Source organism: Engystomops pustulosus, chromosome 1 (assembly GCF_040894005.1).
Source record: "Engystomops pustulosus chromosome 1, aEngPut4.maternal, whole genome shotgun sequence".
Taxonomy (NCBI): Eukaryota; Metazoa; Chordata; class Amphibia; order Anura; family Leptodactylidae; genus Engystomops; species Engystomops pustulosus.
In genome coordinates, this window is record NC_092411.1 from 116,835,849 (window position 1) to 116,980,027 (window position 144,179).

The following is a 144,179-nucleotide window of genomic DNA, read 5'->3' on the forward strand; positions in this document are numbered from 1 at the left end:
ATAACTGCAAGTTCACATACAGGAAATTAGTAATTTATCTACACAAACAAGTTGTAAGACATAACATGAATAGCTACAATTTGGGGTGCTAAATTCATGATAGGACCTGACAGTTTTTCAAAGGAAATCTACAACTTTAAAACACCCATTCTAACCCAAACATACTTTTAGACAGGGCATGATAAGCTGATGCAGGCTCAGGGCTTGAATAGGCAAAGAAACTGGCTGTGTCGTGGGAAAATCAATTTGATAATTATGCTAATGACCCTTCAGCGCTCTTTTGTTCCTCCTTCCGCATCCCTTCCCTTTCATGCTCCCAAGAGATGGGGATGTCACCTATCTCTCAGGAGCTGTAGCACATGACGCTAGATGTGGCTATCGTGTAACGTGAGCTCCCGAGAATAGGTTGACGACATCGTCTCTCATTGAAATGGAGGGCCGGCAGTGCTCCTTCGTGCACGCTGTGGGCGTGCATAATTATGCTAATACCGCCAAAGAGACATAAAATCGATTATCTGTGAAACAGCCAGTTTCTTTGCCTATTCAAGGCCTGAACCTGCATCAGCTCATCATGACCTGTCTAATGGTATGTTTGGGTTAAAATGGGTGTTTTAAAGTGGAAGATTTCCTTCAACTGTTCTGTTAGTCACTAATTTATTATCGCTCTGTAGTACTGTTGCTGTTCAAAATACTATTCTTCTGAAAATCCTACTATGTTGGTAAGAAGGCTTGTTTTATCTTTTATAATATATATTATACTTATTATATATTGGTTCCATGTTATAATTCAAAGATATAAAAAAGGGTAAAAAAGTCTACACTAGCCTGATCTCCTAGTTTTAGCCAGTGGCAACTAAGGTTTACAGACCCTGACAGCTGTCATCAACAATGAGGACATACATGTACTGGTAGTTAAAGAGTTCACCGAAAAACGAGTTACACAAATTGCTGTTTATCTTGAAATTCCACATACGGGACATGGAGTCAAAAACACTTTATCTGAAAATAAGATTTAAATGCATTTACAGCAAACTTTGCATAATTTAATATTACATAATAAACTTTGTAATATAGCTTATCATTGAAGAAGCTTTCTCCGCTTTGATTCTATCATGCTCCCCCTCTCTAATGAAGTCCTATGGAAAGGAGGAGAGATGACTCACAGCAGCTCTATCTATACCGGGTAGCTCGTGAACTAACCATCACACACAGAGCCTGCAGTGGTGAAAACTGCAAGAATATGAAGATTAAGGCCCCTTTCACACTTGCGTTTTTCACGCGCGTTTTCTGCGCATGCTTTTGACGTGCAGAACTTGCATTGCACTCTGACCCATTGTAATCAATGGGTCTTTTCAGACTTGCATTTTTTTTCACGCACACACGCGCGTTTTTTTGACGCACGTTTAAATCTCGACATGCTCTACTTTTGCAAGCCACTCGCATGAAAAACGCACCATACAAGTCTATGGAGACCCATCAAAAGCGCATTGCACTCTGAGACACATGCAAGTGCAATGCGTTTTTCACGCATCAATTGCCATAGAAAAGATAGAGGTCAGTCCTGAGTCCATTGAAAACGCATTGAAATTGCATTGCAATTGCATCAAAAACGCGCGTGAAAAACTGAGACACTGAACAAACTCTGACTGAAAACTGATTGCACTCTGATGCAAAATGTGCGTTTTTCACTGACCAAACACTGATCGCACTCTGATCAAACTCTGACGTGATCTGCAACGCAAGAGTGGAAGGGGCCTAAGATTCACATAAAGGTGAGAATCCGTGTAACTTCTTGCTTAAAGCATGAAACAATAATTTAAGTGTGTGTGATTTTAATGATGAAGTTTATTTCTAATTTGTCCTGGGCCCATAGGATAAGTTAAGGAAGCTTAAATTAGTAAGATTCAGTTGTTTTTCCGTAACACTCTTCCCCCTTCTTCCTCATACAACAACACACAGTGCTGAGCATCACTCATATTCCTTATCTCTGATGTGTGAAACAGATATAGCAACTGAAGAAGATGTATTTTTTCAGGATGGAATGTGGAAGGAAAGAAGCAAGGCTAACCTCTATGGCCTCAAATTTAGTTAATAATATATACAGAAGCCTTGTCATCAGGAAGACAGAAAATAACTCTCAGCAGTTTTGAGTAGCATTAAAGATCAATTGTGATTACTAAGTTTAAACTGGCACAAGAAAAGAAGGGAAGATTTAATTGGGAAAAAATGCCAGAATTTTATTGGGATTTTTCATTGGAATTGGTATAGAGAGCCCTTTGCAGGTTTTTAAAAAGTATGTTGGCACAGGGCAGGAGCCTCCCATGCCGGAAACTGGCAGAAACTGGCATAGAAGCACTGTTAAATTCCCCGCTAAGTGTTTAGAAGGAAGCCTTTTCCCCTGTAATATGCATTGTTAGACAACCACTCCTGTCACTTGTATGGGAGTGATGAAGACCACCATCCTAGAACAACTCCATTTACATTGGGCCTCTCAGGGAACCTTATTTTTGTGCTTGTATTACTGACATGCACTCTATGGAATACCTCTCTGCTACCCTACATAACCAATTAGACTTATTCATTGCAGTCTGAGCCCCTAGGATTTACTGAAAAGTAGACCTCTGTGACCTTCCTTGTCGCATATGAATGGACCCTAAATCCATGGGCCTTCCACAGGCCCAGCACCAGCACCCTGCCAACCCGGGCAAGTGCCGGGGCCCCGGGGTACTGGAGGGGCCCACTCGGGCCCCTGGATCAATTGTACCAGTGTCGCTATAAGACACTGGTACAATTGATCAGCATCCGGATCGATCACTTTTCTGCCTCTATGCTGAGCTGGTCGGGAGCGCAGCATAGAGGCAGAATCTAAAGCTCACCTGTCCCAGTTCCCACGATGCGGCGCTCCGCAGGGTATGCGACGGCTCTGAAGCCGGCGCACATGATGACGTCATCGGATCACATGTGCAGGCTTCAGAGCCGGTGCGTACGGGAGGCCCAGGCCGAAGACAGCTGCAGGCGCTGATGCGGGGGAACCAGGAAAGGTAAATTATTTTTTCTTTTTTCTTTCCCGGAGGGTGGGGGGGTTCAGCGTGTCTGCAGGGAGACGGGGGAGGGAGGGGGTCAGTGTGTCATCAGGGAGAGGGGGAGGGAGGTGGTCAGTGTGTCATGAGGGAGAGGGGGAGGGAGGGGGTCAGTGTGTCATCAGGGAGGTCATTGTGTCCGCAGGGGGGATTTCAGTGTGTCCGGAGGGGGCTTCAGTGTGTCCGGAGGGGGGGGGGGTTCAGTGTGTCCGCAGGGGGAGGGGGAGGTTCAGTGTGTCCGTAGGGGGAGTGGGGGTTCAGTGTATCCGCAGGGGGAGGGGGGGTTCAGTGTGTCCGCAGGGGGAGAGGGGGTTCAGTGTGTCCGTAGGGGAAGAGGGGGTTCAGTGTGTCCGCAGGGGGGTGAGGGGGTCAGTGTATCCGCAGGGGAGGGGGGGCAGTGTGGCCACTTTAGGGGGCGGCCCACGGAGGGGCCCACTAAGGCTCTGTCGCCCAGGGGCCCACTAAAACCTGGAGCCTGCCCTGGCCTTCCGCCATATTTATACATCTATGTTCCCAGGTTTGTTCAGGAAATTGTTTATGCTTCACTCTGTAGTGTGATACAAGGTGATATAGTTGGCCCAGAACTCAGAACTATGCCCTCCAGTGGAATTACAAAAGACTATCGCTTCTCTAAGATGCTATTATATCTTGATTACATATCACCAATTTGTCATACTTAGCGGCTAGTCCTTTTCTTCGTTTTTATTTCTCAACTTTTTCCAAATACATTTTTATTAATAACATGTTTTTTCTTTACAGAAACCTCATTTCCCTTAAATTTAACATTTTTGGAAGAGAAATGTGTGAAAAAGACCAGGAAAATGCAAAAGAAAAACCTGCGGCAGCAGCACCCCTAATAAAGATTTTTTTTTGGAAAACTGCACGCTAGGAATATTTCAAAAGAAAAATTGAAAAGCAAACAATCCAGGAAATGTTTGAACTGAAATTTTTGTCTTCTGTATGTTCAGCATATTCTAAAGATTCTGCAATATTACAATCGAATTATACACACAATCAGACAAATAATGATTATTTTTTACTTATAACGCAACATTAGTTCCTTGGTGCTGTACATTCATAGACTAACTTAAAGGGATGTTTCTATTTGTGACACTTATAGCATATATAGAACCTAAATATGCCATAAATAGATTATATCTGGTATGTGATTGTAGGTGAAGAATGAGGGCATCTTGTACTACTGCTGCAGTGAGTATAGAGGAGGCCACATACCTGTAGCTCTCTCCATCCAGTGCTATGGGAACTTGTGAAAATAGCAAAGCCTCCATGCTAGGTTATTCTCTGACCTTCCGCAAAGGTGAGTCGATGGAGTTGCACAAAGCCACCTCCGTGAGACAGAGGCCAGAGGACCCATTATGTTTTTTGCAGTTACCAGATGGGATTACCCCTATGAATTAAACTTTTGCAGTCACAATATAGAGGAGAAGGAGAGACCCATCTTATTTATGTTGGATTAACTCTTTGTGTTAACGTTGCCCAGAGTAAAGTTTATAAATAATTTGGTTTGTGTGTTCCTAGTAACTGCCCTCAATCATCAGTAGTCCCATATTTGTCATGCAGGATTGATTTGATTAGCTGGTACTTAAAGGGGTTGGTCACGTATACCAAACTTTAACAAGGTAAGTATAAGACCCTAATAGGATCACCAACATTATACCTACACAGTTAAAATTTAGTACAAACTATATAATAATAATAATAATAATATTCTTAACAAAATAGTGTCTATTTGTTAACAAATACAACAATCCATATAGAAAACCATGCAGTTGATGTCATTTTAGGTTTCCTACACATCGGTAAACTATACAGATGGCCATTGGAAGAGGCCTGCAGTATATCATGCCTCGCTGTAGTACAGACTGTCCTGAAGATAACAGCGAACTATAGGGACCCTGAATTTTCTGTCATACCTGCTGGTTATTGTCAGGTTTCTCCTTCAGTCAATGGTAGAAGTTGTGGTAAATGGAATTGATTTGGGAATACCGTATTATTTTTTGATTTTAAAACCACTCTGCAGAAAATGGTAATAACATTCTAGAATAAAATAACAAGAGTGGTTGTGCTATTAATATAAGGATAACATCTACAAGGGTTACATCACCATCTAGTGGCAGCCTTTGGGACGCTTACGATTTACAAGTGGAGAACGTGGAATACTGAGAAGCGCCATTGTGTGTAATGTCTTGCAACATAGTAAAACAGATGTTTCTGCGAATTCACATACAATGTATGTGAATTGGGTACAAGACAGGAATAAAAATAAGTATGTGTGTTTCACCACAAGTGTCTTCATATGGCAATAAACTCTTGCCAGTGGTATTTCCTAATTCTGTGGGATTAATTACAACTATAACACAATCTATTGTCTCGTAATTTTTTTTTTTGTTTCTGTGTTCTATTTAGTTTTATAAAATGTTTTATTCTTTTATATTTCATTGATGTGTTTCTAACATGTTTTCCATCCCTGATGCCATCACCTTTTTCCCATGTACATGAAGGAAATATAGTAGGTAAGACATTTATACCCCTGACCTTCAGACATCATCCTTATGATTAGATTTCTCTACCTCTGTGAATTGCTATCAATCCTAGAAAGATCTCTCATGTACCACCAGCTAGACACAGCAAAACACAGGCACAATTGATGCGTGAAAAACGCATTGTACTTGCATTGCACTTGCATGTGTCTCAGAGTGCAATGCGTTTTTGATGCATCTCCATAGACTTGTATGGTGCGTTTTTCACACTTGTGACTTGCAAAAGTAGAGCATGTCTAGATTTAAACGCGCGTTAAAAAAAACGTGCGTGAAAAACGCAAGTGTCAAAGGGGCCTAACATGTGTTAGTTTATTAGTATGTACACGGTGTTGATTGTGGCCACAGTTTCAGCCTTTTGTGCTGCTATTATAATTATGTTAGTCATTCAGACATATTCAAACGTCAGAATCTTGGATGAAACAATGGGGGTCATTTACTAAGGGCCCGAATCGCTATTTTTCGTCGGGTTTCCCGAATATTACCGATTTGCGCCGTTTTTTTCCTGAATTGCCCCCGGTTTTTGGCACACATGAACAGTTTGTGGCGCATCGGCGCCGGCATGCGTGCGATGGAAATGGGGGGCGTGGCCGTCGGAAAAAACCTGACGGATTCGGAAAAACTGCGGAATTAAAAAAAAAAAAAAAAAAAACGCAAAAATAGCACTCATATACACCGAAACGAAGGAACTCCGGTGGACTTCAGTGCACCAGCGACACCTAGTGGACATCAGGTGCACGACCTTAGTGAATCCCGGCAGAAACTGAATCAGCGTCGGAGAACGCTGGATCGCGATTGGACCGGGTAAGTAAATCTGCCCCAATGAATCTACATTTCTTGCTTGTCAGAAGATACAAAGGAGTTGTCAGAAGATGACTGATGCAACGGTGTGTGACCCACCGGAGAATAAGTATGCTGGTAACACTGCAGTCCAGAGTGTTCCTGCCCTGTTCACCCATCATGGGCTTTCTCATACCCACTGTTCTCATAGCCTAAGGTCATGAAAGAAGGATAGGGAGGTGGGCTCCTCCGGGAGGCTTTAAAGGGATTATCCCATAAAGTAAAGTTAGGCCCTATCCGTCTGACCCCATTGCTTCGTCAGACAGCCGCGCATAAGGTATTTTTTAGGTCATAAACTAGACAGTAATTTTGCTCTATGAAGGTTACCTGTGCTGCATTGCTATGGAGGGAGTAATGATGCTAACAAATTTCAGCATGATACCCCAATGGTGAATATCTGATCTTAATCATAAACTATTTTCCTGATCTGTCAGACTGCATCTGACAACTGGATACAATGTAACAGATATATTTTATCATCTCTAGAAAGATCTCTCATGTACCACCAGCTAGACACAGCAAAACACAGGCACAATTTAACAAAGTGTAACACAGATCAATATATTGACCTACTGCTTTCCATGTGCAGCCACTTAAAGCAATGAGGATAATATTACATGCTGTGATATGATATCTACTCTACTCTTCCATATTTAGCTTACACCATCAAAATGCCTAGTTTTCCAAAATCTGTAAACCCCAGATGGATTTTTATGTGTCTATCTGTAATGCAAAATATATGCAAACAAAGAGTATTTGCAGACATTTAGCATGTATTCAATGGGGACAGTGTATAGATATTTCTTATGATAGGAATATGACATTGGCAAGGGTCCTCCACTATTTAGGGATTTTTGTTTACTTAAGGGGCAGTGAGACTATGTAGTTATGATGGTTGACAAGAGGGGTCTGGGTGTCTTTCAGGAAAGACAAAATATAACTTGTAATGGATTACAAGGAATTATTCTTACTACATGGATTTGGGACCCATTTTCTCCCTCCTATTATCCTTATGGGATTTAAAAAGATTTTACTGATTTATTAATTAACATTTTACATTAGTAAACCCAATAAAAGATGGTATAAAAATGTATTTATATTAAAAGGTACCCCCCAATAGGCAGTGCAGATGCTGGAGCATGGTGTGTAATGACACCACTCCATACTGGGCCCAGCAGATGCTGGAATGGGGTGTGGAATGATACTACCCTATACTGGGTGTCAGGGGTGACCCCGCGATCCGAGACGTGCACAGCCCGGCCTGGAGTCTGGAGTCATGGTTTAGGTGATGGCCATGGGTGCTGCCGCTGCTTACCTCTCCGGGTTCTTGGCTCCTGGCTCCTGCTCGCAGACTAGGCCGCGGGTGCCCCGGCTCTCTAGAGCGCGCACGCCCGGCTCTCTAAGAATGTAAAGGGCCAGCGTCCTCCTTATTGGCGCTGGCATCCTGGCTCTGCTATATAGCCTGGCGACTCCCAGCATCCCCTGCCGGATCTTCAGGTCATTCTACTGAAAAGAAAGCCTCCGTGTTTCCTGTTTCCCAGAGCTGCTCCAGTGGCTCCGCAGCTTCTCAGAGCTGCTCCAGTGACTCTGCAGCTTCCCAGATCTGCTCCAGTGACCCTGCAGCTTGCCAGTGCTGCTCCAGTGGTGCCCCAGCCGCTGCAGCTTCCCAGAGCTGCTCCAGTGACTCTGCAGCTTGTCAGTGCTGCTCCCCTGAGGCCACTCCAGAGTCTCCACCGGTCTCCCCTGAGACTACTAAATACTGTGGAATGACAATACTCTATATTGGGTAGTGCAGAAGCTGGAATGAGGCGTATAATGACACTACTCCATAGTGGGCCCTGCAAATGCTGGAATGGGGTGTAGCAGGACACAACTCCATATTGGATGGTACAGAAGCTGGAGCATGATGTGGAATTATACTACTCCATACTGGGTTGTGCAGATGGTGTGTCATGTCTTGGGAATACACTACTCCATGCTGAGCAATGCAGGTGCTGAACAAGGTGTAAAATGGCACTACTAAATACTTAAAGGTATGCTGGTGCATACACTAATCCAAACCATGCAAAGCAGATGATGGAGCATAGTGTGGAGAGAATTGTGTGAAAATGCTGGAATGATACTACTCAATACTAGGCACTACAGTTGCTGAAGCAAGGTGTGGAATGACCTTAATCTACACTGGGTGCTGCAGATGCTGGAGCATGATGTGGATTGACACTACTAAATACTGAGGGGTAGATGCTGGAGCATGGTGTGGAATGATACTACTCTACACTGGGTTGTAGATGCTGGGGCATGGTGTGGAATGACACTACTAAATATTGAGTAATAGATGCTGGAGCATGGTGTGGAATGACACTACTAAATACTGATTGTTAAATGCTGGAGCATGGTGTGGAATGACACTACTCTATACTGGGTGGTAGATGCTGGAGCATGGTGTGGAATGACACTACTCTATACTGGGTGCTAGATGCTGGAGCATGGTGTGGAATGACACTACTAAATACTGAGTAGTAGATGCTGGAGAATGGTGAGTAGTGACACTACTAAATACTGAGTGGTAGATGCTGGAGCACGGTGTGGAATGACACTACTAAATACTGAGTGTTAGATACTGGAGCATGGTGTGGAATGACACTACTATATACTGAGTGGTAGCTACTGGAGCATGGTGTGGAATGACAATACTCTATACTGGGTGGTAGATGCTGGAACATGGTGTGGAATGACACTACTAAATACTGAGTAGTAGATGCTGGAGCATGGTGAGTAGTGACACTACTAAATACTGAGTGTTAGATACTGGAGAATGGTGTGGAATGACACTACTAAATACTGAGTGTTAGATACTGGAGAATGGTGTGGAATGACACTACTAAATACTGAGTGTTAGATACTGGAGCATGGTGTGGAATGACAATACTCTATACTGGGTGGTAGATGCTGGAACATGGTGTGGAATGACACTACTAAATACTGAGTAGTAGATGCTGGAGCATGGTGAGTAGTGACACTACTAAATACTGAGTGTTAGATACTGGAGAATGGTGTGGAATGACACTACTAAATACTGAGTGTTAGATACTGGAGAATGGTGTGGAATGACACTACTAAATACTGAGTGTTAGATACTGGAGCATGGTGTGGAATGACAATACTCTATACTGGGTGGTAGATGCTGGAACATGGTGTGGAATGACACTACTAAATACTGAGTAGTAGATGCTGGAGCATGGTGAGTAGTGACACTACTAAATACTGAGTGTTAGATACTGGAGAATGGTGTGGAATGACACTACTAAATACTGAGTGTTAGATACTGGAGAATGGTGTGGAATGACACAACTAAATACTGAGTGTTAGATACTGGAGAATGGTGTGGAATGACACTACTAAATACTGAGTGTTAGATACTGGAGCATGGTGTGGAATGACAATACTCTATACTGGGTGGTAGATGCTGGAACATGGTGTGGAATGACACTACTAAATACTGAGTAGTAGATGCTGGAGCATGGTGAGTAGTGACACTACTAAATACTGAGTGTTAGATACTGGAGAATGGTGTGGAATGACACTACTAAATACTGAGTGGTAGATGCTGGAGAATGGTGTGGAATGACACTACTAAATACTGAGTGGTAGATGCTAGAGAATGGTGTGGAATGACACTACTAAATACTGAGTAGTAGATGCTGGAGCATGGTGTGGAATGACACTACTAAATACTGAGTGGTAGATGCTGGAGCATGGCGTGGAATGACACTACTAAATACTGAGTAGTAGATGCTGGAGAATGGTGTGGAATGACACTACTAAATACTGAGTGGTAGATGCTGGAGCATGGTGTGGAATGACACTACTATATACTGAGTGGTAGCTGCTGGAGCATGGTGTGGAATGAAAATACTAAATACTGAGTAGTAGATGCTGGAGCATGGTGTGGAATGACACTACTATATACTGAGTGGTAGCTGCTGGAGCATGGTGTGGAATGAAAATACTCTATACTGTGTGGTAGATGCTGGAGTATGGTGTGGAATGACGCTACTAAATACTGAGTAGTAGATGCTGGAGCATGGTGTGGAGTGATACTACTAAATACTGAGTAGTAGATGCTGGAGCATGGTGTGGAATGCGACTACTAAATACGGAGTATTAGATACTGGAGAATGGTGTGGAGTGACACTACTATACACTGGGTGGTAGATGCTGGAGCATGGTGTGGAATGACACTACTAAATACGGAGTATTAGATACTGGAGAATGGTGTGGAGTGACACTACTATACACTGGGTTGTAGATGCTGGAGCATGGTGTGGAATGACACTACTAAATACGGAGTGGTAGATGCTGGAGCACGGTGTGGAGTGACAATACTCTTCACTGGGTGGTAGCTACTGGAGCATGGTGTGGAATGACACTACTAAATACTGAGTGGTGTAGATGCAGTGACCGCCATGTCATCATATGCTGATAGTTGTATCACTCATACTCATAGTAGTAGTACTCATACACACACTGCACTGTTTGATCGCATTTTGGACACCTGTATCATGTACAGCAGTGGTGGCGAACCTGTGGCACTGGTGCCAGAGGCGGCACTTAGAGCTCTTTCTGTGGGCACCCGGGCCATCACCCCAGCACACCAGACGAGACTCAAAGAATCTTCCTGCAGTTATAAGCAACTTAAAAGATGCTGCTTTCAGTCATATTTTGATACTGACTTCGCTACTTGGGACTGTAGGAAGAGGGAGAATTAGACAGGGTCGAAATACTTTTGGAGGACCTCCTGCTGCCCCACGATTCTCTGTGTACCGAGGAAAACTGGAAAGAAGCTAAAATGGTGAAAATGTTCCATCTTTCTACTTGTGTTGCTGTCCTCAGGAGGCCAATATGACTGAAAGTTGTTGAACAAGGAGCAATAAGTTATTGCTTTAATTTTTGGTTGGCACCTCGCGATAAATAAGGGAGGTTTTGGGTTGCAGTTTGGCCACTCGGCCTCTAAAAGGTTCACCATCACTGATGTACAGGTTGTGTCCAACCATGTCCGATGCCAGGAAACTAACACTGTATTGTCAAATTTGGACCCAATATCCTTTAACACAAAGTCATGTACACTGTACACTGGGAAGATTAGCTCATTAATATAATGGAGCGTTTTCATGCGGCTGCAGTGTGAATGATCCCTTAGGAAGCCAGTAAGGGATTACTCTCCACTAGGTGCCCGTGACATCACTGCCTTATATACTCGCCTGGAGTCCAGGGTGTGACACGCCGAGGCTGCAGCAGGGGGCGCACTGGCGCAGATGAGCCCAGACTCCTCCCTTTGTACCCAGCAGTCATATATATGGGGACCGGGCTTTGTACAGTTTTCACTCTCAGCGCTTCCATCTGATCGCCCAGAGCCTCCCCCTTGTCACCTCCTCCTGATACTTGTACGGGGAAGTGATTAGGCAGCGGTTGCCGGCAGCTCCTTTGTTGTGCTGGGACTGGGGAGGAGAGTTGTGAGGAGACGTCATCTCTGGGAGGAAAACTTCTTCCAGCTATTCAGCAAGCAGTGCCCGCCGCTGAGAAGTGCCTGTGCCATGGGCTGGAGGGCAGTGCACATGTGAGGAGACAACACACACCCTGGTAAGTGCCCGGCTGCTCTGGAGGGGGAGCGCTGCCGTCTGCTCTCACGCCCGCCGCTGCCTCTACTACACGGGCCGCGCATGGAGCTACAGTAATGAGGGCAGGAGTCCAAAGTGACCAGTCAGGAAGCATCATTCATATTTGTATCGAGGTTTAACTTTGTTATCTGCCATGTGATTGGATCCAGTAGTTCCTGGTGTGATGGAATGTGCTGCTGCAGTCTTGTGATCTGTGTGTGTGTGTGATACAATTGAATCCGATGTGTGAGATGCTATATGGTTCTCATGAGGAATGTGATATGTCTAGAAGCGGCTGATAACAGGGAACAATAGCTGCTGGGTTATGGTCTGTCATCTGTACGTGCACCTTACTGTGCTGGATCTCAGGGTCCGTCACAGCTGCAGCTCATGGACTGGTAGTGGGCAGTGCCAGTGACTGCATGTCAGCCCATCATTACCTGCTCAGGTAATGTCATGGGACAAGCCTAGTGATTAATGCTGTCATATGATCCCAGTCACAAGCCATATCAGGGCTGTCACCCAGCTTTCTTAGTAGCCTGAATGGTAAATCGGTCTGTCTTTACCCCAATCAGTTGGTCAGTTATCCAACCAATTCACTGTTAAATCCTCTTGTAATGTATACGCAGACTTCCACAAAACTGTCTCCTCTCCTATTGTTAGGACATGGTCACTATGAAATTGCATTACATTATGTGGATTTGCAGGACTCCATATACCCAATAGATTTTATACACTATACTTTCCCTTTTTCCGTTGAATTTTGCTGATTTCATCTGTGATTTGCTCTCCTGAACTGGCCATGTACTGTTTGTGTCGTGAAGACGTGCCCATTTCTGTTTTTGTTGGCGATGACAGGACATCGGGTCCCAGGAGGTCCTTATCTACATTAGCTCTTGTTTGGTTGCCTGAGGTAACCCCGTCTCCCTCCATAGTGGCCTATAATTTATGATATTGTTGATTGATGAATATTTCTTCTAAATGACTTCTGAATCCACTTTATTTCTGGTTCCTCTTGTCTTCAACTATTCACAAGAACCTGGAAGAGGTTTAGTGCCTCCGAATCTCATATGACAGGTTCCCTTGAGGTGCTGAGCATGGTCCTTGTACATCTGCTAAGCACTGCTATACACAAGGAGGATTACAGTGAGTAAGGTTATATTCACATGAGATGTCTGATGCATTTCTGTGAATGTATTTGTCATCAAAAAAGTTTAGTAAAAAAGTTGCTGAAATAATGTTATTCACTTGCATGGAATGTACCCTTTTTAGAGAGAATTTTTCTACATCGGTGTAAGCCTCCTTGGTACATACTTGGCAACATTTTCCATATTAATCTGTGCAGAAGGCGTCTCATTTCACTGATATGGATGGATCTGCTCATGTAGGGTTTTGGCAGCTTGACATTGTGTTCTTCACCACAAGTTTTACTCTCATGGCACCCTGCACAAAGCTTTACCCAAAATGTTTTGCAGATGTGTGTGTTTTTCCACAATTAATAAAAATGTTGCAGAAGTTATGGTTACTGGGACTCAAGTGATACAATTTGCTGACTCGACATGATAAACAGCCTCGCCATACTAGCATGTAGTTTTACTTTACAGTGTAGTGTAGGACATGAAAGCTGCTTTCTGATTGGTCGCTTTGTTCTTTTCCATAGAACGATGGAAAAACCTGCAGAGTAAGGTAATAACATCTGTGACGTGTGTGACAATGTCCGGGTAAATATTCACGCTTCTCTGTTCTTTTTTTATTCCTCGCAATCACTGGTTTCGGCACGTAGGGCATATCTAGAAGTGCCCCTGCGGTAGTCCGATGAGGGTACATGGTAAATCAATGCATTGTTTCTGTGATTGTGGAATTAACCACTGGCTCTCAGCCAGACCTCAAGGAAACCATTACAACTCCCGGCTCGTGCTCTGCTTGCTCGTTCTTTGTGGAGTCATTCACATAACTTTTGTTATCCCTGTATCTGGTATCTTGGCATCTCTTAGCTTGGTTGCTGATTCGTTAGGGGAAAATTTCCTAGATGGGTGCTTTGTAGACCACACGAAAGTGGCATCGGATTTGGACTTCTGCATGTGAACATACTTATAAGGGTTCTGGCAGTTGTTTTCACCACTAGCACACATCCCTGTGTATTTCTGTGGGCTTGTACACATAGCCATGGTTTCCACAGCCCCATGTATGAGCTGATTGCAAGGGAAGAATTTGTTTCTTGTTGTAGGTGTGTGAGTGGACCGCCAGATTGGGTCGTGTGAGAAGAATACTTACAGGTACAGGTAGGGTAAATGATAGACACTGACATCTTTATGAAATCTCTGACAAACTCCCCTATTTGCGCACCAAGATATCAAGTCTACACCAGTTACATGTTAGTTTCTACAAGGTCTATAGACCTTCTAGAAAAGGATACAGAGACAAATGTTTCAATTGAGGCTTGTACCAAACAAAACTCAGTGTCATGGTATAAAGCCCACAGGTATTTTTCGTAATGTAATACATTTTTTCAATATTTTTAAAGGTTCCATAGAATTGAGATGTTTACATTAGTGGTGGGAGAAAACCTTTTTCACTTGAAGCCAGACCATTGCAGGAGACTACCACTTATTAATGGTGCCACAATGTGCCTAAGGTGTATGGCCTAGTCCTAGTATCTATCCAATATTTCTTAAAGAATCTATGCATTGGGTATGTCTTCTCCTCATGGGCACTAAAAACTCTGTACAGCGTGCCAGGAAATATTTCATAGCCCCCCGTCTAGTGATTTTACGTATAACCCATGCATCTTTGTTATACCAGCGTCTATGTCCTATGTAGCACCCGGGCCCCCATAGTTATAATTCTTTATAGAATAAATTGTCTTTCCATTTCCTCTAAATAGTTGTGTACTTGTTCCAAACCACCAGGGACAGGCGCCAATGTTTTTTCCACATTTATCATTGCTCGACTCCATTTGTACTTAAGAGCATAGCATTGCCTCCTCTGAGGAAGTCATTGCCATTTCCCGTAATAATTCAGGTTTTACTTCAGGAAACGCTGCAGTCATTTATGAGTTATTGAGGCACACTGTGTACAAAGCATGATACATCTCCATTATCATGTGCCTTGTTCCACCCAACATTAATAAAGATGGATGTTGGTTTGATTAACGTGTTATGACAGAAACGTGTCATGGGCGCTACTGCTGCTCCTTGTCAACGTCCAGATAGGGCATTGTTCCCTAGCCACTTGTAAAGGGGTACACTGGGAATCCAAGTTTATCCGAGGCCATATAGTTTACCATTCTTATGGTGACCTCCATGAGATACAAGGGCTTTCTTCTAAGTAACTAGCCATGCTTTAGGGACGGGCTTCTAGAAAGGTCCATCTAGCTGGTTCATTGCTGTATTTGCAGCTCATGCTATAAGCAATTTCCTGTGGAAATGAGGGAAGTGCAGTGTAAAGTGATAGCTGTAAAACTTACTTTTTTAGTAGCTAGTGTGTTTTGGCAGAGAAGTGAGAAATACTACTCAAGTCACATTTGATATTGTGCTGGCTGTCCAGCTTACAACTATTACGGTGTATTCTTGGAGGCAATGGCTCAGCATGCCCATAACTAAAACTTGTGTCAAGTTCTGTGCCCAGTTGTTGCACCGACTCATATTTTTCTTAGATGAGATTGTCAAGGTATAAAGCCACTAGACTTGCATCTACCTTAATGGAAACTTCAGACAGGATGCTCTCCTGGGTCTAGAAAAATTAGAGAAAAGGATAAAGTTGTGACCAGAACATTATTTTCTCAATGTTGATGCAGTGGGCTGCTATCTCCCGGCTATCACACTGACCCGGATATATATATCTATTTATGTGGGTGAGGGATCAAGACAGGCAGGTGGAAGACTCCTAACCCTGATAAATTCATTCTACTTACACCATGAAACAGATTTACTATACAATTATATCACTGTTTACTATAACTAGAGAGTTAAAGGGCTCATCTCTTGCTGAGGGAGGAATTGTATCTATACTGACCCATTGCTGTAAAAGGTTCATGAAGATGAAAAAAATAAAATGGTGCATGCTGCAGACATGTAAAGGGACCCATAGAAATCAATGGATCAGTATGCTATCTGCCAAAAAAAAGATGGCATACTGATGTCAAAATCGCCGTCTGAATGAGCCCTAATGTAAGTGATATGTCCTTGCAACTAACAACTTTTAAATGTACATAGATGAAAATACATATGCACAGTATTATTTATGTGTTGCATTATACATATTGTCCATTTCTATAAAAGCCTTGACATGTAATGGTCCATAAATGGATGAGGCTCACGGCACTACATGCGGTGTAAATGGAAGTAGAGCTGCTCCAGGTCTCTCTGGTATGGCCTCTTGCGTCAGTGTGCCGGGGAAATGATGTACACGCTTCTTTCCTGTTTGCGCATTGGGCACTGCGAAGACCTAAGCTATTGGAACATGACATGTGGTTGTCAGCAAACATTCATCCAGACAGCTGCTTGTAACGTTGTCAAGCACATGTTCTCTGGTGACCATATCATGAGTATTTAGGAGCCCCTGATTCTCAGCATTTGTGCTCTGTGAGGGTGGTGATCCCATCACCTCTGCTGTAACTCAGATCAGGAAGCCTGCTGGACAGAGGAAGCCGTGACGTCCTTCAGTGACACTTTGATGTCCCGCAGCAGGTTATTCTATTGACAGGTTACACGTTAAGACTGCTACTGCTTAAGACCTGACCAACGCCTGAAACAGTGAAATACTAGCAAATGGAAAATGATGAAATGTTGGTTGCAGCTTGGAAGGCCGATGCCGGTGTACATTACAACCACACTGCACATTCCCATCTTCTGGCTCCCTAATGCTCATACTAACTCTTCCCACAAGTCTGCTTTACTTCTCAATTCCTGTAATGTACATAAATGGGGTCAATGGTAAGAGCTAAAGGCTTTACTCATACTTAATGAATGCCATATTTATCTCATGGTGGATACTCTATTCTCTACAGTTTATGTCAAGAGAAATTTCACAGCTATAGTGGCCAGCTCTGTACAGAGTGTCTATCTCCATCAAGGGAGGGGATAGACTTAAAGGGATTTCCACGACCTATCCACTGCAATATCCGAAGAGTTGTGGGCTCTGATCAATGTGGTGTTGTTACCAAGCTCTTCACCATAGATCTAGCCAGAAGCAGATCTCCTACACTGATGAATGGACCATTCGCTTCAGTGGGTACTAAGTCTGCAGTGACAACACACTGCCACAAGACATTTTGCATAAGGAGCATGGCAGTGGTCCTCTCATAGTTCAGTACATATACATACAATACTTTGCATATATTGGGCAATATGGCTGCTGACGGACAGCTACTGAAATGGTATTTCTGGTAAAAGCCACTATTAATAGCTGGCCATTTGCTGATTATTGCGTGCTACTACTGATATTGTAAAACAAGGATCTGCTGAGTATGAGTGGTATTATAAAACAGGCAGGATGCTATATGTGAAACATACATCAATGTAGTCAGTGGTGCAATGGAAGCATGTACTATGACTCGCTTTTACTGTATATTATAATTCCTTAAGGGGAACTTGTCACCAGGTTTTGGCTCCCCCATGTCCCCACAAAGAATAGTCTATACATTAAGAGTTTTTGTAGTAAAAGTAGCATTTACCGGAAAAAAAGATAACCTAGATCAAACTTTACCTGTACTGTATGTAGAGACTAGTCCCCTGGGCGTGGCTAGAGGAGCGTCCCCGCGACCCTAAGGAAACCGCTCCGTCATGCGTCCTTTTCAAATTAAAAAAAACCTCCCATATAATAATAATCTTTATTTATATAGCGCCATCAAATTCCATAGCACTTTACAAATCATAGGGGACATATACAAATATAATATTACATTAGAGTGCAAACAGTCATGTGGAACAATAGGAGTGAGGGTCCTGATCACAAGAGCTTACAGACTATGAGGAGGAGGGGGTGACACAAGAGGTATAAGAGCTTGTATAATGGTCCAGACATTCTTTAGGGAACAATATAAAATAAATAAAAATTCTGCTGCTTGAAGCAGCCATCAGTCACCATCTTATTTACAGGGTCCAAGGTGAAAACTTGGAGAGAAGCCTGGCAGCCAATTCTGTGCGGCCAGCATCTGTCTGGATCTGCGGCCAGACATGTACAGATGGACCGTCTATCTGTCATTTGTCCTTGACACCAGATTGTGCACACAACAGAGCTGGAAATATTGGTATTTGGCAGCCATGTCCCAATAAGTGCCAGACTTTATAAGGCTCGTTTCACACTACCGTACCTTACCTCTGTTAAAGTAAAGAACAGAGGTTTAATGTATTAATTAAAAATCCCTGTTGACATAAATGTAAGTTTCATGTCATTCGTTATGTTCAGTTTAGGCAGGGATCTGTTATCCACGGATAACTGAGGCTCCACTACTTTTCCTCCATTTGAAGAAAAAACGCATGGATAACGGATACCTGCCAAAATGACCATAACGGATGACATGGCATTTACATAGATGTTAATTGATATGTTTAACCTCTGTTGAACCTCCTGTTTTTTTACTTTTTATAATGGAGGCAAGGAACTTGAATTTGTTGTGTGAAATTAGCCTAAGGGTGGTGGCATACTTTAGCTTTTTGAACCAGTTTTTAAGCAGTCTGTTCAAAACGCCATGTTTGCCACCACCCTAAGGCAGGTTCACACTTTTTTTTTTTTGTGGAGGGGGGGGGTTAATAATAGTGGTAGTCTTTTACTTTTTTTTCCTTTGGTCTTTGCAGTGAATACAGAAAAACAATGTAAAGAAAGATTATCGGTTAACGTTTGTGGTGATCATGGGACGGTAAGATGAGATGTTATTTCAGCCAATGCATAGACAGGATGGAAGGGGTGTATATAATGATATACTTGACTGATATATAATGATGTATGAATCAAGTTTCTCCAAGCCACTGAAGAATGTAACCCTAATAAATACAGACTGCAGATAGAGAGCCACACACGCAGACCTAACCCATTTATTGTTAGGTGTGTCTGGAATGAGGTGGGTCATCTGCATCCTGTACGTAAATATCCACCTTTGTGCAGAGCTATATACTGTACAGAAAAGATCCTGGGATGTGGGTGACCTCTCTGTGGGGAATCACACTAATAACTCAATCTCCTCCATATGCTATGCCTGCAAATGGGAACACCCAGAGGAAGAGAGAACACCATTGTCCCAACCCAGTCCCTGCTAATATTGAGAAAGAACTGCAAAGGAATCACTTTTACATTGATCCTGGGGAAAACAGATATAAATAAGTAATGAGTCAGTGTTTATGTACTACATAACAAGAACACTAATGTAATATTATATGGGCAGCACTAGAAAATAGACAGTCGCAGACTCTCTCCAGACCCTTGGGAATCACAAATGGTGGGATGTAGCTGGGGGAAGGGATGGATCTGGAGAATGGCAGCTCCCTTCACACCATTGCATGTTGTTATACCTACTGAGACTAAAAAAGATACACATGACCAAGCAAATATGGATTTCAAGAAACAATTACTCTTACATGTGAATCTGCATATTGAAAGTAGACTTTATAATACTGATAATGCTGATAAAGTAGACTTGATTGTATTGCTCCAGAATTGAATTCATGGACTGCATGTTGAGCTACACCATGGCAGTGGTGGTCAGTCAATTGTGAGGATGATGGAGGGGGGTCTCAGCTGATGTTTATGTGTGCTGCTTAATAAATAGCACTGAGGATGCTGATGCATTTTCTCTACAATTGAATAGATTCATGTGGAACTACCAGTGTGTTCACATATTGCATAAAAATTAATTAAAACCAATTGTAAAACTGATACAAAAAAATACAGAATACAGAAAATCTGTGGCTGTAGTCTCAGTTGAAACTAGTGACATCTGAAAAATGGAGCCACATGCCCTAGTACTTGAATATAAAACAGGAAATAGGACAAATAAGTGTAAATCTGGGTCAGAAAACTCAACAGTGGATTTTGATTCATTATTTCCAAAAAGCACACTCTCCCGAGAACTTTTATAAGGTATGCTAAAAGGCTATATATATATATATATATCTGCAATGCAAAACCAAATTACATTCCAAAAATGTATGACCTGCTTGACCTTCCAAATGATGTGACATTATTGGAGTGACCAGTGCAGAGCTGGTTCTGGTTTGCGCTGATCTACAAGGCTGGAGCCTTTTAGCAGATCCGGGCAGAGGGAATTTTAGGACTGCCGTTTATAACGCCAGTCTTAATGAATCACCCTAGTCCCAGAACAGGCCTGTTTCTTCCACCGGGCAGGGCAGGAGACTGCCCTGGGCACCACTTGGTGGAGGAAATGGGGATGGAGGTTGCAAGACGGCCTACTGCCTCCAGCACATAAAAAAAAATAACCTAGCTACTCTCCTTTTGCCGCTGTTCGGGATTCCTCCTTTCCAGCAGTAGTGTGGGCAGAGCCAGATCTCTGTGGACCCACACTACTGCTGGAGGAGCTGCGGGTAGCCCTGGAAGGTGAGTACTTTTTTTTTTTTATGTGCTGGGGCTACCTGTATGCTGGTGGGCTGGGGCTACCTATATGCTTTTTGTATCTTTTTTTTTTAAGCTGCTGTTCTGAATATTCATTGTTTGGATACTTTGACCCTGTGGTTATCAGCACAGCACTCTCGTCCTCTAGGGATGATGCATCAGTTATATACAGCGTGTGATCATTGATATGTATACAGATGCGTCATCACATGTATATCTCTATCTAATAAAAGGGGGATGGTATGAATTAAGAGGGGGCCTGTATTAATTCATTATGGGGGTACTGTATACAGGCAGTCCCCGGGTTACATACAAGATAGGCTCCGGAGGTTTGTTCTTAAGTTGAATTTGTATGCAAGTCGAAACTGCATATTTTATAATTGAAGTTCTAGACAAATATATATATATATTTTTTTTTTTGTCCCAGTGACAATTGGAGTTTCAAAATTTTTGCAGTAATGGGACCAAGAATTATCAGTAAATCCTCATTAGACACCTTACAGCTGATCACTGCAGTCTGAAACTATAGTAAAGCATCCAGGGGGATTCATCAGAGGTCACAGTGGGCAGAGGGGTCCGTCTGTAACTATGGGTTGTCTGTAAGTTGAGTGCCCTTAAGTAGGGAACCGTCTGTACATGTAAATTGGTGGGCTCTGTACATATGTAAAGTTATTTGGGATACTGAATATGTTTATTGAAAAACAAATGACCGAGTAACTGCCCTGTCCCAGAACTATCCTCAATACAGTTGAAACAAAGCTATATGATTGTGCTCATGAAACTTAATAATAGCTAATACTTGCTATTTATTCACTGCACTAAATCTTGTATAGGGGTTTTCTTGTTAAACCTTGAGTTACTGAACACTGTTCTCCTGTTCTTCTTTTCCCAATGGCAAGCCCTAAAATTATCATATTAAGGTTTGTGATGTTGTATGATGACTTGGTTTTCATACATGTCATGGCGTCCCCTGCAAGTTCTCAAATGATCTGTACAGTGTTATGTTCAAGAAAAGTGCAATGGGTGACAACCAGAAACCTGCATGAACTATGGCTACAGATTGAATAATAAACCTTCATTATCTGCCTATGTGACATATTTTCCATAAAAATACCATTCAATAACAAATTGGCCGCTGTAGTTGGGGGAAAACGAGAAATCCATCCCTGCATACAGTAGGTCATATGAAGATATAAAAGAACTTGTCATGTCATTTCATTTTTTGCCTGATGTACGGTGGTATTTAATTCTGACACTATGGTGGTAGACTATTTGTATAGCTGTTGCATCCTGTTTTCAGCCCAGGACCTGTGCGTGCTCCGTCCTACTTCTGTAAAAGAGTATTTTTATGCATACACACGAAGATGGTTTGTGTTTGTACAGCGGGAGGTTACTTCTGTGTTTTCAAGACTATTTGTTTCACGAATATGCTGGAAATTCTCTACATAGAAATGGAGACTGAGATGATGTGCAGTTTACTGTTGTTGCTGATTTCTAGGGTTGCTATTTCTTTAAAGGGAACCTGTCACCAGGAGACCCATTTTTAGCACTCCCCCAGTCCCCACAGAGCATAGTACATACACTGTCAAAGTGTTTTTGTATAAAAAATAGGTTTTACAGAAAAAAAAATGTTATATTGTACCTTTCATTAGCATCTGCTGTGTGACTAGACAGGTTGCCCAATGGGAGTGGCTGGAAAGGAGCAGTTCCCCCCACACTTGGGGAACAGCTACTCCATGTGACCTTTTCAAATATATGAAAACACCCATCACTTGACTTAGCGACGCCCCCTGCTCCTCTACAGCCAATCTCGAGTGAGGGGAGTTATTCATATATTTGAAAAGGTCACATGTTTCCAAGGGTGGGGGGGAACTGCTCCTTTCCAGCCGCTCCCATTGGGCAACTGCCTAGTCACACAGCAGATGCTAATGAAAGGTACAATATAACATATCTTTTTTTTCTGAGAAAAATATATTTTTTTTTTATACAAAAACACTTTGGCAGTGTATGTAGTATGCTCTGTGGGGACTGGGGGAGTGCTAAAAATGGCTCTCCTGGTGACAGGTTCCCTTTAAGTGTTCTGAAAGATTATGGCCGTGGGTCCACTTAGACATAGCAATGCCTGCAATGATTAAAGCATGTTGGAAGTCAGATGTATATATCTTCAGTACTGTACATAGGGGCACATTTACTTAACTGTCCAGAGGAGTATACCCCTCCATTGTCCCACGATAATGCAATGTGCCCCGATTCACTAAGATCGTGCGCCCGATATCCTGGTTGTGTCGCTTCCCTACTCAGTTGTGACAGAGTTCACCTTCTTCTTCCCGGTGCATGTAAGTGCATTGTCTTGCAACACAATTTGAATCTTAAATCCCACACTCAGTCCGAATCAGTCGGATCGTCCGACAGCCCGCTCCCCTGCGACACAATCCCCTGTTAAATACCCATCAAAGCTGTGCAAGACATGAAAACGTTGAAGGTGCGGCCGCGGACCATTAGTAAATAAGCCCCGTGGTCTTTGAATGGATTGTTTTTTTCTTTTCAGCAAGTTGCTTGCATCCCTTGACTGCCATCTGTAAGCGGGCATGAAAGAGAGAAGACATGTTAGTTCCAGGACCTTGTTCTTTTACTACTCATCTGCAAGTGTAACAAAGGACCTCCATCCTAGAATCTCATTCTTTGCTTCCCAGATGTCAGGGAATACTAACACTATTTTTAGGGAGTTGCTGTTTTCGCAAGTTCCTAATAATTACGACATGGTACAGTCAAATGTACTCTCATACATCAGATGTTACAGAACTGGTCTAACCGCTTGTAGTAACTTTGCCATAGATTTTCCCTTTAATATACTTTTCAGTATAAAGTGGTTGTCTCCTAGACTGTAAGCTCTTGTGAGCAGGGCCCTCACTCCTATTGTTCCTTATGACTGTTTTTTACTCTAATGTAATAGATCTGTATGTGTCCCCTATGATTTGTAAAGCGCTGCAGAATTTGATGGCACTATATAAATAACGATTATTATTGTCGATTTCCAACACATTTCTTATTAAATGTAGACATTTCTCTGAATAAATCACCAAAAAAAGCTTAGCTTGCCAATTTGTTCTCCTTGTCCCCCCCCCCCCCCCCCCCATGTTTCCTGTGTAGCTCAAGCAGTTCTGTTGTCTGAGGGCAGGTCACTGCTGGGCCATTTGCAGGTCCTGTCGATAACCTCCATACACATGACGAATTCCATTCTCTCTCCAGCATCTGCCAGGAAAATTTGGTGGCCCTTGTACACATAACATGGCTGGGGGGCCTCAACTGAAAATAGTTTATGGCCCAGTTTGCACCTGTGTTCTGACCACCGTTATTAATTCTGTCACTAAAATGAAAATAACAGAAGTCTAATGTATCTATTAAAATGCCTATTCATTTCAACAGACATGTAATGGCTTCCATTAGTTTCTGTTTGCACCATTTCCAGTCATTGCTGCTGTTTCCATCTAATTTTCCAGTCAAATAATGAAGCCTAAGGGAAGTGGTCCATTCAGATGATAACAATAGCCATTATAAGTCCAGTGAAGTGAGTGGACATTTTAGAGGTTTCTGATAGACATCTGCTATTATATTTATAGGATGAAAGATAATACTGGGGGACGAAACCCAGGTGAGAACTGAGCATAATATTTATGGCCGTCTAGCTTCATGACACTACTTGATGTTGATCAGAATGAGCACAGAATACAAAAATCCTACATGACACATAGCAGCAATATCTAGTGACAGACAGATGATTTGTAAGGCATCAGTAAGGGCATGGCTGTCAGACTTGTATACATGGCTGATTCAGATCTTGGCAAAGCTACTGGCCTGTGTTACATCACGTATTGATCACATAAGTTTGAGTAATGAGGGAGTGGGTTTGGTAGATTTAAGAAAATAGGAGGGAAGTGCTAAAGCTGGTTTATCTCCATCTGCAGTGTATTACTTATTGCTCTTCAGTGGTTTACCATTTTTCTTTTCAACCCTGCATTGATTCAATCCTTAAATTCTTTAACCGATATACAGTATATTCTTGAGAAAAGTTAAAGGGAACCTGTTACCAGCCACACGGCTGTTAAACCCCTAAACATGCATAGTAGGGTGTATTAATTCTTTTGCAGGCATGTCCTTATAATGATTATGAGCCAGTTTCACTCTAAAAATATCAAATTACCGTATATACTTGAGTATAAGCCCACCCAAGTATAAGCCGAGGCCCCTGATATTACCACAAAAACCTGGTAAAACCTATATTTTTTTTTACTCGAGTATAAGCCGAGTTTGGGTTTTCAGCACATTTTTTGTGCTGAAAAACTAGGCTTATACTCGAGTATATTCATGGTCAGTTAGCAGTCATGGGGGTGGGGTTCAGGGTAGAGCAGTCAAGTGCTCACCCACCCTCCAGGCCTTTGCATCATGAAAACTCCACCTACTGCTTTTCATTGAACCAATGCCTCCCGCGTCTCTCCATCCTCCTGCGCTCTTGTTTCAAATATCGGACATGCACAGTATGTGCAGCCCGCTGTACATGTTGGCACCACATTCCTTTGCTGGTGGCCCATGCTCAGTGTGCGTTTCTCCCTCCGGATACGCACAGGGCCGGAGCGGAGATAAAGGGGCAAATTTATCAAGTGTCTGAAAGTCAGAATATTTCCAGCTCAGCTTTCATTTTATTAGTGCTCATGAATATTTTAAAGGGGACCTGTGATTGGTTGCCATGGGCAACTGGAAATATTCTTGCTTTCAGACACTTGATAAATCTGCCCCAATGAGCGCACTGTGCATGTCCAAAATTTGAAACGAGAGCTCAGGAGGACGTCTGTGTGATCTCAGCTGTCTAACCCCGCGTCATGGTGACCGCTGTGTCTATGGAGCATTACCCGGGTACTCACCCAGCAAGTCGGCATTCTCCTTGAAGGACACGGAGGTGCCAACCGCTTCCATGGCAATCCTGAGGTCCTTTTAGCACGATGGAACAGTGCTCCTGTTAGCCTATATAGAATGCATAGGCTGACTACGGTATGTAATATGCTGCAATACATTAATTTTGCAGTATTTTGCACTGAACTTGTGATCAAATGATTACTTCTTCATGTCCCAACCTGGGACAAAGTAAAACGGTTAAGAAAAAGGTCTAAAAGACAAAGTCCAAATTAAAAAAAAAAAAAAAAAAAAAATTAAACCAATGTATAAGGATTCCCTAATGCCCCATCACACATAAAAATCTAATTTCACAATAGAAAAGTGAAAATAACCATCAAACACTACATATTGGGTATCGCATCCCCGTAACAACCTGTACAATAAAATAAAATTGTTACTGAACCCGTACGGTGAACGCTGTAAATGTTGTTTTGAAAAATTATGATATTTTCACATCAAACCTCATTAAAAGAAATAAAAGGTAATCAAAGACCAACATTTACTCCAACACTATGCTATTAAAAAAACAGTTCTGCATACAAAAAAATTTAAATGTTATGTTATATTGCAACATGGTGATGCAAAAAAAACAAACAAATTTCTCTATAAATTCTGTATTCTGAAAAACAAGTCAACCATAAAGGTATAAAAGTTCTGTTCTGGTTTTTGGACTTTATATAGCGGACCACCCTGTGCTGCACGTCATCCTTAATGAGAACTGACTGCAGTTATGTTGAGCATCTCTGGAGAGACTTGAAAATGGCCTCCACCAATGTTCACCTGAGGGAACTGGATCTGCAAGAAAGATTGACAGAGTATCCCCAAATCCAGGTGTGAAATATTTATATTTTTTTTTGTCAAGATGGGGTGCAGAGTGTATATTACTGGCAAAAAAAGAACTTTTTTGATCTTGCCAATTGGCTGCAATGAATTAAAGAGTGAAACATTTAAAGGGGCCTGAATACTTTCCATACCCACTGTACATTCTCCCATTCAACTTGTACAGTGCATGCAGTGGAGGAAACGCTAGTGATGGCTCTCGGAGCAGGAAGACAAGGATGGTCAATGGTGCTGGTTGAGCTGGAAACAGCACCTTCAGGCTCTGACACCACTTACTTGTTTACCTATTCTGAAACTTATAGAAAATGAAAGATCTATTGGAAATTATATTGTTCCCGCGATTTCTCAGTGGGATTGAAACTTTATAATTTCTTTTTGTGATAGTTGGTGATGTTTGTACAATTCCTGATGTTTCATAGTGTGTTTATCTCAAGATTGGGTAATCCATCTTCCTCTCCTAAATTTTCAACAGGAAACGCTGGATATAACCTTTCCCAGCATGGTTTCCTCTTCAGAAGAATCTGGAGCAGGTTCAAACTGCAGACACAAGCAATACCTTGACTTGTGAGGATTATTTTGCTTTTGACTTTTTGTATAGGATTTGTACTGTGATGAGAAAATCTGAAATGCATAGTAAAGAAAAGGAGTGCATTTCATTTACTTGTGCTTCGGGGGGCATTCATTCAGGAGGTAATATGCTACCTCCTATTGGAACCCATACCTCTGTCACATCATTTCAATTAGGTCGGATTTGGCGGGATCAGCACTGATCACCGTGTTCATTCTTTAAGTGCCAACTAAATGCAGATGGATGGCACATGCTTACTGGTGTTTACATGCAGACAGATGCCTCTGATCAAGGGTGTTTACCAGCAGGGTTGAGCCCAAAAGCTGGATTCTTGGCTGATGTTAGGGGACCTGAACCCACTATGTTTGGCATGGACCTGAACACTGCGCTTTAGGTCCACTCATCCCTGGTTGACAACTGTGAAAGGATATACTAGTTGAAAAATTCATAATGTTTAATGGAATGTATATATGTAACTAAAGGCTAATCTTAATATAATAAAAAGAAGATTTAGCAAAACCTAGGTCTTTAGCTTCTGGGGCTCTTATTGGCTATGATTAACTACTCAGTTTTACTTTTAGAATTAGGCATTGACTGTTCTGACATGGAATTTGCTGTGTACATAGCGCTTGCGCTGTTCTGCCTGTACATGCGGCACCTGCATACTTGTCTGGGATGTGTTTTAACCCTGTCATTATCCCTTGTTATAACACGGTACAGTGTTGCCTCCTAAAGCTGTAGTGTCTGCCTAGGCATGTTTTTTTTTTTTTTAGTGATATGTCAAGGTGTTTGCCTAATAGAGCCATTTTGACAGCTGGCCAAATATATGGATGAATATGAATTTTGGCTGGTCATCCTGGGAATCGAATGTGTATGGGGGATGAGGAGGAGGCTGTCCACTGTCAGATCAGGTTCACACAGCACTTTAAAATCCATCCAAAAGCTCCTTTCAATCCGCCGCATAAATTAGAAGTTGAGTCTTTGCAGTTTCAGCTTCTGTGTCACATGCAGGGTTAGCTTGTACAATAGGCCTCATCTGCTATGAGAAGAAAAGAAGCATCTTTGTCTCCTGTTTAAAAATAATTGGAGGCCGATTCTATGCATATGTGCGTTAGGAGGAGTTGGAGAAGATCATGTGTTCATCTCCTGTATAAGTGCTTATGACTTGTGCATGCCCACATGATGGAACTACTGATGGTCATGAATATCATCCTATTCTTTGACCTTTAAAGTCTGTTGTAATGGGATCCTATGTAAAATCCTTAGCACTCCAGTAATAAACCTAGCAAATTTTATTGCCTAGAATAGTTGAAGCTCAATAAAGTTTGGTTTTATGACCCTCTATATGTACCAACCCCCACAGCGGAACAGTGTGTAGTTCGTCTTTATGACTAATCATTTTGTGTTGCACCATAAGATGCATAGAGTAATATGCTAAGAACACAGCTTTTCCTCTGTAGTCAGAGCACTTGATTGTAGGCGTAGGTGCAAAGAGGGCAACAAATGGAACTGCACAATCAAGAATGGTTATAGCTTAAAGGACCTCTACACACAAAATGCTTGATTTTGAGCGTATATTTCCTTTAAGCTATAACCAGTCTTGATTGTGTAGTTCTATTTGTTGCCCTCTTTACAACAAATTTAGATTTGGGGAAAGGATTTTACGGATAAGTGTGGTTGTTTACAGATGACATTTTTATTTGTGTCGCGGCTCCACTAAATCTGACGTAAAACAAATTTCTGCACTACAAGGGGTCGGACCCTAAGACACATTTATCATGCAGAGTCTTACAGAAATGTGACGCACGGTCTATGTTAAAGGTGTACCAAAGAAAAGTTTTCTGAACGTGCACCAAAATTCCTGAATCTAGAGCACCCTGTACACTACACAGGCAAAGTACACATAGGGCCACATTTATCAGAAACCGTGCAAACTGCATTATGCGCCATGTTACTGGGTCTTTTGGGTTATAAAAGGTTTTGTAGTTCCTTTTTTTGTAGACTGGAGGGATTTGTCTTCTTCGATCTATGGACGAGCCTTGAATGTAGCGGAAGATCTTCTGACAATTGCTTTGTTTCTCTAGCCTTATAACTGCAGTGCTTATGTACAAGTGTGGTTGTGACTTGCTACTGATGAGTTTCTTGTGTCATTTCAGGGAAAGCTTCACATCACATTATCATGCAATCATCACCCGACTACAGGGGAGGATCACGCCTCTTCCTCCAGCCTCAGAATGGCAGTAACATGCGATCGCCAGGATACGTGCCTGGCAGAATAGTTCCATTGCGTCCACCTCCCCCTCCAAAGACTCAAGCATCAGCCAAATTTAATTCCTCTGGGCAAGAAGCACATACAACGTTTGGATTTTCAGGAGATGGACAAAACAATCATGCACAAGTTATTCGTAGGAGAAGACACAAAAACACGCTAATCTGTTTTGGAATTGTCAGTCTTACTTTTTTTATTATCCTTGCTGTTGTTCTAGGAATATCTTCTAAGTATGCCCCTGATGGTAAGTGCTGCGTTCCCATGTTCATATCTAGAAAACCATTTATACGTTCACTAATTTCCACAGCAACATAATTTTTTTTTTTTTTTGTCTATGGTTTAAGTGGCTGCCATCCTCTATTTAGTGACTTGCTTTATAGAAACCTTGTGGCCTTAGGCAACAATAGACATGACCCCTCTCTGCAGAAACATGCCGCAGATGTGGCATCATATTTTGTCAGTAGAGGCTGCAATATAGTGTTTTCCTTGGAGAGGTTATATGTATTGCAATCCTATCTGTGATGTAATAAGGACATGCGAAAAATATATTGTTCACAATTTTTTGTCATCTTTTTAAAAGAAATCTACAAGTAGACTTTTTTAAGCATTAACAGTGCTGGGTAGATCCTAGTAGCTGTGAATTGAACCATGTTAGGAGCTTTGCTGCTGTACTTTACTTAGAAAATTAAATGTACAGCTCTAATTTACATGTTTATCATTTGTGCCATAAGCGGCACACGTCTATATTTGTACAGCTTTTTTGTCACAAGCAATTACGTCGTTACAGTCTGTGACTTATTGGGATAAATCCCCCCCCCCCCCTCCTCCCAATTCATCACCGTTTATTTCTCCTAGTAACATGTAGCTATATCTTGGTGAATTTGGTACATAAGCTTACAGCTTATCCACGAGTGACTGACCATCACTGAAAGCTAAGACGTATCGCCATCTATAACTATAATCAGATAACTATTTAGAGTGTAGGGAATAAGAAGGATATGTTTGTAAACTGTTTTTTCTGACATTTTGCATTTGCACAGATTTTGGAGAGCAGTAAACGAAATGTCATTGCAGATGTTTGTTACAAGGTGACCTCATAAAGGTTACATAGCTGTGCAATTTGTATGCTACAATTGCCTAAAAGAAAGGCAGAAGTTCTAGTAGGAAATGTAAAAATAAAAGCAATAATAGTAAACTATGTCTTTGAGTAAAAGTAATTTATATGTAGGGCCATGTACATCATTTATGGAAGTAATAAACTTACACGGCTTTTCTTCAGAGCCACAACTTGCTCTCCGTAGGCTGTGCCAGCTTTACAACTACTAGGGCGCAACTGGAGAGAGACCTCCCAGGAGCGAGTGTAATAAAGTCTTAGCTCGTACTCATGTCCTCAAGGATGTTGTAACTGTGCGTAAGGAACTACAACACTTGGATTGGTCCAATGATAACAAATAGTTGTCAGAGGCATGTCTTACATGTAATATTGGAGAGTTCTCTATATAATGAAAGCCATGTCTGAGAAGTGCTCTCCTATGATTCACACTCCTACATTCACTCATATTTCATTGAATCATCCAGATGGTTTCACTACACTTATCATTACTTACAGGCTTGATTCTTTACTATAAAAGCTTTTTGCTGTAGGGGTCCGCTTATAATTTTGTACTGAAAATTGTTTATTTTTGTTCATTATTGTGAACATTGTAAAAAGGAAGTCTCTTTAAAAATGTAATAAGCTTTGCCTAGTTATTTTTTTTAAACCTTTTTCATGCAATTTCATTTTAATTTTTCAAAATTTCTGTCTGACTTGTAGAAAATTGTCCGGATCAAAACTACTTTCTCAGGAACTGGAATCCCGGTCATGACGCTAATAATAGAGTTGTAATAAGAAAAGGAGATCTTCTCCGTCTGCAATCTGATGCCACGGTGCACTCTATAACAATACAGGGTGGAGGTATGTACACAGTTCCAATATTTGTTCTGACATGTCATCCTTGCGAACACATTGGGGGATATTTATCAGAAGTCGGAGCAAAACTGTTCTAGTTGCTCACAGCAACCAATCAGAGTTCAGATTTCATTTTTTCCACAGAAATTTACAAAATCAAAACTGAGCACTGATTGGTTGCCATGGGCAACTAGAACAAGGGAAAATGGATCCAGCACTTGTATTATAGTAACAATATAATATATGCAATTATGTATGGTGGCCAGAGAAAAGCTGACCTACACTCTTCAGACTTTTTTTTTTAATAAATATAGATGTATGATTTTTAAGATATATTCCATGTTTTTTAGGTAAACTAGTCTTTGAAGATGATGCTAGTGGATCAAAAAATATCACTCTTAGAACTCGTTTTATCCTAATAAAGGATGGTGGAGCGCTTCATATTGGAGCAGAGAAATGCAGCTACAAATCCAAAGCAAAGATAGTCCTATATGGTAGATCCGATGAAGAGGAAGCTGTGCCTGTATTTGGGAAGAAGTTCATTGGTGTGTCCCCTGGTGGAACCCTGGAATTACATGGATCTCAAAAGTTGTCTTGGACCCTATTGACAAAGTCTCTAAACTCATCTGGACTTCCAGCAGGACCATACAGCTTTGAACGTCTTTTTTCTAGGGGTTTGAACGTGAGAGTTGTGGATCAGGAAACTGCTCAAGTAATAGTAACAGAAAAATTTGACACTTTCAGTTCTGAAAGTGAAAGTAAGAGGCTGGAAGAGTTCATCAATTCCCTACCACCTGGTCGCATTGTGGCAGTGGCCGTGGGTGATTCAGCAGACAAGAAGCTGCTTCAAGAAACTCGCTTAACTATTCAACGTCTTCTTGGTAGTAATCAAGTGAAAGGCTTGTCATATAGGTATTTATCTAGGCCTAGACTTTCTGTGTTGGCTCTCTTATGTATTTGCTTTATATATTTAGATATTCCTGCTTCTTGATTATAGGGGGCATTATTTATTCTATGGAGCTCATTTTATGTGTTTTCACTAACTACGTTAATACACTATGTACAATTCTACAGCTTAAAGCAAACCTGTCACCAGGAATTTCAGTTTTGCTGGTGGCAGGTTAGAATATCCTATGCTTTGCTAATTTTAAAAATGCCTTTGTCAGCATTCTGCATAATTTCAGTACTTTGTAATTTATTTCAAATTAACTAGCTCCCTGCAAACAGCGTGTTGTGAGTCCCCTGGGAGGTGCAGCGGCAGCCTGTGTTCCAGCAACAGTCTTCTCTCATTCAACTGGTGTGGAGTAGAGGAGACAGACACACATAGGCTGCAGCTGCCCCTCCCCTGGGACTCGCTACAGGCTGCTGGCAGAAAGCCAGGTAATGTGAATTAAACTAATATAAAGTACTGAAATGATTCAGAATGCTGACATAGGCATTTTAGTATAACATAAGCTATTCAAACCTGTCACATTCCTTGTGACAGATTCGCTTCAATGGATTTTGCCTGCAGATTTAGCATGGGAAATAAAGAATACTTGCTTATCCAATTTATTGTAAATCAGTCTCTTCAAAAGGCTTATTTACTTGTGTTTCACTTCAGATTTCATCCTTAAGATTTTACTCCCACTACAATAGGTATCCTATGAATTTTAGATCCCTTTTCCAGTGCCTGTAAAGGATCTCCATGATCTACTTCCCAGATTTTCAGATTTTGCAGATTAACGTGCCTAAAGGCATGGGGAACAACATCTGGTCTTCTCTATTCATGCCTTTTATTATGTCTACGTCCCTTTTATTACTCATTATACTTCAAGAAAGATAATGAAAGACTGGTAATTATTAGCAGCAAACCAAAGTGTTACAGATGATCAGAAGTGCAGAAAGTGTTCTGGAAATTAAAAGGGATATTTCTGAATGAATAACAATCATAAACATGTGTTTCTGCAAGTGCTGTATGTGAATATAGTGCTAACTACCATTCCAGTTTATTGCATATATGGACCCCCATTTTTGTGACTGGAAGGGTATCAAAGAAGTCAGATCCACTGTCTAATTGTAAACTGAGAGGTAGGAAAATCTGGAACAATGGCGCAGTCTATTGTTAGACATTCCGTTTAAAGTGCTGAACATACATTGGTGCAGCTGTGGTGAAGCATCAATATTTCCATGTTTTTCATTCCTTAGCCTATTCTGTGATGCATATTACATTTGTGTAATGTTTTTTTCTTATTGCAGACAAGCCTGGGCTCTCGTCAGCGTTATTGGCGGCACTAACACCTCATGCAGTGAAAGTACCAGGGAATATGAAAATCATAGTACCGGGGGAAAGGCAGAAGCTGTTAAGGTCTTCACCACGTTAGATGGACAGAGATTTATGGTGAAAGCATACAGTGAATGGAAACTTGGTAAGTATTGTCGTTTTTGGCTTTTTATGCTTCCAAACATATTGGAAGCTGAATTTATGTTTTGGCCAATAAGCAATTAATGATTCCATAGCACATCCTAATGATATCACCTTATGGTTGGTGAGAATCTGACCTTTGAGCCCCCGATTATCCCGGAGAATATAGAGTAAGGAGCACTGTGCCCTGTAACTGGCTTTCCACGTGCAGTGCCCTGGCAGTCTACAGACCAGGGATGATCAGAGCTATCGGGAAAGCCGCTGTGCTGGGAAGGCTTCATGATCAGTGGGAGCTCCAGAGGTTACCATTATACAGTGCTTTGTTATGTACACTAATGCATACTGATTTATCCGAGCCCTTGTTCTCCCCCAGGTAAAGCCTTCTCTGGATTTAGCATTGAAGCTGTTGATGGTGTCGTGTTAGACCTCATGGATGATGTGCGCAGTTGGCAGCCGGGGGATCAAATAGTTGTTGCAAGCACCGACTATTCCATGTACCAAGCTGAAGAATTTACTCTTCTTCCATGTTCAGAGTGTAACAGATTCCAAATAAAAATAAAAGGTAAAATATATGTGTGTAGTCACCCATATCCATCTGTTATGTGCAAACTGGAAAAAATATGGAACCCCATTTAGACTCCCACTACTAGATAAATAAATATATCCTGAAAGCAGGCAGCACCTGTGAAGATGAAGGATTTTGCTTTGGTTCTATGTAAAAATCATCTAAAATATTTTTGATTTGATTTTCTCAATGTTGGTGTCAGTGAATATCCAGACACTGGCTGCAAACCAGTACATACTTGGTCCTGCTCTTAGCCCAGACTTTTACAAGCAGAAGATGAGATCTCAAATCTGGTATAAATATGAAACATTTTTAACAACTTTATTTAGTTTATACTTTTGTTTTCTTTATCTCTATTCACTTCTGTTTTTACATAAAAACTGATCTTGACCTCACATGAGTATATAATAGGGGGAAATTTATCATAAGTGTCTGAGAGCAAAACTGTTCTAGGTGCCCAGAGCATCCAATCAGAGCTCAGCTGTCATTTTCCCACAGCTGTTTATAAAATTAAAGCTGAGCTCTGATTGGTTTCCATGGGCAACTAGACTAAAACGAAAAATAAAAGGACACAAAGGCGCTCATAGGGCAAACACCCGTTGGTTCAAGGGAATCCTATTTCTGGTGACTAAGGTCAGGTTAGTTGTGCTCTCACCTGGGGTAGTTATGCTCAGTGCATAACTACTCGGAGTGTGTCAAGAGATGATGTAGCGCTGCAGTGCTCCTACCGCTTCCTCCTGGAAGGACCGTATTGCAAATGGCAGTGGATTAAAGGGGAAAAAAAGTTCAGGTTCAACCAATGTTTGATCACAAAATCATTTTATTCAACAGAGGAAGCTCCACTTTTTTTCCTTTAATTCACTGCCATGGGCAACTAGAGCAGTTTTGCCTCACACTTCTGATAAATCTCCCCATTATCAGTTTAAATTAAATCTTTTCCCACCATTTTGTCGAAGACCAAAAACTGCCTGTGTACTTATTCCTGTTATAAAATAATGCTGTTTATTTACAATAATCCAAATTGTGTAGTTTACTATATTTAACAGCAAAATCATATTTGTACAGCGTGTGAATAGGTCATTGTGCAGTTATCCAGATGATAAAAGATATCTTTTATCTCCTCAAGTTTCTAATCTTCAGCTTCTCTATAGAATGTATTCTTGCAGTCACATGAATATATTGTCCATTATCTATGATCTTTCATAAGCTGACGGCAGGAAAACAATACATTTATGCTGATGCTGAAGCTTTTGACAGTTTTTTGTGGTTTCTATATATTTTATAGTTCTGCTTCTTCTGAAGTGAATCACAATGCTTCAAATTCCCCCAAACTGAAAGCACTGTATACAGCATACAGCTTGTTGATACATAGTGTGGTGCTATGGTACTACTTGTAGTTGTAGTAGGTAATAACCTTGTTGGGTCCAAAATATCTCCCGGACTAATTATATTACTTTGTAGAGGCCTTTAATAGAATTGGAAACCTACCACAAGGTGACTGAACAATGTAGCATAAAGTCTTTTTATTTTATGGATATACAAATTTGCTCGCAGGTGTAATGGTGGCAGAGCCAATTTACCATATTTGTTTAGACTGATTTGATGTAGACTGCATTCTACATTCAGTGGATGAAAATTCCAGAGAAGAGCTAAAATGTGTGCAAATCTTGCCCACTTCTGATGCACTTACAGGCTGATGTCCCTATCCATAAAAGTATATTCCTCATTCAAGATCCCTACTATGCTATTATTGTTTTGTGTAGCATGACCAATCCCTTTGGTACATATGTATTTGTTTCTGTCGTTTATACCATATGGGAGTCTTTTCCCATAAAAAAAAAATTGTATTTGAAGATTTTTTTTTTATCAACTTTTCCTTGAATGTAGAAACGCCCATGTATTTCCATATGGGGGAAATCACAGAAGGTTTGGACATGCGGGCTGAAGTGGGAGTCCTTACAAGAAACATTGTCATCCAAGGAGAAATGGAGAATGCTTGTTATGGGAACAACCAATGCCAGTTCTTTAATTTTGATACATTTGGAGGACATATTAAGGTATGTAGTAGTTAGATACTGAAAATCGAGTAACTTTATGGGAAACTGAAGTATGTACACAATCTGTCTGTCACAGGACTAATCGTATGTGTTCTATTATGTTCAGCACATGTGAGACCTTGTGGATAGAGCCCTGTAGTCTTCTCTATGAATATAATTGGGGGATGTGGACATTTAATGTAATCTTCCCTCAATAGGAGAGTGTATTTGGTCAGAAGCTGCATCTCTACATGTGCTGTTATGAAAGGCTGAGTTACTGTAAGTTATTTCTGTTCTTTGGTAGGTATCACAGAATTTCACTTCTGTGCATCTGTCCAACATTGAGCTGAAGCACATGGGCCAGCAAGTAATGGGCAGTTACCCAGTGCATTTTCATCTGTGCGGGGATGTCGATGAAGTGGGAGGCTATAGTCCTGCAACCTATTTAGATGGCTTATCTATTCACCATAGCTTTTCCAGATGTGTCACTGTCCATGCCACTAATGGCTTGTTGGTATGTATTATCACTACATGACAATGTTTGATTTTATTATGCCATCCATTTCCACACAATTCAGTAAATTGCTTAATTCATGATATAACTTTATGGGAATGTCAGATGAGGTGAGATTGTAGGGTTGGGCAATTTTTCTCTAATGCAGCATAAGGCAGTTTTGATATAGTTTCTTTTCTGATAAATTGGGATGGGGTTCCTAAACCATTCTGTGATCTCACTACACTGATCCAGTGAAGAGAGTAGTGATGGAGAGCATGTGTCTTGTTTCTCCATCCATGGGGTATACTAATGGGGTTTATAGACACAGCATTACTCTGCTGTATATCATTCCATTATATCTTCCAGGTATCTGCACGACCACTGCTATCTTTAAAGGGTCATTCCGGTCCTGTAATACAGCTAATACAATCACTTTCACAACCTTAATGTTTCTGAATACATGCTAATTTAAATACTTACTTACACTAAACTGCAAATTAGGCCTTTGCGTCCTAACCAATACTTTTCTTGTCACTAACTACTTTTCTTGTCAATGACTTGATTCAGAGCGAGTGTTCGAGTCATACTTCCACCCTCTTCCCCATCAACTGGCCCAGAGTGGGGTCTCACACAAATCTCCTCCTTTACATTGATCTAGCTAATAATAAAAGGTTTTGAACAATGCACATTAATGTAAGGACACTACTTTTGGTGTGAGTGTAGCAGGACATTACGGGGCTAAGTTGCCTACCTCTGGAGGGTTTCTCCTGTAAAGTCATGCTTCAGTCACCCATCTTTAGGTGGTTGCAGCACTGGGTGTGATCATAGTATGATATTACAGGGCAGTCACCTGAAGGTGGGTGAATTGGTCCTGTAAGGTCAAGCTGCAGTCACACATCATTTGGGGGTTGCATCTTTCAATGTTAGTGTAGCAGGACATTGGTCACCCACTCAAAATTGAGCTACTAAAAAAATTGCCACAACCAATATGGAGTACTAGAGGCAATGGATAAATGGAAGCAATCAAGGTTGCCAATATGGTAAACATATCTGAAATGTGCCACACATGGCGGTCTGTGATAAATATGATGCATACTTGATGAAGTACTAATGGCATCTAGGAAGTAACATTTACGCCTGTCAAAAAGAGGCAGTGCTTTTATTCCATATCTAATTACACCAATGTTTCGGCTTAGACAAAGCTCTGTTTGAGCCGAAACGTCTCTTTAGTTGACTTATTGTTTGAGGACCTGACACCCGGCCCTGTTTGGCGAGCACCCACCATCCTTTCATTGATTCAGTTGTGCTGCTTGGACTTTCTCTTTGTATTTTCTTTATAAATAGTTGAGATATTTTCCGATTACTTATTTATTTTTTTTATTTATTACAGATAAAGAATACTATTGGCTATGACACACTTGGACATTGTTTCTTTCTGGAGGATGGCATAGAACAAAGGAACACTCTGTTTCACAATCTAGGACTTGTCACCAAGCCAGGCACTTTATTACCCACAGACCGAAATAATACCGTCTGCACAGCAATGAGGGAAAAAGTATATGGAAACTATGTCCCAAATCCAGCCACTGACTGCATGTAAGCATCTGGCAGCATGACATCCATTTTCATGTCAACTTGTAATATTTGAAGTTTAAGAAAAAACAAACAAAATGCATAAAATTGTGTGTAACCCCTCCTTTTTTCCTTCTAAATTGTCTTTCTAGGGCAGTATCAACCTTCTGGATTGCAAATCCTAACAATCACCTGATAAGTAATGCTGCTGCTGGCTCACAGGCAAGTTGTAAAATTTGAGCATCTGAAGTAAGGGTGTGTTCATAAGTTCAGTTTTTCAGATGCAGTTTTTGATGTCCAAACCAGGAGTGGAGTGAAAAGAAAGAGGAACGGCTTCTCTAAACGAAACGTTGTAACCCATTATGATCCACACCTGCTTTTGGCTTTGTAAACTGCATCTGTAAAACTGAAGGTGTGAACGCTCCCTAAGGCTACTTGCACATTATTATTGCAAAAAGCATACTCAACTTATTGATGAAATGGACACAAAATGGGGGAATTTATCATACGCTGGTGCTCGTGAGCCGGCCCAACCTGGTATACTTTGAAATTCTTTCAATTTACAATTCAGTGTAATTTGTCTGTTACATTAAGGATTATTCATGTAGTACATCTAGTAGTTTACCTGTAGCCTTTCCCCTTAAATTTACTCCCTTTTACGCAGGCTGTCATTTACCAGCACATATGCAAATTTAAAGGAAACCGCCCACCTTATTTTACCCCGCTTACTAGTCCCCTCAGGTAGGGTATGAAATGTACTTTTATAGAATTCCCTCTTTTTATTTGAAATGTTACCTGTTTACCTATAAAAAAAATCTCCAAAGTTGAAAATGAACAGAGAAGAGTCATGTTTTCCAAAGATGAATCGAGTTGAGTTAATCTATAAGGGGTTGCCACTTCGGTTCTCTAGCACTTAGAATTATGCAATGGTGTCATATTAAAAATAAGAATCTTTCAGATCACATCAGGCTTGTAATTTTGTAAGCTACCACACCAGAGATTCCGTTTAAAAAAGAACTGGATATTTATCTGCAACTGAAGTTGTGTTTAACTGCCTGTATCCCAAATTCTAAAACTTGCACAGGTTAATAAGATTTATAGCTTTAAAGGGAACCTGTCAGCAAAAATTGTCCCAATAAACCACTAGCATTATGTTTTGAAACCTCTTAACACCACCCAGATTATGGGGGTCATTTACTAAGGGCCCGATTTCGCGTTTTCCCGACGTGTTACCCGAATATTTCCGATTTGCGCCGATTTTCAATCAATTGCCCCAGGATTTTGGCGCACGCGATCGGATTGTGGCGCATCAGCGCTGGCATGCACGCAACGGAAATTGGGGGGCGTGGCTAAACGAAAACCCGACGAATTCGGAAAAACCGCCGCATTTAAAAAAAAAAAAATCTGTCGCGGAGCTTCCACTTACCTTCACTCGGCCTGGCTCGGTGTATTCCAATGCGTTCCGATGCTTTTCAGCGCAGCAGCACCACCTGGTGGACGGCGGAGGAACTACCTTAATGAATCCCAGCTGGACCCGAATCCAGCGCAGAGAACGCGCCGCTGGATCACGAATGGACCGGGTAAGTAAATCTGCCCCTTTGTTTCTTCCTTTGCTCAGCGTGATGGCATAATCATGAAAATTAACTATGAAGCGAGATGTGAATTGGTTGCATAAAGGAGAGTTTAGCACTTCAGTCAAGCTTTCTTTGCTGAAGGAAGGCCCCCTTCACTGTAATTTACATCTTGCACCAGACTTCTGGAAAGTCAGTTACTGATGTCCTTGGTCGCAGGATCTTCTTTAGCACTGAAGTCAAAGCTCTCCTTGCCTAACACTCCTCCTCCTTGACTTCTATACAACAAATTCACATATCACCTCAAAGTAGACTAGTGTATTGAATCAACTACCTGTGCAGCGTCTGCCCCGATGCACGTTTCAGCTACTCCAGCCTTCTTCCAAGTTTTTTTTTTTTTTGCTATACACAAAATTTTTTTGGTGACCACTTTCTATCTTTTGTGTTTTTGGTTTAATGAACTATAAGGTGTTAACTTACAGGTAGTGGTTTATTAGGTCTATTTCTGCTGATAGGTTTCCTTTAATATGACACCAATAGGATGTTTCTTTGTACTACAGGATGTCTGAAGGGACACTCCGCCTACAGCCTCTAAACTTGACTCCTCTCAGGCAAATCTACCTCTTCTCAGCTCATTTTCCTCTGAGTTTGGGTGTGATATTTCTTTTTTTCTTTTTTTTTTTTTTTTTTACATAAATGAGGTACTTCCAAAAAAGTAAATTCATACCCTACTTAAGGGATCTATTAATTTAATTGGGTAAAATCTGATGACAGATTCCCTTTAACATAGTTTTCCATTTCTAGATATTAATAGATCAGTCAGAATTTGACATGTTGGCAATAGAATAGTGACCACTGCTATAAAATAATAATGATAGTTGTCACAGGCACTGGACATTTGCTATATTCTATCTGTGGTGATTTTGGAATTGTAGTAAAAGTTCCTTTCTTTATTTAAAGGATGCCGGGATCTGGTATGTGTTCCACAAGTCTTCTACTGGAGAATCGCACGGGCTCTATCCGGATACCAAATCAGAGCTCACACCTTTCGGTATATTTTACAATAACCGAGTCCATTCTAACTTTAAGGTAACATGCATTTCATGCTGCAGTTGGCTACTTCATCAGCTTTAAGAAAATAGTTTTAAAGGAGATGTCACATGATCAGACATTGCTGGGCTATACCATCATTGTTCATTTGGCTATGGACAGAATGGCGCACATTTATCAAAACTGGTGCAAACTGGAAGTGTGCAACTTTTTTTTTTTGCTGCAAAATTGTGACGCACATCAATAATAAATGTGGAACACATTTCGACTAAGCACTAACACGCCCCTCTGGGTGCACATTTTTTTCTGTCTTGTTGGACATAGGTGCAGACACTTTATAAATATATGTGCAAGCAGTTTACACTTTCTTTTCAGTGCAGTTAGACATAAAACTGGCACTTTAATAAACGCTTAATAAACACTCCTGCTGATTGCTAAATTAAAGTGGCAATAACAATAGAAAATAGCTATTCAGCATTGTGGCTCTTCCCTGCTTTCTCTGTCATGCTGTGTGAATACTAATGTTGATCCATAGTGCTATATTAATTTTCATTATTGACTTTGACCCTTGGCACTATCCCAACTGTTATAAGGCAACTCTGCACTTCACCTAGATACATCTTGTGTATTTTACATCCAATACTACCATGGTTTTAGCTTGCATGGTAACAAGGTTATAGCTAAAGACTCATGGGTCCTTCTACAGGAAATCTTTGAGATCCCTCCAATATATGAACTTCACTAAACGTACCAGACAAAAAAAAAGAAAAAAATGTGAATATTTTGATTTAAAGGGAACCTTTTTTGGCACCCCCCCAGTCCCCACAGAGCATAGTACATACACTGCCAAAGTGTTTTTTTTTATAAAAAATTGGTTTTACAGAAAAAAAGATATGTTATATTGTACCTTCCATTAGCATCTGCTGTGTGACTAGGCAGTTGCCCAATAGGAGGGGCTGGAAAGGAGAAGTCCCCCCCCCCCACCCTTGGGAAACATGTGACCTTTTCAAATATATGAATAACTCCCCTCACTCGGGATTGGCTGTAGAGGAGCAGGGGGCGTCACTAAGCCCAGTGATGGGTGTTTTCATATATTTGAAAAGGTCAAAAGGAGTAGCTGTTCCCCAAGGGTGGGGGGAAACTGCTCCTTTCCAGCCCCTCCCATCTGGCAACTGCCTAGTCACACAGCACATGCTAATGAAAGGTACAATGTAACATATATTTTTTTCTGTAAAACCAATTTTTAATATAAAAACACTTTGGCAGTGTATGTACTATGCTCTGTGGGGACTGGGGGAGTGCTAAAAATGGGTCTCCTGGTGACAGGTTCCCTTTAAGATTCCAAAATAACACTACTTCAATAACTGATAACAACCACTTCCCAACCCGGCCCCCTGCTGGCCATATTTGGAAGGAAGACTGGGCTCACTAAATGACCGTTCTGGTACTCCATTATCAGCAGAAGTGGTCTTTTGTATCGCATCCATCCACTTAACTTAAACTATATACAGTACTCTCCAATTTAAATATTTAAAACTTCATTAATTATATTATCGATATTGCTCCCATAAAAAGTTACATACTATACCCCATGGAAGTTTTAATATTAAATGTGGCAAATAATAAAATGGTGAATTGCCTTGCCTCAACCTTCAGCTTCCATCTCCTTCTAATAATTCAAGAAAATGCAAATTCATGTACTGGCCATAATGGCTCCACACTTACATCAACATTTATTCAACCAACAAGAAAGCGTGTAAGAACCAAGCAAAAAATCTATGCCTATCTGGCCGCACTCCATGTTAGGGCCTTCATAAATGGTGTGCAGGGCCCTCTGCAACCCCTATAGCTAGACCACTGCATAGTAATGCGATGGGTATTTATTAATTCATTTATCTTTTCCTCCTGTTTCTTAGGCCGGCTTGTTCATTGATAAAGGTGTGAAAACTACAAATGCAAGTTCTGAAGATCCAAGGGAATATCTTTGTTTGGATAATAATGCCAGGTATTTGTTCATTTTCCAGTGCTGATACTCTTGTGTTTACTCTATGTTTGTATCCATAAAGACGTTAATGGGAACCTGTCACCACACGAACTCCCTAAGCCCACAAACATAACCTCCTGTAATATGTACATCACCTGAAGGTCTTTTTTTGTATATTTCTAGTTTGCAGCATGAATGAAAAATCGTCTTTTATTCTTTTGTGTGATGCAGTCAGGCAAACCATCCAGCTACAGTCAGATTGCTCTGCCCACTTCATGCATCGGGTGTCCCAGCCCTGTCTCCTAATTGTGATGTCATTTTCTGACTATTTGGGGATCTAGAAGGTAGGTCTGAAATGACAGATGCATGGAGAGAGCAGCGCAAAGTGACTGCAGGAGGCGGTGTTGCCTGACTGCTTGGCTGCATCCTAAAATAGGATTTTTACATTCATTCTGCATCCTAGAAATATGCTAAAAAGACCTCCAAGGGAAGAATATATTACAGAGGAAAAGAGGGTACTGTGGTATGTGTGTGTGTGTGTGTGTGGGGACAATTTTCCTTTAAGTGATATCATTGCTACCACTGGCAATATCCAGGGTAGTTATGTCAGCCCTTATCTCTCGCATTGGTGCATAAATGGGCTTAAGTCTTGCATACTGCATACTGTTTATTTAAAAGTTAAATTTATTAACTTTATATAATAGTGTACTGAACACCCCCTTGCCTTTTCTCTTAAAGAGGACCCAGCCCCCCCAAAAATGTGCCCCCCCCCCCATACTCCTCACCCCAGCCCCTTTCTCCCCAGACAGTTTTTTAAAAAAATGTTATTTGTGGTAAATTGCTTTAAACCGATCCGACCTCTTACTAAATAAGAGGTCGGATTCTCCTATCTTGTGTCCGGGCAGTCGGCCTTTTTCATTAGGGGGCCGGCCGACACACCCCCTCCACGCCCCCTGTCTGCAGGGACCTGTAGGAGAAGCCGGCAGCATCGCATGTATTGCGTAATCGCTGCTGGCTCTCCAAAATGCGGCCGCGCCGCACTAACAGCGGCTGCGGCCGCGGACTTTCTCCTATACATTGCCGGGGCGGCCGCACCAGGCTTACATACATCGCCGAATCTCGGAAAGCCGGCAGCGATTACTCAATACATGCGATGCTGCTGGCTTCTCCTACAGGATGTACTGAAAGTATGATTTATGATTCGGTAAGAATCTGTCAGCTTCACATGGAGCCATATGGATTTCACATTTATCATGAACAGTAATGGGGTCTTTTTAATTTTCTCTTGTTCTATCATTGTAAAACCAGGTTAGGAAAGAATGTAAATGTGGGGCAGAATAAAGTGGTCTTTCTGTAGACTAGACTACAAGGCCAGAGAGCTTAAATAGATATTTGGAATATTATTCATTTGTCTTTGTGTCTGTATCAGCTCTTTGATGTAGCAGCACAAATGGTGCAGCTGGGGTCTGTGATCCAATGTATAGGAAGACCCCTTCCGTATGTATATACACATTCTTTCTGTAACTTATATGGTCTATTGTGCTTTGGATGAATGTGTGATATTGTGCATATGAAGTCTTGTCACTCATCTGTTGTACTGCATATATTAGGGAGATAAAGCACCCATTTACACAGACAAGTATTTTACATTCCACAGTCTGAATTTCTTCCATTTTAGCATTGTATATCGTTTCTACTTCAAAGTCCTTCCATCTCTCAGTCCTGTGGGTGGTGGCGTGTTTATCAGAAGCATTTTTCTTCTCTTTTGGGATCCTATTCCTAGCTCTCAGTAGCCTTTGGCATAGTTCGACTTCCTGATCTTTCCGATCGTGTTCAAGCTGATAAAATAGTCAGCAGTTCTGTTTCTTCGTGGCATCCTCCCATCCTGAGGGTTGATGAGCGCCTGTGTGCACTGAGTATAGCTGAGTATAACAAGAATACATGTGTGGTTATTCCACATCTATGCTTGGCCCTAAATGTAAGGAGGGTATCATTGCTGTGTAATAAAAGTTACCATTCTCTTTCTTGCTCTCAACTAATACAACCATGATCACAGGAATAAGTGTCCCTGGTTTATCATGCTTGATTTTGATGGTATAAAAGGGGAGTTCAGAAACTGTATGCAATAAGCTCCAAAACGTAGGCCCATTTATGCAACGCTGCACCAAGATTAGGGCTGACTTAACAGCCCTGGATATTGTCAGTTTTAGCAATGTTAACACTTAAAGGGTACCTGTCGCCACGCTACCTTTGTGTAATATGTACATCCCCTGGAGGTCTTTTTAGCATATTTCTAGGTTGTAGAATGAATGTATATGATGCATACATATGTCTTCTTGGAAAAGACCACCTCCTGGAGGATGACTTTTCAATGCAAATGTGGGAGTTTGTCTCAAATTTCTGAATCTATACTAATCACATATTTTTGCCCTTATGCAGGTTTCGACCACATGTAGATGCTGATCCGCTAAAGCCAAGAGTTGCAGCCATCATTGACAGCCTAGTTTCTTTCAAAAATAATGACCATGGTGCCTGGGTCAGAGGAGGGGACATTATCATAATTAACTCTGGGTATGTAGGATAAAAAGGGTCATAACATAGGTTTGACCCATTAAATTTTATGGGGGCAAGGGTATGTGTGTGTGTGGGGAGGGGGTCGATTCAAAGTGTGTGTGTGTGTAACATTAATTACGTTTTATTTTGCAGATTTTCAGACAATGGAATTGGCCTCACGTTTGCTAGGTAAGTCACAAAGTGTGGATACAAGCTGAAATTATGTAGCCTGCCCCAAAGCAAATATCCATTTACACAATGCAGAAGCAATTCAATACAGTTACTGGTACTCGTACAGGGTTCCATAAAGAACTGTATGCACACATGTTACAGAATTTCCATTGTCTGCCACCATAGGCTCCCCCGCCCCCCCCCCCCCCAAGTTAAAAAAAATAAGTTTGACAAAGCTGGTCTGTCTATGTATTTTTGTATATTTTATATATATTGTTCAAGTAAATGTACTGTATATACTTGAATATAAGACAACCTGAATATAAGCCAATGACCCTAATTTTGCCAGAAAAAACTGGGTAAACTTATTGACTCGAGTATAAGCCTAGGGTGGGAAATGCATTTGTCACAGCCAGTATATAGCTTGTTCCCTTCCCCTCTAGTATATAGCCAGCCAGCCCCTGCCCCCAGTATATAGCCAGCCCCCTGCCCCTGTAGTCAGCCAGCCTCTGTTTGCAGAATTCCTAAAAAAAAAAAATAAAGTCAAAACTCACCTTTCCGAGCCCCCCCCACAGGTCTACTCCTCTTTGTTCTGGCAGCAACCGTGAGATACTCCGGCGCACAAGCTGTGACGTCAGCCGCTGCTGACATGAGAGTATGCGCCCGCTAGCACACACAATATGATGACCGTGGCGTTGGGGTTATGTTGGTCTGCACGACCGGTGCACACTGACTAGCCGCTGCTGGACCAAAGAAGAGAAGTCCTGCAGGGGGCATCGAAAAGGTGAGTTTAGACACTTTTTTTTTTTTTCTTGACTATAGCATAAACAGAGTTTGAGTTTTTCAGCACTTTTTTTTTGTGCTGAAAAACTCTGCTTATACTTGAGTATATACAGTAGTTATTTACCTTTAGTTATTTATTTATTTTTTGACATTGCAGGAAAACATGTACAGCCTCAATTTTAACAAAGGGCAATGTGCCATATATTTTGGTCTCATTTACTTGAATGGTAAAGTGCTGCAATACCTGACACCACCTATAAACATGGGTGGGGCACACCACATTTCCTTAACTATTCCTATTACAGACAATGTGACTTAAATATTAAGGTTATAGGGCAAAAATGATATATAATGATAGATTTCCCATTCATTTTTCTCTGCTGCTTCTTTTTATTAAATGACCTGGTGTGAGTTGCCCATGCTATAGGGCAGTGATGGCTAACCTATGGCACTGGTGCCAGAGGTGGCACTCGGAGCCCTTTCTGTGGGCACTCGGGCCATCACCAGAGATGACTCCAGGTATCTTCCTGCAGTCCCAGACAGCCCAGGACTTGCTGTGCACAGAGCTATTTTAAAGTGACAGCTCTACCAGGGACTATTTTCTGCTTTATTGGTGTCCTCAGGTGCTGGTATCAATGAAAACTGTGACATAGAAGGGAGTATAAATCACAAATTAAATTTCTGTGTTGGCACTCTGCGATAAATAAGCGGGTCTTTGTTGTAGTTTGGGCACTCGGTCTCTAAAAGGTTCGCCATCACTGCTATAGGGAGTTATGCTGCTTATTTCCTGATTTCATTGGTAGTATTCTGGGAAGGATGCCAAATGGAATGTATCTAAATGGTTTCCAGTCCTGTAACATTAAGCAGATCATATAGAGGGGCGTTTTGCATGAGCAGCTGTATTTGCGTAGTAGCATCCCATCTACATGAATTCCCACTCTAATTTATTGATAGAATTTCAAGGAATATAAAGTACATGTGCTAAGTTATACAGGCAGTCCCCGGGTTACATACAAGATAGGTTTGTTCTTAAGTTGAATTTGTATGTAAATCGGAACTGTATATTTTATCATTGTAATCCCAGCCAGAACTTTTTTGGTCTCTGTGACAATTGGATTTTAAAAATGTTGGATTGTTATAAGAACCAGGATTAACAATAAAGCTTCATTACAGACACCTGTGATAACTGTTATAGCTGTTTATTGTAGTTTAGGTCTAAAATACAATAAATAACCAATATCCAGAGGTCCGTTTGTAACTAGGGGTCGTATGTAAGTCGAGTGTTCTTAAGTAGGGGACAGCCTGTACTTGTACTGGGTATGTAATTAGTGGACCATAACAGCCTATTGCCTATTTACAGCAAGAATGCTCTATAGTTGGGACCATCGAGATCAAGGTTGCAAAGGTCATGTTGGGCCTGTTAGAATGGGTACATCCCAATATTTAAAATGGCCAACACTAAACTTAATAAAAATGTTTATATTTTTAATTTCAATGTATTAATTAAAATGGTATGATAATAGTGAATAAAATATGTGTAATGCCACAGCTGTGCAGCAGTCATCCCAGAAAACCAACAAAAGAACTGTATATCATATGTATTATCAAATAATTCTATTGCACAAACAATGGTAGAAAGTAGTGAATAGAATATTGTCAATTTCTGTGCATAAGCAAATACTAAACTTGCATGGTATAAAAGCAGAGGAGAAAGAAAGTCAAAGATGTTAAAATGCTTAAAGACTGTGAAAATTCTTCCATACCTATGTCTGGGAACTTTAACTTCGCCCAACCAGTTCCCCTACACTGACTGTGAGCTATGACACGGGAACGTGGCTTTCCAGAAGAGACTTGCTGGTTTAGCTATTATCAGGAGTCCCATCCCAAGGCTTCCTGAAAGTCTGGTCTATAGAGAGCGGCCTTTATCAAGGTAGTATTAAAGGGGTAGATTATTAGTACCAGCTATCTTCCTCATACAGAAAGTGAGTAACGTTGTGCTACCTCACATAACCAACTCTTGTCGTAGGTATATATATTATGCACATATAGTTGTGCTTCCACTACTATTTGTTTTTATTTTTCTAAGTACCTAATAATAAAAAAAATATTTTCCGCAGTGATGGAAGTTTTCCAAAAGATGAAGGCTCCAGTCAGGAAGTTTCTGAATCGCTGTTTATAGGCGAAAGTAAAAATTATGGATTTCAAGGAGGCCAAAACAAATACTGGGGGACTGGAGGAGTCTATACTAAAAATCGTACACTTCCAAGAAACAGGTATTTGATATTATTATATCTATTGTGCCTGACCTTTTGTTACATAAAAATTAAAATTCCACCACATTTCAAGTGTTAAGATGCATCTTCATAGGTGTTAGTCTATATACACACGAACATAGAATTTGTCCACATCCTATGTGATTTTACAGATTTCTAAGGGCTCATTCACAAGGCTTTAGTCTTCTTTGGCCCTTGTGTGAGATGATTGCATGGGCCGCAAATTATAGAACAGGTCCTATTCCTGCACGTGTTTGCAGTGTTTTCCACTGTTATCAGTAGGTCAGCAGACCTTGCACAGTGATGAAACGCATGGGTCTCTTTGCAGCCTGAGAATGTATACCTGTGTGTCCTGAAACTAACCTAATAATCCACTACTAGCATCTTTGGTAAAGCTGAATAAAACCTCTTAGATAATGCTTCTGAGACCTCTCAATACACCTGTGCTGTAATAGTATAGGCTGTTGGTATGGGGTTAAAGGGAACCTGTCACCAGGGAACTCATTATCACTAAAGACCGGTTGAAAAAGCCCATTACAGCTGCATTGAAAATATGCCTTTCTGTCTTCTCTAAGCATTTGCATTATAATTGTGTGTTATAACTTACCTGGCACCCTGACAGAACCCTCTGTGTAGTCCTAGGGGTTGGGCTTTGGTTTGGATGCATTTCAAAAAATTACTTGTCTTTGCTGCTCACTCCTCAGCTCTCAGCCCTCACCTTTGTGCTCCTGTATAGTTTTTGCTCCTTCACAGAGCTCACAGCATGATGAGGTGATATCAGTGTTTGTGTGTGTGTGTGGGGGGGGGGGGGGGTAGGAGCTTTACAGGAGCACAAAGGTGGGGGCTAATAGCTGAGGAGTCTGCAGCACAGAAATGTCACATGTTGTCTTTAGTGAAAATGAGGCCCCTGGTGATAGGTTCCCTTTAAATGATTTGTTTCCACAGAGGTGGGTCAGACTAGGACACCTAAACTTAATAAATGGGAGTGAAGGCTGCTATAAAAAGTACACCATACAGCTTTCCATCTCGAGCTATGCAGTTACAGGAGGTTATACAGATTATGTGGCCAACAGAGCGTAACTAATATTGTGACCTTTTAGGTAACTGGATTGACGGCCCTTGTATATAATACATTGATCAATACTGAAATAAGATTGGGGTGCTCCCTTCAAGAGTACAGTGTAGGGTCTGCTGTATTCATTTGACAGTTTTGGCTAATAACAAAGTTTTTACATAGTTGGAAACAGATCTGCCGCTGTAATTTGTTGCCTTTACAGATGGGGACAATCTGTTTTTGCCCATTAAATGTATGGAATACATTTGAAAGCTGGAAAATGGTAACATGTATATGGAGTTTCTCTTCCACATATATGGAAATTATTGGCCAGTTTTGAGCCTAGGCATGAATCTATAGATAATTATATAAACACTGCGTATGTGTATATATAATATACATACCTGTATGTTTGAGGCTGTAAATATTACAATAAGTAAATCCGCTTGCTGTGAGCTCTGTAAATGGGACTAACCAGCTTTAGGTGTTTTTAATTATCTGGCTACATCATGTACTTCATATGGAAATACCATTGAGAAATTGGATGCATATTTCTCAGTTTGAGAGCTATACTGTGGCTTGGAGAGCCTGGAAATTGCTTTCCCATTCTTGGTTTGTATATGTCTTTTTGGGTGGTAGGCTGTGAACATATAAAGCCAATATTAAAAATGACTGTGAGGTAAATAATCAGAAGTAGACGTGCTAAGTTATGGTCTAAATGATTTCCATGTATTTGGGTTCTGGTGTGAATTAATGGAACACATACTCATAGTTGGAGAATATGAAAGTTCCTGTTCCAAAAATGTACTTTAACTGAGTGTTGTGGCTTGAGAGGAACCCCTACAAGTTATAGATGCTTATGGTACACTTTTTTTCACAATTCTTTTCATATCTCGGAGATGATTTTCATTATGCTGAATTAATTGACATACTTCATTATAATATGTTAACCTGCATTAAAGATCGTTTTCAGGTTCAGCCCAGGGTTGATGAGGGGTGCAAAGGGAAATCTGTATCAAATCCTCATAGAGTTGTCATGGTGAACTCTACATTGGGTCAGAAAGAAAAACATGAGCCTGATCCAGGTGAAATTTAATGATCATCAGAGTGAAATTTGTGGTCAGATGCAACTGCCGCTATAATAGCCGAAATGGGGGTGCTCCATAACCTGAACCCCACCATAATCGCGTCACAGTGCTAATCTTATCTTTATCTGTATTGTTTTGACTTATTTCATTATTCCCTTCCAGGACTTTTCCAATACGAGGCTTCCAAATTTACGACGGGCCGATTCGCCTTACAAAGAGCACTTTTAAAAACTTTGTGCCAACACCTGACCGCTTTACAAGTGCAATTGGCTTTCTAATGAAAAACCCTTGGCAACTGACTCCTAGGAATAATGTTTCATTCCTTAAATTTGGGGCTAATGTAAGTATTTGATTTCCATGTGTGATTTCTTGCCAGACATCTAGTTCACAGGTGAAAGTATGCAGAGAACATGCCTTGAAAGCTTTTACTAGGTGTTAAACCATAGTTTTGCCATTTCTGTGTACTTGTACGTTTTTCCAATGATAAACTGATTAGTTATTGGATAAGTTTCTCAGATATTTCTTGGTTAGACCAAATATGTGCTAAAAGTCCAAATTCTGCAGGAAACCTCTCCAATTAATAAACCCACACTGTAACCAATTAGGTACGATGGAGAAAATAATGGGAGGTCATGACAAAGGTGGCCTTCAAATTATTATTATTATGGTGATAGAGGCAGAATATGCGTTGGTTTTTTACTCCATCCCTTGGGTTTTGGAGGATACAGTATTTTGGGGTCCCTTGACCTTCTATAGTATACATGTTTCAGAACTAATTAAAAGGGTAATGGTAAATGAGGAAATAAGTTCCATATGTACACATCTCCTGCCCCTTTGCTACCAGTTTTCTGCGCAATGGGGCATATTTATCATATGCCGGCGCTCGCATATGGAGCGGGAGCGGGATGTATCGTGGCAGGTGGCTGCACAGCTTTTATTCTGTGGCAGGCAGGGCTTTTCTCATGTAGCAAGTGCGCAGGGACAGTAATGCCCTGCGGCGGCCCACTGGCGTGAAGGTGGCAGGGTGGGCAAAATAATAGCAAGTACTAGCAATAAGTTAGCATTTGCGATTATTTCAGGGCAGACATGGCGCAGAGGCCCTGATAAATACACGCCAACTCCATTGAAGAGAGGCATGAAATATGGACTTGAATAGTTAATCTCCTATCCTCTCACATTAAGCTTTATGACTGTTTAGCTTACTTTCTCTCGCCTTCAGAGCATATAAACAGCGGCCTTATGGGTGACATTTTGATGTAGCTTCTTACTCCCTTTTTAGTTTATCAGCTGATAATAATAGAGACATTTTCACATTTTCGTGGATGATGTCAATTCCGGATCAGGGAGGAAAGAGTGCAGCGAGCTAATCTAGCTAATGCAGGAGGTCCTACTGCACCAATCCAGGGATGGTCTGCATAATAGGAACTGGGCCGCCTAGTCATTGGCACAGTTTTAAGGACGGTAATTCTTTCCAGAAGTGCAAACATTGAAGCTCCAAATGTTGTTCCAGACCTGGAGGGGATAGAATCCGTCTTCTCTTCCAGCAGCAGTATTTAATGTCTGTCTGAGGGGTTACTAGATACCGTAAACCGCTTTAGAGCAGCGCTCTTCTGTTTTTGTGTCCTTATTGAGAATTTTGAGCCTTGCTCAGTATCACTCGCCAGACGTTTTTCTTCACGCTGGAGGAGCTGGCAATGATTCCTGTGCATACAATGGTATTTAGCAGAACGGCAGCTCTTCTTCCACTGCCTGATTCTGCAGATATGACCGCTTTCCTAGCTCTGGCTGGAGATGAATGATGTCATTACTACAGACAGGATACAGCTCCCTTAACCCCTTAAAGACAGTTTATTCACTTTGCTTCACCAGTTGTTACTTTTTCCTTTGACATTCTTGTACAAACAATCCCCGGGTAACGTACAAGATGGGTGTTTTAGGTTTGTTCCTAAGCTGAATTTGTATGCAAGCCGAAACAGGTATATTTTCTAATTGTAGCTCCAGACAAATTCATTTTTTTTTTTTTTTTTTTTAAACTAGGGACCGCCTGTATAAGGCTTTACAATGTTAAGGCTCGTAGTTTAGAACTACTATTTTGGAGTGTATATAAATTTCTCATTAACTTATAATTTCTATGAATTTGAAAGAAAAACTTTTTTGTATACCCCTTCCTCCAGCACAAAATATTTAGCAACCCTAATGTACAGAAGCCTATGTCTTCCTTGTCATCTTTGGTGATCTATGGGACAATCCAATATCTTTGAAAAACTGATATTTATTTTTTCTTTTGGACTTAATATGCAGTACTTGCATATAATGTACCCAGTATACTGTACTCCATTATCTGTAATGGGCCTGGGGAATATGTTGTGTCATTTTACAGACCCATATTGTTTTAAAAATATTTTCCAGGTTTCCTTAAGGGCTTTCTTTGGTCAGTCTGGACCATGGTTTGAAACTGGTGATATGGATGGAGACAAAAACTCTATCTTCCATGATGTGGATGGATCTGTAACAAATTACAATGATTCTTATGTGGCGAGAATAGATAACTATTTGGTCAGACATCCCAAATGTGTTAATGTTACTGAATGGAACGGGGTCACATGTAGTGGAAAATATGCACAGGTAAGAATACGGAAAACAATTTGCTTCTTTTTATCTTGGTGGAAGTTTTTTAAATACATTTTTCACTTATAATTGTGAGAGCATAATCACTTATTGATAGATGATTCCTTACATGCCAAGAGCTGTATTCTCTCATTTAGAAATGCAGTTGCCATCAAGAACATTGTATGGGGCTTCAGTATCCGCTAAGCCAGTAAGATCTTCACATCTTAAGTACACTTGTGCACATAAAATTGCTCCATATTAATGGAGTGCTGGTGCATGTTCTTGACCAGAGGAGTCTTTGTATAGGACTTCTGTCTCCCACAATTGTATAGAACAGTGGTGGCGAACCTATGGCACGGGTGCCAGAGGTGGCACTCAGAACCATTTCTGTGGGCACTCAGACCATCACTCCAGGATAGAGTTCACCAAATCCACTAAATATTCCTGAAGTCGCAGGCAACTTAAGAGATGCTGCTCTCAGCACTATTTTAAAGCAACACTTCATTGACTGTTTGGAACTGCGGAAAAAGTGAGAAGGTGTTGACAGAACTGCAATATCTTTGGAGGTTCTCATTCTGGACCCATCATTCTTCCTCTACAGAGAGACCCTTTAAGCTGAATTTGCCCTCCTTATTTCAACTGTATTGGTTGCCTCAGGGGGCCGATACGATTGAAAGTTGTGGAAGAACAGGTAGCAATAAGTTACTGCTTAAAATGCCATGTTGGCACTTCATGGTAAATAAGTGGATTTTGGTTGTAGTTTGGGCACTCTGTCTCCAAAAGGTTCGCCATCACTGGTATAGAAGATAATGATTCACCTCTACAGCATGTGCTGCCACACTCAAGGACAAGTCCCTTTTCTTGTGATTGCTAGGTGAACCCGAGTAATCACTAGTCCCCTATCCTATAAATGTATTTTTTCAGAGATAATGATGCTTTAATTGACGAACATTGACGAACATAGTTACTGATTTTAATGACTGTTTATTCGTTTCCCCACAAGGTCTATGTACAGGCACGAAATCCGCAGAATCTCACCATGTCAATAGTGAGAGATGAGTACCCTTCCAATCCTATGACTTTACGGGGAATCAACCAAAAAGCCCCTTATCAGCAATATCAGCCAGTTGTGATGCTGGAAAAGGGATACACCATTCACTGGAATACACAGTCTCCACAAACCACTCACCTTTACCTTATCAACTTTGACAAGTAAGCAGAATCCTTATACAGGCAGTACCCAGGATACGTACAAGATAGGCTATGTAGGTTTGCTTTTAAACTGAATTTGTATGTAAGTCGAAACTGTATATTTTATAATTGTAACCCCAGCCAAATTTTTTTTAGCTCTGACATTTGGATTTTAAAACTTTTGGGTTGTCATAAGAACCAATGATTAACAATGAATCTTAATTGCAGACACCTTTGATAAGTGTTACAGCTGATCATTGGGGACCGCCTATATCTACCATATATTCCGGCGTATAAGACGACTTTTGAAGACAGAAAAATCTTCTGTCTTCTCTGGGGTCGTCTTATACGCCGGTAATCCCGACCACCCGCCGTGTATTCACGGCGGCGGTCGGGTCCCGGAGCATGGAGAGGACTCACGGGCTGAGCCCTCTCCACAGCATATTGCAGCAAAGGCTTACCGGTAACACCCACGATCGGTGCTAGCACTGATCGCGGGTGTTCTAACAGCGTGGGCTGCCGACAAAGCTGCCTGCAGCCTCAAAGAGATAGCGGTGCATGGGCTCCGCCATCTTACCTGGGATCGCCGCTCCCCGTGACGTCATTGGGGGCGGCGATCCGTCTCCATGGTAGCCTCGGGTCTTCCGAAGACCCGAGGCTATTTCGTTTTAACCCCTTCATAATACTGTACCATCAAATCCAATGAGATCTTCACCTCTTCTGTACACATGAGTACTTGTGTGTATATATGAACCTTGGTGAAGACTTTGAAATCCACGGCATGAAATTTTTGTATTGGCAAATTGTAACGACTGTAGTAATTCTATGATAAAATCTGTATAAACACATAGATTTTGCAGTGGAACTGCGGCTACATATGCGTGAAATTAATTTCATTGTGCATGTAGCCGTTAAGGGGTATTCCAGGAATATAAATGTCTGATACAAAAACCCATAATGCTATAAATAAATGAATATAACAAGACTCAATGTAATTAATAGTAAAACAGTGTGCTTTTATGATTCAATATATTTTTTATGGGTTTTCTAAAGTATGTGGGGTTATCTCCAAGATGGCCACTATCTGCAACTACTACAGCTCCCATGATCCCTCAGTTCTCAGTAACATTTGATCCCTCTCCTGCTCTGCTCCCAGTGATGATGTAACAGACTGTCCTGCTCTTTTACCATAGTAATGTAGTGATGTGTGTAACTTCCATCACTGCACATTGCCCAGTGAGATAATGTCTCACCACAACACTGGCCATACTGGATGCACTGCAAGCAACCGACTACAGCCAAACATTGTGATGATCATGTGATCTATCCAGGCAGGTGCAGGACATGTGATGTGGGCATGTGACAGCAGCCATCTTCAGTCCTGTGTCTCCTCCGTTGGGATGAAGTCACAGGACCGATTAAAGGGTCAGTAGCATTTTAATTTTTCATTGTGTAGGCCCACAGCATTTTTCTGCTAAGGGGAGCATATATACAACTAATTACACATTCGCTTAGATTTCAATGACCCATTTGAACATAAATTATGCTTATACCTGGAATAACCCTTTAACCTCAAGGGAAGGTTCTCCACTAGTCCTTCACGTCCATTAACTCACTGGGTGATGATGCTTGGATGTCAGTAATCATTCGCGCTGGTCTACATGGAGCTCTCAAACATCTAATTAATTTTTTTGCCCTCACTATCCATGGTTATATATTTAATGTATAGCAGTAAAATATGTTTTCTTTATTTTCTAGAGGGGACTGGCTTAGAATTGGTCTGTGTTATCCACCAGACACAAGCTTTCAGGTGATGTCACAAATAGTCAAGAGCCAAACGTTTCCAGTTGAAGAATATCAGCCTGTATCCTCCATAGAAGAACTTCAGAAAAGGCGTACAGAGGGGAAATACTTTTTTGATAACAGCACAGGGTTAGTTGTGTTAATGCCAGATAATTGCATTTCTAAATGTAAAAATCCCAGTAATAACTTTAGAAGAAGAGATCTTAAATAGAACCTGACACTGATGCTCATATTTTATGTCTTTCATGCACATAAGATAAATATCATCCAGTTTAGATATCAGCAAATTTGGATGATGATCTAATGTGTATGCGGGACCATAAATCGATTCAAGGTAAGTTTCTTTCTCTTGTTAGGTTAGGCCAGGGGTCAGGAACCTTTTTGGCTGAGAGAGCCATGAACGCCACATATTTAAAATATTATTCCATAAGAGCCGTACAATATGCCCATGCCCCCAAGTAGATAGGTAGTCCCAGTGTCACGGGTGCCCCTGTGATCTACGTCTGGGATCGCAGGCACACCCATGCCCCTCTCTGTGGCAGCGCCCCTTTCTGTGCTCACTCACCTCATCATGTTCCCACTCCCGTCCTGGCTGGCCAGCGCGCTGGCACTCATTTATTTTAAGGGCCAGCGCGCCGCTCATTGGAGCTACCCTCTTCCCGGGTTCCTATAAAGACCGGCGGCTCCCAGCATTCCCCGCCAGATCTTAGTGCTTCATGCCTATTAGGAAGCTTTCCACAGTGTTTCCTTCCCAAGTGTTGACCTCCTGTTGTTACCCCAGACCTGTTCCTGAATCTGCTCCTTCGCTGTCAGCCCTGTCTTCTTGATCCATCAACGACCTGGCATCATTGCCTCCTGACCGTCTGCCTGTTCCTGACCACGAGACTGCCTAGTGATCCTGCACCTCGACCTTGGCTACCACCGCGCACAAGTCACGCCTGTGGAATGACCTGGTGGTACCACGCTGCAGCAAGACCATCCTGCTTTGCGACGGGTTCTGGTGAAGACCGGGGCCACTTAGATTCTGGTCCCAGGTGTCTGCTTACATCATCGTCTGCAGTGGTCCAGGGGGTTCACTATTCCAAATCCTAACACCCACCACATGCCTCCCAGTACATAGGTAGCCACAGCACATGCCTCCCAGTAGATGGTTAGCCACATTGATCAGTCTAAGGCCCCTTCCACACTTGCGTTGCAGATCACGTCAGTCTGATCAGGGAGCGATCAGGGTTTGGTCAGTGAAAAACTGACATTTTGTATCAGAGTTCAATCAGTTTTTCATCAAAATTTGTTCAGTGTCTCAGTTTTTCATCCGCGTTTTCAATGCAATTTTAAGGACTCAGGGCTGAGCTCTATCTTTTATATGGCAATTGATGCATGAAAAACGCATTGCACTTGCATGTGTCTCAGAGCGCAATGCGTTTTTGATGCATTACCATATGGTGCGTCTTTCACGCGTGTGACTTGCAAAAGTAGAGAATGCAGAGATTTAAACGTGCGTTAAAAAAACACGCGTGTGTGTGCGTGAATAAAAATGCAAGTCTGAAAAAGCCCATTGATTATAATGCAAGTTCTGCTCGTCAAAAGCACGCGCAGAACACGTGCGTGAAAAACGCAAGTATAGAAGGGGCCTAAGAGACACACAGCAGCCATCACTATTTAATAAAGATCTGTCTGAGAGCCAGATGCAGCCAACAAAAGAGCCATATCTGGCTCCCGAGCCGTAGGTTCCCTACCCCTGGGTTAGGCCAAGCTGACTAAGGCATCATACATCCGCAAATCCGGACAGGAGTTGGACTTGCTCTATATTTTGTGGTGTGTCAGCTTGGCTGTGTCACGGTGCGGTTTATGAGGTTTTACTTCATAAACTTAATGATCTCCTCCAGTGTGCTCACCACACTGTGACTGTCCACAATAGACCTCAATGGTGGCCGTGAGCTAGCTGCCGTTTTTGCGACTAACTCACAGTTCTTCTTAACAGTTTTGTGCATGAGGCTTTTCTATGAGAGATTCAGAAGAGATTGCTCATTTGAATGTTTAGCCAAAAATCTATGTGGGAGCCCTTACACTCTGGCACAATGGCCTCACATTGTGTCTAAGTGGCAAATAGGGTGGCAGAAAGCCAAGCCCTTACTGTGTGCCATTTAATGCACAATGCCAGTGAGTTATTATTTCTTCCCCCCCCCCCCCCTCTATATGATTCCACAGTGGCAGCTTCTCTTAAAATATTTCTTCCTCTATGTACTTGCTCACAGATCAAACTGTTCCGGGTAAGTATTTTGTATAGTGAGCTGTATTTACCCAAAGTCTTCCTGGAACTTTCTTGATGATGGTAAATATATTTCACAATTCACCTACTCCACTACATTTAGACAGATGGTTTTCATATTCAGACTGATTTTATGTTTTCTTCCAAAGAGCCACAACTTTGAGGAAGCTCCACATAGTTTACGTGTAGTTAACGCATAACGAGCAGAATTCTGAAACCTTCAGCTGGCTGCACCACAAGGTGTAATTTGTGAGCTTTTGATGTCCCTTTTTAATAAAGCAAGTCTTTATACTAAAAAGAACACTCCAGATAAAACAAATGCCGCTGTGCTATGCCCAGTTGAGGGCTCTAAGAGTTGGTACATGACTTTCCATGTGTGGTATGTCTTTTGAATCATCACAGTGCATTATATGTTCCAGAGGTGTTCCTTCAAGATCATTTTGATCGTGCCCGTTTGCTCAGGAGAGTTACCTTAAACCGGTGGCTATCTAATACGTATGACCCGCTTGAGTGAAGTTTACTATTAAATGAATAAATGATTCATACTTTTATGCGGAATTAAGGTTCATAATTGTACAGTTTTTCTGTACAAAAATCCATTTTTTAAAATACTACAGTTTTCATACCAAAGCTAATTATGTTTTGCCTCTTCCCATTCTGTTTGAGTGCACTGTTCTGTTAAACTTTAAGCAGTCATCTTCAGGGCCAGATTATAGGTGGGGCCCCGCCATCTTGCTCCCTGAGGGGCCCCCAACAGATGACAATGTCATTCTCCTACTAACGCAGCTGCCTACAGCCGCCTCGCCCCCACTAACGCAGCTGCCTACAGCCGCCTCGCCCCCACTAACGCAGCTGCCTACAGCCGCCTCGCCCCCACTAACGCAGCTGCCTACAGCCGCCTCGCCCCCACTAACGCAGCTGCCTACAGCCGCCTCGCCCCCACTAACGCAGCTGCCTACAGCCGCCTCGCCCCCACTAACGCAGCTGCCTACAGCCGCCTCGCCCCCACTAACGCAGCTGCCTACAGCCGCCTCGCCCCCACTAACGCAGCTGCCTACAGCCGCCTCGCCCCCACTAACGCAGCTGCCTACAGCCGCCTCGCCCCCACTAACGCAGCTGCCTATAGCCGCCTCATCGATCACGGGCGGTGGGGGATCGCAGGGGAGGGGAGGTGAGCCACAGTGCAGGTCTATAAAACTCCTATCAATTATGAACTTTTCCAGAACTTTGTGTGTGTAGAGTCCATGTGGCTTCTGTGAAACATACGTGGCACTACAAGAAAAAAAAGGTTGTACTATGTTGGCAATACAAGGTGAAGCATTCCCTTTTAAAATGAAATCTATTTAACCTGTTTGGTGCCACTGTGCCTCTTTGTCACATCCTACATACCTGACTCTGCTGCACTAAAATGTTGCACTATGAATAGTGTATTAGTAATGTATTATGAAATTAAACAAAACTCTACAAAACACAACTCTACAGTGGCAGCTTCACTTATTTTCCTATTTTCCTCTATGCACTTGTTAACAGATAAAACTGTGTTCCGGGTAAGTATTTTGTAACGTCTATTTAGCTGAAATAGACAGGACTGCTGGGATTGTTTTATTTTCTTTTCCCTAGCACAAATAAAAGTAGATAATATATGTATCTCAAAATGGGACCTATCACCAGCTTTTCACTAATGAACCTGATGACGTCATCCTCTTCTCTGGGGTAGATGCCCGAGACATGGGCCAAGTTACACAGTGATTTACATGAATAATGCATATCCCTTGGGACTTGTTCCTGGTAGGGTGCCAGATTGACTAACAAAGTTTATTTTTTGGGCATAGGAAGTTTTCAGGGTTTTTTTTTTTTTTTTTTTTAATGCTGAAAAAAGTTAGTATAGTACAATTAGAACCTGTCATTTGGTTTATTTGTGAAAATCTGGTGGAGCCTCACTTCAACTTCTCCCTCAAAATAGAAGATCTCATATAGCTACATTGATGGAAAAGTGTTTAGCCCAAGGCGGGTTAATGACTACAATTCTAATTATATATATATTTTGTTATTCCTTTCAGATTACTTTTCCTCTTTCTCCAAGCAAAGCACAACCGTGATGGCCACAGCTATTGCTCTTCTCAGGGATGTGAACGAGTTCTGATCAATGCCACGTTTAGATCCAAAGCAAATAGCAACTGCATGACCAATGCATACCCTAAATATGCCAAAGCACCTTCTCCAACAAAACCAATGCCAGTAAAATCTACTGCAACTTGCACAAGCTGCGGAGCATCTCAGGTACTGACAGTAAATGATAAGAAACAAAAATGGGGAAATAAATGAAAGATCTCTCTAACCATTTTCTCAGTGCAACACAAAACTATCAACGAGCCATGTGTATGAGGCCCAATGAAATGGTCAGCGGATAGGAAAGGGTTAATGGGATGCACTGTAGAAATAATAAACCAATTGCAAAACCGTTTTTATCTATAAAGGACAAAAATGTCTCTGCTCAGATATAGAAGAATGGGCACATTCACAAGGATCATAGTGATGAATAGGTTCACTAGTGACATGGCTGCACCCCTTTTGCGTTTTATGAGTAGCTTCTCCGTAAAAGTGGCCTAATAACCAACTTTAAGATGTATTAAAAACTGTCTGCTGTGACCTTTAAATTTACAAGTTTGACCTCCAGATGTTTGGAATGCATGCCTAGGAAAGATTGAATAAGAAACTGGAACTTTCTTTTTACAATGAAAAAAGTTGATTTCTTGCAAGAAGTAAAGTATTTGCAGAATCACTTTTATGTACCCACCAGAAGGCGGAAAGGAACATGTTCAGTTTTTTATACATATTCATGAGGTATCCAATGTACAAAGTAGATGAAATCACTAAATGAATCGTGTAGCAGCTTGTTATCGTCCTGTACTGTGGTATTTGTCACATTGGCTGGACACCACATATAAATGGCACAGCTGAAGACACCCAGTCTTGTGTGAGTGCATAAATGAATGAATTGCGGAGCGTGGCACCAGCGCTCCTCAAGTGTAGTGACTGTACACAAGCTGATCCTATGTAAGGAGCAAATAAAATCTGAATTTACCTCTGCCTCTTCTTGGCTGATGAACGCACCAAGTTATTCTCAGTCTAAACGCTTCTATTTTTTTTTTGTAGCTAGGTGCAATAACCCACTAATTTGATTTAAGATCTTCTAGAATGCACAAAACAAAGTGACCCGTAACACTGGAAATGCATAATGAGCTAAAAAAAAAATGCCACCCAACACTTTTTTATTTTTATTTTTTTCTCATGGTTCTAGCTTGTACCCTATTACAAGTAGGAAATAGTAAGATAGAAGATGTTTTATGGAAAAGTCTTGTTTGTAGAACTAGAATGACAGAGAAATCCGGTGCACTAATGGATGTGTATAGGTATCTAAGCCAGAATGTGAGGACCTGATCAGCAGCTATTTAGTATAAGCCATAACATAAAGGTCATGGAACTTTTTCCTCGTGTATTTAGACTCTTTTTGGCACAATATTTGTATCGGACTTGAATATATGTGTATTATGGTGAATAAAATGACTTGTATTATATAACTCTGCATATTTTCTGTTTCGGTTGTAGGTTGTTTTTACTAGTGATCCTCACAATATCTACCTCCCTGTGGAAATCCAATCACTTAGCAAAGAAGAAATTCAACAAGGAGCTGCTGAATCTTTTATTTTGGTAGGAAACTATACACACTTTTAAAATAACTGTTCTCTAGCACAGCTTTGACATTATTCTAAAGGTTCTCTCCTTAAAATGTTAATTTTAATCCATATAATAGATTGCTGTTGGTTGATGGGTGAGTTGGACAGCCTGCACCCCACAATGATCAACTTTCATTCACTCCTGTTGCTTGGCCATCCAGCCAATATACTAGAGACTGAGTTATCTACTTCCAACTCAATTTGTAGTGTAGTAGTGTGTGCGACACCTAGCACCCCGGTCGATCGACTATACCAGTGATGGCGAACCTTTTTAGAGACCGAGTGCCCAAACTACAACCAAGACCGACTTATTTATCGCAAAGTGCCAACACAGAAATTTAATTTGTGATTTATACTCCCTTCTCTGTCACAGCTCACATTCATATCAACACCCTGAGGACATTAATAAAGCAGAAAATAGAAGAAATTTGGGTGATCATTGTAGCTTCCCTCCCGGGTCCCATAAACGGGAAGAATTGTCAGGGCCGGAGCAGGAGCTACAATGATAACCCAGATCTGTCCGCCCCTTCCCACTCCTCCAGTAGTTCCAGGTAGAGCGGTCACTTTAATATAGCTCTGTGCACAGCAAGTCCTGGGCTGTCTGGGACTTCGGGAAGATACCGGGAGTCCTCTCTGGTTATGGCCTGGGTGCCCACTGGAAGGGCTCTGAGTGCCACCTCTGGCACCCGTGCCATAGGTTCGCCACCACTGGACTATACTATGGATATGTTATTAGTAAATAAACATCCCAGAATACTCCAGGCATGGGAATGATATGTAATCACCATCTGAACACGCATACAGATTTGACCATAATTCATGTGGATTTTATTGCAGATTTCACCCTACGTGGTGCAAATTCCTCTCCTTTTTGTTATACTTTTTGGTAACTAAGGGAAACTGTACAAGATGCCCGGAGAAGAGAGGAGGCTTACTGGGAGGGGCTGTAGTAAAGGAGTGCAAAAAAAATAGGACCTGAAGTGATATCACAAGCATGTGAATAATCACATCACATGCTTCAGGTCGTCCAATTACAAACATGCTGTCCTGATTCATATTAATGCCCTCAGTGCTCTGGCCTCAGTGTCCTTAGCTGATGTCACAACCAGGAAGTTCCGCCCACTTCAGGAATAGCTGATTATGATTTTATAAGAAGGGATGTATATAGATATGAGGATAGGAAGAAGCCAGAAGCATAATATAGGTATCATAGGGATTGTTATCAAAGTCTCTCTCCAGCTGTGCTAAAACCATTTTTTGTCACAAACTTTAAAGTTACGCTTAAAAAAAAAATCTACCATCAAAATTGAGTATGATAAACCAGGGGCACTTATTCCTAGATCTAGACACTGTGACTGTGGTAATCTTCTAAAATCAACTTATACAATGAACAAAAACATGTCTCGCCCAACCCCCTGCTCTCTCCCTCCTCCCTCTGTCTGTGTAATCTAACAGCAGCAAGTGCAGGGGAAAGCAAGACCTACTCTGCACAGTATAACCGCATGTTAACTACAGAGGGGCTGTGTTAACACCCAACAGAGCTCTACAGGTTAATTAGAATAATCATAAAAATTGATCTTAGAAGGAAAGAGACCATGGATAACAAATATTAGAAAATGACCACAGTCACAGTACGTGAACAATACTGCTAAACCCTAAATCTCTTGTCGTCTGAATAACTCTATACGTATTTCACCCTAAGCAAGGGATCATCAGGAGTTAGTATTAGATTGGTGTTTATTTATTTAAAAACATAGCAGAATGGCCGCATAATCATCAGCATTGTGTTAGCTGTAAAATCCAAGCCCACAAGACTATAGTGTAAATGCTTTTTTTTTTTGTTACGCTGAAAACAAGCCCTCACACAGTTCTTCACATGGAAAAATAAAAAAGTTATTGATTTTTGAAGGTGGGGAGTGAAAAATGAAATTGCAAAAACAAAAAAAATGGCCTCTTGGTTAATAAATGTGGGGCATAGTGTTCAGCTTCTCCTGGGAGATGGGACATTGGGGGCACATTTATTTACCCGGTCACCGGAGTTTACAGTTACAGTGCATTGTCTATCTATAATGCACTGTGACGTGATTCACTAAGATTGTGCGCCCAATATCATGAATGTGTCACTTCCCCGCCCAGGTCCGCAGGATGCACCACTAAAAGATGGTGAACTAGTGCTTGGGCTTGCGACACAATTTGAAAGTTAAATCCCGCGCTCAGTCAGAATCGGTCAGATCACCTCTTAATTGTGTCACATGGAAGCCAGCGCAGCTGTGCTACAAAAAGGGTCGCGTGCGACACAATTGCAGCGCACCCACTACCTTGAAGAACTGGCACAGTCTAAAAAAAAGTGTGATGCAAAGCCCTTAGTTAATGTGGCCCAATACGTTCAGCATGATAGGTGCCTTTTCAGTTCTGTTCTCCTCTGTGTAGGAGGCCGTCTGAAGAGCCTCTAAATTCTGCAGCAGATCCAGACACAACATTGGGAACTTATTAAAGTTCTGTTCACATGTGCATTATCTCACCCTTAATTGTGCTTCCAGTGAATATAAAATTATAATACTTTTGACAACGAAAAGTGAAGAAATCCCTTTTAGTTTTACACTGAGAACATTGTCCTTTGAGCACAGAAAGTAAAATATTAGCTGAACATCTATTTGTTGACTTTTACACTTTGGCTGTCATTCTGTCCAGGGATTTCTATTTTGGGTTCTTCCAGCAGTGATTTAATATCATTTAAAATCTTTTTAGTTTTCTAGTTCGTTGAGAAAGATTAAGGGGTCATATTATAAGAAATGTCATGGCAGAGTTGGATGAGAGGATGTGGGAGAAGGGGGCTTTTATTCCTATTATGGTTGGCAATCTCTTTGTTGCCTTCTTGTGTTTTCAGGTTAATGGCACCAAGTTTTCCTTCCAAGAAGTTGGTTTGTTCGTTGTTGTCATTGACGCTTGCACTGGAGCAGTAAAAGAAGACTTGTACTTTCCACAAGAAAATTTTCAGCGACTGGAAAAGTATTTGGAAAATAAGATCCCCCAAAGGTGTGTGTGTGTATATGCATATATATCTATGTTCTATATTTAAAACTTTCTACCTTTTTAGAAGGTCTGTGTTTTGTTGTAAATCTATAAAAAATGTTAACCCTCCATCATCATTTAAGGGGTTGCACATTGGTGACTTACAAGCTGCTGCAGTGTTTTGTTTTGTAATTCTGGGGTTGGGACAGAATAAAGATCCTAAAGCATCGAAGTTTACCCCAATGCTGTTACTTTTATTGCTGTCCTTCTCTTAGATAGGAGTAATATTTTATTAGGTTTCTATAAATTATAGTGAATAGCTTTTCAGTGCAGACGGGTCTGACACTATGGACAAAGGAGCTGATTCCTATAGGAATGCTCATCTAAAGTAGATAGCGTTTACATACAGGATCTCTTATTATGGTGGATCTATGGTAGTATGTTTTTTCTGCTTTGGTGCAGAACTTAGAACTGTAGACACATTAGAACTCCCAGCAGTGTCACTGCTTATGATAAACTTCAGGGGACTCTGATAGCAGGTAATAATAATTAATAATAATGTCTAGGTTCCGCTTCACACAAGTCGATTTTCACAGGGCCTTTCTTCATGGACCAAACCCACTCCTGGGGATGGGATTCCTAGCATCATATTGATACATGATTTACAGAGTTCCTGCTTCCCTGCTAAATACCAGTCTGTACAGCTCTGCTGCATATCGGCAAAGCAGGAGCTCTGTGCATCATATATCAGTGTTGTTTGTCGAGTCTCTTTCCTAGGAATGTGTTAGGTCCATGAAGCAGGACCTCACAGCAACTCTGCAAGTGTGAAACCTCCCTAAAGTGGGGAGTCTCCTAGGAGTTGGATACTGTTCTAACACTCTTCAGTTGTCTTGGTACTGCAGGTATTTGAATGGTGCCATGTCATACTTTATTCTCTCAGGTGGATGTTCATTGGCATTGATAAACCTAGCTTGCCCATTTTGGAAGGGTTTGTGTCCGATGAGAGAAACCCTTTTTGTTTTATTTTTTTTTTTTTACTATTGTACTTGATTGATTTCTCTCTGCTTATATTATTTCCTAGATCAATAGTCGCCATTGCATCACGTGGTTATATAGTGGATTACGGTAAAATTGCAAAACAGTTACACTCTCTTGGAACAGCAAAACCGCCATTTCTTCAGGACAAAGGTGAGCTGCAGATTAAATGTTAGACTTTTTTTTGTGGTTTCTTATGACGTTAAATTGCTTTTATTTCGATTGCATTTTATGCTGAATAATAACACACAGTAGCAATGAAAAAATTGTAGCCACATTTTAATTTTTTATTTTGCAAAATGTGCCATTTCTAACCTTCATTTTATTTTGTTTTCATTAGGTAGTATTGCTTTCATTGGATACAATGGAAAGTTTAAACCTTCTTGGACGAGACTATTCATGAGTCCTGCTGGGCAGGGCTTGGGACTACTAGACAGTTATATCCCCTTACAGCATGACGCCTATGAATGTCGAAGAGTCAACTCAAATAAAAGAAAAGATATTGAACTATTGAAGAGAGCTTTAAATACACATTAACTTACTATATGCCTATAAAGGGGCATGCCACGCAAAATGTGAACTAACTTATTTAATTTATGGCAGTTACACTGTTATCCAGCATAAATCATGTTACTGTGTCTATTACAGCTGTGGGCCTAATATCAAAGCTCCAATGCCAATGCACCTTTTAGTTGTATATAATCCTTGATGAATTTTTTTTTTAATATGACTGTTTTGTAAAGATAGGTTTTGCCGATGTTATGATTTTTGGTGGTTTTGTATGTGCTGTAAACTGTATTTTTTATACTTTTTATATTACTGATATTTTATGGTGTTTGTTTCATGGATATGACTGGAAGCGTTTTATGTGCGGTGTTTCTTTGCACAGTGGTTTACTTGAAAGATATTTATCAATAAAATCTTTCTACAGGTCACTGATAACAGTTTTAACTGATCTTTTGTGTGGTATACATATGGCTACGTTTATGTTTGACTGTCTATATTTCTTTTGACTTTTTGCAAAAATCGCAATTTATAGTTGTACAAAATATACTACAGACTGTATTTGCAGGTCTTGATTGCTACACTGCCATCGTAACGCCAATGGTTATTGTAAATTTACATAGGCGTTTACATAGAGTGGTTTTATGGAATAGAGAAACCAAGTAAATTCAGAGCAGAAATGTTGCCCCTCTTGTCCATGGACTTTATGTGTTGTGGTGTAATAATGTTAATCGGGGCAGAGGTAAGTAGACTTTTTTTTTTTTTTTTTCTTTTGTCATTTGCGCAAGCATGACAAGCTTTGATGTGTAGCTCATGAAAATTGAATATAAAGAGATGTGAGCTGCTGATAAATTTATATAAACCTTGTAGGTTAAATGGTTGGCTAGGATTTAGTTTCTTCTGATGCGCCATCAATATTTGGTCATTGAGGGTCAGTATCCAGCACCTGCACAGATCAGCTGTTCACCTCTCTGTTTATTAGACAGAGATGCATAGGTGCTGGGTCTGGTGTCAGGCACCCCATTCATACATTGTTGATGGTCTGTTCTTAAGATAGGCCACCAATAATAGATCTTGGTCAACCTGTTTAAACAAGATATACATTTTCTTATGTTGGTGCCTCAGAAAAAGAAAGCAGCACATAGTATATTGCTGCAGATGGTACACGGCTGTGCCACCACCCAGTATCATCGAAGGCCAGACCCTGGGCATATAAGCCCAAGCTTCCTTGAGCAGATGCCTACTAGGCATTCCTGTGGCATGACTTATATGGCAATAAATAAATCGATAATTAAGATATAAGTCATGCTGTGTGTTTTCCAAGTTATCTCATATCATTGTCCAATGTTTAGTAAATAAATATAAAACTAGTAAAACAATGAGCCTGTTGGGATTTCCATATTTGTAAGAACTAGACAGATATAATTACATTTATCAGATACAATGAAAAACTATATAGATAAGATGGATTCTACAAGATGGTTTTCATAGATGAGAGAGATTGCAGAGATAAAAACTACATGTTTTCATTAGAAAAATAATTTAGAAGGTGACTGGAAAAAAGTTTTTTATTACTTTTGTATCTTCAGAAAGAAAACTTTGAGTATCATCATTCTTCTGTTTTTAATATAAAAGAAGTGTATTGAAATTTCTCATTGTCCCATCTCTTGCAATCTTATTTGTCGTGTTCCATTGTGTTGCTCAAAGAGAATTTAACTTTGTTTTCTAGGAATTACCTGCTCGGTGATATTGCTCAGATTATTATAAGAATAATTGTAATTCCTGTTCTACAATGAGAAAAAAAAGAAATTACCACAATGAATGAAAATATAACGGTTATATGGGTGGGAAGTACAATATATGTAATGTAGTGTTTCCTAAGCATCCCCCATGATGGCCGATCTAGAAGATGCCCTTGGACCTCTGTAGGGCAGGGTCACGCAAGGAGAGGTTTTCTATGCTTTCTTTAGTGGGAAAGGTTCGCCATGTCCAATACTGTGCATCCCCCATGGCACTATCATAACCTTGGCAAACACCATTGGAGCAAAGTAGAGGTAGTAGCTTTCCTAAGAGAAAAGGATGTCAACATGGTTCCATATGTAGATGACCTCATTATAGCCATGGACAAGCTGAGATTGTCAAATCAGTCAATCTCCCAAATCTGGGTTACATAGTCAGACATGATCTGTAAAGCGCTACAGAATGATGGAACTATATAAATAAAGTTTATTTTTTATTATTATATTCCTGCACACAAAAGAAATTCCAAGGTCTTTTTAGAACTCGTCAACTCATATTTCTCTTCCCTGGGAGAAAAGGTCCAGCATCAAATCTCAGATCAGAGCCTTCAGGTAGAAGAACCACATCTAAATCAGAGCAGTGACGAAGACACATGCATGCCATCTGGAGCCAACATGAATTAGAATACTACAACATTTGATACTCGCACCTTGGGACAGAAGTCCCTCCAGCCTGGAGAAGAAGGGGAAATCTTCGATGGTGGCTTCAGTGTTGCTGTGGCAACATCAACCACTAATTATGATACAAAGAGATCCAAGTGTGATAAGTCATGGAGCAAAGTTCTTGGATCATTAACCAGTGCACTTGGTCAGAGAACATCGAGACCAAATCCTTGAACTACTGAGAACAATGTGTTTTGATTTTTGAGTCTCCCAAACAGCACATTCTAACTAAAGAATCATCACCTTCATATTCTGTCAGATAATGTGTCATCAGTCTCATACTTAAGGTGACAAGGTGGAACAAAAATCCTACTGACCATTTCTCCAAAAATCTTCAGCTGGTCAGAGACAAATTATATAATCCCACTCAGCAACTCATCTGTGCAGTGTAGAGATACTACAGCTGACTTTCTTAGAAGGAAGATCGTAAACCCAAATGAATGTTGCTTAAAATGTGCCTTCTGCCACAAGTGGGACATGCCTCCAGCCTATGCCTTTCTGACAAAATTAGAGTCAAAAGGTGTCATTGAATTCCCACAGGTTCCAAGAGATTATTTTCCCTAATGCGAGAACCCAAAGAGAATGAGTGGTATTCTCTAGACATAAGACGTATTATTCTTAAATGTCTACAGGTGACAGAATTTTGGCAGAAAGATCATAATCTTTTAGGGAAAAAAAATAAGAGGAGGAAGACCTCCAAGGCAACAATCGCTAGGTGTCTAAGAACTGCAATATCTGAATGTTTACATTCTGCAACTGAGACCTGTTTCATCCAACATCAGGTCTCATTCTATTCATGCAGGATCAACTTCCTGGGTGGAGAGAGTCTACCAGGGAATCTTCATGTACATTTATGAAACGGTTTCACTGCGATCTACCTAGTTCCTTAGAAATGTCCATCCCTGGATACAGACCATCTAATCTATTAAATCCCCAAGTGGGTTGTCATGGAGAATACTTTGGAAATTGAGAATTAATATCTACCGGTAATACAGTTTTCATGATGACCTATTTATTCCCTCCCTTTCTGTATCATTGTATGGTTTTGGTGTATAAATTAAAGTACTAAATAAACATCTTCCATATTTTCCTGGTGTGGTTAATTTGTAATCACTGTCGGGAGGATACGGTCAAAGGGCATCCTCCAGGTGGGCCATCATGGTGGACTAATGGAAACTGTATTAGCGGTAGGTATTACTGTACTTCTCAATTATAGCTGCCTATAAAATCATATGCATGCTATTTTTTTTTTAATTTTATTTTCTCAGCATCTTATAAATAAGGCTTCTTCCTCCCAGATTTCCATCTAAAATTTTAACTAGAAGAGCTTGCTTGTCCATTACCGCTTGTGTTTTTATTTTCTTTCTATAAAAAGATAAATAATAAGCCATGCAGTATGCCTGGCCTGATGTGAGTCTTCTAGGAATGAAGAGAGGAACTGACCTCTAGTCAACACATAAGAAAGTTGGAGAGGTTTATTGCCGGTCACATGACAAAATTTTACAGCTATATGGGGTTAGAAAAAGCTAAAGTCTTCCCCAAAAACATTTTTTTTTTACCTATCGCGTATTAAAAATATGTATCAGCTTGCCATATTACTTAAATTTTTGTACTTTTTATTGGCATTTAGTTATGCAGGATAATCTTACATGCTGCACTTCGCACCCGTCTTGCCAACCATTCTAGCCCTGATGAAATTGGTTCTTGGGTTACCTATTGAAACCATGTGGTCTCTTTCTGTCATTGATTTTCCAAAAAGAAGTGTATTCTGTATGATGTTTGAATTTTAAGATTCTGAGAAATTTCCAATAAAGATGTTAAACAAATGGAAGACAGATGTCTCAGAGCCGCAGCATCCTTTATTGCGTTACATTCTTGGTATTAGAAATTAGTATAACAGATCAACAAAAATGTATTAGTGCTTTTACTCTCTCTATCAGTGTTTCCCTTTTTGTGGTTTCATAATAGTTTTTCTTCAGTATTTAGCTACAGCATGTCATAATTGAAACCTTATTGAATTTGTAGAAAAGAAGTCTTCTAACTTCTAACAAAGAAGTAAATGGGACTGGCAATTGTGTGTCTTTACAGTGATTTATTTGTTAGGAGGTTTTATGTTCATTTTTAATTAACTGGGAAAAAATCTCTCAATGTTAACAAAAACATTACAAACTGCATTTAGTACTGCTGTTTTATAGCACACCTAATCCTTCCAAAATTTAGAATAAATCAGTACTGCAGTATAGTGTACATGATAATTAATGCTTGGCAATTCTATGGCTTTTATTCTAGTTATTTTTAAACTGGTGGGTTTAATATAATACTATGCAAAAAACTTGAGTAAAGCAATACAGACAGTAGGTGGTATAAATATAGAAAAAAGTCACACCATTGATCGCCACTGTGATACATTTGGTGCATCGCCCGACTGGTTAAAGTTCACACTCTTGTTTAGGGTTTGATCTTAAAGGGAACCTGTTACTAGGGACCTCATTTTCACTAGACAGGTTGCAAAAGCCCATCACACCTGCACTGCAAGTGTGTCTTTCTGCCTTCTGTAAGCATTTGCATTACAATATAGTTTCATAGTTTATACGGTTGAAAAAAGACACATGTCCATCAAGTTCAACCAAGGAATATAATAGTGTGTTATAACTTACTTTGCACAGAATCCGCTGTGTTGTCCAGGGGTTGGACTTTGGTTTGGATGTATTTCAAAAAAACATGTGACTTGTCTGTGCTCACTCACTCAGTGAGGGAGGGTGGGAGCTGTACAGGAGCACAAAGGTGGGGGCCAAGAGCTGAGCAGTCTGCAGCACATGGTTTTTTTAAATGCATCCAAACCAAAGCCCAACCCCAAGCACTAGACAGATTATTCTGTCAGGAAGCAAGAGTAGGCAGAAAGGAATATTTGCAATACAGCTGTAACAGGCCTTTTGCAACTTGTCTTTAGTGAAAATTAGGTCCCTGGCGACAGGTTCCCTTTTAAAGGGCACCTACCACCACTAATCTACCTATAAAGGTAGATTGGGTGGTAGGTGCATCAATGGGACGTGAGGATAGCCCTTTTAAGGGCTAATCCTCACGTCCCTGCACTTTTTTGATAACTTTTATTCCACATATATTTAAATTTTTATTATTTATTATTTATTTACCACGCCCCGGTAGCCGCATATGAGATTACATGAGGCGGCTACTCCACGCCCCGGTACCCACTTTACCCCTCCTACTCACCCATCTTCGGCGCGCAGCTCCGCATAGCTGCACGCCCTCGTCCGGCGACCCTGCCGTCTGCGCATTCGCAGAAGAGCAGGCCCGCGCCTGCGCGGTCACTGCTCCGAAACAGGCACGGGCCTGCTCTTCTGCGCATGCGCAGACGGCAGGGTCGCCGGACGAGGGCGCGCAGCTACGCGGAGCTGCGCGCCGAAGATGGGTGAGTAGGAGGGGTAAAGTGGGTACCGGGGCGTGGAGTACCGCCTCATGTAATCTCATATGCGGCTACTCCATGCCCCGGTAGCCGCATAAGTAAATTTAAATATATGTGGAATAAAAGTTATCAAAAAAGTGCAGGGACGTGAGGATTAGCCCTTAAAAGGGCTATCCTCACGTCCCATTGATGCACCTACCACCCAATCTACCTTTATAGGTAGATTTGTGGTGGTAGGTTTCCTTTAAGGCAGATGTTCACCTCAAAATCTGATCAGTACCAACACTCTCCTTTTTACAATGCAGTTTGCCCAAGGCAAGCCTTTCTGCTATGGTTACAAAAGCTCAAAAAGTCTTATACAATGGGGTTTACCAATGTGGAAGCTCTTTTTCAGGGGTTATTCCAATAGATCCGCACCAGTTCATGCTTACATAGTCACTTTTTTACCGCTTCCATACAATCATTGGAAACCGATTAGTGGAAAGTTTTGCAGGAACATGGTTTACGTGGAGTAAATGCTTGATCCATGAAGCATCACATCTACTCTTGGGATGTTAGATTTCCATATTGAAAGCATGTATATAAGGCCATATGCTTGTATAATTGTGTGGCACAGGTTTCAGTAATGTACTGAAGAGAAATATCACTTTTTAAAAAGCTGAGTTATCGCTATAATATCCTCCTGTATTTTATGCATTCTCCTTAGTGAGACATCATTTCCACAGTGTTTCTACTGTTTCCATTGATGGTGTTACATAACCTCAGCAGAGCAATCCTGAACGTATATTGTTTATTGCCTGGAGGATGTGTAAATGAATACCCTACATTTTTACTATGACATGTGTTAGGATTTTACTATCTCCCTGGTCTGTAACAGAAATGTACTGTAGCACTGGCTCCAGCTAAGTAGATTTTTATGGTGAGGGATTTCCGCTTATAAATGACACTGGACCATTTCATTTATATCAGGGGCAGATTAAAAGTTAATTTGATTTATCTCCAATCTACAATATGTATCACTGTACACAGTGATACATTGGTTCTGCACCAGTAAACTCAAGCTTTCTCAGCTCTTGTCTATAGCCATACCCAGGGCCGGTTTTAGACAAAGTGAGGCCCTGGGCAAAGCTAAAAGTGGGGCCCCAAAATAAAACTATTTTATGAACAGTCACAGGCAGTAAGAGGCTCCTTTAGCCCTGCACAATAATAACACTTTGTAGTTACACATAGTATTATGGTAAGTATCTGTAATATGGGACTGTAGGAGATTTTATAGGTGATAGGGAGATTGATGATGGAATATAAAAATGAAAGATGACATAGATTAATAGATAGATAGATAGATGATAGATTTATACATGCATAAATATAAAGCAGATAATAGATGATAGACACAAAGATGGATAGATAAACATATATGTAGATTGGAAATGGACAAATTATAGGAGATGGATAAATTATAGATATATAGACAGGAGAATAATGATAGGCATCTTCACGCGGTCATTCAACCAAGGGATAGTAAAAAAACAATACATTGTTTGCCCTCAAAAGTCCACATACAAGGAGCAAATGCCCAGTTTGCCACCCTGTCCATACCTTTACAGCAGCGCTTTATATATCACTCATAGGTTAGTCATTTCACTGCAACTTGCGTTGAATTATTTGGAAAAATAGTTAATATCCTGCAAATATGTCATTATCTAAGCTTTATAGAATTATGATTTTCCTATTTTTCTGGCTTACAAAACTTATTTAGGTTCAGTTTACAGGCAGTCCCCGGGTTACATACAAGATAGAGTCTGTAGGTTTGTTCTTAAGTTGAATTTGTATGTAAGTCGGAACTGTATATTTTATCGTTGTAATCCCAGCCAGAACTTTTTTGGTCTCTGACAATTGGATTTTAAAAATGTTGGGTTGTCATAAGAATCAAGATTAACAATAAGGCTTCATTACAGACACAAAAAGCAATGTTCTTGAGGTTTAGAATGACGCTTAGAATGACGTCCCTGTGACCATCAAACGGAGCTCTGTATATACTGTATTTTGGAGATATTCTTCATGAAATGCAACTGTCTGTGAAATCAGGCATGATATTTCTCTTTTACATTTATACAAAATCTGATATAATAAAACATTCTCTATGACTTTGTATGAAATTAGAGATGCTTTATCCAGTGTCAAGCTGCTTTGGTTCTAATTTTGCCTAAGTTATATTTCCATCTTGGGCATTTATCCTTATGATATTTGATACATTTTTGACAGATGAGGGTCACAGTTCTGGGGCATGTATCTATGTCAAATACCAGGTCCCCCAGCCCTCATTTCAAATCCACTATGACTGGAGAGATAAACACCCAACTTCTATGCGAGCTCTAGAAATAGCCTCACATGCGGCTATGTCATTTACATGCATCTATTGAACATCTTCAGCACATCTTAAAGGGAACCTGTTGTCAGCTTTTATACCGTTAAACCACTTCAGGTAGAGTATGAAATGTCCTTGTTAGAATTCACACTTTTTTATGTAAAATTTCACCTTTTTACCTATATAAAATCTACTCAAGTCACGTGATAGTGAGCAAAAAAACAATCTTTTGCTATAGATGAGTGAATGCATCACTTTAGACTACTGTATCTTGGATTTTCATGGTATTCCCATGAAGTTGGATTCTTAAATTTACTCAGGATAACAAAATAACACATTCTCTAATTCATGGTTATTAACAAAAATTCAGTATTTCATAGATATAATTCCAACCTGTCTCAGTCCTGGTGTACATAATTATGGGTGCCCCTAGTTCCGACTGTTAAACTCGACTTTAGGGTCGGGGAAGACATATTGCGGCACATTTACTTACCCGGTTCCTGCGCAATCCCCAATCTGGACTGTCCGACGAGGATGAACTCTGCTGCAATTCATGAAGATTGTGCACCCGATATCCTGCATGTGTCGCTTCCCCGATCAGGTCCGCCGGAGTTCAGCTTCTTCCCCCCGGCGCATTTTAGCCATAACGTCTCTTTATTTGAGACCTACCTTAAAAATGTTTGCTGCTATTTTTTTTAGGGCTAGTTAAAACATAATAAAAGTTTAAAGATTTTTTTCATTTTTTAGTTTGATTTGGGGTTTAGTTATTTATAGTTTTATATATTTTTTTAAATTTTCAAATTAACTCAAAATGACATTATTAATGCATTCCCTATTTTGTTTCAGTCATTCTGATATATAATATGTATACCGTATATACTTGAGTATAAGCCGACCCGAGTATAAGCCGAGGCCCCTAATTTTACCACAAAATACTGGGAAAACCTATTGACTCGAGTATAAGCCGAGGGTGGGTTGGTCACAGCCTTCCCAGTATATAGCCAGCCAGCCCCTGCCCCAGTTTATATAGCCAGCCAGACCCTGCCCCAGTGTATATAGCCTGCCAGACCCTGCCCCAGTGTATATAGCCTGCCAGACCCTGCCCCAGTGTACATAGCCTGCCGCCGCTGCCGGACAGATTGCACAGAAGATATACAGGGGTCGCCGGAAAGGTGAGTTTAGATATATTTATTTTTTTGACTCGAGTATAAGCCGAGTTTGGGTTTTTCAGCACATTTTTTGTGCTGAAAAACTAGGCTTATACTCGAGTATATAAGGTAGTCCCGAGCAAACGGGGCAATTATGCCAATTTTTCTGTGTGTGTTCCCCTGGGGGTCATTTGCACAGTTTTTTTTTTAATTTTAGATTTTTTTTCTTTTACAAACTTTCTCCTGTAACGGAGCATCTATAAGAGCCCCAGTTACAGGTGGAAACGACCTCATATGAGGGCTGATGTTGAACAGACCTGTACTGGGTCTGCTCAGACCCATGAGCTTTGATTAACCCCTTTAGACCCAGTGGTCACGTCATGGTGGTCACGCTCCTCTCTGCATCACGCTACCTCAGAGCAATTCTGTGAGGAGTGGAGAAGGAAGAAGTGGTAATAAACCACACCTCCATTCTCCCTGGATTCTCTGACACCCAGAGACCCGGTCCTGTTCCCACGACTAGCACTGGGGCAGTAGAAAAAGACGTCACTGCAGACTCGGGACCAGCTGACATCTAAAGTCAATGGGTGGACGTCAATGAGTTAAAATGAAATCATTACTGAGCCACCATGGGGAACACCATAAAAATAATGCTTAGAATAAATAACAAAGATTCTGATTTAGGTCCAGCAAAAAAATCTAAGTTTCATCTAAGTCTACCACCCAAAATAATGTCACTGTAAGATTCTTTTCACATTATGTATGCTATGCCAGGCCGGGACCCTGGCGTAGCATACGTTCAACTGGAGAAAGGGAGGGGTGAGCGCTGCTCTCCTCTCTCTATAGGGGGGAGTGCAGCCCGGCCGTACGTATGGAAAAATACAAAGAATGCTTTATCTTTTTCAAGTAGACGGTACGGTGACACACAAAAGATCATAAAGGTTATCTCATCCTGTAAAAAATAAATTCAACCCTTATATGATAATATTCAAAAGACATCTAAATGTTCTTACTTGTATGGTTTGCCTATGAATGCCCTCAAAAATCATAACATTCTTTAGGGCAAAACTGCTTGCAGCAGGGAGAGTAATGTATAGACCATGTACATCAGGGAGGGGGAGCACCCGGGGAGACTCTCCATGAGTTCCATTGATTAGACATACTATGGGTCCCATGTTAGAGATAAATTCATAGAAATTCTAGAAAACATACATAAACAAAATGCCTATGCTTAGAAAGGGGATGAGGAGATGATTTAGGAATGCTACTTTGTTGTGTGCTGTTTCATGTGACAGGTGTCCTTTAAAAGATTAATTTGCTTTGTCTTTCAAAGGGTTTGTGGTTCCCTGGTGACATGTTCCCTTTAAGGAATACAACAAGCTTTACATAGGACTAAGAAAAGAATATCACTTATATATATAAAGCTGAGTGTGTGTGTGTGTGTATGTATGTCTGCTAAAAACCAGTACAGAGAGACAGTCATGTACAGATAGACAGTCAGTGACAGAGGGACAGAGACAGTCATGTATAGAGAGGCAGAAGACAGTCATATACAAAGAGATAGTCCAGAGACAGTCACATACAGAGAGACAGACATATAGTCCATAGAGAGACAGAGAGACGGCCACATACAGAGAGAAAGTCCAGAGACAGTCACATACAGAGAGTTGGTCAAAGACAGTCACATATAGAGAGACGTTCAGATACAGAAAGATAGACAGTCCAGAAGAAGACAGAGTGACTGTCCAGAGACAGACAGTCAGAGACAGACAGTCTGAGCTAAGAGCAGTTTTTTACTATGCTGAGCAACACTGATAACTACAGCTAGTATTTATATATATATGGAAAATTACTAAATGATATAATGTGTGATTATTGGTGTGTAGAGTGGTATATTCAGGCTACCTCTAATATTACTCCTGGCTGCAGTGCCAGTATCGCCACTAGAGTTAGTCTATAATTACTGCAGTCTGAAATTTAGAGCAATTATCCACAATTAGGCTCCATCAAGAAAAATTTAAAAATAAGTGTAAATTACAGAATTGCTAAGCAGTAGACACAAATACATTCTTGAAGACATTCAGCACAAACACTTTTTTCTCAGTTCTTTCAGCAAGACCCAAAAAAAGTGTTTAAAGCAGTGGTTGTTAACATTGTTTGAAGTACCGAACCCACCAGTTTCATATGCACATTCACCGAACCCTTCTTTAGTGATAAATCAAGTATGTGTGTGTCTTGACCTCTGCCAAACCCCTGAGACCGACTTACCGAACCCCTAGGTAAGAACCATTGGTTTAAAGGGAACATGTCACCTGCTTTTATCCAACAAAACTGCCATTACCTTTACTACCCTTACAGTCCTTTATGTCAAATCTGTTCAGCTATAAAAAAAAATTAACTGGAAAGTCACAAGAAGATGAGCTGAAAACTCATTTGCATGAGATTATTCAGTCTCAGAGGTTGTAATGTCTAAATGTTGGCTCGGCAACAGCAAGTACTATGGTTCTGTTATCAGATAAAAGATTTTACTTACGTCATAATTGGGAATACAGAAAACTAGGCACACTTGAAGTACAGTGCAAAGAAGTGATGTATTTATTCAAAACGGTTATGCAATCCAAAAAAGTCTTCAGTGTAAGAAAAGCAGTGAAAAAAGAGGTTTTAGGGCTGACAACTTGTAATGTTTTAGATTGCTGTGCCCCTTTAAATCATCTATCTGCACTGTACTTCAAGTGTGCCAGGATTTTATTCTACATGCAACAATGGAGTGGTAACCTACTTGTGCACCTGACCCCTACATTGTGATGGCAATATAAGCTGCAGATGAAAGTCCAATTCCATTTTATGTCTTTAACCCCTTATCGACATACTCATAAGTCCTTTGAGGGAGTATGGAGAGGGCTTACAGCCTGAGACAATTTGCAGCAAATACCCACCGCTAGCACCCACAATCGGTGCAGGCACTGTTTGTGGGTGTTATCCCTTCACTGCCACCACTGAAGACTTTGTTGGCTCGTGGACAGCGCCATATTGGCTTTGATTATTCCCTAGATGTCAATCGGGAGCGACTATCAGTTGTCATGACAGCCTGGAGTTTTTAAGACTGCAGGACCAGTCATTGCTGAAGCTCTGTAACATTTTTTATATAGTATAATTGGAAATCTAGGGTGTCTTCAACAAGATCTCAGTGGGAAAGTAGAATGGATATTTAGATGATGGCTGAATGTTTTGATGTCAAACAATGTATCTTAAGAGTGGGTGTTGTAAAGATTTGTGACAGTTGGCGTAGCAGATTAATATTTATTATTATTTTTTTATATTTTATTTATTTAGTATTTATTTTTTGTATGTGTATGTACATCTTTGCGTCTATATGTATATAGATATGAAGATATATAAGTTTTTGTATGTACAGTCAATAGTTTTATATGATATTTCATTGTCATTTGTTTGTACTGTTTTGTACTGGTAGAATTTCTATAAAAGGAGTGCCTGTTGCACTATAGTATAGTATAGTTTAGTGTAGTATAGTAAACTCTCCAAATACTGCAATACAGTAAGACTGCAGTACATTTTAGGAGCCATCAGATTCCCTAGGGTTAATTTACACAAGGGGTCTAAAAAAAATGTTTGAAAAAATAAAAAAAGATTAAAAATAAAAGTTCAAATCACAAACCACAATTTTTTCCCACTTCCCATTACATGGCAAGGAATATTAAATATTGCAACTACGAAGTACAATGTTTTACACAGAAAGTTATAGATTTTTGAAGGGGGTGAGTGAAAAATGGAAAATGGACCAAGGTTAATTGCCTTTATGTCTGGTTCAGTAGGTCACAGAACCACAAGGCTGATAAGATTTGAATGAGATTCTCATCTTTATTATAATACCATAACCATGGCTCTAAGTATTTTGCCCTTTATATCATATTAAAGATGATATTCTCATAAAACTGGAGTTGAATCTTTATCTTGGGCTTGTATACCCAACTATGGGGTTGGCTTATGAAAAGCACTGACAATTTTCATTGTTCAAGAACAGATTGTGAAATAAGATCTGTGCTGTTATTGTTTTTTTTATTCTAAAAGAAAATTAATGGAAAGCAACATTTGCATATTTGTAGCTTAAATAATAATTTTTCTAATTTTATTTGCAACTTTAATGCAACTGAAAATTTCCTAGGCTACTGAATCTATAGACATGTAAAAGTCTTATCGACAGACATGTAAAATTTCACTTTAGTACATGCAGTTACCTCCATTTATCTGAAATAACATTGCCTACAGACATTCAATAAAAAATGTAAAAAGGACACATATTCCTCAGTGTTTGATATAGTATATTTCACATTCAAGGACCTTAACGCATGAGAGATGATGGTTGTAGAAAAATCTTATTGATGAACGATATGATAAGAATAGACAAAACATCCTGCTTCTGGGCAAAGGGGTGAGAAAACGTCGAAAACTCATGTATGTTTCCAATGTTTAGTTACTAATGAAGCTAGAGTGCCACTCCTCATGTATTTCTTTTACCCAGGAAATAATCTCAAGATACTAAGTTGATATGCTTGATATGCTTGATATACAAGCCTTAGCTTATATTCAGGACAGCTTATACTTGAGTATATTTTGTTTTACACTTATTCTTTTTACACGATTTGTGCTGGAGAAAATATTGTATGACCTGTATATAATTTCTTAAAATATAATTAACATTAAAGGGTTTTTCCCATGTTAAGCCCTATCTACGGCCCTATCCTCAGTGCTGAGGCCCTCACAGATCGTAAAAACGAGGGGTCTGTCGCTCCTCAGACTAATGGAGCAGACTGCCGCGCATCATCGTTTTGCTCCATTAATCTCTATGGAGCTGACAGAGGTCGGTGAGCGAAGTGCTCGGCAATTTCCGTCAGCTCCATAGAGATTAATGGAGATTTGTGGGAAAATCCCTAAGTTTCTGATACGTGAAGAGCTGATAATTTCCCGATACATCAGTATTTTAGGATATATTATAAGTAATATTTTTTAACTGGATCATTTAACATCTTAAAGACGTTCTTTGTAAAAACATTCTTTCAATATTGTGTGCTGGAGAACCTCTTTGTTACTTTGTTCTGATCACTTATACGTGCTGCAGTGTTACAACACTGTTCATATAATTGTATACTGCATATTGGTAAAATGGCAAAAATTTACAAAAAAATTAAACCACCTCTGACCTTTTTCTACTAGTAAACAACATCAGTTTACTCAGACACCCACTACAACACTGTTCCTGCAGCCAGGCAGGCAACATATGGAGAAGATCATTGTCTGAACACAGTACTGAGAGCAAGCCAGACAAGTATGCTCATCATGCCAGCTAATGAGTCAGCACTACAAGGGCACTTCTCTACAAACTGCCTTTGGTTCCCTGTTTTGCAAATGACTTCAGAATGAGAGAGATTTACTGTGGTATTTTGATTGTCCATTTAAATGTTTTTCTTAAATAAACAAATTATCACGGAAAATAATTTTTATTGTTTCAATGTGGGTAAAATATTTTTATTACAGCAAAAAAGTTCAGTGTTTGTAAATATTGTCACTTTTATATCATTTTAGTTAAAGGGTTAGTCAAGTTGGCCTATAAGACCATGAGTGGGGGAAAAGCCGTGGAACCCCCGCCGATCACAGCTGTTGTATTAGGCACAGCTATGTTTATAGATGCAGATGTGTATAGATACAGATATGTTTCCTGTAAACTCCATAATAGAATTAGGATTGTAGAATAAAAAATAATAGGTGCCTGTCACAATTCCAAGGCCCTATCACTGCAAACAGGAACTCTCAAGAGGAGAAAATGAGAGTGCATACAGATGTTGCTTGTTTCAGTCTATAATTATTTTATTTTTGGGATGCCCACTAATCTACTGCATGGAAAATCGGGAATTTTATACAGTTTTATTTCCTAACATCCTAGGTTTGATCATTCAGAACAAATTTGCAAGCTAAGTAAAGGCAGATTAGTAAATGTAATTATTACAGTTTTTCATTTTACAAATGTACAGGCAGTCCCTGGGTTACGTACAGGATAGGTTCTGTAGGTTTGTTCTTAAGTTGAGTTTGTATGTAAGTCGGAACTGTAAATTTTATAATTGTAACCCCAGACAGAACTTTTTTGGTCTATGTGACAATAGGATTTTAAAAATGTTGAATTGTCATAAGAACCAAAATTAACAATAAAGCTTCATTACAGGCGCATATGATAACAGTTATAGCGGTTTATTGTAATCTAAGGATAAAGTACAGTAAATTACCAACATCCAGAGGTCCGTTTGTAACTAGGGGTCGTCTGTAAGTTGGGTGTTCTTAAGTAGGGGACCGCTTGTACCATTAAGATCACTGATTCCTTAAAGGAGTATTCCCATGAAGACAAAATTCTTAAATATATTCAGGATAACAAAATAACACATTCTCTAATTCACTGTTATTAACAAAAATACAGCATTTCACAGATATAATTCCAACCTGTCTCTATCAGTCCTGGTGCGCTTTGTAATTTTGGTTGCCCAGGGAGCCGACCATAAATCTTCTAATAATGGTCGTGCATGGCAGATTCTTCTAATGAATTGCTTCTCCTGTCAGCTCCCTGCAGTGTTCTCTCTGCCCCTCTCCCCTCCATTACAAGACAAGTTCACACACAGACATTCACAGACACTTCCTGCCGACAAGCAACAGCAGGCACAGACTTACTCTACAAACTGCAGGGAAGATACGATCTGTATAGCAGGGGAAGGAGGCATATTGCAGAGCTGCTATTGTGTGTTATAGATGAGCTGTAGCAGAGCTGACAGTGTGTGTTATAGGTGAGTTAGCACCTAGATCATGGATCTCATCATTTATTATGTCATGATCATTCTCATCTCTGAGCTCATTGAAAGTGTAGATAAACCCTGAAACCTGATAATCTAACAACATTGTCAGCTCCCAGTTTATGCTTAGAGAGTACATAGACTGAGCTAAAACAGCAAAATACCAAGTTAAATTGTAGAGTAAGGGGTTAAAATTATCTTCAGTATGTAAACATCACTAGGAGATCATAATTTGAGAGCTTTCTTTACAATACAAAGCCCTTTAAAGCAAATCTACCATCAAAATCATGCATGACACATGCTCATAGATCCAGGCACTGTGACTGTGGTAATCTTCTTATATTTGTTTGTCTCCTTCCTTCTAAAATCATCCTTTAAAATTATGTCAGTGATCCTAAAGGGTTCAAGAGGTTGTTACACCCCACTCCCACTGGTGTAGTGAGATCAGGCAGGGGAAGGGGGAAGAGCTGAGGTACCAGAGGAGGAGAGTGAGACAGTCTAACAGCCTGTGAATGCGCATCATAGAGGAGCTTTGGTAACCCCCAGAGAAGTCCTTTAAGGCTCATTAATAGTTAATTTTAAATGTTAATTTTAGAAGGTAGGAGGCCTTGGATAACAAATATAAGAAGATTAACACAGTCACTGTGCCTGTATCTATGAGTACTTGCCCCTGGTTTTTTATGCTTGATTTCCTTTTATCCTTATGACACAATCTAAGGCCCCTTAAACACAAACATTATAGGGGCATATATTTGGCAAACATGGAGGAGCTTTTAAAGTAGCTGGTGCAGTCCAACATCAACCTCCAACAAGCAAACGCTCTGCAGAGACAAGTGCATGAGGAAGCAGTAAAGATGCACCAGATGTCAGTGAGAGAGCAACAACAGCTGAACCAGTCCCTCCAGCAGCAGTTACAAGTCTTGGCTGAGAGACAAGTGACAGCTCCAGCGTTGCAGTCTACTCCGCATCATTTGGTGCAAAAGACCCTAAGAAAGATGATTCCGGAAGATGACATTGAGGCATATCTGGGTACCTTTGAAAGGATTGCCAAGATAGAGAGTCTTCCCCAAGACCATTGGCCGGATGTGTTGGCCCCATTTTTGTCAGGAGAACCCCCAAAAGCCTCCTTTGACATGTGAGTGCAGGATGCAAAAGTTTATGCAAAGCTCAAATTCCCAAAGGGACGCTATGCCTGGTGCCAAGGCACACATAGTTTGCTGCCGTTGTAGTGGTTTGGGACATGTTGCTGCCAGTTGCCCAGAAATAACTGAACCAATGGACTGCGATTTAGGCAGGCGCAGGTCTTATTTTCCAAGGCCCTCATATGCTGCCCAAAGAGACATTGTGAGTGAGCGGCAAGTGTGCCCAGTCAACATTGGAGGGCATCATGTGATGGCCCTGATGGACTCGGGGAGTCTAATGACTTTGTTGCATGCCAGCTTGGTCGATCCTGACCAGGTTCAGACCCGCTGGATGGGGTGGTGTGTATACATAGTGATTCAAAAGACTATCCCACAGCCTTGGTGAAACTGGAAAATACATGTGGGTCAGTAAGGCATGAAGTGGGCGTGGTTAAAGACTTGATGCATCAAGTCATGCTGGGGTGTGATTTTCCTCTGTTTTGGAATCTGTGGGAAAAGAAGCAAGCTAAGGTGTGTAGGTCAAATCAAAGTGTTAAGAATCTGTGTAAGCTTGCAAACACGGTTACAGAAGCACCAAGGCAAATGGAGAATTTTTCTTGATGTTCTCTATAAGGGAGGTGCCACAGGCGTCCACAGGGTTTTCACCCTTTTGAATTGTTGTACCATAGACACCTCCCAAGTTCCTATTTGGGAAGAGGAAGCACACCACACTTTAGCCTTATTGAACATGTGGTTGAAATGCAGGAAAGGATGGGCGCCATAATGCCCATTGTGAAAGAGCATTTTCTGCGGGCTCAAGAAGCTCAAGCTAGGGTGTATAATAAGTCTGCAAAGGTCAGGTCCTTTCAGCCCAGTGATCGAGTGTTAGTGCTGGGGCCAACGGTTGAAAGCAAATTTTTGGCAAAGTGGCAAGGGCCCTATGAGATTTGTGAAAAACGAAGTGAGGTGAATTTGTTTAAGCCTTGGAAATACAGAGAGTTGCTTTCCAAGGAAAATGGAGAATTTCCCTTAAGAGGTCTTCACTGGAGACTCAGAGAAAACTTCGCCTGAGACTGAGTTCTCTTCCCTACAAATTGCAAAGGGAAACTTTGGTACAGAACAGTTAAGGGACCCCAACCTAACTAACGCCTGGAAATATGTAAAGTTGATCAATGGTGTTTCCCAAGAACCAGGTAGAGAGTTGGTGTATCCACATTTTATGGTAAATAATGATTTTCTGTATAGAGTTAAGAAAACAGACTGAGGTTGTGGAGCAACTTGTGGTACCACAGTCCCATATACGCTTGGTGTTGGAGCTGGGCCATTAACATGTACTGGGTGGGCACTTGGGGGCAGAAAAGACCAGGAAACATTTAAAGCAAAGGTTCTTTTATAAAGCAATAGAGGACTTCTGCCAGTCTTGCCCAGAGTGTCAAATACACACCCCTAGACCACACACCCATAGACCACACTTAAATTATGGGTAGATCCTGCTACCCATAATTGAATTACCCTTTGAGCGCATAGTTATAGATTTGGTTGGGCTCCTTCCTAAGCCTGCCAGGGGGCACCAGCATGTTTTGGTCATACTTGGCTACGGTACACGTTATCCCGAGGCCATCCCTCTCAGAAACACCTCTTCAAAAGCAATAGCAAGGGAACTATTCCAAATGTTCACTCAAACATGTTCATCTCTCCCAAAAGAGATACTAACCGACCAAGGGACCCCGTTTATGTTAAGGTCACCAAAGTGCTGTTTCTTCTCTTAAACATTGCCCAATTATGTACGTCTGTATATCACCCACAGACGGATGGTCTGATTTAAAGGTTTAATAGAACCTTAAAGGGGATGCTCCAGAAGGTAATTGATAAAGATGGGAAAAACTGGGAACCACCCAGATTACAGTTTTTTCCCTGAGAGACAAGCAAATCTGTTATAAAATACATGTATAAGTCCAAAGTTTTTATGGAAGTGGGAATAAATGGAAGAGCACTTTGAGTAATGGACAGTGTACCTTGATTGTAGCACTTACCTCACATGCTGTATACTAATTTGTGGACATTGTGAGACCATGATGGCCACAATGTGGGACCTATCCAACATATATTTAGTTCCAGCAAGGTTAGGGTGTCCTGCTAGTACAGAGCAGTGTACAGGCGGTCCCCTAATTAACAACCGACTCACAGATGAACCCTAGTTACAAACGCCCTCTGGATGTTGTTAATTTACTGTACTTTAGACTTAGGCTACAATAAACAGCTATAACAGTTATTAACCCCTTAACGCTGAAGCCACTTTTCACCTTCCTGACACCGCCCATTTTTTCAAATCTGCCCTGTGTCACTATAAATGGTTATAACTTTTAAACGCTTTAACATATCAAAGTGATTTTGAAATTTTTTCTCGTGACTTCATGTTAGTTAAAAAAATTTGGTGGTATGTTTTGCATTTATTTATGAGAAAATCAGATATTTGGTGAAAATTTGGAAAATCAAAATGTTCTACTTTTTCCATACATAGTCACAACAGCAAAAAAACATAATAACTAACATTCACCGAATGTCTACTTTATGCCTCCATGGTTTTTTATACATACTATCATTTTTGTAAGCTGTTATGGGGCTTTGAACGTCAGGTGCAATTTTTCACATTTTCATAAAAAACGCAAAATCCTGCTATTGAGGGACCTGCTCAGGTATCAAGTCACTTTGAGAGGCCTAAATAAAAGTAAAACCCCATAAATTACCCCATTATAGAAACTACACCCCTCAACGTACGTAAAACAACTTTTATGAAGTTTGTTAACCCTTTAAATGTTTTACAGGGGTTAAAACAAAATCGGATGCAAATTGTGCCATTCAGAGCAGATTATGCATTGTCACTGGCTTTGTATAATGGCTATACAATCTTTATTTTTTTGGCAATTTGGACATATATGGGCTTATTTTTTGCGACATGAGATTCACTTTATAAATACTTCATTTTAGTGGGTCTGTAGCTTTTTGATGAGATTTTATTGACTCTTTCATGTATGGAGGAAAAGAAAATTGTCAATTTTGGGTCTCTTTTTTCTGTATTTTTTTGGGGTCGTACATCGTACACTAAAAATACTATATTATCTTTATTCTATAGATCAATACGATTACGGTGATACCTCATTTATATAGTTTTTAATATGTTTTTACAATTTTACTGGAAAAAAATATATAAAGAATATAAAGTAAATCTCATTTGTTTTTGCATCGCCATCTTTTCAGAGATATAACTTTAATATTTTATGGTTGATAGAGCTGGTTTAGGGCTTATTTTTTACGTGTTGAGTTGTCCTTTTCAGTGGTACCATTTTGGCGCACATAACTTTTTTTGATCACTTTTTAGAACATTTTTGTGAAGGGATTTTATGAAAAATTTACATTTTTGGCAAGGTTTTCGTTTTTTTTTTACGAGGTAAACCTTACGGGTCCAATCATGTTTCTGACTTATTGTACAGATTGTTATTGACGTGGCGATATCAAATATGTGGGGGGTTTTGGTGATTTTCGTTTTTTTTTTTACTTTATTAGATGTGTATAGGGAATGTTTGTGTTTAGTGGACTTAAACTTTATTTAATTAATTATTTTTATTAAAAAGTTTATTTAGTGTTTTTAACTTCTCGTCTTTACATTTACAGGTTAGCTTGAACAAGCGATCCTCTGATCGCTTGTTCAAGCTATTCTTCACCTAATACAGTGTAATACAGATGTATTACACTGTATTATGTTACACATTCTCAGTGTGTCACAGCCGGGTCCTGCGATGGGTTGGGATTCCCATTAAATGCCTCTGACACGCCGCGTTCACATTAGGGGTTAATCAGAGAAATCTCTGATTGCGGGTGTTAGAGGCGGGTATCAGCTATCATATATTGCCGACACCCGCCAGAAGCATGACGTAGTATTACTGCATATTGCGGGAGCGCACGTCCTGCCATTCAGTAATACTACGTCAAATGTCGGGAAGGGGTGAAAGGTGTCTGTAATTAAGCTTTATTGGCAATCCTGGTTCTTCATTTTTAAAATCCAATTGTCACAGAAACCAAAAAAATTTGTCTGGGGCTACAATGATAAAATACAGTTCCGACTTACATACAAATTCAACTTAAGAGAGAGAGGTGGGGGTGAGCAGTGTTCAACTCCTCCTCCTATCCTCAGCGCCGCCGTGTGCCCACCTTGCTATGGTACGGCGGGCAACAGCAGTGTGAATGTGCCCTTAGCCATAGAGGTATCTAGATCATGATCATTGAAAACAACCTGAACCCTAGAAACTGGATCTTATCCTGAATCAACTCCGGGGTATTGCTGAAAAAGCTGCTTCAACATTCTTGCTACCAGGACAATAGCAACAATAAAATTAAAGTGAAGAATATTGCCCAGCAAGCCTGCCCGGGGGAAAGTTAGCACTATACAACTACATTAGATTTTTATCATCAGTATTAACCCTGAGGCTGCATTGACACACCGGGCGTTTGGCATTTCAGTGAAAGCCATGAAGATCTGAGTGTGGACTTTGATATCTGGACTACGGCATGCTAGCCGAAGAGTGGTAATGTACTCATGCCTTATGTCCGTTTTGTAAAAGTTGATATATAAAAAGGAATTTATTTCCTTGCATGGGCTCAGTTGTATTTGGAAGAGTATCTGCTTATGCACACAGGAGGCTTGCATCATTATGCTCTGAACACTATAACAGTTCAGAAGCTTACAATACATGCAAAAGTTTACCTTGCTGGAAAGAGAGGAGTTGGGATTCCTCAATCACAATAGGATCCATTTCAGAATAGATTTATCCCAAGTCCCCCCTCCTCCACAAAAGCCCTATCTGCTTTCCACCCTAAACATTACAAGACAACTAGAAGATGGTCCGTTCCTATGTCAAAGTGGCAATTTGTAACAGGACAAACAACACAAACAGTGAAGAATAGTCAACAAGTCAGTCACAACAGTTAAAGTAATGAAATAAAAAATCACATATATTGAAGGGTAGTCTAGAACAGGAGCAGAGATCAAATTTACTGCACTGCTGGTGGTTATCATGACCCCTTTTGCTAATCACACTCCCTCAGTCTGTGCCAAAACAAACATGAATGGCAATAGTATTAGAGGGATTTATGGTGTTGGAGCAGCACTCACTTTTCAGTCCGGGGTTTGTAAAACTGATGTATGGTTATATTACATCTATAAATTGGCTGCTATTTCTGCTTTACTGCTTTAATTTCTGGAGCCATATTACTTTACCTACAGATAGTCTAATTTGTGCGGTCGCACGCTGCCCTTTGACACACCGTGTCTATACCCGGTGCCCGCTGTGCAAGCCACTTCTATCAGCTCATCCTATCTGTGTTGGAATTTTGATCATTTTCATGTAAATAAAATTACCACTCATAATCATACTTAAAGGATTGCTTGGATTACTCTATATTCTGGATTAACCTACAGATGTATGAGATACTGGATCACTATACCTTGTTGTCACAGGTGCTCCTGCGACCCATGTCCCAGGTGCACCCGTGTGCCTTCCTGTGCCCCTGGATTGTGTCTCACTTACCCTCCCTGGCTCCAGCGGTGGTCCCTGCTCTCCGGCGGGTGTCCCCATACCCTAGGGCCAGTGTGGTTTCCCGTTGTGACCTCGATTCCGTACCTGCATTCGCTCCTGTGCTGCCTGTCTTGACCTCCTGCCTGTCCATGACTCCGTCTCTGCCTCAGGATTCTGCACCTCCCCTTGGCCACCACCGCAGCAAGTCCAACCTGCTTCGCGATGGACTCTGGTGAAAACTGGGTACCACTTAGACTCCGCTCCCAGGTATCGGCTTATGTCATCGTCCGCGGTAGTTCAGCGGGTCCACTACCCCTGAATCCTGACACTTGTACTGTAGATTTATGAGTTGGAAACCTGGGTGGGATGTGTAAGTAGATTATAGAAATAGAGTTTCAAATCTGCAGTCAGTGTCACCAGAGGGTGCTAATAGTTTAATGGTCCACAATTAGGACCATTTAAAAAAATTAGTTGCTTTGACAGTGTAGCAGTTATTTTATGAATCAACTAAATTTGGATTTTTTTCTATTCATTTATTTTTAATGTATAACTAAACTTTTGAAAAAAAATTTATTTTTCTTCCAGAAATTAATAGAACAGACGTTGTCCTATTTTTTCCTTATTTTTCTTCCTACACTTATCTGTCTACATGCATTTCACTCTGTGCTGAAAAATAAATATAAGAAATAGTTAAAGTTTCTAGTGACTCAATCCCTTACCGTCACTTGATAAATATATCTTCTTACATAACTGAATTAGCAAGTTACATTTTATTAGGTGTGTAAGGAGTTAAGATTCAATCAGCTTTCATATATACTCAATGCAGCAAAAAAGATAATACCACATCCTAAATCACAATGATTGAAATACTTAATATGCTGTTCTTTATTAATTAAATAGAGCAATGTATTAAGAACAATAAAACATAAACATTATCAATGAAAATCAAAATTAATATCCCATGGAGGTCTGGATTTGGAATGATACTCAATAGTTTGCGTGCCTGCATGACCTACCTACAATGCGTGGGCATGCTCTTTATAAGGTGGTGGTTGTTCTCCTGAGGGATCTCCTCCCAGACCTGGATTAAAGAACCAGTCAACTCCTGGATAGTCTGTGATGCAATGTGGATATCATCTGACAATGGGTCTGAGGACCTCATTCTGGGACCTAATGGCATTCAGGGTATATCTGAATAGCACATGGCGGCTGTGCAACCATCCAAAGAAATGTCTCCCCACACCATTAGTGACCTATTGCCAAACCGGTCTTACTGGAGGATGTTGCAGGCAGCAGGATGTTCTCCACATTGTGTCTTTAGACTTGTCACATCTGTAACATGTGCTCCCCTTTCTCTCATCCATAAAGAGCACAGGTTGTCGTATGCACAACATTGACTTGTGCCCGGCATTTATGCTGTGTATGTCTGTGTTCTCCTATATGTTCATCTGCCTCTGTGAATTTTTAGAGAATATGAAATAAATTGCTATGTTTTTACTGACCCTGGATGGTTGTGTGAAGCTGGATCCGCTACATGTTTTTGCTTGTGCTGGACCGGAAACAAGAGTTGTCCGTGCTCCAACCTTACCAGAAGCTGCTGCATGATCTTCAGGTGAGCTGACTCTATACCTTCTCATCAGACTTCATACCACCATAATGGAGTCTGTTTCTAAAAGTTTGAGCAGAAATATGGATTAGTGGCATGGAGGACATTTTGGAGGGTTCTGGCATTGCTCCACCAATTCCTCCTTGCACAAAGGAAAATGTAGTATCCCTGGGTTATTTCTTTCCGTAAGACCATAAAAGACTTATATTGTTCATTTGACCATATATTCAATAAAATAATTGGATTAGCAGGATTAACTGACAAAATATTGTACTTATGGCAATGACAAAGATATCCAAGCTTGCCACTACAGCAATTGCATCTTTATTTAAATAGGGGACATCTTTATTGTTGTGTGGTCATCAGTCCATTCTTAAAGTACAAGGCCAAATAAAGTAAGCAAATTGTCACGGGTGCTCCCGCGATCCCTGTCTCGGATCGCGGGCGCATCCGTGCACCCCCGTTTGCCCCCGCTGCAGGCCCGTCGCTGGACTCACTTCTCCCGGCTCCTGCTCTTCCCCGGACTGCCGTGCGCGCGCGTCCCCGCCTCCTAGGGCGCGCGCGCGGCTCCTGCCGAAAATTTAAAGGGCCAGCGCACCGCTAATTGGTGCACTGGCTGAACCTCACCTTTAAGAATCCTGCCTCTTCCTGTGTCCCCTGCCGGATCTTTGTGCCTCATAGCCTTAGAGAAAGCTTCCTAGCGATTCCTGCGTTCCTGTGTATTCCTGCGTTCCTGTGTATTCACTGGCCACTCGGATAGATGTCCGGTTTAAGGAACGCGCCGAGGAACTTCGCTCTGAGCATCCTCAAGCTCAGGTAAGACGTTTTCCTCGCCTCGCACCTGCCTTCCAAAGACCGCTCCAGCCTCCGCCTGTATCGTCTGCTGAGGAACCCATGCAGGTGGACAGAATCCGGCTCTCTCTGCAAGAGCGTTCCAGAAGACGACAGGAGAACCTTTGTCTGTATTGTGCCAGTCCAGGGCACTTCATCGGGACTTGTCCTGTTCGTCCCCCACGTCCGGGAAACGCCAGCACCTAGGGCTCTTGGGAGAAGCGTCCCTAGGTGTGTGCCAAGCTTCTCCACGTCTGATTATTCCTGTGCTCCTCAGCGTAGACACCGGCACCCAGATTCAAGTTTCTGCTTTCCTGGATTCAGGCTCTACAGCGAACTTTATGGACGCAGCCCTGGTCTCCCGGCATCACTTCCCAGTGGTTCGTCTTGAGAAACCATTGTCCATTGCCTCAGTCAGTGGCCAGATTCTTTCCGTGCCCATCCGGTTTCGCACGGAACCCCTGCTTCTGCAAGTTGGAGCCTTGCATAAAGAAAGACTTTCTTTTTTTGTACTGCCCCAAAGCACTTCCACCCTCCTGTTGGGTCTCCCCTGGTTGCAGCAACATGCCCCTGTGCTGGACTGGTCCTCTGGGGAGATTCTCCGTTGGGGCCCGGCTTGTACTTCTCATTGTATGGATGTCCCTCGTCTGCTCCCTGTCTGGACTTCCACCTTGTCTCCCAAGCCCCTGGAGGGGCTTCCCGCTCCATACTTGGATTTCGCAGATGTGTTCTCCAAAAAACAGGCAGAGACTCTTCCTCCACATCGTCCCTATGATTGCCCCATCGACTTGCTGCCCGGCTCTTCTCCTCCACGGGGTTGGGTGTACCCGCTCTCGGTACCCGAAACAGCCGCCATGTCTGAATATATTAAGGAAAATCTGCAAAGAGGTTTCATACGTAAATCCTCCTCTCCAGCTGGCGCAGGTTTCTTTTTTGTCACCAAGAAAGATGGCTCTCTTCGCCCCTGTATAGACTATCGCGGTCTTAACAAAGTCACCGTTAAGAATCGCTACCCCTTGCCGCTGATCACGGAGTTGTTTGATCGTCTACGGGGTGCGAGAGTCTTTACCAAGTTGGATCTTCGTGGTGCATACAATCTTATTCGCATCAGGAAGGGTGACGAGTGGAAGACTGCCTTTAACACCCCTGATGGGCATTTTGAATATTTAGTTATGCCCTTTGGACTTTGCAATGCACCAGCCGTTTTCCAGGAATTCGCTAATGATATCTTCAGGGACTTATTGTACAGCTGTGATTTGGTTTACCTGGATGACATCCTCGTGTTTTCTGCTGATCTCATCAGTCCCATCAGTCCCATGTACGGCAAGTGCTCGGTCGCCTCAGGACTAACCATCTCTATGCCAAACTGGAAAAATGCCACTTTCATCAAAGGAGCCTTCCATTCCTTGGCTACATTATTTCCGACAGAGGCCTGCAGATGGATCCTGCTAAACTATCTGCAGTTCTTCAGTGGCCACGCCCAGTGGGACTGCGTGCTATCCAAAGATTCCTGGGCTTTGCCAATTATTATAGGCAATTCATTCCCCATTTTTCTTCCCTGGTAGCTCCACTGGTGGCGCTAACAAAGAAAGGTGTCAATTCTCGTCTCTGGCCCCCTGCGGCTGAGGAGGCCTTCACGAGATTAAAGACGGCGTTTTCCTCTGCATCTGTTCTTACCAGACCTGATACCGAGAAGCCATTCTTTCTGGAAGTCGATGCCTCTTCCGTAGGAGCTGGAGCGGTTCTTACCCAGAAGGGGCCTAGGGGCCTGTGGCTTCTTCTCCAAAACATTTTCCTCCGCAGAGAGAAATTATTCTATAGGGGATCGTGAGCTTCTGGCTATCAAGCTTGCCTTGGAGGAATGGCGTCATCTACTGGAGGGAGCTCGATTTCCAGTCAGTATTTTCACGGACCACAAGAACCTCCAGTACCTGCAGACAGCTCAACGGTTGAACCCACGTCAAGCCCGGTGGACCTATTCTTTTCCCATTTTGACTTCCAGATCTATTTTCGCCCAGCCGAGAAAAACATCAAGGCTGTCGCCCTGTCACGTGCTTCCGATGTTATGGGGGAGGACTATGCTCCGAGACACATCATTCCTCCAGAGCGGCTTGTGCTGGCAGCGCCGGTGGACCTTCGGCAGTTACTTCCCGGCAAGACTTATGTACGACCTGGACTTCAAAAGAGGATCCTGACCTGGGGACATTCTTCTCGAGTGGCTGGGCACCCTGGGGTGCAGCGCTCTGTGGCCCTGATTTCCCGTTTCTATTGGTGGCCTGATTTGGTCAAGGATGTTCGGGATTTTGTGCGGTCTTGTGCCTCTTGTGCTCGCAATAAGCCCTCACGACAAAAACCAGCTGGTCATCTGTTGCCGTTACCCGTGCCTACCTGCCCGTGGTCTCACGTGGCTATGGACTTCATTACTGATCTGCCGCCATCATCTGGCAATACCGTTATCTGGGTGGTAACAGACCGCTTCTCTAAGATGTTCCATTTTGTCCCTCTACCAGGTTTGCCTTCTGCCCCACGTCTTGCCAGTCTCTTCTTCCAGCACATCTTCCGGCTTCATGGCCTTCCCCGGCACATCGTTTCTGATCGAGGTGTTCAGTTCGTGTCCAAGTTCTGGAGATCTCTGTGCAATCAGCTGCAAGTGAAATTGGACTTTTCCTCTGCCTATCATCCTCAGTCCAACGGCCAAGTAGAGAGGGTGAATCAGACTTTGGGATGCTATCTCCGCCACTTTGTGTCCGCTCGTCAGGATGACTGGGCTTCTCTCTTACCATGGGCGGAGTTTTCCTACAATTCCCTGGACTCCACTTCTGCTGGTTCTGCTCCCTTCTTTATTAATTACGGACTGCACCCACGGCCTCCTCTTCCGTTACCTGTGTCTGCAGATGTTCCTGCTGTGGAGGACTTGGTACAGGATCTAAAAGACATCTGGGAACAAGTCCGTACCTCATTGCTCCAAACCTCTGCCAAGACCAAGCATCAAGCGGACAAGAAACGTCGGCCTTTTCCTGTCTTAGCTCCTGGTGACAGGGTCTGGTTATCCTCAAGGTACGTCCGACTGAAGATCCCTGGCTACAAATTGGGACCCCGGTTCTTGGGTCCATTTGAAATCCTCAGTCGCATCAACCCGGTAGCCTACAAATTGCGGCTACCTCCTAGCATGCGCATACCCAACTCCTTCCACGTTTCCCTCCTCAAGCCAGTCATCTTAAACCGCTTCACCCAACAAGTTCCTCTCCCTCCAGCCCCACAAGCGGACTCTACTGATGTCTTCGAGGTGAAGGAGATCCTGGATACTAAGACAGTGAGAGGTAGGCGGTTGTTTCTGGTAGACTGGAAGGGATTTGGTCCTGAGGAGAGATCTTGGGAGCCAGAGGATAACATCTTGGACAAGAGCCTGCTCCAACGTTTTCTCAGGCCCAAGAAGAGAGGGAGGCCGAAGGGGGGGGGGGTACTGTCACGGGTGCTCCCGCGATCCCTGTCTCGGATCGCGGGCGCATCCGTGCACCCCCGTTTGCCCCCGCTGCAGGCCCGTCGCTGGACTCACCTCTCCCGTCTCCTGCTCTTCCCCGGACCGCCGTGCGTGCGCGTCCCCGCCTCCTAGGGCGCACGCGCGGCTCCTGCCGAAAATTTAAAGGGCCAGCGCACCGCTAATTGGTGCACTGGCTGAACCTCACCTTTAAGAATCCTGCCTCTTCCTGTGTCCCCTGCCGGATCTTTGTGCCTCATAGCCTTAGAGAAAGCTTCCTAGCGATTCCTGCGTTCCTGTGTATTCCTGCGTTCCTGTGTATTCCTGCGCTCCTGTGTCCCGTGTTACCCGAGTTCCTCCGTGTTGCTGTGTTCCCGTTCCCACCTGCCTGGACCTCCTGTTGCTGACCCCGGACTTGGACCTGACGTTGCACCTCTGCCGCCTGCCCTGACCCTGTGCCTGGACCTGTCTACGAGATTGTCATCCGCTAAGGTACCTCGACCTCGGCTGCCACCGTGGGCTGGTCACACCTGGGAACGACCTAGTGGTATCCTGCCGCAGCAAGTCCAACCCGCTTTGCGGCGGGCTCTGGTGAATACCAGGTGCCGCTAGGCTCCGGTTCCGGGTGTTGGCTAGTTACATCTCCCGCGGTGGTCCAGAGGATCCACTGATCCTAACACAAATCAATACAGTATTGGGCTTTACTATTCAAGACAGAATGACCTGCAGGATCTTCTTATTACGGACAGAAATATTCCATAAAATGATCTAACTACAGCATATATCTCCATCTCTCTTTACAATTTAAGACCAACAGATCCATATTAGTTCAGGCTATAGACTACACGACATCCTATTTTTATCCTTTTCCTAGAAAATAAAATGGTTTCAGGGCAAAATCTTGGCAGAACTCTTAATAGAGGTTTTCCATCAAGCAGCTTTTATAAATAGTACAGAAAGCGTTACAAGCTCCCAATTCATGTCCCACTTCTACCTACTTAAGTAGGTGCTTCAGACATTAGGAACCGTCTGATTCTAGATGTAAGGAGCAAACTCTGTTTCATATTTTCCAGCATTTTTAAATGATTTTTGTAAATGCATTTGGATATGATGACAGGCTGATAACATCTCCCAGTGCCAACATCTAAAATATAAATGCCCTCATCCAACCTTCATTTTGTCAGATGATTAATTTCTTAAAATATGCTTTGTCCAAGTAATTTACCAGGAAAGATGGAGGTTTCAAGTAAATTACCATGGAAGTTCCTCTGCAGAGGAGAATCACATGACAACCCTAATTCTATTTTATTAACCCTTCAAGGCAAAAGTATGTTGTTTTTCTTATTTTCGGTTGGTAAGGCAGAGACGTGGCAGGAGAGATGCTTTTCACAGGAACTGAGTCAATCTCCAGGAAAGGGACTGACTGTAAACATCACCAGGAGCACATGTTCTAAATCTCAGCACTTGTAATAACAACCTCAGATGATCCAGATGAGTCTGTTTCCTTCCTTTCCCCTGTCACAGCAAAATTCACTGCGTAGTATCAGCCCTTGCTTGAAACCTGATGCCACACGGATTTACAATTCTGCACACTTTAACAGCTACAGTAAATGAATTTATATTGAAATGATATGTTAAATGAATTATTTATATCCCTTACTGGAATTATAAAAAGAGTAACTGAACCTTTAAAGCTATTTTTTATTTCAGAAATTAAAGGAAATTTACGATCAACATCCATCATGATAAACCAGGAACATTTACTCATAGATCCAGACACATGGGTCTAGATTTATTAATAGTGAGGGAAACTGCACTGCACTAATGTGCAGTTCCCAACAGATTTGTGTAGACCGCAGCATGAATGTGGTGCACGCTGCACATGCCCAAGTACATGAACTGAGTGCCCCAGATTTTGCATGTGGGTGTGCGCCACATTTCTGTCATACTTGCTGACATAAATGTTGTGCACAATGCAAATGTGCACCCTTCTATGTGGACTGTATTGCGTGCACAGTGCAGCCGCATCATTCAGAAATGCATCATTAATACATGTGCAACAAGTTTGACATGTATTTATGTGCAAAGACTGACAGAAAACTGTGACAGTTAATAAATCTGGGCCAGTGACTGTGGAAATCTTCTTAAATTTGTTATCCTTAGTATTCCTTCAAAAATCTACTTTTAAAATTATGCTAATCAGACAGAAGTGCTATGGGAGGTATTACCAGAGTGCCAGCGTACTGTAGATTCACAGGCAGTTACAATGTCTCCCCCTCCCCCTGCTCTTTCACTATGTGTCTGCCTAATGTAATCAGAGGAAGTTTCAGCATACAGTGGGAGGGGAGGGAAGAGGAAATAGAAGAACATGGGAAGATATTTATTTAATAAATTATGCTATAAAGTTCATTATTATCATCTGCACTCATTTACGACATTTTGTCAAAAGTTTAGTTAAGCTTTATAGGAAAATTGTTACCAAGGAAAATAAGTTTAATAATTGCATAATACTTTTTACGATACTACCATTTGTAGTACAATTTTACCGTTTGCTCCTTCTCACTCCACCATTTAACATCTGCCATTGCTGCCTGCAGCTCTAAGGCCCCATGCAGGAGGGAGGAACGGTGAGCACTCCTCATCCCTCCCCTTTTCATAGGAAGCCGAATGAACCAATTCCCTAGGTAATAGGGCCATTGGAATGGATGACTGTGCAACATCCCCCACCGGGGCCTAGCCTTTTCTTGGGGCCTGGAGGCAGCCGGGGCCCAGAATACCGGAGTGGCTGGCGGTTGCTGCCTAGGTACGCTAGTGCAACGGTGCTTGGTATGGGGACCGGAGGGCTGTCCTACAGCCTGGCAGGTCTCCAGCAGGTGGTGTGTGCAAGAAATGATATAGAGGGAGAGGCTGATGTACTGGTTCTCCCTGGGGCAGCCCTAAGAGCAGTGGTGGCGAACCTATGGCACTCAGAGCCCACTATATGGGCACCCACGCCATCACCACCAGGGCAGGGTTCGCCAGACACGCTCAACTTCTCTTGCAGTCCCAGGCAGCCCAGTAGCCTAAAAGGAAACTACAATGATAATCCAAACTACTTCTCCTTCCTTCTATCGTACTGGTGTCCTCAGGTGCCTATACAATTTGAACCTGTGAGCAGCAGGGAGTAATAAGTTACTGCTTAAATTGTCGCATTGGCACATTGCAAAAAAAATGTGGGTTTTGGTTGTAGTTTGGGCACTCGGTGTAAAAAAGGTTTGCCATCACGGCCTTAGAGTCTGTAGTGTGTGTCCCTGGTAGATGGATGGGGCGCCCTTGATGGTGATACAGCCGTAGCAGGGACCAGATGGGGGCAATGTTGTGCATAAAAGTAACTTACAGTTCTTTATTCGAACCAATGGTAACAACATGCCAAACGATTCTGTACAAGTGCAGTACTGGAGTGATCTTGATGAGTGAACCTCAGGAGTTGTCTCACCAGCCTGGATGCAGGGGCAGGCTGGGATGTAGCTGTGTCCAATGCTGGAAGCTGCAGCTTTAATCCTGAGTATATTCAGTATCAGCCCTGAAGATGGACTGACACCCTGTAGCTCTGTAGTGAGAGCTGAGGCCTAGGAGGCCTGTAGTAAGAGCAGGTGCTCTAAGAGATGATGCTCCTCGGTCAGAAGCTGGGTCCCAAGAGAGCTTCTCTCCCTGAAGTTTCTGGAACTCTGCTCTAACACCTCCCCTGACTAAGGGTCTAGTTAATGCCTAGTCAGGTGGTCTCCTCCTCCAATCACACTCCAATTACATTAGTGGAACATCATTGGATGATAACATTAAAATTCCTTTAACCCTTGCCTATCCAGGCAGAATCTACCACTGCTCAATTACTTCTATATGTACTGGGTAGTGAAAGGGCTCATTCGCAACTGATCCTCTGCCATGCGCATTGGCAGGGACGTGTTACCCCTTCTAGTGAATATGGATGTGTGCTGCCCATTTTAAAATGAAACAGTATGGATGTATTTAACAATGTGTCTAAGGTTCCATCAATTTCTAGCTGAAAAACACTAGTTTTTGCAGCGCCAGAATTATGATGAATTCTGGTGAAGTATAAGACTGTTGGTTCCTACTTTAGACTTACTTTTAGTTAAACTGTGTGGCAGAATTTTGGGCGTAGTGCCGATTTCCCACAAGTCACGCCACTTTCTTGTGAGGCCAAGTCCATTGCCTGGATGTCACGATTCCTTAATAGGACAAGTCGGGAAATTGCCAAAAAACAGTCTAAAAGCCTTTATAACTGTGGTGCAAGGCATTTTAGACACTGTTTTTGGCGCAAAACCACCAGAATTGTGGCACAAGTCTTTTTATAAATCCCCCCCTATGTGTAACACAGACATAATAAAAAAGTTTGTGTTCAAGGGGCATTAGGCTGGGAGCTGTGATGTGAAGCCATCATTGTTACTAGCAGCTTCAGAGCTAGACACAGCACCAGAAAAGAAGATGTTTGCTGATGATGTGGCTATAATGTGGTAAAGGGGTGTATTATAAGTCAAGGGAGCTACATAAAAGGGGTATTATATGGGAGGCTACGTAATTGGGAATAATAAGAAGAAAACAGAGAAGATTTGTTAATGTTAAACATTATTAATCGCCAGTAATTTTTAACCTTACCTGTTTATGCTTTGCTGACCCTTCCACCAGTGAGAACCCTGACAGGACCAAAGAGGCCTACATAGGGGAAACGCTCTTTAAGAAGCTACTTAAAAATACTTGTCATGAACCCCGCACACTGGAGTCCAAGCACTGGATACACTTACGCCAGGGAACCATGCAAATTAGCCCTTAAGCTCCGCCCATGTACCCAAAATGGGGTCCTTACGCTAATTCCTACACCCCTAGAACACAGCACACCAAGTCAACCCAATTCTCGCGTTAGGGAAACCAAACGCATCCGAATCCTCAACACTACACACCATTCAAGCACAGCCCAGGGGGTGCACAACCGCACTATGTACCACCTATCACTTACGTGCCTATGGAATGTTACCGAACAGAGCCACTCTGCACCCCAATGCAGTCACACTTCTCACAGCTTCCACCACTCGGCTCACGAGAAGCCCACACCAGGACCACTCACATACACCCAGATACCCACTCTTCTAGGGCCTATACAGATCACCTGGACCCACACTGTCTATAGCTACTGCGAGCACACAGACACTCACTGCCTATAGCTACTACTAGCATACAGACACTCACTGCCTATAGCTACTGTTAGCATACAGACACACACAAGGTAACACGGCTTATCGGTAATTCACCTCTGGGAAGGTGAAGTTATGGGAAGGTATAGAGCACTAGAAAAAACTCATTAAATGACAATTTAATATGCAAAATAGGCACAATGTTTAATAGTTACAAAATTGGGAAATTACAGATATACATAAAATCAAACAGTAAAATAAAAAGGGATAAATAAAGAAAAGACAGCCTCTTATGAATTGGATTGGCATGAAGATCCTCTGGGCAGAAACAGATGAAAAAACTTGGACAGCTCTGCAAACTCAATGCATCTCCATGGACAGAGCCCAATTGAATGCAGGCGTGTTACTTTTAACTAACCACCTAATCTGCCCTCTTGGTCATGTGAGAGGGGTGTGGCTACACCTGAATCAAGGTTGAAAGTAGGGGACATATTTCCAAATTATTTCATGTTTTCTCCCAAGGGTCTCCTGAGAAGAAGATATACCCACCACATTTCCCAGCATAAATTAACATATATAACAATACCAAACACCATTATGAAATGTTGGCCCAATGGTCTAATTTCATTGGCTCCCCAACTCCAAAAATCTTTGGTGCTTGGCCCCCCCGGGACAGATCATGCTGATCACAGATTTGTTGACCAGAATTTGAAGTATTACCAATTCTATTAATTATAACAGGAAACTCTCAGTGGGAGTGTGGGGGCAGTTGGTCTACGGACCAGGTGCTAATTATGTTATTTCATATAAGCAAGTTGATTTACTCTCCATACATAACTGGCACTCATTTTAATCCATAATTTAACACGCTACTACTTTTTGCCTACTTCTGGTTTTTATAGTCTATGGGAGATATTTATCATACATCGGTACTGAAGCCCTTGATGTATCCGGTAGGCACTGCCCTGCAAGTGCGCAGACGTGGGGACAGTACCGCCCTGCTCGGCCAGCCGCGCCCCCCTTCATGCCCCACTGGCGTGAAGGTGGCGGATTGCGCTAAATAGCTAGCATTTGCAATTATTTCACGGCGTCTACATCACTGGCGTGGCCCAGAGGCCCTGATAAATAGGCCCCTATGTTTAGACCACAATTTGCTGCCTACAGTGGAACGAATGGTGCAACTTTCTGCTCAGAATTTTCAGCTTTCTGCAAAAGATATATCCTTCTTGTCTTGACTTTCCAAAACCTTCCGCTGATATACTCACCCCTATGTAAAGTGTGACAAGAAGACAAGATTCTTAAGTATACTCAGCATAACAAAATACAACATTCTCTAGTTCAATGTTATTAACAAAAAAGACAGCATTCACAGATATAAGTCCAACCTGTCTCTATCAGTCCTTGTGTATACAATTTCGGTTGCCACAGGATCCAACCGTAGATCTGACAGTGGTCGGGCATGGCCGATTCGTCACATGAATATCTTCTCCTGTCTGCTCGCTGCATCCACCCTTTACGCCTCAATTACAAGAAAAGCTCACACATAGAGACTTGATGCCAGCAAGCAGTGTGCACATTTTTTCTCTACGACCTACATATAAGATAAGGCCTTTATCCAGGGGACATAGACACCTTGGGGCATATTTATCAGGACCTCTGCGCCACGCCTTGAAATAATCGCAAATGCTAGCCTATTGCACTTGCGACTATTCAGCCCTCTCTGGCACCTTCATGCCAGTGGGATCTAAAGGGGCGTTAAGGGGGGTGCCTGCCTGGCATAGAATAAACGTGGCACAGCCTCCTGCCCCAATACATCAAGGGGCTTCCGCATACGAGCGCCAGCGTATTATAAATGTCCCCCCTTGTGTGTTATAGTTGAGATGTAGTAGTGCTGACAGTGTGTGTTATAACTGAGCTGTAGCACAGCTGATCTGTGTCATTGTATCTTATATCCATCTAATAAATCTCTCGTCATTCATCTCATAATCTGTTTTGTCTCTATGTGTCACAAACTTGTACAATGTTCAGAATGTAAATGAAATTGTAGATAAACCTGTATCCAGGCAATCTAAACACTTTGTCAGTACACAGCATCTCATAGGACTAGAGGAATAATGAAATGTTTGCTTAGCGATTTCCCGCCCACACCCTGGAATTTTACACTGACCATCACTGAGTGATAGGAGCTAAAAGAGCAATAAAACTGAGTAAAATTGTAAAGTAAGGGGGCTAAAAATGAGCTTTATTGTGTAAACATCACTAGGGAATTCAAATTTGAGATCTGTCTTTCATGGGCAAACCCCTTTAAGCTGGTACCTTAAAAATGCCAAATCTGTATGGACATCTATCTCTTTAGAAAATTGAGCCATTATACAAAAATATTGGGTGAGTTATGCTGTAGAGCAGTGATTTTCAACCTTTTTTGAGCCGCGGCACACTTTTTATACTTAGAAAATCCTGGGGCACACCACCAACCAAAATAGCACAAAATGACACTAAAACAGTCATATTATACATATAGTTAATAATATAGATTCTAAATTTATTTTACTCACTCATTGGGAAACCTGGGCCTGTTTCGATAAACACAAAAGAGATATCCTGGCAGGAATGGTGGAAAGACACACATGAAGCTCTTCCTCAACAGTTCTCAGTTTCTCCCTGTTTTTAGTATATGGTGCTGATTATTATGTGGCTCATATACTGCAAAATAAAGGGGTACAATGAGAAGTACTAAGGCCATGAGGCCAGAGTACAAGTGCCAGCTCATATACTCAGCATAGTACTCCAGCCTCATGACTATAGTATTTCTCATGTTACATTTCTCATTGTTATATGCAGTATACTGCTGGAGTACTAAAAGTACCAGCTCATATGCTGAGTATTTTGCCAACAGTTCATATACTCCAGCAAAAGCTCATATAGTCAGCATTATTGGTGGGCATTACCTTGGCGGTGGGCAAATGCGGGAGTCTCTCCGCTCTCAGGATGATGTGCCGGCCTTGGTGACGTCAGTTTGTCGCTCGAGGTTCAAAGCTTGTGCATGTGTTATTGTACACGTCTCCTACATTGTAAGAAGCCGTGACTGCGCATCGCTGCGCATTGCCGGGAAACAAAACACAAGGGGCACCATAGTTTGGGGAAATTTCCCCGCGGCACACCTGACCATGTGTCACGGCACACTAGTGTGCCACGGCACACAGGTTGAAAATCACTGCTGTAGAGAGCAGTACATACCAAAATACAGATTTGGCTAACACTACTTATAAATATCTTGATATTCATAAATGTTTGTTTATGGTTTACAATAATATTTGCACATGTTTAAGCTAACTTTCCATAACAAGGCTCCAGGGAGTTTATACTGTATGTATAAAGCACGTGTTCTTTTCTGCAATCTAACAGATGCAAGAAAATGGGATAAAATGCTCATAACAGTGAAATGACAAGTGTGACTTGTTGGTATCATTAATGTCTCTTTAGCCATTGCCATTTATAAAAATGCATGAAACTGAAATTTGGAAAATTGCAATGACACATTTATATGTATACTAGACATTGCATCTTCCATGTTTACATGCTGTTTTATGGCTCCAACACTTGATAAATAAGGCCATGTGTCATTCAGCATGAAGTGAAGCCTGTCTCCGAGTGTTTATGCTGGCCATGTTCTCAGTCAAAATATTCCTCAAGAAAGTTTTACTTAAAATTACTGAAATTATTTCCTTGCCTAGAAACGTAGGAGGCAGATAACTGCAGCACAGTGAACTTTGTAATAGGTGTTAACTACATGGCGTCATTGTCACAGGATAGCTGCCACAAGCTTTGCAAGGAAAAATCCAGGACGGGTGATATGTTTCCTTTTCAGGTCACCTTTGCAGGTGTGTGACACATTGTAGGACATGCAAACTTTAGTAAAGATTCTGATAAAAGTAAATGTAAATATGTTTTACTGGATAACTTTTACAATGTCGACCCTGAATTTTAATTTTAAAGGAAATCTACCATAATAATCAATCATAATAAACCACTTACTCACAGATCCAGGCACTGTGACTATGGTAATCTTTTTCTAATCTATGGCCTCCTTACTTCTAAAATCAGCTTTCGAAATTATGCTACTGTATGCTAATACATACAGTGTGCCGCCATATACCATATAATACATACAGCGTGCTCCACATATACCATATAATACATACAGGGTGCCACCATATATCATATAATACATACAGCATGCCCCACATGTACCACATAATACATACAGTGTGCCGCCATATACCATATAATACATACAGCGTGCCCCACATATACCATATAATACATACAGGGTGCCGCCATATACCATATAATACATACAGCGTGCAGCCATATACCATATAATACATACAGTGTGCTCCCATATACCATATAATACATACAGGGTGCCGCCATATACCATATAATACATACAGCGTGCCGCCAATACCATATAATACATACAGCGTGCCGCCATATACCATATAATACATACAGCGTGCCGCCATATACCATATAATACATACAGCGTGCCTCCAATAACATATAATACATACAGCGTGCCGCCATATACCATATAATACATACTGCGTGCCCCACATATACCATATAATACATACAGGGTGCCGCCATATACCATATAATACATACAGCGTGCCGCCATATACCATATAATACATACAGGGTGCTGCCATATACCATATAATACATACAGCGTGCCCCACATATACCATATAATACATACAGGGTGCCACCATATACCATATAATACATACAGCATGCCCCACATGTACCACATAATACATACAGTGTGCCGCCATATACCATATAATACATACAGTGTGCTCCCATATACCATATAATACATACAGGGTGCCGCCATATACCATATAATACATACAGCGTGCCGCCAATACCATATAATACATACAGCGTGCCGCCATATACCATATAATACATACAGCGTGCCGCCATATACCATATAATACATACAGCGTGCCTCCAATAACATATAATACATACAGCGTGCCGCCATATACCATATAATACATACTGCGTGCCCCACATATACCATATAATAAATACAGGGTGCCGCCATATACCATATAATACATACAGCGTGCCGCCATATACCATATAATACATACAGGGTGCTGCCATATACCATATAATACATACAGCGTGCCCCACATATACCATATAATACATACAGGGTGCCACCATATACCATATAATACATACAGCATGCCCCACATGTACCACATAATACATACAGTGTGCCGCCATATACCATATAATACATACAGCGTGCCCCACATATACCATATAATACATACAGGGTGCCGCTATATACCATATAATACATACAGCGTGCAGCCATATACCATATAATACATACAGTGTGCTCCCATATACCATATAATACATACAGGGTGCCGCCATATACCATATAATACATACAGCATGCCGCCAATACCATATAATACATACAGCGTGGCGCCATATACCATATAATACATACAGCGTGCCGCCATATACCATATAATACATACAGCGTGCCTCCAATACCATATAATACATACAGCGTGCCCCACATATACCATATAATACATACAGCGTGCCCCACATATACCATATAATACATACAGCGTTCCCCACATATACCATATAATACATACAGCGTGCCGCCATATACCATATAATACATACAGGGTGCAGCCATATACCATATAATACATACAGCGTGCCCCACATATACCATATAATACATACAGGGTGCCGCCATATACCATATAATACATACAGCGTGCAGCCATATACCATATAATACATACAGGGTGCCGCCATATACCATATAATACATACAACGTGCCCCACATATACCATATAATACATACAGGGTGCCACCATATACCATATAATACATACAGCATGCCCCACATGTACCATTTAATACATACAGTGTGCCACCATATACCATGTAATACATACAGCGTGCCGCCATAGACCATATAATACATACAGCGTGCTGCCATATACCATATAATACATACAGTGTTCCGCCATATACCATATAATACATACAGTGTGCCGCCATATACCATATAATACATACAGCGTGCCCCACATATACCATATAATACATACAGGGTGCCGCCATATACCATATAATACATACAGCGTGCAGCCATATACCATATAATACATACAGTGTGCTCCCATATACCATATAATACATACAGGGTGCCGCCATATACCATATAATACATACAGCGTGCCGCCAATACCATATAATACATACAGCGTGCCGCCATATACCATATAATACATACAGCGTGCCGCCATATACCATATAATACATACAGCGTGCCTCCAATATCATATAATACATACAGGGTGGCGCCATATACCATATAATACATACAGCGTGCCTCCAATACCATATAATACATACAGCGTGCCGCCATATACCATATAATGCATACAGCGTGCCCCACATATACCATATAATACATACAGGGTGCCGCTATATACCATATAATACATACAGCGTGCCGCCATATACCATATAATACATGCAGGGTGCCGCCATATACCATATAATACATACAGCGTGCTGCCATATACCATATAATACATACAGCGTGCAGCCATATACCATATAATACATACAGTGTGCCGCCATATACCATATAATACATACAGGGTGCAGCCATATACCATATAATACATACAGCGTGCCCCACATATACCATATAATACATACAGTGTGCCTCCATATACCATATAATACATTCAGGGTGCCGCCATATACCATATAATACATACAGGGTGCAGCCATATACCATATAATACATACAGCGTGCCCCACATATACCATATAATACATACAGCGGGCCGCCATATACCATATAATACATACAGCGTGCAGCCATATACCATATAATACATACAGGGTGCCGCCATATACCATATAATACATACAGCGTGCCCCACATATACCATATAATACATACAGGGTGCCACCATATACCATATAATACATACAGCATGCCCCACATGTACCGTATAATACATACAGTGTGCCGCCATATACCATTTAATACATACAGGGTGCCACCATATACCATATAATACATACAGCATGCCTCACATGTACCACATAATACATACAGTGTGCCGCCATATACCATATAATACATACAGCGTGCCCCACATATACCATATAATACATACAGGGTGCCGCCATATACCATATAATACATACAGCGTGCAGCCATATACCATATAATACATACAGTGTGCTCCCATATACCATATAATACATACAGGGTGCCGCCATATACCATATAATACATACAGCGTGCCGCCATATACCTTATAATACATACAGCGTGCCCCACATATACCATATAATACATACAGGGTGCCGCCATATACCATATAATACATACAGCGTGCCGCCATATACCATATAATACATACAGCGTGCCGCCATATACCATATAATGCATACAGCGTTGCACCATATACCATATAATACATACAGCGTGCCGCCATATACCATATAATACATACAGCGTGCCTCCAATACCATATAATACATACAGCGTGCCCCACATATACCATATAATACATACGGCGTGCCCCACATATACCATATAATACATACAGCGTGCCCCACATATACCATATAATACATACAGCGTGCCGCCATATACCATATAATACATACAGGGTGCCGCCATATACCATATAATACATACAGCGTGCCCCACATATACCATATATATACGGGTTCTGCCGTATAGTATATTTTAGATGGTGGCACGCTGAATGTACACACATACATACTGAGTATACATACAGCAAATACACATATATAAACAGTATATATAGCAAATATACACACACATACATTTACCACATAAAGAATATACATATATACAAATATATACAAACAAACATCTATACATACGTTCATACAGACATATATATACATACATACTTACATATACATAGAAGTTATCTTACCTTTTTTCTTCTTTCATCATCGGCCTTGTCCTCCAGGGGGTAGGGAGGGGGGTTTGCCAGGGAGGTGGGAATCTGTGCGGGGGGGGGGAATCGGAGCCTGGGGGGAACCAGCATAGACTTTGTGCTGGAGCAGGTACCTGTGCCGGCAGGTGGATGTGCCTGCGGGCGACTTTGGGCTGGGGTAGGTGCCGGCGGGCAGGTGTATGTGATGGGCGGGCTGCGGGACGCAGTGCGCGTGGGTGGACGTGTTGGTGGCGGGCCGCAGGGGGAAGTGCCGACATGCGGGGAGATTTGATGGGCGGGCCGCAGGGGGAAGTGCCGGCGTGCCGACATGCTGGTGGATGTGAGGGGCGGGCCGCGGGGCGATGTGCGGGCGGGTGGATGTGATGGGCGGGGGAGTGTGCCGGCCAGCGGACGAGTTAATGCAATGGGCAGGTACATGTGACGGCCGGAGGACATGCCGGCAGGCGGGAGCCCGCCGCCGCCCCCTCATCTAGCAGGAGGCGCGCCGCCTGAGGCGAGAATCTCAACTCGCCTCATGGCAGGTGCGCCCCTGCTGGTATATCATGCTTAATGGTGATGGTATATTTCCTTTAAGAAGCAATACAACATGACTTGGCATGGAGTTAAACCTTTTCCATCTACAGACAGCCAGTGTTTTGCAGTTTTTACTCCATAGCAGTGTGGAGGATGTCTGGCTTGGTAAGAGGATAGGTGTAAACAGGAGGAGGAATAAGTTGTTGGATAGGCCTCTTACCTAGGCAACCAATTCAGTACTCTACACCGAGAGGCAAAAATTAATAAACAATAGGGGGAATTCATTAAGACTGGCGTTTTAAATGGCCTCTTAGTGAATATGGGCACAAACCCTTCCACTTCCGATATTTAGACCAGATCAGTACTCGCGTAGTTTTCTACTATAGTCTACACCAGTTTTCTATCAGTAAATGTGACTGGCAAGGCGTTCACGACCCAGCCCACCCTCCACCTGGTGTCTACCCTGGAACACCCATGGAGAAACTCGGAAACCAGTATGGAGAAGCCATAATAATTTCCCCAAATGTTTCCTGTAACTGGAGCTGGTTTAGCTTGTTGTCACAAAGCTTCTTCAAAGTCAGTCATTGACTTATTATATATAATAAAAAAGGTGATAGGGGTGGAGCTTTCCATATGGTTATTAATTCTGCATTTCCACAAAGTTTCCCCCTTGTGTGTTCCTGGCCCTACTGCCCAGGTGGGAAGGGCACAGATGGGTCTAACTGTAACAGTTGGATCAGGCATCAGGTCCCTGGTTATATGACCACGCACTATGGTCAGCTGTTTTACGGTGACTGTCTGTTATTATTGCTATTCCTGAAAATAAAAAAAGAAAAATGAAACTTGATACGTGTCCTGTTATTGAGCCTTTTTTCTTTCATGAAAATTTTGCATGGTCTTGGCAAATTTAGAGTCATGTCGATCTGTTTCATGTGTTCTTTGTAATTTACAGTGCTATATCTAATGATTGAATTGTAATTGATGTTTACCATCAGAACATTATAAACACATACTTTAACAACGTGGCTGGCGATATCGCATGGGTAGCCAGACAGCAGTAGTCAGAAAGCTACAGCGACTACTCCAGTGAGCAGACTTAGCATTGGCATAACTACCGCTGGTATGTGTAAATGGGGCCAAGCATATAGTCAGAACACAAAAGTAATGGGGGCTTTAATATGAGGGGTAGCTGGGGGCACAATATCAGAGAGGCTACAATGTTAGCTAGGGGGACACAATGTGAGGGGGAGATGGAGGGCACTGAGGGGGAAATTATACTGCGGGTGAAGTGATGGGCAAAGCAGGAGGTTAGGGCAAAAAAATTCTATTTTTGTCTCTTTCTCTGCTACAAAAGTTGGGAGGCATGTGTAATGTTGTACATGGCTGATGGCTGAACTAATGAATTTCATTGCTTACTAATAGATTGTTACAGAGATATTGGGGCTATTTACTAAGGGTCCGCGGACGCACTTTCGTTGGATATTCCAATGTTTTCGGGTTTCAGATGGCTGGGATAGGTATTTAAAAGGGGATTGTGTCGCACGTGCTCAAATTTTTCGCGCAATCACGTCGGCTTTCATGCAACAGAAATTGGGGGAGGGCCGTCGGACGATGCTCTTACATGCACCAGGAAGAAGGTGAACTCCGGCGGACCTGATCGGGAAAGCGACACATGCAGGAAATCGGGGACATCGCGGCAGAGTTCATTATCGTCGGACATTCCAGATTGGGGAGCGCGCCAGGGACGGGTAAGTAAATGTGCCCCATTATCTTGGTGCTCTATTATAAGAAACAGCGTGTATACTATTTCGATACAAATAAAAGTATAGCAAATCCCTGCAATATAATTGCTATTTTTGTTATAATTGAAGCATGTTTGAAAAAAAATGGGCTAAAATGGAAACATAAATTGTCTTAATAAACCTTATAAACTAATAAATCAGTTTATCAGCTTCCAGATCATTTTCCTTTTATGGACCAGTGTCGTGGAATTATCCAGAAAATTTACTTTAGTGTAAAATGTAAGTTGGTTATTGATGTTAAGGAGATGAAGAGTTTAGTACTGGAGTCAAGCCCTCCAATTGCAGTCCCTACATTCATGAACATCAGTAAGGAGCCATGAAATCAAAGGGAGGCACTGTTTTTATTCTTGTGCCTATCTTGTACTACTGTGTGCAAACAAGGGTTTAGCTTGCTTTGCCTTTTGGATAAGCACCACAGCTCTGTCTTTCCTAATGCGTTTCGGCAGAAACGTGTCCGAAATAATAAATGGATGCTATACTTTATGACAAATTGTACCTACAATAAAAAGAAGTTAAAAGCTACCTCGAAGTGCCGGGACCATTTCTTTCATTTGGATACACTGCTAATATCCACAAGCACAAGGTAAGAAGCAGTTTAGGTGCTGTCCATATTTGGAACTGTGATTAGCTCCTAAGTCCTGTTAGAGACTTTGTTCATTGCGTCCTGGGTATCCTGCCTTTGGCTTGTTTTTCTGACCTCTTTCCTATGTAGTGGTTTTGTAATGCACTGCTCTATTTGTTGTGACCCAGCTCAGTCAACTTCTCTTCTTTATTTATTTGTTTGTTCTTGTTTCCATGTTTTGCACTTTGGCATAGGGAGGAGGGATTGCCATGTATTTGTTCTGTACCCCCTAGGGTACATGAGGCAAACAAGTAAGTAATGACTTTGGTGTGTTCAGTATCAACGCTTACTTTACTCTGTGTTGCTGTATCTGGTGCCTTCATTACACCTACATGCTACTCTGCACAAGCGTCTCTAAATGGTTTTGACAGGAAAAACAAATACATAACTTTAAAGAAACACAAAAAATATATGTAGCAAAAATTACAAACAAATGTCTATAGTTTACTATCTGTCTACTGATCACAAAGATGTGTTAAGTTGTCAGCCAAAACCTAAGGATACTTTCACCACTGGAAAAAAAGGCAGTGCAGATTTAGTCATATGACAGCCACTAATAGCACCTAATGAATTCTACTGATTATTGTGGGGCTTTTGGGTTTTCAATATGGTGTCCAACATTTGCTGGGCACAACAGTGATAACTGCTTGTCATATTTACATGATTTCTGTTCAAGCCTCCTAATGGAACCTCTGATGCAGATGTCAAATAACATTTAGTTCTATGTCTACAAGTTATCCAACAAAACAATTTCCACAGGTGGACATAGAGGTTGTTTTTAAATTGTCCTTAGATAACAGAATCACATCCAGCATCACATAGAGGAAAATCTGAATTATATTTTGACCAAATAGGGCCCTGGGGACTGGGCTGGGCAACAATTTAAGGTTACCTCCTTGGATCTCCATGCCCAATGTTTCCTCAGAATCCAAAATGAATAATCAAATATAGGAATTACTCTTTGTTAAAACAACACACAGATCTTAAATATCAAAACCATGTGAAATAACCAGCATCATTACTATAACTAAGAGTGACATGTTTTATGTTACCATTGTTATAAGAAACCCAGAACATGAATTGTCATGGTTCATGATAAGACACATATTAAAAATAATTAGAGATGAGCGAGCACTAAAATGCTCGAGTGCTCGTTACTCGGGTCAAGGTTTTCCCGATGCTCGAGTGCTCGTATCGAATAACGAACCCCATTGAAGTCAATGGGAGACTCGAGCATTTTTCACTGAAAGAACATATTGAAAGAACACTAAAGAAGAACACTTTGCAGATGTTTGCAGATGTTTTCACTGAAAGAACACATTGAAAGAACACAGTGAAGAACACATTGCAGATGTTCCGTACATCTGCTAACTTATCCGAAGACATGTTTCCATACATCTGCAATGTGTTCTTCACACATATATTGTTCTTCACATACTATTGTGAAGAACACCGTTCGGCGTGCATGTCTTCGGATAAGTTAGCAGATGTACGGAACATCTGCAATGTGTTCTTCACTGTGTTCTTTCAATGTGTTCTTCACTTAAATGATCCTGTGTTCACTGTTTTCATTGTATTCTTCACTGTTCTTCACTGTGTTTTGTTAACTAAATGCTCGAGCTCGGACGAGTATACTCGCTCATCTCTAAAAATAATCCCCCCACCCCGGCCAACTATATATACTATAGAGAATCAGTTAAAACACCCACTAATCAATAAAATATCATGATCCAGTACACAGAGCATATATAGAACATGTTACATAGTGTGCAATGCATCATGCAGAAATTCATGGATATACTAGAATTTCATACATTTTTAGGAACAGTCAAATACATTTTTAATATTGTATTAAAAGTATTAAAAGGAACCATTGGTCCAGGAAGGCCTCCCAAACATGCAGAATGGAGGAACAGCCCAGATGAGACTGATCTCTCTATGTATTACAGCACTAGACACATAAATAATTATACTGATCTATAACAGTCCAGACTTTTACCATTAGACTATTATTCTCACTTGTAATAACTGGACAACCACAAGAAAAGTTATTTAAAAATAGAATATACTCTTGGAGGGTGATTAGAACTGGCTTATCACATGGACCCCACTTATAATCCAATGTTACCTTTTTTTTGTCTTGTATAACATTATACTTTAATATTTATTGTATGTACAACAATTTTGTGTTTGTCTTATTAGTGATGATGTATCTGGAGGGGTATGAGGTTAGAGAGGCTGCGACAGTGACATGTGACTTCATCATTGACTAATGTGACCACTTCTACTTCCCGAAATGCAAAACAGTTGGGAGCATTGTAGGTGGTGATATCACATGTATTAGCAACCTAATAATTTTAGCGCTGGAACCACTCCAGAAATTGCACCCTGGAGTGATGGTAAACATTGCAGTGGTTTTGTCAAACTATAATAATTGAGGGCGGCACGGTAGGTTAGTGGTTAGTACTACAGCCTTGGGGACCAGGGTTCAAGTCTTTGGAAATAGCTCAGTTGACTACATTAGTTACAGTATCTCTGAATACAATAGCACTGTACTCTTCTGAATTATTAGCATTTCAGAAATGATGTGAGATGTGAGTTGGTATCAGGCTTGTATGATTAATTCATGCACAACAATATAACACAATACAATCAAAAATAAAAGGGACACAATAAAAAGTTGTACTTTATTCTGACATAATAATCAATTATTGTCCTTTGCATAATAATTTACTCTGAACGTTGTTTAATATTTAATTTTCTATTTGTTGCATTTATTGTGAACAGAAATATCCAAAAAGAAAGTAGCCCTATATATTCATACTCATCAATGAGGCCAGGATAAGTTACACCTAAGCATAAGTTGGGTGGGAATTCAGGAACAAAGCTGATAACAGAATTCTATAACAAAAATAAATATGATTGTTAACGTTGAGGTAAGGTCTTCTAAAGAATTATTACAAGGCATTCACTGATATTAAACAGATACCTTATACCACAGCATACTCCATATCTGAAAAAATACAGAGTGAGGGTTAGTGTTTGAAGAAGTTTAATTCTGTGGAATCTGGATATTATTCTGTTTGTTCAGAAGTAACACATTCTAAAGAAATGGTGCAGCTCAAGTTTTGAGGATGGGAGTAGGTTGTAGACAGAGCTGAGGAAGCAGCATCTGACACAGAGTAGAGGCATCAGTGTAGTGTTTGGACTAAAGTATGAGTATTGCTTCTACTTTCAGGATGTAGTGGTCAATGAGAGCATCATGTATCTCTGTAAGAAATGACCTCTTCTTATAAGAAAGCTTATTTGTTGTAAGTGAGCGGCGTCAGGGTTCTTTGTAGCAAGCATTACAATAGTAATCCTCAAGTAACTATCAGTAACCATGAGTTAATAGTAGGATACACTCTCTTTTTCTTTTTTGAATATTTTCTAAAATAAAAAACTCCCCAACAATCCTTTTTAAGCCAGTTTATTAAAAAAAATCCCACTGGTCATTGATGTAGTCCATCGAATCTGAAGTGGTCTAGAACTGATTTATCACAAGCCTTCATGAAAGATGGTCTGAGTTGAATGCTATACTTGACCGTCATTGGAATGTCTTACAACTAGGTCTAGACTCAAACAGTAAGTGATAGAGCATCAAGTGGGAAGGCGCTCACGATTGGTAACATTCTGGTCAAGAGCCATTTTTCCTGAGATTTTGAAAAGAGAAATGCATTATTCAGACTTTTATCTATGCGGTCTATGGACAGCATGTAAGAGAAGAACTCGAGGTATACATCACTTGCATATTGAGCAATGTAATTTACATTTTACAATGTACATACAATCTTTTATATGTAGGCAAGACAATATGTGAATTGAGAGCACAAATTTGAGAGCATATTAATAGTATGATCAGATACAGCACTGAAAGGGAATAAACCCTTCATAAACAACACCGAACTGAATATTTTAAAAAATCACACAATACGAAAATCAGAGATTTAAAATGAAGGGGTATTAGCCAACTCAAAATGGACATCAGGGAGGAAGATTTGGATACCCTCTCGTTGAGGTCTGAAAGGCAATGGAAATATAAGCTTAATACACTTAAACCATCTGGATTACATTATACTTTGGTTGTTTCCTGTAAAATAACATAAGATTTTCTTCCTCGGCAGAATACTGTGACCATAATTTTATTGTGTCAAGCTGCAAATAATGCGTTTACTGCAATTGGACATATAAATGGCTGGATAGCACTTTTCTGCTCAAGGTAATTTTCTCTAAGGCAAAAATTACCGTATATACTCGTGTATAAGCCGAGTTTTTCAGCACAAAAAATGTGTTGAAAAACGTCCCCTCGGCTTATACACGAGTCAATACTTGTAAAAAAAAATAATTAAAAATGGACTAAGAAAAAATAAACTATTTACTCACCCTCCGGTGGCCCTGATGCACAGCGCTGCTCCCCCGATGTCATCGCGGCTCCTCTTCTGGCTTCCCGGCTCCTCTTCTTGCTTCCGCGCCGTCTTCTGTCTTCTTTAACATCGCGTTGGGCGCCGCCATTGTTCTTCTCCCGTGCGGCGCCTAGTATGACGTCAGCAGCGGCGCGTCATACTAGGCACCGCACGGGAGAGAACAGTTGCGGCACCCAACGCAATGTTAAAGAAGACAGAAGACAGCGCAGAAGCAAGAAGAGGAGCCGCGATGACATCGGGGGAGCAGCGCTGCGCATCGGGACCACCGGAGGGTGAGTAAATATATTTTATTTTTTTTAATTCTAGGCTGACTGTATACTACTGGGGGCATGCTGTATATTACTGGGGGGCAGGCTGGGGTGACTGTATACTACTGGGGGCATGCTGTATACTACTGGGGGCAGGCTACGGTGGCTGTATACTACTGGGGGCAGGCTGGGGTGGCTGTATACTACTGGGGGCAGGCTGGGGTGGCTGTATACTACTGGGGGCAGGCTGGGTCAGGCTGTATACTACTGGGGGCAGGCTGTATTCTACTGGGGGCAGGCTGTATATTATAGGGGGCTGGCTGGCTATATACTTGGCTGGGTCTGTGATCAATGCATTTCCCACCCTCAGCTTATACTCGAGTCAATAGGTTTTCCCAGTTTTTGGTGGTAAAATTAGGGATCTCGGCTTATACTCGGGTCGGCTTATACTCGAGTATATACGGTAATTACTCTTATACAAATATGCAGTTTATGCAGTTTCCTCCAATTACATCCACTTGCCATTAATAGATTATATTTTCTGTGTTATTTGTCACAATTGGTTCCCAGAAGATTAGCATTTCTCTATATACTCGATTATAAGCCAACCTGAGTATAAGCCAAGGTACCACATTTTATCACAAAAAACTGTGAAAACCTATAGACTCAAGTATAAGCCTAGGGCGGGAAATGCATTGGTCACAGCCTCCAGCCAGTATAAAACTGACCAGCCTATACCCCCCAGTATATAGCCTGCCAGCCCCTGCCCCCAGTATATAGCCTGCCAGCCTCTTCTCCCCCAGTATATAGCCTGCCAGCCCCTGCCCCCCAGTATATAGCCTGCCAGCCCCTGCACCCCAGTTTAAAGCCTGCCAGCCCCTGACCTTCCAGTATATAGCCTGCCAAGCCCCTGCAGTATATAGCCTGCCAGTCCCTGCAGTATATAGCCAGCACCCCCCAGTATATAGCCTGCCAGTCTCTTCAGAACATAGCCTTCCAGCACCTGCAGTTTATAGCCTGCCAGCCCCTGCAGTGTATAACCTGACAGCCCCTGCAGTGTATAGCCTGACAGTCCCTGCAGTATATAGCCAGCCCAGCCCCCCAGTATATAGCCATTCAGCCCTTGCCCCCCTTGTATATCGCCGATCAGCCCCTGCAGAATATAGCCAGCCAGTCCTCCCAGTATATAGCCTGCCAGCCCCTGCCCCCCCCCAGTATATAGCCTTCCAGCCCCTGTAGTATATAGCCAGCCAGCCCCTGTAGTATATAGCCAGCCAGCCCCCCCCCCTGTAAACAGCCTGTGAGTCCCTGCCCCCCCAGTATATAGCTGGCCTGCCCCTGTAGTATATAGCCGGCCCTTGCCCCGAGTATGTCATGCTTTTTATAAAAACAAATTAACACTGTACTCACCTTTCCGATGCCCCCTGCAGGTCCTCTTCTTGCTTCAGATGTTCATCAGGTTGTCTTCGGGTCCTTCCATTTCTCTTCGGCTTCTTTTTGGGTCTTTCTGCTCCTCTTCGGCTCCTTGCGCGACCGATACACACCATGACGTCAGCCGCTTGACAACTTCATTGTTTGTGAGCCGTCGGCATCGCGATGGGACCTGAATAGGCACCGGAGCATCGGAGGCAAGAAGAGGACCTGCCGGAGATGTCAGAAAGGTGAGTACAGTGTTAATGTTTTTATTGACTTGAGTATAAGCCGAGTTAGGGTTTTCGTCACAATTTTTGTGCTGAAAAACTTTGCTTATACTCAAGTATATAAGGTAATCAGCATGATAAAATAGCTATAATATTTTATATATTCTTGTTATATCCAAAGACTGCTTGTCTCTTTACCACAAGGCTGATTTATTATCTAAGGTTTTTGCATATATATATACACGATTGCAACCATAGAGCTTTCTTTTTCTCCTTACTTGAGAAAAAGGCAATTTCACTGGTAAAAACTCTTTGGAGTAGGTAGACACTCATGCAAACATCCTGGTATTCACTATTTTCACTACTCCAAAAACGACCTCTTCATATGAAACATTTCTTACCCAGAGATCACTGTGAGGAGTATTGAATAAAACATAGAGTAATACCTTCTGGTGTAAATAAAGTTTAATTTAATCCATTCTACTTACAAACACAAGAAAAAACAGGCCTTTCCATAAAATCAGTATAGTGCACGTTCGGCGATCATTCTGCCCGATCCAGGGTATTGCCAGCAATCAAGGAAGAAGCCTTGGATATTGTTAGGATTGAAGGTAAGTGGATCCTCTGTACCACCGGGTACAATGACGTAAGCCGACACCTGGGACCGGAGTCTAAGTGGTACCGGTTTTCACCCACAGCCCGCAGCAAAGCAGTTTGGACTTGTTGCGGCGTGGTGCCACCAGGTCTTTCCATAGGCGCAACTTTGTCCACAGTGGTGGCGAAGGCATAGTACAGAGAGATAAGGCAAACTCGTGGTCGGGGACAGGCAGTAGGTCGAGACAGGCAGCACAGGATCAGAGTCAGGGACGTAGCGGTAGGTCAGGACAGGCAGCACGGAATTGGAGTTTGGAACGGAATCGAGGTCACAATGGGAAATCGAGACAATTGCAGAGGGCTTGGAATACAGCTTTCTCTAAGGCATGGAAGCACAAAGGTCCGTCAGGGAACATAGGAAGGGGCTGGAATCTGTTAGGGCAGACAGCTGGCCAGCTCCAATTAGCGTCGCGCTGGCCCTTTAAATTTTACAGAGCCGGTGCGCGCGCCCTAGGACAAGGAGCAGCCTCTGGCACAGACACTTTATAAACACATGTGCAAAGTCAGACAGGAAACTGGTGCAAACATTTTATTAAATGTGGGCCAATGTGTTTATCAAAGTGGGTTGATGGTGCACAGATGACCACTACCACAACACTATTTTTTTTTTTAATGCAACAGGGAAGGGCTTATCACCTTAGGAGCGTTTACACCTAAACGCATGTTATTAGTAAGAAGCACCATGGGGTGTTTCTTAAAAGTAGCTGAGATCAAAACTTTTCCATGTGCCCATGGCAACCAATCGGAACTCAGCCTTAATTTTCAAACAGATGTTTATGAATTGAAAGCTAATCTCTCATTGGTTGCTATTGGTTCTGTTTAGACACTTCTGATAAATGTCCCCCAATGTTTTGAGTTTTTTCATGCACACGTGGCAGTGATTGGTTGTGGCTGTGCTGTCAGCCAACTCAGCCAACCAACATTATAGATAGAAGTGCCACATTTTTATACTGATGTATTTTATTTATCGATAAAGGGTACCATCACTCCTATATCACAAATAGGGGTCCACCTACCCACATCCTATGAATGTGGAAGCATGTTTATTAAACTGCCCTCTTCTGCCGACCAAATGCATGCATGGCAACTCTCCATGCATTTCTATGGGAGCTACAATTACATTCAGCGCTCCCTGGCCGAATGCAGAGTTACTGCGCATGCCGGCTACTCTCCATTGGTTTCTATGGGAGCGACTGATACTTTCAGGACTCCCCGACTGAATGCAGATTTACCATGCGGAAACTCTTCAATAATGTCCACGGAGTGGCCATAGACAAATGTTTAGAAGGGCGGGCAAAGGTTCGTTGGCGATGACAGGCGAGGCCACAAGAATGCCTTTGTGTGCCGCCATCGTTACCCTACAATAAGCCAAGTCAATTGGCGAAATGCTCTTCAGGACATTTGTTTGTTCCACACTAAGTTTGGGATTTTTCTATTAAGGAATAGACACTCAGTGGGGCACATTTACTGAGGGTCCTGTGGCCGCAATTCCGTCGGGTTCTCCCGAATATTTCCGAATTGCCCCTAGTTTTGGCGCATGCGATTGGATTGTGGCGCATCGGCGCCGGCTTGCATGTAACAGAAATCAGGTAGCGCGGCCCCGGACAACCTGTCGGATTTGGAGAAACCGCAGAATTTAACATAAGAATTTTGTCGCAAGATCAAGCACTCGCATGCACCAGGAAAAAGAAGGTGAACTCCGGTGGACCTTGACAGAGCAGCGACACCTGCTGGATATCGGACGCACAACCTTATTGTATCCCCGCAGACCCGAATCCTCATCAGACAACGTGCCGCGGGATCGCAACTGGACTGGGGAAGTAAATTTGCCCCATTGTGTTCGTAGTCACCTATAGTGTTGCATAGTTGCCGCACAGCCACTATAGAGTAGTGATAGAAATGAATAGGTGTTAAGCTACACAATTACATAGGTAGCTTGCACATGAAAACTTATGAATATGAAGCTACCTAGCTCACTTCTGTCCCTCATATGTAATAAAAAAAATCTCTCTTTATAGTGCAATAGAATAGATTTGAATTTAATAGGGGGTGAAATTTTCAATAAAGGTGACCCCCCTCTGTATTCATCTCTGTTCAGGGCTAACTCTAGGTTTCAATAGGCCCCTGGGTGACAGAGTCTCTGTAGGCCCCTTTACAGTGAACTCACACGGCGTCATTAAAACAGTATCCATATTCCATAGTTTATCATATCAAACAGCCCCCTCATGGTTTTTTTTTCTATGTACAGCCGATTCATGGTTATTTTATATACAGTCTCCCTCCCACCCTATGGATCCATTAAACATAGCCCCTCTCACCCCCATGGATTCCTTATGTATAGCCTTATGTGGGCCCCCCAGCAGCCCTGGGCTCTGGCACTTGCCCAAGTAGGACCAGTGCTGTCTCTGGCCCTGTCCCTGTTGAAATTTTAACAAATAACAAAATGTAGATATTTTAGTGAATTATACAATTACATTAATATTGGAGAAATTTACTCACACTCACACCTATATTACACTTCCTTATTTCAATGTTCTGTAGTAACCACACAAATTACTGAGTTTCAGGAGCTGCCTGGAGATGTACCCCATCTACCTTCTCACTTTGTATAGGGACAGGATGACATTCAGAAGTGAAATGTTCCATCACTCACAGTCGCTCCACCCATTTAAAAGGTTGGGTGGCTCCTATAGTTCAAGAACAGCCCATGTGTTCAAATGAATTGGTGATAGCTATATCTTTAGTATTCTGTTTCTTTCTACAAAATAATACAATTTGTACAGTAAAAGCCAAAATTAGTTGTGTTTTTTATCATTACACTATTAAACAGATACATCTCCAGGAAAATTATTTATATTATTTCCACTGATTATTTCCACCCTGCCATATCCACTTTTCAGGATGCCCAGACCACGCCTCCTTTTGGGAGGCCATGACTCTTTGACAGACGAGTCAGAAAAGTTCTACAAAATGGTCTAAAAGCCTTCATAAATGTATCAAAATGTCCACTTATGTTTCATATTTCAGTATATATAGTGCCCCCAAAGAAAGTGTTCTAGAGTGATACATGTGGAAATACTGTCCCCTTCACTCCCTCCTTGGCCACGCTGCCTCTCCCTGAACCCCTCTTTTCAGGTAGTTATTTATTTATCATTTGCATTATTCTATTATTTATCTCAATATACTATTTTCCTGTAGGACTTGAATGTACATGGGTCACAACTGCCAAGGCTTTTAGGAGGAGTGGGGGGTGGACCACATGGAAAGCTTCCTGATAAACACTTGTCCTTGAGGTCCATGCCTTATTTCCATGTATTATTTATTATTTTTAACTTTTGGCTTTTATTTTCCCTTCACTGTAATTTCTCTCATTTGTGTGTCTTCATTTGATGTAAAACAATTTATGGTGTGTACATAATATGAACTAATAAAGATTTCTATATTTGTATATCCCTGTTTGTGCTTAGTTGAGGGACTTGCACACCTCAGCATATATTTTATTTTTGTGGTGGTGTGCACAATTGAAACATCAGACTGTTTTCTTTTGAATATTGTATATATAGTGCCTGTCTAGTTGTGTTATTATTGAGGGGTAAAGTTTATATGCACATGGTGAGAAGGAATAAAGAGATGTTAGGCCATAATGGAGCAAGTTTTGTATGTTTATATAAAAATGATATTTTCAGGGTTATTGAAAGCCATATAAAAGTGAAGATGACTGCCAATGAGTTATAGACCGATTGAAATCTCAGAGAATGCATGTAGTAGTTCATAATGAGTAAACATGCCAGCATACTGGTTACAATATAAGTGAAGAGAAGGGTTATTTGAGTTTAAAGAAGTGTCAAGACACATGTCACACTATGGCTGCACACATGACATGTCAGACTGGAGTAGTAGAATTTAGTGTAGCCATTTTTGTTCTGCCTGGGCAGCTGATCAAGATAGAAAAAACAACAAAAATGCATTGCTTTCCATGTGAAATTATATATATATATATATATATATATATATATATATATATACTTGTAGAAATTTCAAACAGCACACTATTGGAGATAAAAAAAAAAAGGTGGGTGCAGGCTCACTGAGATCGGGCTACGGATCCTCCAGATACAAATGATGCAAAAAAATGTAAGCAGCACTCCAGGACGTCAGGTGTCAAAAGTGAAGTAGATGAAGTTTATTCCATGTTTAAAAGTACAACATAGTACAGCAGCGACGTTTTGGCTCAGGCTCCTTTGAGCCGAAACGTCGCTGCTGTACTATGCTGTACCTTTAAACATGGAATAAACTTCATCTACTTCACTTTTGACACCTGACGTCCTGGAGTGCTGCTTACATTTTTTTGCATCATATATATATATATAAAAGAAAAATCTGGTGAAAATACTTTCATATAAACTGGGTTCAGCAAAGCAATACCGTATAACGTCTACACCTGCCCATGTTAAAACAATGTTTATTTTACGTATGGCAAAGGCATTTAGAGAATGTGTTGAACAGAATAATATTATTCTTTTACTCCTACAAATTCTGCATATTTCTCAAATAATTTTTCTGTGTCATCTGGATTTGTTAATTACAAACACATTGTGGCTAAAGAAGTATCCACCCTTCATGGGCCTCTAGAAAGTAGGAGAACAGTAAAATGTATCCACTTGAATATCTATAGTGCAGATTCCTTGACAGCTTTGGCAACAGAAGTTGGCAGCTTATAGAATCCTTGACTCTACAGAATATTTTTTTACCTTATTTTATTCCAATAATATAAACCACAGATATATCAAATATGTTTATATTGAAGTATTAAAATGTTTAATAGAGCCCTGGATAAATGCATATAGATAAATTATACTAAAAATTAGGGGACATTTTCATAATTGGTCATTTTACCTACAAGGGTATTAATTATTGCCCTTTTTTTCAAATTTCATGGGGTGATGTATACTATAAAGGCCCCCCAAACCGCTGCATTTAAAGGGTTGTACAGAGGAAGTCACCAAATATGATACCACCTCTGACATCACTTACTTATTGGCTATAACTGCACATAACTTCTTTATCCTGCTCATGGTGGTTTTAATAATGACAGCTTTATCTTCTACTTTAAGGAAATCCATCACCATAATTTACTACTGTTTCTTCTATGCCAAAAGATGCAAATATTAAATATGCAAATTATGATTAAGTGCCGTCCTTCTGGACCCAGAAGTGATATAACTGAGGGGGGAAAGGATGAGAGAAGGCACTGGGTGTTGAAGTGTAGCAGAAAGCATTGCTATTACTGTGAAGCTGGAACCTTGAGTTGTTCTATTAATGCTCCCCACCCCCAAAAGGGGGATTCCAGTAATATGAATGTCTAATACAAAAACTGTTAATGCTTTGAACCGTTAACCATATATAACAAAACTCAACGTCATTACTCACAAAATGGAGTTTAAATAGTTTGATTTTATGATTCACAACATGTTGTGGGCTTTCTGAAGTAGGCAGAGTTATCACTAATAAGGCCACCTCTGGAAACTACAAGTACAGTTCACTAAAATTCAATATTGATATTTTCTGAAGTAGAACTATAACATACAGAGCACCAAGGAAACATTTAATGGACCAAACTAATAGAACAAAGCACCATGTTATGTTTAATAGGACAATAGGGTCGCGCTGCATGGAGAGGGCTCACGGGCTGAGCTCTCTCCATAGCCGGTAAGTCTTTGCTGCATATTGCAGCAAAGGCTTACTGGTAACACCCGCGATCGGTGCTAGCACCGATCGCGGGTGTTATCACTGCGATGGCTGCCAGCAAAGCCGAAGACCCGAGGCTATTTCGTTTTAACCCCTTCATTACAATGTGCTGATAGCACATTGTAATGAATGAGGAGGAAAATCCCCATGTACTGCCATACTGTAGTATGGCAGTATATGATAGGATCGACCAGGCAATCAAGGGTTAAAGTACCCTAGGGAGTCTGAAAAATAGTAAAAAGAAAAATAAAAAAAAGGAAAAAAAAAATTATAATAAAAAACCCTAAAATTTCAAATAACCCTCCTTTCCCTAGGACATAAATATAAATAAACAGTAAAAATCATAAACATATTAGGTATCGACGCGTCCGAAAATGCCTGATCAATATATGATAACGGTTTTTCAATGCGTTTAACCCGTAACGGAAAATAGCGCCCAAAGTCAAAAATGGCACTTTTTTGCCATTTTGAAAAATATAAAAAATCTATAAAAAGTGATCAAAAGGTTGTTCTGTCCCAAAAAATTATATCATTGAAAATAGTATGAAATTTCGCAGAAAATGACACCACCCACAGCTCCGTACACCAAAGTATAAAAAAGTTATTAGCGCCAGAATTTGGCAAAATCAAAAAAACATTTTTTGTACATTGCAAATGTATGAAAACATTATAAAACCTATACAAATTTGGTATCCCCTTAATCGTACAGACCCAAAGAATAAAGTAGACATGTCATTTGGAGCGCTCAGTGAAAGACGTAATATCCAAGCCCACAAGAAAATGGCGCAAATGCGCTTTTTCACCATTTTCACTGCATTTGGAATTTTTTTCCCGCTTCCGAGTACATGGCATGGAATATTTAATACCATCACTATGAAGTGCAATTTGTTACGCAGAAAACAAGCCATCACACAGCTCTTTATGTGTAAAAATAAAAAAGTTATAGATTTTTGAAGGTGGGGAGTGAAAAATGGACATGAAAAAACAGGAAAGGGCCCGGTCCTTAACCGGTTAATTAATTATGAAAATATCAGCACAATTTTATTTTAAACAATAGAAATAATGAAACTATTAAAGTAATACAAATTTCAAACAAGTTAAAAGTAGAAAATAAGCCACATAAAACATCTCAACTTTATGATGTTGTGTATTAGTATGATAAAAAATGACTCATGCATTACTAACACTCTGCACTAATACAGATAGGCACAGAAGTGGAAAGAATGGGAGGAATCCTGTACTTTTCCATGCCATCCTAAATATAATTCCAACACAATGGTAGAGGTCAACTTAATTACTGAACTAATGTGAAATCCCAAATTAAAAGTTAAATGAAGGGAATTAAAATAACCTTTGATGTCTGTAATTCATTAACATCTTGCAGTGCTCATGGCTGGCCATGTGGATGACTCTGTTGCTATGACCACATATGAGGGAATACACATTTATGAGGGAGTTGGGTAGGAAAATGCCTTTGGTGTTATATGATTAGTTTCTAACTACCAGACATATGATGGTTACTTTACCTACCAGGAGTAAGGGCCCGTGTATTGAGTTTTAATACTGTTCACTGGAATGTGGTTATCAGCATCTGCATAACTTAAAGGGCACCTACCACCACAAATCTACCTATAAAGGTAGATCGGGTGGTAGGTGGATGTATGGGACGTGAGGATAGCCCTTTTTAGAGCTAATCCTCACGTCCCCGCTAGCCTAGCATAAACTTTATTGACCGAATATGTTAATTTAATGAAGCGGCTACCGGGGCGTGGAGTAGCCGGACACGAGGCTGCACGGCGCGGCTACTCCACGCCCCAGTAGCTGCTTTCCCCCGCCTACCCTGTGATCTTCGGCGCGCAGCTCCTGGCAGCTGCGCGCCCTCGTCCGAGAAGCCGGAGTTCTGCGCATGCGCAGTAACTCCGGCCAAGATGCGCGATCTCGGGAACGTGGCCGGAGTTACTGCGCATGCGCAGAACTCCGGCTTCTCGGACGAGGGCGCGCAGCTGCCAGGAGCTACGCGCCGAAGATCACAGGGTAGGCGGGGGAAAGCAGCTACTGGGGCGTGGAGTAGCCGCGCCGTGTAGCCTCGTGTCCGGCTACTCCACGCCCCGGTAGCCGCTTAATTAAATTAACATATTCGGTCAATAAAGTTTATGCTAGGCTAGCGGGGACGTGAGGATTAGCTCTAAAAAGGGCTATCCTCACGTCCCATACATCCACCTACCACCCGATCTACCTTTATAGGTAGATTCGTGGTGGTAGGTTCCCTTTAAGATTTATATTTCTTAACACTTAACATTAATGTTGCTAAATTTTTATTCCTTTAAGATACAATGAACCAATGTTACACATGTAACCATAAACTTCTGAAGTTCAAGTGTGAGGCTCTATTCACATTGGGGCAGATTTACTTATCCGATCCTGTCGCGATCCCGCGGTGCGTTGTCCGACGAGGACTCAGGTCTGCTGCAATTCACTAAGGTTGTCTTAGTCTTGGTGGCAGCAATATTATTAAATATTACAGAACAAAAATAAGGGGAGCATGCTGCTGTATTTTGTCTTTCAAATCCTGTGTGTCCTTCTATAGAAAGCTTCTATGTTTACTACCACTAGACAGAAACCTGACCATGGTCACACAGGTGCACGGCTTGTTATATCACACAGCTCTGATTACTCCCTGTGATATAACGAGCTGTGCACCTGTGTGACCATGGTCAGATTTCTGTCTACTGGAAGTAAACATAGAAGCTTTCTATAGAATGACAGAAAGCAGAGATCTAGAAATCTGTGAGGAATTCATACAAAAAGTATATAAAAAAATTGTATAAATTTTTAATAATACAAACAATAACATTAATTTGCTGAAATGGGAATTCCCCTTTGAGCCATTGAGCAGGTTGTAAGTGACAACTGGTAGAACCCTATAGGAGCCTTGGGTCACGCCAGGTTGATGCATTTCCCTTACCTTGTACTGAACTTGGTAGTGCAAAGCTTCCTGGCCAATTGTGCTACTGCATTAAAGGAAACCTACCACTTAGAAAGGCAGGGGTAAGCAGTAAGTACCGAGCATCAGCTCAGGGTGAGCTGGTGCCGGTACTTACTTTCGTTAGTGTTATAAACTGCGGTATCGCGGTTTTAACACTTTTTAAACTCTAGAGCAGAAGAGGCTTCGGCGCTGCGTGCGCGACCGCGCGCGCGCAAAGTCTCCGTCATTTCTTATGTAGGCGCGCGCACGCAGCGCCAAAGCCTGTTCTACTCTAGAGTTTAAAAAGTGTGCATTGGTGGCACAGGAAGAGCTGTCAGGTCAGTCGACACAGCTTTCATGTACTCCAGGGTAGAGTTTTGGAGGAGAAGTTTTGTCTCCCAGCGCTGTTCACGGGCATTACTGGAGCATGTCTGGAGAGGATGTAAAGGAGGAGACAGTTTGTCCTTATCTCTGGGAGGCCTGGATTACATCTCCTGATGCCTGAGCAATAAATGCGGAGTTACCCAGAAAGTTAACAGAGTCAATTACTGGGTGACAAGTAGATCCAAACTGCGCCTGGATATCCATTGTGTCTTTTGAGGCAGTGAAAAGAAGGGCCTGGTTTTTCCCATTGTATCTTTTATGGCATTGAGAGCCTGTTTTTCCTATTGTGTCTTTAAAGGGATTGATATAAAGGGCCTGGTTTTTCCCAATAGTCAACAGTGACAATTTCTGGGTGGCCACCCTGTGAAATAATATCCTTAATTCCACCTCTGGAGCTCATGATTGAAAAGTGAAAGAATATATTGACATATGACGTTGAGGCTCAATGACAGCACAAGGCAGAGAAGAAGTAGGTCACTAACGCAGCAGGCAAACCAGGGGAACAATTAAAGACAATTAATCAAAGAAGACACAGGAATTGATGCTGCCATTTTTTGAAGCTTTATCTACAGACGATGAAGAGCTGGGACTTGCCCAAGCAGCCATGATGTTGTGGACTGTGGCAGTGATATCTGTGCGCAGAGTGAAGTCCCATATTTTGCAGGTATTACAGACACAAGACAACGAGAAACAGAGGAAGGTAACCAGCTAGTAAGAGTAGAGAGTATCCAACCTGACTGTGTGTTGTAAAGCATACTGAACAAAACACTGACAGAGTGACTATAGAGGTCTAGCAGGCAGCACTGAAGATCTGCTAAGAAGTTATTGTTGTGGGACCATGTCTGCAGTCCAAGATAATTTAGAGACTGAAGATTGTGATACAGAAGTTGCTGATTTCAATGATGGTCAGTGCCAAGCAGGCAAAACTGGTGATATTTTTTTGAGGCAAACTATGCTATGACTATGCTGGTAATGCAGAGACTGGAGCTCCGAAAGCCGAGGCTGATGTCTCAAACATTATCTTCATCTTCTGCAGAAAAGAATGACCCAAGTGATAAAGAGGTTACCCCAGAGCCATGACGGTCACTATCACCCGCCACCTACAACAACTTGTTTACCTATTTCTAACTACTATTACCCGTATATACTCGAGTATAAGCCGACCCGAGTATAAGCCGAGGCCCCTAATTTTACCATCAAAAACTGGGAAAACCTATTGACTCGAGTATAAGCCGAGGGTGGGAAATGCATTAATCACAGACCCCCCCAGTATGTATACAGCACTGCCCCCAGTAGTATACAGCACTGCCCCAGTACTATACAGCACTGCCACCAGTAGTATACAGCACTGCCCCCAGTAGTATACAGCACAGTCCCCAGTAGTATACAGCACAGCCCCCAGTAGTATACAGCACTGCCCCCAGTAATGTACAGCACTGCCCCCAGTAGTGTACAGCACTGCCCCCAGTAGTGTACAGCACTGCCCCCAGTAGTATACAGCACAGCCCCCAGTAGTATACAGCACAGCCCCCAGTAGTATACAGCACTGCCCCCAGTAGTATACAGCACTGCCCCCAGTAGTGTACAGCACTACCCCCAGTAATGTACAGCACTGCCCCCAGTAGTGTACAGCACTGCCCCCAGTAGTATACAGCACAGCCCCCAGTAGTATACAGCACAGCCCCCAGTAGTATACAGCACTGCCCCCAGTAGTATACAGCACTGCCCCCAGTAGTGTACAGCACTACCCCCAGTAATGTACAGCACTGCCCCCAGTAGTATACAGCACAGCCCCCAGTAGTATACAGCACAGCCCCCAGTAGTATACAGCACTGCCCCCAGTAGTATACAGCACTGCCCCCAGTAGTGTACAGCACTACCCCCAGTAATGTACAGCACTGCCCCCAGTAGTATACAGCACTGCCCCCAGTAGTATACAGCACAGCCCCCAGTAGTATACAGCACTGCCCCCAATAGTATACAGAACAGCCCCCAGTAGTATACAACACTGCCCTCAGTAGTGTACAGCACTGCCCCCAGTAGTGTACAGCACTGCCCCCAGTAGTATATAGCACTGCCCCCAGTAATATACCGCCAGCCCAGCATTAAAAGAAAATAATAAACTTATATACTCACCCTCCGGTGGCCCCGACCTGCACCGCTGCTCCCCCGATGTCCGCGCGGGTCCTCTTCTGGCTTCGGCGCCCGTCTTCTTTCTTCACTTCGTGCCGGGCGCCACCATTGTTCTCCCCTAGACGCCGCCTAGTATGACGCGCCGCTGCTGACGTCATACTAGGCGCGGCCTGGAGGAAACAGCGCCCTGCGGCGCCCGGCACGAAGTTAATGAAGACAGAAGACAGCCGCGGGAGCCAGAAGAGGACCTGCGCGGACATCGGGGGAGCAGTGCTGCAGGTCGGGGCCACCGGAGGGTGAGTATATAAGTTTATTATTTTTTAAAGATTTTTTATGACTGTATGACTCGTGTATAAGCCGAGGGGACGTTTTTCAGCACATTTTTTTTATATACGGTATTTTATATACTATGAGTGATAGTTTTTGGGTTTGGAACTGGAACTGAATGATTGGTTTATTTTGCTTATAGTCATTTCTACTGTTGTCATTTCAGAGACTCTTCCACCAACCTTGATGAGAATGGCTGACCTTGCAGTTAAAATTCCAGGCTTTGTTCATTTTGGTTTGGATCTAATTATTATAATATACTGTAGAATATTTTAGTAAAAAAAACAAAGAAAAACAGAATTGCAGGTACTGTCAATGGACCATTGGACATTAAGAGCATAGAAATACAGGTACTGTCACTGCACTACAGCATCATAAGGGGATATAGGTGAAATAAGTACTTTCACTGGCCCTGTTCCATAGCAGCATATCAGTATACCATACTGCCCTGAAAAGGTCAATTATTCATTATCCTGGACTGACTATCTCCAGCAGCATCTTCTCCCTAGCTGTGTCCTGATCACATGAGGGTATAGATGAAATTAGTACTATCACTGGTACTACACTAGTACAGGCAGTCCCCGGGTTACGTACAAGATAGGGTCCGGAGGTTTGTTCTATATATAATATATATATATATATATATATATATATATATATTGTATATAGAGAGAGAGTGTACAGACCAAAGGTTTGGACACACCTTCTTATTCAAAGAGTTTTGCATTTCCCGCATTTTCATAAAAATTGGATTCACATTGATGAGATCAAAGCTATGAATTTTAACAAAAAAAGTCTGAAACAACTGAAAATATGTTGTACATTCTAGGTTCTTCAAAGTAGCCACCTTTTGCTTTGATTACTCCTTTGCACACTCTTGGCATTCTCTTGATGAGCTTCAAGAGGTAGTCACTTGAAATGGTCTTCCAACATTCTTGACGGAGTTCCCAGAGATGCTTAGCACTTGTTGGCCCTTTTGCCTTCACTGTTCAGTCCCCCCAAACCATCTTGATTGCTTTCAGGTTTGGTGACTGTGGAGGCCAGGTCATCTGGTGTAGCACCCTATCACTCCCCTTCTTGGTCACATAGCCCTTATGCAGCCTGGAGGTGTGTTTGGGGTCATTGTCCTGTTGAAAAATAAATGATGGTCCAACTAAATGCAAAGCGGATGAAACAACATGCTGCAGCAAGTTGTAACCATGATGGTTTAGTATACCTTCAATTTTGAATAAATCCCTAACAGTGTCACCAGCAAAGCACCCCCACACCATCACACCTCCTCCTCCATGCTACATGGTGGGAACCAGGCATGTAGAGTCCACACGGTCGTTGGAACCAAAGATCTCAAATTTGGACTCATCAGACCAAAGCACAGATTTCCATTGGTCTAATGTCCATTCCTTGTGTTCTTTAGCACAAACAAGTCTCTTCTGCTTGTTGCCTGTCTTAACAGTGGTTTCCTAGCAGCTATTTTACCATATAGTTTATATGATGTTTGTTTGTATATGGACTGTGATTTATAGGTTATATATTTAACCATGAAGGCTGCTGCACGCAGTCTCCTCATAACAGTTGTTGTAGAGTTGTGTCTGCTGCTAGAACTCTGTGTGGCATTGACCTTGTCTCTAATCCGAACTGCTGTTACCTGCGATTTCTGAGGCTGGTGTCTTGGATCAACTTATCCTCCGCAGCAGAGGTGACTCTTGGTCTTCCTTTACTGGGGCGGTCCTCATATGAGTCAGTTTCTTTGTAGCACTTGATGGTTTTTGCAACTGCACATGGGGACACTCTCAAAGTTTTCCCAATTCTTCGGACTGACTGACCTTCATTTCTTAAAGTAATGATGGACACTCGTTTTCCTTTACTTAGCTGCTTTTTTCTAGCCATAATACAGTTTATTCAGTAGGTCTATTCCTTTATTTATATAGTGCACACAGATTATGCAGCACTGCACAGATCTCCCCAGTTTATTAGCTGTGTATCAACCTGACTTTTGCACAACACAACTGATGGTCCTTACCCTATTTATGAGCCAAGAAATCCCACTTATTAAACCTTACAGGGCACACCTGGGATGTTAAAACCTTTTGTAGTGACTACCTCTTGAAGCTCATCAAGAGAATGCCAAAACATGTGCAAAGCAGTAATCAAAGCAGAAGGTGGCAACTTTGAAAAACCTAGAATGTACAACATATTTTCAGTTGTTTCACACTTTTTTGTTAAAATTCATAGCTTTGATCCCATCAGTGTGAATCCAATTTTTATGAAAATTCGGGAAATGCAAAACTCTTTGTACACTCTCTACACACACTGTATATCACTGTACAACTTTCATTATAACAGGTACTGCAAAACTTGAAAATTGAGGTGTTGCCATAGCAGCAGGAGGCCTACATTATAAGACATATTTTCAGTTATAATATATATTTTCAGTTAACAATAGTAATTATTTGAATAAAAAGTGATGAAAGGGTTGTATAGGTTACAAAATGATAGTTTGCCCCTAGAGTGTGCAAATTGCGGCAGATTAAACAAAAGTGCTGCACAGTCTTCATTAATATGGTGCACCCTGCACTGCTCTGGAAGTGTGCACCAACTTTTTTTGGTGCACCTTTAACATAGAGAGTGCAACACAATTCTGTCAAGTCGCAGTAATAAACCAGGTCCGACTCTGCACTGGAACGCCCCATTATGTTAGAATTTTGTGACACGGTGGACATAGCGCAGCCTTGGAACAATACTGGAGAAAACACTTTTCCAGCTTATCTGTTCACGGAACACAATATAAAGTGGCAAAAGCAGGAAATAAACTTCATCCTGCAGATAGCAAACCCTCATATGGCTTAAACTAGAAAAGTGCAACATGCAACTTGTGTGTCATGGTTTATAAGGAAGCAGAAAACCATATAAAGAGAGTAAGAAGTATGCAGAAAGGGAAGGGAAAAATGTCCCTTACACTATGACTAAGCTAGTCGCTGCCTGCGGGTGATGGTCAGCTTCCCCAGACTACCTCCGGACCTGACAACTTCTCTCTCTGAATATGAAGATCTTTCCAGATAGTATGGAAAAGGACTAAAGGATACTAGGGTTTGGTGTACTAAATGTGGGCCCCTCTAACTAAACAATTGCTGCAGGTAAAAACTTGGAGAACTAGCAATCCCACCATGAACACAAACACACAACCAAGGCTTAACACAGGAAGGGAGGTCAAAAGGAAAGACTGGAATAGTGGGTAACAACCACAGCAGGTCCACAAAGTGCAGACAAAGGGGAACAGACAGCAAAGTGGTGAGAGAATACAAGAGAACTTTTATTTATAGAGAGCACATTTATTTATAAAGTCACCAGAGTTCACTAAAAGTGCATTGTCCGTGTATAATGCTGCGTGTAGCTATTCATTAAGATCGTGCACCAGAAATCATTAATCTGGTGCTTCCCCTGGTGCCGTTTTGTGGTGCATCCTTAACATACGGCGTGCAACACAATTTGAAAGTTAGTTACGGCACTCGATCCGAATCAGTCGGACCATCCGACAGAACACCCCCTAATTTGTGTAGCATGGGGCCACAAAAGGGCTTTGTGCGACACAATAGCGGCCCAGACACTTCTTAAATACCTGTGCACTAGAAGAACATGCACAGTCCGACAAAAGTGTAGCGCAAAGCCCTTAGTAAATGTGCCCCAGTCAACACAGTCAATAAAACAAGCTTCTAGAAAGTATAGATGTTCCAACAGAACAGAGCCACGGATAAGCTGCATATACAACAATGTCTAGCTAATACTGAATGACAAAACCAGCAATAAATGGAGCCCCACTACTGATAGGATAATACAAATGAACACAGCTGAGAACTAAAAACAGCAATAGGTGATGCAGAAACACCAGCAACAAGAAGACAGTTATAAATCAATCTGGCTACGTAGCACAATGGTAGAGAACTGACCAGGAAGGCCAGAGGACACTGGTTCAAATCCTGACATTGTGGAAGGAGGGGAAAAAGAGCCTGATAAGGATTCATTTAAATAAATATTATCTGCTACCATGTTCTTTGGGTTTAGTATGGAATAATTGTACAGCTGGAGTAAAACTGGTCAAGGTTGCCTCTTACATTCCCTCCCCATAAAGTCTTCTTAATTTATTGACTTTTGAAAGGGGTTATGAAAATATTTTTCTAATGGAGGTGTTGGTCATCTCATAATAAAATTGTATTAATGACAAATTATTATATACTAATGACAGGCACTCACCATATACTGTATATCTTCTGTTTTAATTAACATAAGATCTGGGTTGAAAATGTAATTGTATACACTCAAAATTCAGCAGAGGGCAGTACAGACTTCTCTGACAGGGAAAATGTACTATACTTCTTCACACAACAGACCTTCATTAAAATGTTCATTTATATTTAATAACTGATATTTTATTGAAAAGTCATACACTTACAGATGAATGGAGGTGATGCAGCTCACTAAAGTGGTGAAAAGAGGAAAATAATTGATGGGAGTTTTAAATATAAGACTCATCCCAATCCTTGTATTAAAGAGAAAGGAAAGGTCTTGTTCTATTTTAGAGTGATAAATCACTGGAAGCATTTGATGTTTATTTTCATACACTTTACATATAGTTTAGTATATTTATCTTTAATATATATATATGTATATATTTGTATTTTCTCATAACAGTAAAGTACTACGGAAAATGCTGCAGTATGCAGTAAAATAATAGTTTTTATATAAATGTCCGCAAAGTAATAGATTGGATTTAATGGTATAAATAAATCATGGGAAGGGGTCAGCTTCTCAAGATAGGTGGGGTTCCTAGAGGTGGGGCTCTGATCTATCAGGTATAATAAAATATCAGAGTAAACTATTGTCATTCCTTGGATATAATGCACTTAAAAACTTTAAGATGTGCTTGAAGACTTTATTTAAGAGAGTTAAGGGATCCATTTATGATTAGTCATTCATGTAATGTTTGGGGCCAAGCCTGGATTCTGGCGCATCTTCTCCTAAGTGGTGCAAATCGCTTCTCTTACAGCTCTCCTGCCTCAGCGGCCATGTACCAGTACTTGATGTCATTTTCACCTTGCAATCCATGTTTGAAGAAGGACCAAAACGTAACACTAATAACTTAAGTGTATTGCTTTACTTTCTTCAATAAAATCTTTAAGCACATCTTATAGTTTCCAAGTTCATTTTATCCAAGGAATGCCAAAATTTGAATCAGATTTTGATAAACTGAAACTCTGTACTAACATATTCTGCCTACTAAAGAGTTATGTGTACTTCCTTACAATATCCTGTATCCTCTTCCTGGGTGGCTCTGTTTAATCATAAACAGAAAAAAGTTGAAAACGGCATTAAAGTCGCAAAAATGACACTACCCACAGCTCTGTATACTAAAGTATGAAAAAGTTAGCGCCAGAAGATGGCAAAATAAAAAAATCTGAAAAATCGCTTGTATTTATAAGCCTCTTCTCTTCCTAAATAAAGGTATAAGATGCTTAAAACAATCATTGTAACATACATAAGATTTAGGTAAATGTTAGTTATTAAGCTAATTTGGGGGGTATAACTATCTGCCTGAATAGCAAAAATTTTCATCAAATTTTCATTTTTTCACAAAAGATTTTACCCAATTTTTTCAGCAAACCTAAAGTAATATGTGTGACAAAAAAAGGCTGTCATGGTAGCACCTCTGGCCTATCAGTGACTTGGTTGGAAGTGTCGGTGAACAGGTAGCAATAGCAAAACTGGAAAACCCCATTTAAGCAGTTCCTGTTCATATTCTTTGATGTGAGATTTACTAACCTCCACCACTAACTGTATATATACAAGGGCCTGATGATATGTACAGCAACTGGCATTAGACAGGCCAGAACTTGAAGAGACATACACTGGCACTACCCAAGCGGGCTGGAGGAAATGGAATGGAGGAAAATGGAAAAGTGGGTATTAAGTTCAGCATAGTACTTGGTAGTGCTCTGCTCGAAAAATAGTCCATAGAATATAGTTCAATTGAAGAAGCATGAGGCGGCACTCACCGATGCAAGTACTAATCCTTAATTTTCAGATGCAGCACATAGAAGACATAGCAAGGCGACAGGCCACTTCGTGCCCTCATAAGCTTTCTCAAACCATTGACGTCACTATACCTTGTCGCACACAATATATGCGATGCCAGAGGTAAGCGTCGTCAAGGAAACAAACAACATACTTGGTGAACAGTAGCCGGGAACGAAAACAATGTAAGTACGTAAAAAACAAAGTGATCACATGATTAGATAAAAACAAATGTAAATAACCATGGTATGGATGGTAAATCGGACTAAAAGGATACCTTACATCTATATAAATAGGAAGAGTGCATATACAAATTCATAGAAATACATTAATCTCATTTCGATAATTAAGACCTAACTCCCCTAATGCATCAAATTTAATAATGTATTGACTTTCTTGTCTGAGAAGATCTTGCAAGCGGTCACCACCCGAGGGATTAGATTTGACTCTTTCAATACCAGAGAACTTTAAAACATCTGCGAGTAACATCTCTCACAAGGGACAAATTCAAAAGAAAAAGCAAATCTGGAATTAAGTTTTTTGTAGGGCACTTTTTTCTGTGTAAAGGATGATGCTTTAATAAAGGTTTCCTCCAACAATTTTTTGGGATAGCCTCTAGCTCCAAGGCTAGCCATCAGTTCCTGAGATTGTTCTCTAAAATTATGGTCATCATTATTTATTCTTCTTAGACGAAGAAATTGACAATACTGTAAACTATTTTTGGTGTACTCTGGATGGATCTATTGAAGTGAAGAAGTGAATTAGTTGTAGTGGGTTTTCTGAAGGCCAATGTGGGGATAATTGGGGATAATGAATTTAATTTTTTTGACGAATTGATGTTGTTTGGGGAAGAGGAAGGATGGCCAGACCAAAAACTGATTTACATATTTTTTTTTACATTTAAAGGGGTTTTCCCACTAAACAAGTTAGGCCCTATAAATGGGATAAGGCCTAACTTGCTGATCGGTGGGGATTTCAGTAATGAGATCCCCACAGATCACAAAAATTGGGGGTAGCATTGGGTCCTTTGTACCTTCATCAGACCTTTTGTCACTGCCCAGGGTGAGCGGTGCTGCCAGTCGTGCATGGCCAGGCTGCCCCGCTCATCTCTATGAAGCTGATAGAGATTGCAAACGGCAATCTCCGTCAGCTCCATAGAGATGAACAGGGCAGCCCGGTCATGCATTCCCGGCTTCTCCGCTCATCCCAGGGAGTGACGAGGGGTCCTATGGGGGTACAAAGGACCCAGTGTGACCCCTCATTCTTGTGATCCCTTATAATAGGTTAGAATTAATCGTTTAATAGAGGATAAATAAAGTGGGGACAGATTAAGTGTACCTTGAGAATCCATCAATGCCGTCCGGGAGTCGATTGAATAAACCCTCAAAAGAAACTGAACAGAAGCCATTTTCTTATATAGTAAAAGAAAAGCCAATGGAACTGATATGTGCTGTGTAAATAGCATAGGAATTGATAGGTTAATTTGTGGAATTACCTGAATCAATAGGTTCCTAGGGGGAGGGAGAGAGAAACTCACATGTATCTTTAGGTAACCCGATCGTCTGGCAGCAGCGCTGTAAGCATCTGACCTGCTCGGTGTCTGGGTTTAAATGCTTGTTTTAAATATCTAAAACTTAAACCTGACCTTTGGGGTATTTAATCTATGTGGATTTCTCTTGGCTGACCAAAATCATGATATGACCGAAAGTGTCTGGAGATTCTATGCATTACAAAAACATTTTCGGTCTTATTTCAGTGTGTGTTTATTCTCTCCCTTAGCTGGAATTTACAGGGGCACTCCAGGTATATGACAAATTCGGAAGCGCAATTTATAAAGGATTTGACCCGAAATGTTTCTGCCATCGTATGTGAAGGTTAGAGTTTGATGTTGAACTATTGCAAAGGTGAGGTACTTGGTACTTTTGCATCTGCATACGCTTCCAGAGGCCTCCTCTGAATGGTGAACGGAGGACTAAGGCCCTAACACAAAAAAGTTGTCTTGCCCGTAGTAAGAAACCATCCTCAACTGATACAAACAGAAATCTCTACTTTATAACAGCGTTCTCCTCAGACCACAGAAAGGACCCAAACACAATAGTACGGCTATAAAAGACAGGAGACTTGTTGAGAGGTGCTGTAGGGCTTGTAGTGATGTCACAAGCATGTAACTCATCACATGCTTTAGGTCGGCCAATTAAAATGAAGCTTTCCTGCATCAATTGAAAGTACTTACTTTGATGCAAAAGACCTTTAGTGATGTCACAAGCACTGATTTCATGCTTCAGATCAGCCAATTACAAACATAAGGTCTTCTTCTGGCTTCACAGGCGTGAGCTGATGTCACACCCACTTCAATAGCTGAATCTGAATCTAATGTTATATTTACCAAGCGTATCTTTGGTTAGGAAGAAGCTAGCAGATTGATACAGGAATTGTTGGAATTGTTATTAATGGCTGTGCTAACACTATTTTTTGTCAGCAACTTTACACTTTAAACCTGTTTCCCACTAGCAAGTTCAGTCTGATAATCTAACTCTGTTGGTTTGTGAGATTTACTGGACTGAACCTGGAATCAATGAACTAAATGGACATACTGGGGCAGATATTTTATCGCATCTGTGCCAGTTTATCTTCCTGGTTTGTATACAGAAAAGTGCCTATGGTGCTTTCTTGTGTACTTATTACTATGCATTGTGTCCGACACCTTTTAATACTGAGCAGTTTATAACTGAAATGTGCCTCAATTCTGTCACAAAAGCATGAAGCCAAATGCACCAATAAAAAATAGGTGCAATTGTGTCACATCCTGAAAACTGGCCTGATTAATTCAAGGAAATCTACCATTATGAACCAAACATACTTTGAGGATGCTGTAGCTACATTGATGCAGAAACATATCTTGTTTAATCCCTGAGCTGAATGGTTTTGCTGACAAAATTATGATAATGAGGCTCTGTCGCTCCTGTGGCTGCTCAGACACTCTCCTCACCCTAATTATACACTGCTCCAGCCTTGCCCTGCCCAGCATAAGCCAAGAATACGTCATCACAGTGTTGTCCCTGACAGGTAGAAGTAATCAATGGCCGCACTAACCCCCAGCTGCTGTGTATCTAGCTCAGGTTGATTAGTCCTGTCGGGACAGTTCAGGCAGCTCCTGTGTATGTGGAAGTAATGTGTTTATGTACCGCAGCCAGCCTGCACCTAGCTTTCCCAAGGTCCTGCATTTTTTAATTATTTTTTTGAGCAAAACCACTCAGTTAAGGGATTAAACAAGATATGTTTCTGCAGCAGTGTAGCTACAGCATTCTCAAGGTATGTTTGGTTTGCAATGCATAAAAAGAAATGGTAGATTTCATCCAAGAGCGTGCACCACTATTAAATAATGTGTTGCATCCTGCACAAAGCAAGTGCAAAGAAAACGAATGCGCAGTGAAGCAGTCATTTGGGCCACTGAGTTCAGTTTTGTTATTAAAGATTGTCAATGGGATTTTATCAGTGCAGTGACACTGGAGAGACAATTTCCTCTTTGTAATGGGCATATCTTCTAAACTAGAATTTCTTTGTGCATAATGCATGACCTTTAAGGCTCCACCTGGAAAGAGGACCTGTAAAGGGAACCTCCTCAAAGAGATTTCTTGACTATAATGACACAATAAGATCCAGAATGACATTAGACAAAATGTTATATCATTAATCGAACTGTTTTTCTATTTTACTAATCACTGCAAACATTCTGTCTAATTTCCCGTCTCATGAAGCTTTTTAACTACTATTCAGTAACAGTGACAAAATAACAGCGGGAAGCCAACTGTTCTGAGCAGATCATAGTTCACCCTCCATGACACCACTTCAATCTGTTTTCTTTCCTGCATGCTACAGGTCATTTAGCAAAGTGTTAGGCTCACGACTAAGCGACGTGGAAAGAACTGTATTTGGAATTAATAGGGGATGCTTCTAAGATGATTTTTAGGGGCATCACAGCCTTTGGCATATGAAAATATCATCACAAAGTATTAATAGCTTAATTATATGAGTCACTGCCATTGACTTACAGAGTTTGTTGAGCTCATATAACAGTTTAATTACTGGCAAAGGATGTCCTTTTGACATTTTGACACAAGAATTACAATCTCTTATGCAAATATCAGACTTGAGTCAACTTTACTCACTATATATACACACAAAAAGCATAAGAATACTGCATATTTTTTGTATTATTGTTGTTCAAATAGTAAATATAACAAAAGAAACCCAAAATATGAAACTAAACATGATGTCACTACCCATTCAAATAAAACAACATTGTACATTGGTGTTTTTTTCACATCAGTGATTTTTCAATGAACCCATCTGGCTTATGGTTTTCTCTTCCTGGCTTCAGTGATTTTCACTGATGCATACGTACCCATTCTGGTACTTTTTCTCACTTCAGTTTTTTTCCACTGATCCAATGTTGTCAGAGAACACAAAAAGAACAGGTTCTAAACTGATCACTGATCAGTGAAAAAAACAAGAAACACCCTCCCTTTCCCTTTTACTCGATATTCCATCTGCCTAGAGATCCTTTCAAACTGTTCCAGGAAATATCATCATGTCAGAGTGAACGAGCGAAATATGAGCTCCCTTTCGGAATTAGTGTAAAACTTAAGCAAGAACCCCATCTACTTTTTGACCAGTTTAGCCATCAGCCTCGATTTACCCCTCTCCGCTTGTAGTCTCTCTAACTGATATAGCTTTGGTAGCCCCCCCCCCCCTGTTTGTGTGTGTGTCTCTTCTTCTTGCGATTGGTCATAATGAAATATGTACATGACAAGATCTCTCTGGACTACATGTCACCGTCCCCATCCTTTCCACCTCTTCCCAAAAGGTTGTGTGCATTCCCATATACCATGAAGGAGATGTCTGGCATTAGGGACAAGCGGTCAAGCGATCTGTGAATCTTGGCGAAGGTGGCAAATCGAAAGTGCCCTGTGTTGTAGCTATGTAGCCCATCCCGGCGGATCGTTTTTTTGTGGACCCATAGACTTCTATTGCCTTCCCTGATCCACATACGTGAAAAAATAGGACATGTTTCTTAATTTTTTCCGTGGACAACCGATCAGTGAAAATATAAGCCAATGTGAAAACACCCATAGAAATCAATGGATTTGTGAGGCATCCATGGAAATCACTGAATCACGGACGTGAAAAACAAATCCCTAACTCTAATGTTACTGATTACAGATGAGCAAACATACTCGTCCAAGCTTGATGCTCGTTCGAGCATTAGCGTACTCGAAACTGCTCGTTGCTCGGACGAATACTTCGCCCGCTCGAGAAAATGGCATCTCCTGCTGTTGTGATTTTTGGCGGCCAGAAACAGAGCAAATCACAAGCCAGTAGACTCTGCACTCCACCCAGCACGACGTGGTACCCTTACACGTCGATAGCAGTGGTTGGCTGGCCTGATCAGGTGACCCTGGAATAGAACCTGCCCGCGCTGCTCAGATCATTCTCTGTCTGGATGCCGCTAGGGAGAGAGCTGCTGCTGGTCAGGGAAAGCGTTAGGGTGTTCTATTAGAATAGTGTTAGGCAGGAGTGATTCTACAAGAACCCAACAGCCCTTCTTAGGGCTACAATAATGTTTTATTTTACTTTTTTTTGGTTTGCCTGTGGCTGGGCTTGCTGCCATTAGTAGTGCAGCTAGTACCATATTGTGAGTAATTTGCAGGGAGACTTGCTACCGTTGTGTTTAGCTCTTAGTGACACACATATCCACCTTAAACACTGAAGTGGGACAATTTATTAGGGGTTTGATTTGAATTAGGCAGAGTCTTCTGATTTATTTTTTTTTACGTTTATTTCTTTTTATAACTCAAAGTAATCTGGCAAAGCAGTGTGCTTTCAGTGTAGGCTAGAAAATAGCCATAGGAGAACCCCAACGGCTTACTTAGGCCTACAATAACGTTATATTTTACTTTTTTTTGTTTGCTTGTGGCTGGGCTTGCTGGCATAAGTAGTGCAGCTAGTACCATATTGTGAGGAATTTGCTGGGAGGCTTGCGACCGTTGTATTTAGCTCTTAGTGACACACATATCCACTTCAAACACCAAAGTGGGACAATTTATTAGGGGTTTGATTTGAATTAGGCAGAGTCTTCTGATTTATTTTTTTTTACGTTTATTTCTTTTTATAACTCAAAGTAATCTGGCAAAGCAGTGTGCTTTCAGTGTAGGCTAGAAAATAGCCATAGGAGAACCCCAACGGCTTACTTAGGCCTACAATAACGTTATATTTTACTTTTTTTTGTTTGCTTGTGGCTGGGCTTGCTGGCATAAGTAGTGCAGCTAGTACCATATTGTGAGGAATTTGCTGGGAGGCTTGCGACCGTTGTATTTAGCTCTTAGTGACACACATATCCACTTCAAACACCAAAGTGGGACAATTTATTAGGGGTTTGATTTGAATTAGGCACAGCCTGCTGATTTATTTTTTTTTTACGTTTATTTCTTTTTATAACTCAAAGTCATCAGGCACAGCACAAAATCCAGTTGTGTGCTGTCAGTGTAGGTTAGAAACTAGCCATAGCAATAGGATAGCATCGTTTTGTTTAAAAAAATAAATTAAAAAAAATAAACACAAAAATTTTTTTTTTTAAAGTTTACACTTTAATTTGGAAAATGTTTAACCCGAGGGCTAGGGGTAGAGGACGAGGGCGTGGACTTGGGCGTCCAACTACTGCAGGGGTCAGAGGCCGTGGTCCTGGGCGGGGTGAGACACCACCTGGTGATGAGGGAGCAGGGGAACGCCGCAGAACTACACTCCCTAGGTTCATCATGTCTCAAGTTACTGGGACTCGTGGTAGAGCACTGTTGAGGCCAGAACAGTACGAAGAGGTGATGTTGTGGATTGCGGACAATGCTTCTAGCCATTTGTCCACCAGTCAGTCTTCCCATGTCACCGAAATCAGCACTCCTCCAGCTCCTCCACCTCAGCCTCCTTCCCCCCAGTCTGCCCCCTCCCAGCAAAATTTGGCATTTGAACCGGCATACTCTTAAGGAACTGTTTTCTGGACCCTTCCCACAGTCCCAAACCACTTGTCTGGTTGCTGCTGAGCTATTTTCCGATGCCCAGGTTTTCCACCGGTCGCAGTCTGTGGGTGATGATGACATTATTCACGTAGTGGAAGAAGTGTGTAAAGAGGTGTCGGACGATGAGGAGACATGGTTGTCAGACAGTGGTGAAGTTGTTGTCAGGGCAGGAAGTCCGAGGGGGGAGCAGACTGAGGGATCGGAGGATGATGAGGTGACAGACCCAAGCTGGGTTCGTAGGCCGGGTGAACACAGTGCTTCTGAGACGGAGGCGAGTCCTATAGCAGAACAGGTTGGAAGAGGCAGTGGTGAGGCCAGACGGAGAGGCAGGGCCAGAGCTGGTGCATCAGCGCCAAATGTTTCCCGTAGTCAAGCTCCCAAGAC

The 144,179-nt window shown here is 41.4% G+C and overlaps 1 protein-coding gene and 1 long non-coding RNA gene across 2 annotated transcripts; one reads left to right on the plus strand and one right to left on the minus strand.

The window, feature by feature from the left end:
• Window positions 1-11,818: 11,818 nt before the first annotated feature.
• Window positions 11,819-67,474, plus strand: CEMIP2 (cell migration inducing hyaluronidase 2). The gene is made up of 24 exons (XM_072150962.1): window positions 11,819-12,118; window positions 29,215-29,571; window positions 31,141-31,281; window positions 31,626-32,187; window positions 33,514-33,683; window positions 34,053-34,241; window positions 36,132-36,301; window positions 36,585-36,794; window positions 38,167-38,372; window positions 38,501-38,570; window positions 40,880-41,008; window positions 42,886-42,974; window positions 45,393-45,524; window positions 45,660-45,695; window positions 48,578-48,733; window positions 51,038-51,215; window positions 53,285-53,500; window positions 54,489-54,697; window positions 56,435-56,608; window positions 60,809-61,028; window positions 62,358-62,459; window positions 65,373-65,521; window positions 66,579-66,685; window positions 66,873-67,474. The coding sequence occupies exons 2-24, from the start codon at window positions 29,238-29,240 to the stop codon at window positions 67,067-67,069; spliced, it is 4,146 nt and encodes a 1,381-aa protein (XP_072007063.1). The 5' UTR covers window positions 11,819-12,118; window positions 29,215-29,237; the 3' UTR covers window positions 67,070-67,474.
• Window positions 67,475-115,577: 48,103 nt separating this feature from the next.
• Window positions 115,578-136,831, minus strand: LOC140083920 (uncharacterized). The gene is made up of 3 exons (XR_011849951.1): window positions 136,707-136,831; window positions 118,219-118,449; window positions 115,578-115,789 (listed from the first exon to the last, which is right to left on the minus strand). It is a non-coding gene; the product is annotated as an uncharacterized lncRNA (long non-coding RNA).
• Window positions 136,832-144,179: the final 7,348 nt, after the last annotated feature.

Excerpts from the sequence above, each read along its gene's own strand:
- CEMIP2 (XM_072150962.1), top strand. The coding sequence starts at position 29,238 with ATGCAATCATCACCCGACTACAGGGGAGGATCACGCCTCTTCCTCCAG. Across the intron at positions 31,282-31,625 it reads TATAACAATACAGGGTGGAG|GTAAACTAGTCTTTGAAGAT; the intron begins GTATGTACACAG and ends CATGTTTTTTAG. Across the intron at positions 45,696-48,577 it reads ATTGGCCTCACGTTTGCTAG|TGATGGAAGTTTTCCAAAAG; the intron begins GTAAGTCACAAA and ends TATTTTCCGCAG.